The 144,179-nt window shown below is 45.3% G+C and overlaps 2 protein-coding genes and 1 long non-coding RNA gene across 11 annotated transcripts in view; 1 reads left to right on the top strand and 2 right to left on the bottom strand.

Moving 5' to 3' along the window:
- Cep63 (centrosomal protein 63kDa) overlaps positions 1-6,936 on the top strand; it is a 63,710-nt gene extending 56,774 nt beyond the window's left edge. For 5 of the 8 annotated variants that reach the window (XM_005406795.2, XM_013505785.1, XM_013505783.1 and 2 more), the window contains 3 exons: positions 2,953-3,152; positions 3,927-4,206; positions 6,450-6,936. In XM_005406795.2, the coding sequence (XP_005406852.1) occupies positions 2,953-3,152; positions 3,927-4,206; positions 6,450-6,608 (639 nt within the window). In that variant the 3' untranslated portion in view covers positions 6,609-6,936. The remainder of the gene's footprint in view (positions 1-2,952; positions 3,153-3,926; positions 4,207-6,449) is intronic. The other 3 variants (XM_005406798.2, XM_013505787.1, XM_013505786.1) reach the window with 1 other exon arrangement.
- Positions 6,937-34,121: 27,185 nt separating this feature from the next.
- Ky (kyphoscoliosis peptidase) lies at positions 34,122-77,614 on the bottom strand. 2 transcript variants are annotated; one of them, XM_005406786.2, is made up of 11 exons: positions 77,366-77,614; positions 74,393-74,455; positions 70,690-70,752; positions 59,676-59,750; positions 58,200-58,262; positions 55,885-55,967; positions 52,117-52,225; positions 50,939-51,056; positions 42,376-42,564; positions 40,932-41,122; positions 34,122-38,346 (listed from the first exon to the last, which is right to left on the bottom strand). In XM_005406786.2, exons 1-11 carry the CDS (start codon positions 77,499-77,501, stop codon positions 37,451-37,453), a joined length of 1,986 nt encoding a protein of 661 aa, XP_005406843.1. In that variant the 5' UTR covers positions 77,502-77,614; the 3' UTR covers positions 34,122-37,450. The 2 variants fall into 2 exon arrangements, with proteins under 2 accessions (XP_005406843.1, XP_013361263.1); XM_013505809.1 differs by lacking the exon at positions 77,366-77,614 and adding an exon at positions 76,994-77,150.
- Positions 77,615-132,396: 54,782 nt separating this feature from the next.
- On the bottom strand, positions 132,397-134,318 carry LOC102020819. Its single transcript, XR_264252.1, has 2 exons — positions 134,210-134,318; positions 132,397-132,872 (listed from the first exon to the last, which is right to left on the bottom strand). It is a non-coding gene; the product is annotated as an uncharacterized LOC102020819 (long non-coding RNA).
- Positions 134,319-144,179: the final 9,861 nt, after the last annotated feature.

Here is a 144,179-nt window from a genome sequence, read left to right as displayed (position 1 = left end):
TTCCTGTTTACTTCCAGATAGTTCTAATCTCACAGTCATGCAGGCTGAGATAGGAGACAGTGTAAAGGCTAGAAGAATACATTATTTCAACCAGAAAAATGGGGAACTATTTTAATAATCTTTCAGATAGGCAGATTCTCAAAGTACCATGAAGCCATAAGGGATTTTACAACATAAAAATGTAAAACTTCTGGATGGGGAAAGGCCCCATAAAAAAGATCAGTAGACAGGGAGAAAATAATCTGTAAACAGATAAAAGGTTAATATAAAATACCAATATATAGGATTTTCCTACAGAGGTAATAAGAAGTAGGTAATTCAGTAGAAAAAGAGGCAAAATAGATCGTTCATAGAAGTACTATAAATACCAAGTGACCAAGGAAAGCTATTAAACCTTTCTAATAATCAAGGATAAAAAATACTCTTAGGAGTTAGTTTGATGGTGACTTTTAAAAATTATTATATAGCCGCTGTTAGCAAAGATGTAGGGAAACAGGCTCTCTTGTGTCATGTTAATGAGAAAATACATTGATATGGCCCTTCAGGAGGACAATTTAGCAATAGATACCAATCTTCTAAATCTATATAGCCTTTTACCCTGAAAAATATATATATATATACACATAGCCTTTCAACTCCTAGATAGGTACATTTCTGATTTTGAGTCATTGCTGAGTTGTTCATCAGTGTTCCTATCAGTTTGTGTGTCCAAAGAATTTTCCTATAGCAGCTGATATGCAACAAAGGGCATGGAAGTGTGTGTGGCATAGTCAAAGTCTGGAGATACACAGGGTGCTTGTTTAAATGGCTAGTTTGTGGCTGTCTGCACTATGAAGTATTATGCTGTCATTTAGGATAGCAGATGAGAACATTTATCTCGTCTTGCTTCCTCCCCAAGTCCCTGTAATACTTTAATGAAAAGATTGTTTTTAAAAGCACAATCCCACAGAAATGGGAGAAATGAGAGGAAATAATAGCTAAATAGTTTAAGGGGTAAGGTAGATGTGTAAGTGGGCGGATGGACAGATGAAGGGGTAGATGGGTGTGTGAGCAGATGGACAGCAATGACTGTGCCCCTGCTAAAGCCAAATGAAGCATCCAAGAAGCTTTTTGGTTTTCACTCACAGAATACTCAGAGGACTCGGGATTTGGCAATATTTTGTTTTGTTTTGTTTTTTGTCTTTCTGAGATATGGTCTCGCTATGCAGCTCAGGCTGGCGTTGAGCTCACTTTGTAGCCCAGGCTGGTCTTGAACTCGCAAAGATCCTCCTGCATCAGCCTCTCGAGTGCTGGGATTATAGGCATGTGCCACCACGCCTGGCGGGATTTGGCAATATTTGATTAAGAGACTTACTGCATTCAGTGATTACTGTTGATTTTTAAAAGTTCAGACCTCACAGGGGAACTAAGCCAGGTTATGACTAGAGGTGCTGTTTAGCAGATTTCTCTGAAGCACCCCCTGTAATAGAGTTTTTCTTTGAACAGGCCTATTCTTACTGCTCAGTTTTTCTATTATCTCGGATTCACTTCTCTGTAATTATTATTAATAAAGTAATAATTGTAAAATTGTGACAGGTTCCTGGAAAAGACAAATGCTATCCTTTTAAGATAAAGTATTTTTAATGATATCTGACATCAAACTGCTGGTGAAGATCCTGTCAGCAGCTTAAGCTTTCTCTGGTTTCAGAGTAACATGCATTGTGAACATGTTGAACACATCTTTAGAAATAATTATGAGAAAGTGCCCCTTTGCATTTTACCACCTAGGAAGGCAGAATTATTTCTACAAATGAATATTTGGGTTAAAAATATCTATTTTAATTATCTAATTATTTTAATGAAAACAGCAGCTCTAATAAAGTACTTACATTTTAAAAACTGACAGTTGTTTGCAGTTTAGCTGTTATATCCTGCAAATTTTCTTCTGAGATTTTATCTTGCATTGACAACTTTTTGAAAGATTTTATAACTCACTATCACTACCAGAACAGAGACAGTTTAAAGTTTCTATTTCTGTAGTTTTGTTTGTCGGATCACTCTTGACCAGCTTACTTTCAGAACATTTTTTTACAGAAAAGACCAAGCTAAATATCAGACTCTCAAGATCGCCATAAATTTGCTAATTAAAATGCATTTATGAGGGGAAAAGGCCCTGTTTTACCAAGAAGCACCTAGAATTAAAGAAAAATAAAATTAATAATCATAGAACTAAAAGCAGACCAGGATGGTAAATGTCACTATAAACTTGAATCCTGCTTTATCATGTTCAATTTTAGGTACAAGAGCAGATGCCAAAATTATATAAATATGTTTAATTGAGAGAATTTTAAAAGTTGTCCCTGTCAGACAGAATTCTTTTTTAGAACCAGAATTGTTTTGTAGAATTTAGTTTCTTCCCTTTCACTAGGTCCCTTGCTTTTTCCTATAGGTACTCTGGGGCTGTTCAGCCTTTTCCTTGTAGAAGAACCATGGCTGCTGTTTTCTTTCCCTGGCTTCTGCTTCTTGCACATTTCCTCTGTCCTGGTTCTATCCTGCCAGCTATGGGAATATTTCTGGCACACCGGGAGGCCCATTGTACCTCTTACTTTCCACTCCCATTGACTTTCTTTTTAGACAGAGTGTTTCTGCGCAGTTCAGGCTGGACTTGAACTCATTATGTAGCCCAGGATGGCTTCTAACTCACAGCGATCCTCTTGCCTCAGCATCCTGAGTGCTACGATTACAGCCCTGTACCACCACGCCCAACAGTCCCATTTACTCTTAAGAAGCAGAATCCGTTGTCTTTGTTAGTTTTAAGAGGACTAAAGGCAAAAATTTTCACTTTTTCTGATCACAGTAAAGCCATAGATTGATTAGTTGCAACTGAAGCAATGGAATTTTTCGGCCAGAAATATCACAGATCACAAGTATTGTTGTACAAATTAAGTGACTCTAGTATTCTTTCTTTATTAGGCAAAAGAAATTTCACTAGCAGAGCTTCAGGAGAATTATACTAAGAAATTAAATAAATTATTGTCTGAAAATCAGCAACTACAGAAAGATTTAATGGATACCAAATCTCAGCTGGAGATCGCTACACAGACGTACAAAAAAAAAGACAGTGTTAAACCTACACTCAGGAGAACAACTGAGTTCAAGAATACAGAGTTTAAGTAAAGTTTCTTGAAAGTTTCTTTTGAATATGTGTTTTTGCGATATAATTCTCACTTTTTTTAATAATTTAGGACTTAGAAAAATTACACCATCAAAGGGCTCTGTTCAGTTGTGAAGTGTGTTGCATGCAAGTAAAGCTACAGTCCAGTTTAAAAATGGAGAGGAGTTTGTGTGACACGGACAGTAGTGCAGCAGTGGTGTGCGCTCTGCATGCGGGAGCCGGCGACACTTCGCTGCACCGTGCTCCTTCATGCGCGTCCACCTCCGCAACACCTGTCCTTGTCCTGTATTTGACGATACAGTATTTGATTGAAAACTTGGCTTTTATTAAAAAAAGCCTCCATTGTACTTTTGGTTCATTAATTACAGGCTATTAGTGTAGCATCCAGGGAAAGCCACATGGCTTCAGTTCATAGTGTATGGCTTCTGTGTCTTCCTGCCAAAGCCGTGCTGACACCCTCAGCCCACTCCCACCCGCTCACGTGCGTGGCGCTCCCCTGTCCTAGCGCCAGCTGCTCTGGGTTACTCTGGTAGTTTACTTGTCCTCCTTGGTATGGTGTGGGTGAGGACAGGGGCCTGGCAGTGGGGATTGGGTATCGGGGATCCACATAAATAAAGGATCACCTGGTCTGAATGGGGTTTCCATTCTGTAAATTATAGAGCCTTACAGCTTAGCTTCATTGTGTGTGTTTAAGTGACATCCTAGATTTCTGTTGGAAAGAGACAAGTTGCTGCAATTTTTCATTTGTTTTGTTTTCTAACCTGCTATTCAGGCCAACCCATGGCCAGCACAGACATGATGGGATAAAGACTGAGCACTGCACAGCAGTTCTCCACTCTCCGAGAGGACAAGCACCGGATAGCACAGGCCCTGCCTGCAGGGTCTGCAGCCCCCTGAGTCCTCACCTCAGCTCTTGCAGCTCCACCATCTCTTTGCCTTCTCACTTTCTGGGTCAGATTCACTCTTTGCCTTCACTGCTTGACATAAATGATGCCAATTTTTCTGACGCTATGTCTGATGGTATGAGTGACCAAGAAGAGTTTATATCTTTGGTATGGAAACATTCTGATCTTTCTAGCTTATTAGTTTTATTGTTTACTAGTACATGTTTGTGACAGTGAATACAGTCATTGTGGAGACTCAGTGTGTGTACATAACACATCTTACTCCTTTTTACTTCCCTTTTCCCTTTATGCCCTTCTCCCTCCATCCCTAGATCCCCACTCTGTCTTTAAAGTGTCTGTGTACCTGTTTCCTTTAATCTGTCTTTTATTTTACTCTTTAAAATATTTATATGTTGGGGTTCTCTTATAAGAGAAACAATGAGATACTTAACCTTCTGTGTCTGATTTGTTTCATTAGCATGGTTTCAAGGTGCATCTACTTTGTTAAAAGTGACTTAAGTTTATCCTATTCTGTATGAATACATTTTCTTTATCCATGCATCTGTTGATGGGCATATAAATGGCTTACAAACTTTAGTTGTTATGAATTGTGCTGCTACAAACATGAGTATGCACACATTACTGTAATCTGACGTCTTCCCCTTTCAGAAGGATTTAGAAGGGCAATAACTGGGTCAAATGAAATTTCTATTTTTAGTTTTTTGAGGAATTTCCACACTGGTTTCCGTAGGAGTTGTGAAAACTAAGTGTCTGAACAGGAACTTGAACCCTGGACCCACAGATTAAAAGTCTGATGGTCTATTCACTGAGCTCTCTGGGCTTATTTCTTACTTTAAGGATAAAGCAGGTGTTTTTATTTTTCTTTTCTTTTACTTGCTGGTTCTCTATCATAAGTGCCCTTTATTATTCTCATAGTTTTGCTTATAAGGACACATTCAGCCAAGATTATTTTCCAGAATATGTCCTTGTTCCCAAGTATAACATGTTACAGATACTCATTTGTCTTTAATCCTAATTAAAAATAAAAACTCCCTTCCCATCTCTTGCAGAGAGGGCCGGTTCCGCATTAGAGTCAGTGGGACAGGTGGAGTGAGTGGATGTGGAGGAAGCAGTGCATCTGAGGATGTGTGGAGCAGGGCTTGGGTGCCGTGCCATGCTGGCCTTGTCACCAGCTGTGGTCGTGCACTGTCTTTGTGAAAGTTCAGTATTTTTTTGTGAAGTTTGTGAAGTTTGATACTGAAACTTAGAAGTTTGATACTGAAACTTGGTGAAGTTTCAGTATCAACCAGTCCAAGGAAACGTTTTCTTTCAGTTTTAAAGTCCCTATTTAATTTGTATGTAATTCTGAAATCCAGAAAACCCCAAAAACTTTTCCCCCCAAGTTCTCAACAAGAATTTTTTGGAACTAAAGTCTTCCCTGACTTGAACTGATGTGGTTTTCTTTTCCGGATGGGAGTATCCATCCATTTTGCTTCAGAAACACCAGTGTATTTGGTTATGGGATGTAACCTCAGACTCTACCAAGTGAATACAGCAGATTCTCATTATCCAGGGATTGTGTAAGTGCAGATGTGCCCTAAACTTTATCATGGCACTTCCACACCTGTGTGTGGACACACACGGCAGCAAAGAATGGAGTCACCAACTTGTTAGTGGGGGCTTTAAGAGAGCTGTGCAGCACTTTCGAGTCTCATTTCTCTGTTGTAAAATAGAGTATGGAATCTCCCAGGCTGAGTTGTTTCTAAGATCTAGGATTATAGTCTGTGTGAAGCATGTGTGTGTGTATATACGTGTCTGTTGTGTCTGTTTCCTGTGGGGTGATGAGTCTGCTCACTAATTCAGTGTTCAGGGAGACTCTTTAGAGTATAACTACTGCAAATGACAATGGCCTACATATAGCACCTTTCCTAAGTTATCCCTAAAGCGTGAATTCTGAAACCAAGAGTTTCAAATAAAGAACTGTGGACTAGAATTTTAGGGGACTGATTTTAATTGGTGTCAGTTATTGATAAATTTTCCAGTGCTTAAAAGTGAAAGTAACATTCAGATTTTAAAGTAGATTTGAAATAATATGCATTAATTATATTCTCTTCTGTGCAATAGAATGGCATATAAGTATAAATTGAGATCCCTTCAGACCAATAATAGCTAATAATTTATTTATTTCATACGTTATATTGATACAATTTAAGTCAGAAAGAGAAATAGATGTTACTTTTTATAGGATTTATTTACTTTTTTCTTTTATTCTTGTCATTAAGATGAAAACAATTATGTCTTTGGAGGAAATGACCTTTTAATATTACAAGTTAGGACATATCATGAATAGTTTATCCTAGGGATGTAAATGTCTACTTACTTACCCACGGCACAATTTGTCTCTGTCCTAGTACTCTGTGCCCATAGCTCCCCTGGGTTCGATAGCTACCAGATTCCTGGAAGAGGAGGAGCTGAGGTCTCATCATATTCTAGAGCGCCTGGATGCCCACATTGAAGAACTAAAGAGGGAGAGTGAAAAGACAGTGAGACAGTTCACAGCCCTGATGTAGCCGCTTGTGGAGTCACAGCCTGGGAAAGGAGCACTGAAGCGTTACTGCCGTTGGAAGGAGCAGCTCTTTTAAAAAGTGAACATAGAAAATTATAAAGATAATGTTACTAAAACAGTGGTGAAGAAATCTGAAAAACTGATACTTTTCTTAGACATTTTCACTGCACTGTTTGTTTGAAGGACTTCTTCCAGCAATAACTTGTGAGAATAAACCTCTTTCCAGACTTTTTCTTATATGAATATTTATTGTCATAAAGTGGTACTTTCTCTTACTGACATAAATGAACGGCTGTGTACTTATTAAAATAAAGATTGTATGGTTTGTTTGGGTTTTTTTTTGGTTTTTCTCCGGTACCGGGAACTAAGAGTGTATGGTATATTTTGAAAATAAGTAACTGTGGGAATTTCCCTTTGGGGAGGTGTGTAGTAAAGGCGTGGATTCCAGGGTCACACTGATTTGGATCAATACACTGGTTTTGCCATGGATGTATTAAACCTGGTTTGCAAGGATATGAAAGGGACTATGATGACGGCCTCTTGCTCCAGTCTCAAGCAGAAGAGAGGCTGGCGCAGGGGCAGGGACTGGCTTTGGTCTGTGGAGCCCACCGGACACTCAGTGAGAATGCTCAGCATCTGAGGGACACACGGTTCTGGATGTTAAACGCGGGAGGCATTGAAGCCATGGAGTGATAAGAACAGCAGAGAGGTTGTGAAGAGGGCGAAGAGCAGGAGGCTGGGCTTATTCCCTGGAGGGTACCAGGAGTTGAGGCTCATAGGAGCTGTGTCTAGCGCAGCAACTTAGAATGTGTGGTCAGGGGTGAGGAGGCAAACCAGTGTACTTGGCAGCTCAAGGCATAGTTCCGACATTCTCCCCTCTAATGCTCTTTCACATCAACACATAACTATTTCTCCCTCCTTTAACAACAAGCCATAATACTGTGTGCCTTTCTATCTAGTACTCCATGCATTGGCTCCCCAGCATGCATACATTCCTGCAGTGACTGTCTCCACTTCTCCCATTTTCTTCCTAACCTTCTCCAGCTTCTTCCCTCTCACCAGGAAGCTGCTGCCTTGCTCTCATTCATCTGTGACTTAATCAGTCTTGGAGCCTCAGTTCGCACAGGAGCCTCACCTTCATCCTCAGCTGGCTTCTGTGATCTGGTGTTCCTCATTTTCTTCTAGCTTCCTGGCCTCTCCATCTCGCTGCTTCATAGGCTTCCCTCCTCCATCCACCGCAGTGGTATCCTAGGGTTTTCCGAGTCACTACATTCTTTAGAAGTTTCCATTCTGTTACCAAACTCTTACTACTGTCTGCAGACCAGTGACCCCTAAAGCCACAACTCTGGAGAGCTGGTCTCTTACCTACCAAACTTCTTATGGAAGACCTTCACTTGGATGTTCGATAAGCATTGTGTAGTTTAACCTTTTCCAGAGAAAGCATTTGACTCTTAAGATTTTACCTCAGGATATAGTCCTGTTTGCCAGTTCCTAGGAGCTCCCCTTATCATCCCTTCCTTACTCCTATCTCTATATCCAGTCCATTGAGAGGTCCTGTCAATGCTGAGCCAATCATTCCTCTTCTCTACTACCACACCTTTATCTAAACCACTGCAGAGTCTCACCTAGATTCTGGTAGCAGCCTCCTACCTGGTGTTGGTCCAACACCTGACACCAGTACATCAAACCCAGAGCCTCCAGAGCTGGCCTTTAGGAATATCAAACTGTCACTGCTACCTCTCTTGACACCCTTCGGGGCTTCTACTTGCACTCAGAAGAAAATTCAAATTATTTACTATGACCCACTGGCCCTCAATAAGCTGGACCTGCTTCCATCGCTCACCTCACCCTCACCACCATGGCCCTCCTTTCTTCACTGCAGCAAACTTTAGTATGTTCTAGTTTCTCACCCACTTTTTACCTGGTCCTTTCACCACACATGTGGTTGGCATGTTCTTTCTCTCAGGGCTGCAATATGACATACACCCACCTCGAGCAAACCTTTGCTGGCTGCTCCATCCCACACCTAGGAAGCCCATTTCTTTTTGTTTTAAATTTTCTTGGTACATTTTAGATACACATAATGATAACACTCATCATAAGGAATTTGTACCTGTACGTGATATATCTTGCTGTGACTGCTTTTTCCATTCCCTCCCTTCAAACCCTTTTCCCTTCCATATTTACAGAGGTCTTGTTTCCACTTTTTTCTTCTATGCTCTTTTTTTTTGCCCCTTCCTTTTCACCTCCCCTATCCTTGCTCCACTCCCATTTGAACAGTTTCTTCCCATTTTCCAATATCTGTTAAACATTTTGGTCCTTATTTGCACTTTTGCTGTCTCACACCAGAGAAACCATGAGGTATTTAAATATGTCCAATTTATTTCACTTGAGTATGGTCTCAAGGTGCATCCCAGAAGTGTCTGAGATTTGTCCTTTATTGTAGAGTAGTACTGCACTGTATAAAAAAACTACATCTTTATCCATTCATTGATTGATGGGCATTTGGACTGTCCAAGATTTAGCTATTACAAATTGACCTATAAACGTGGATGTGCATATATTGCTGGGGTATGATGCTTTTAATTCTACAAAGGTACCAAGAAGGTGAATGGGTCAAATGGACCTCTAGTTTTAGTTTTTTGGGGGCTTTCCACAGTGGTTGCCCCAGGCTACACTCCCACCAGCCATGGAGAAGTGTTCCTTTTCCCCACAGCCCTTTCAACCTTCGTTATTGGTTGATTTCTTGATGATAGCCGTTCTTTCTGGAGTGAGATGGAATCTCAGTGTTCTTTTAAATTTGCATCTCTTGTGACCAATGATGTTGAACATTTTTCATATATTTATTTGCTCTTTCTACTTTTTCATCTGAGAAGTATCTGTTTGCTTCAGATGCCCATTTTTGGTTTGAGTCTAAATTTGAGGAGTCTGAATTTTGAGTTCCTTATATACTCTAGATAGTAGTCCTTTGAGGAACAGTTGGAAATTTTTTTTCCCACACCATGTATTGTCTCTTCACTCTGTTGGTGGTCTCTTTGCTGTGCAAAAACTTTATAATAAGATGAGATCCCAGCTTTCAATTCTTTGTGACGTATCCTGTGTAATCAGGGTTTTGTTCATAACATCTTTACCTATACCCATGTCTTCAGGAGTTCTGCCTGTTCTATCGTTCAGGAGATTTAGGTTTCTTTTTTAATATTTAATCTTTGTTTCATTTTTATTTTAATTTAGTTCATGGGAAAAGATACAGGTCTAGTTTTTAATCTTCAGTGTATAGAAAGCCAGTGTTTCCAGCACCATTTATTAAATAGGCTATCTTTCTCCCAGTGAACGTGTTTGGCTCCTGTTTGGAGTTGTTTCTGCATCTTCTAATCTGTTCAATTGATCCTCAGGTCTATTTTTTTTTTTCCAGTACTATGCTGTTTTTATCACAGTAGCTTTGTAGTATAATTTCAAATCAGGGATTGTGATGCCCCTTGCCTTGCCAGTCTGTTTCTTGTGATTGTTGAATTGAGATCATTTACATTGATGGTTATAACTGATATGTATTGACTTGTCCTTGTCATGTTATTTTCCTGTTGTTGGTTGCCCCCTTTTTCCTCCTCTGTTTACTTGCCTTGCCTGTGGATTCATTCTGTTAGGGTGCATAGAGTTGGAGTCCTCATTACCTCTTTCTAGAATGTCCTTCAGGACATTTTGGAGTGCTTGTTTGGTTGTCATGTATTTCTTCAGGTATTCTTTGTCATGGAAGTACCTTATTTGTGCATCAGTTTTGAAAGAATGCTTTGCTACATCAATCTGGGCTGGAGGTTGTTTTATTTTAGGGTGTGAAATACCTTACTCCAAGCTCTCCTTGACTTGAGGGTTTGTGTTGAGAAGTCTGCTGTGATTCTAATGGGCTTTCCTGTATGGGTAACTTGTTTCTTTTCTCTAATAGCTTTTAATATTCTGTTCTTGTCTTGAATTTCTGGGATATTGACTATTATTTGCCTTGGTGTAGATTTTTTTGTGATCATGGATAACTTGGGTTCTATGTGCCTTACTTAACTGTATGTCAAATTCTTTTTCCATGCTTGGGAAGTTTTCTGCCATTATTTCTGTGAATAGGTTTTTATTTTTTTATGTCATTTGCACTCTCTCCTGCTTTTTTATTTACTCTGACAAATTTCATATTATTATTTGAATCATCTAGTAGATATTGCATTGATTTTTTCATGGTCCCTTGCTATTTTTAAGAAATTTTTCTTTTCATGATCACAAACTCCAGTTCTACCTTCTATATCTGATATTCTGTCCTCACATTGGTTCATTCTGTTGCATATACTTCCAATGGAATTTTTAATCTCCTGGGTATCTGTTTGAATGAGTTTCATGGATTCAATTTCTTTTCTATATTGAGTGTTCATGGTTTCCATCCTTTTCCTGGGCCTGCCTCTCTCTCTCTCTCTCTCTCTCTCTCTCTCTCTCTCTCTCTCTCTCTCTCTAATCTGTATCTGTTCTGATTAACCATGTCCTTTATTATGTTCATCATCTCTCTAGTTATCTGAGAAATTATTTCTGATTTGATTTTTTTAAGAGCCCCATTCATCTGTTTTGTTACTATTCCTGTACCACTTCAGAGAGTCCAGGTTGGTGGTTTTCAAATTGTTTCACCTCATTGTCCCCTGGGTTTGCCTTTAGCAAGCTGGAAGTCTGGGATTGTGTCTTCTCATTTCCTCTCTTTCTCTCTCTCTCTCTCTCTCTTTCTCTCTCTCTCTCTCTCTCTTTCTCTCTCTCTCTCTCTCTCTCTGTCTGTGCGCATGCGTCAGTTTAATTCCTGTGTTGATGTTTGTAAATTGGCTATGGTGAGTACTTTTATTGCTAGTATTAAGAACCTTTATGAAATAACTACTTCTCAGAGGTGTCTTCCAGAAGTAGCTGGCTTTTGGATTTTGAGTATGTTGTAAGATCCTACCTCTTCAGTTTATTGGGAATAGGAAGTTGCTACCTATTTGGCCTAGCCCCAGGTTCTTTGTCACTGGCCTATAGTATTGTTTATTACCCTGTAGTATCATCTATGACCCTCAGGCAATCTCAGTCTTGAACAACTGATTAGAACAGTTATATCACCTTCATTAAAGTAGTACTGTCAGTAATAACCACAGCATCAAACACAGCCTACAAAATGATAGACTGTGGTAACTATTAATTTGCCACCTTTAACTATATGAACTAGATTTGTGGTTATATAGAAAAATCTATAACAAACCAGAAAACTGTACACAGTAAATATGCCCTCTATATGGTGATTTTACCATCAGAAATAAAACTCCTAGGTAATCTAGGGAAGAGATAACTCACCCAATAAACCATTATCTGCAAACACCAAAAGATGTTACAACTCTTAATTTTTCAACTCATTTGGGTATACTGATTACTGAGATTATAAAATATGTCAGGAAACTAACTCAACACTTGGTTTTGACACATTTTAATATCTAGAAAATCTTTTTTAAAATAAAAAGTTATGAGATAAAATACATTTTGACAAATTTAGATAATCAACTACTCCAGCTTTAAACAGCATTGTATACATTTAAGGAAAGACATAGTGTCTCATGATTCCTTAAGTATTTCCTGTGACTAGAGTCTGTCAGTGTTCCTCTTAATCAAGGCATGGTCTGAAAATTTGAGAAGCAGGTGCTGTAGCCTACAGATTTTAAGCCAAAGCTTGGCATAGTCTAAAAATCAGAAAAAATCCCTCAGACTAGTCCACACAGGTACACACACATATATTTCAGCCCATTAGGTATTAATCCCATTTTACATGTAAGTACAATGAAGCCCAGAATGGTAGTGACTTTTATTCATCCACTGTGTGTTAGGCAGTGTTAGAAAGTGTAGGTGGGACCCGGCTCCTGAGACAAAGGGAGCAGCACCAAGTGGCCAGTACTTTAACACACACACACACACACACACACACACACACCATTGGTATGATAGCAATAAGGAGAAACTCTCCCTGGCTCTCTAGTCAGGAGCTGTGGCAAAGTTTTACCAAGCCTGCAAGGGAACAGAATGATTTAGCAGGGAGAGGTCACGGTGTGGAAGAAGGATCCAGACCAAAAGATCAGAATATATAACAACAAAAGGAAGCAGTATGCGGCTCACCGGAGGAAGGGAATTTATCCATCAGCTTCAGGCACTCCTAAATGCTGGGCTTGTGCTGGGTGCTGAGAACCCTAGGAACCAGTCAGGTAAAGTCCCTGCCATCAAGAAGTTTAATTCAAGTCAGAAAATAATTTCGGATAGTGATGAGTACTGTGGAGGACATAACTCAGGGCAGTGAGTTGGAGAAAATGGGATTCCTGACTTCCAGGAATATGGTGGAGTGGTGAGCAGCAGAGAAACAGCCTCTGTACAATTTGGGGTCCAGATGCTGGAATACTGCAATGTGAGGAAGACAGAAGGAGGGACATAGGACCTAGCAAGGATCCGAAGTGAGAATTGAAGCCCACAGGGTGCTTCAGTTTTCCCATCTATAAAGTGGGAGCAGTAGAAATAGTACCTACCTCATAGAGTTTTCATGAAGACTGACTTTTATGAAGTGCTTAGAATGCTGCTTGGCCTAGCTATCAGTTACTCCAGTGTGAAAGTATTCTGGTGAGTTGAAGAATACTATATATAGCACACTGGTCCTATCTATGACGCTTGCTTATGCTAAAAAAATTCTTCTTCTCAAACTCCTGCCTAACACCTGGCAAGTGATAGAAGACGGTTTTCTGATTGCACTTTCATTTTCTGTACTAAGCTGAGAAAAGTAAGTATAAAACAAGCTTGAAGTATGTTATCGAGGATGTAGCGGAACCAAACAGTGATCACAAACAGTACTGCAGTGCAGAATGACAAAGAAAAGCGGTTTTGTTGGTTTACTCTAAGAAACAGTTTGAAAGAAAATACAAAAATGCATCAAGAAGAAACAAACAGGGCCAAAGATGAAGCTTGCTTGCCTAGCAAGCACAAGGGTCTGGGATCCCCAGCGCTACACAGATAAATAAATAAAATTTTAAAAACACACCGGAAGAAACAAAACAATAGAAGTAAGCAAAGGGAAACAATGACTAAAATCACTAATTCATGAACAAATCAAGTTGTCCAGTCCAGCTGCTAGGGGCAGGCAGCAAAATGACCTCTGAGCTTCTTAGGGACAAAAGCAGAAGCAAAAACACTACTAACTTGTAGAATATGCACAATATTGAAATAAATCATGGGTTCACAAGAAGCACAGCTTTTCCTAGCTGTGGTAAGCACTTGGTTAGCTGTGCCAGCCTCAGGGGAAGCCACGCAACATTTTCATAATTTTTAATTAAACAATCTGTACAGCTTCCTTACAGTGTGCTTCAGTGAGAGCTAAGAGCATAAAGCTGAAGCACAGTTCGGAGGAACCTGTCCTCAGAGGGTCCCCAACACAATGGCATTAAGTTCTCATGGCCTAGGTTGATCAAAGGGAAACTGGAGGAATGACAAGACTGTAGGCCTCTAAAGTGACCCTCTGTAAAATCTATTTCTTGAAATGATGATTCAAATAACATAGTTCCCACCCTATTCTCTGTGGGTATATAGAACTTGGTAATTGTATGTAATCCACTAAAGCCAGGTTTAATGACTTGAGATCCAATCAGAAGCAAGTTTACATTCCTCTTATAAAAGGATCAAGGCTGTGGCTTAGTGATACAGCCTTTGCCTAGCATGTGTTAAGGCCCTGAGTTTGATCTTCACCATCACCACCAGAACAAACAAAACAAATTTTAATTGCTGGAACCCAGCCTGAGAAACAGACTCTGTCTCAAAATTAAAAAGAGCTGGGATATAACTCACTTGTAGAGCACTTGGCTAGTGCGCAGGATGCCCTGGGTTGGATCCCCAGTATTGCAAAGAACAAAATAAGAAAGCACCTCATCAGGGTAATGGTGGAAGGTCCAGAAATTCCCTGATATTAAATGTAAAACAGATAAATGTGCTTGTGTGCATTTTTCTGGGGTGAGAGTTCATAGTTGTCTTTAGATTCTTGAAGGTATCTGTGAGTTAAAAAAGAGATGGAGAACCACAACATTAAGGACTATAATTCTCCCAGAATGCTCTTTTGTTTCTTGGGAGAGACATAAAATTGGAATCAGTGTTTTTCTACTGGGGCTGTGTTTTAAAGTACAGTTGAAGAGTCATTCAATATTCGGGCTTTTTGTTAATAAAAAAAGACAACCCAATTTAAACATGGGCAATGAATCTGAATAGACATTTCCCTGAAGATGTAAATATTAATAAAGCATTTGAAAAAGATGTTAAACATCATAGTCATCAGTAAAATGCAGATTAAAGCCATAGTGAGGAATCACCATAATTGAGATGGGCAACAACACGTGTTGAGAATGATGTGAAGAGATTGGAAGCTCATGTTTTGCTCCTGGGAATACAAAATAATGTAGTCACTTTGGGAAACAGCTTGGCAGTTCCTCAACAATTTAAACACAGAGTTACCATATTACCCAGCAATACCAGTGTTAGGTGAAAAATGTGTCTATGTAAAACATTTTCCACAAATGTTTATAGCAGTGTTAGTCATAACATCTTCACAGTGGAAAAAACAAAATCTCCATACTGATAAGTAGATAAGCGAAGTGGTGAATCCATGTAATGGAATATTGTTTGTGAATAAAAATTGAAGTACTGATGCCAGAGTATGGATGGACTTTGAAAATGTCATGCTAAGTGAAAGCAGGAAGTCACAAGAAACACATATATAGTATGGTCCCATTCAGATGAAATGCCCAGAAAAGCAAATCCATACAGATCTAAAATGAATTGGTAGGTACTAGGGGCTGGAGGTTGGGAGCTGAGAATTAACAGTTTCAGGGTCTATTTTTTTTGTTTGTTTGTTTTGTTTTTCTCCAGTACCGGGAACCGAACTCACGACCTTGCGCTTGCCAGGCAGGCGCTTTTGCCGCTGAGCTAAATCCCCAGCCCCTCAGGGTCTATTTTTGAAGTTATGAAAAATATTCTAAAATTGATTGTGATTGTTGCACAGCTTTAAATAGAATGAAACTAAAAATCATTGAATTGTATACTTTAGATAAATGAATTTTATATGTGAATTCTATCATAATAAATCTGTTACTAAAAACAAAACCCCTGGTGCAGGGATACGCCTAAGAAAAAAATCACATCTATGTTCAGAAAACATGCATGGCACATTAGCACACAGTATGGTAAATCTTCACACTTCATGATTTCTGTTGAGGGACAGCAGAAGTGGCCCTCTGTGGTTGCGGGTGGTGTGGTTGCTTCTGCCCGTGGGGTCTTGGCTCTGGGGCTTTACCTGGCGGTGGCACACTGTGGGGCCAGGGCTCTCCCTGCAGGGTGCAAATGATCGTAGCTCTGCAGCTGCTGGTGTAGTGGTTTCTATGCATAAATAACTGAGGGTGCTGGCCACAAAGTCTGGGATCACAAAGGAAGGCCGTTTCTTGGCTGTAGGAATGTGCAGGAGTGCTTGCCACTAACCTCCGTGGTTTGAGCTTACAGACCACTGATGTGGAATCTGTGCCCTCAGACTGCTTAGCAAGCTTCTCAGTATGTCTCTGAGCATGACTGGGGAAAGTAGAGAAAGAAAAGTCGGGTCTCTTACCCAAGCCAACTTTCACTCTTTGGCTATGGAGAACAGATCTTCTAAGACATCCTTTGACATCAGTCTTCCCAGAGCTTTTCTGGAATGACCACTCCTTTGAGAGGCCACCTGCCTGTCCCTTGGGCTTTCCTAATTCCTGTGGCATTGGCTTTGGGAAACAGTGAGGTCTTTTTGTAGGTCAGCTGTTGGATCTTCCTTGCCCTTGATGTGCAGCAGAAACCAACCTACCTACCAGTCTCTGAATCTCTCTGAAATCCAGGAGATGCATTGAAGATTCTTAGCCTAAGGCTGAAGACAAGACCGGTCCTGTTTCCTACCAGTTAGTTCTTCTGGCCATCATCACTCATACCCTTGCTGTCAGTGGGAGCATGTCCTCCATGCATGCAGGTCCTTCCAGAACCCAGCTGGGCAGCACCTGTGGCAGGAGCCCCATGGCTCCCCCGAGATCCCTTCTCCTGGCTTTCATGCTCAGCCCTCTCCTTCCTGCATGAGCTACAATCTGTAGACTAAGGGATCACCTTATTTGTTCACTTTGCTCCAGAAAAGATTTGACGTGTTCTTTGACACCACCAAGCAATTTCAGTAGCTTTGTAACCTGCCATTCTTCAAATCCACATTTCCCAAACTGTTCTCCAGAAACCTAAAATGTTTAATGTATTAGTAAGTGCTGTGCAAGAATGTGCTGAAGCAGAAGGGGCAATGCGGCACATCATATCCCCCAGGGCCAGACAGCCCATCAATGGAACTGGGAGAGTTCTCTCTCCCTGCCCTGGCTCCCCTACTACTTCCCCAGTGACCCAAGAGCTGGTGGCATTAGGTGCTTAGAGGTGCTTAAATTTCTCTGTGTTGGGGATTCTTCTGACAGGGTGAGGAGCCTCAGAATAATGACTAAGGACACAAAAGAAAATACATAGCATAAAAAGAACAACCAATTATGTTGACATTTAGCTATCAAAACCTAAGAAAAACAAACCTGTGACATAATATTGTGTGTGCCTCTTTATTAACTCATTAAATAATAGCAGAGTGGCAAGTCTATCACTTACCATGCTTTTGAAGCAGTGGTACATGAGAATCATATTTTGGATGCCTGCAACAGTTCTAATGAACTAGGAACATATCTGTGATTTCTACTAGAATAAACTCATGGGTATTGCCAGCACTACTGTGAGTTATGACCTATATTCTTAATGAAGAAAAGCTAAATTTCAGTTACAGGGTAGTGAAAATAAGGATGTTAATTTTTCCTGTCCTCCACAGAGCCCTAAATTAAATTCTTGGATCCTTGGGGTTCCTTCTGTGGACTCCAGGACTCCAAGCCTCCAATTCAGAGGCTTGTTTATTTTACCTCACATCTGGTTACTCTGGTTCCCTGAGAATATTCTCTTGTTTAGAGAGGACAGTACTTGGGCTTATGTTACCTTTAACTCCAAAATGTAGTTTAGGTAATAAATTGACTTATCCATGCAATTGATTTTTTACATCGACAGCTTCTTTGGGCATTTTGGAGGAATACTTTTCTGCACCTGACAGATCAGAGCCTTCTGGGTGCTCAGGTTTGGATATGAAATGTCCCAGTGGCTTATGTGTTGAAGCCTTGGTGCCCAATGCAGCAGTATTCAAAGGTAGGACTTTTGTGAATGATTCAATCATAAAGCTTTGGCCTCGTCAATGGGTGAATCCATTGATAGGTTACTGCTTTCAACCTAAGGATCTCATAACTTGGTGTGTTGTTAGGAGGTGATGGAAACTCAGGAAATGGGGCTTGGATGAGAGGACTGGGTCCTTGGGAGTGTGGTGCTGGGAACTATATCTTATCCCCAGTCCCTCCTCTTCTCCCTCTTTCTTTTTGCTTCCTTACCAAAATGAAGACAGTAGTTTTGTTTCACTACACATTTCCACCATGATGTTCTGCTTCACCACAGGCCCAAAGCAAAGGGGCCAAGAACCCATGAACTAAAGCTTCTGAAACTATGAGGCAAGATAAATCTTTTCCCTTTTAAGCTGATGTTCTCAGGTGTTTTGTCACAATGATGAAAAGCTCTCTAACACACTGAGTTATGGGTGAATGCTGAGACCTTTGAAGTCCTGAGCATTTGGGGAAGCCAGGTTAAGCCCGGGATAGTGACAGCCCCTCTCTTGGGTCTCCTCAGAGGAAGTCAGGTTTGGCAAAGTATCCTACAATCTCCGTAGGTCAGAAACCTAATGAATGACATCTTGGGCTGGCTGCACTGTGACCAAAGAAAAGCTGGACCACTTGGTTATCTCTTTCAATACAGTTATAAAACTGTCCACTGTGAGTCATGCACCTACTGCACTACTGGGGGAGCTGATACCTGGAGGACTTAAGAGAACTGTGCGCAGCCTAAGTGCAGCCCCTGGGGGACTGAGGTAGAGAGACATCAATGAAGGGTCGGTGTATGGAGGCCAGGCAGAGCTTGGATGTGTAACTCTAGATGGGTGTTTCTCAAAAGGCTGATAGGCAAAAGGGGAAGTCTTATAGCCTCTTAAGACTTCAGCTTTATTCCCGGCTCCTGAGGAACTATTAAAAGCAGTCTATACCCCCAGGAAGATAAGTAGGCCTTAGGAAAAGGGGAAATTATAAAGGGGCTTTAGTGGTATTTAGAAAACAAACTGGTCCTTCCTCAAGAGACACAGTATAAGCTATAAAACCCTTCATAATTTTTTCTACATGGGAAGAGGTGCTATGTGGGAAATGGTCACTCAGATTTTCATAGGACTAGGATCAGTGATGACTGCCCAACAGGTCTGCAAAGCCTGCCCACTCCGTGCGTACAATAGCCCTGGCAAGCCCTGAACCACTTCCTTTGTTAGAACCTGTGCAGAGGAGAGGGACTTACCCTGGGGAGGACTGGCAATTAGACTTTACCCACATGCCATCGTGTGGGTTATTTAAATAAATACTGGTTCCCATTGACACATTTACAGGCTGATAGAGGCCTTCCCTACCTATCCACTGAAAGTTATAGAGGTAGTCAAGGTTCTCCTCAGAGAAATCATCTTTTGGTTTGGACTACTCCAGTACCTTTAGAGTGACAATGGGCCTTCTTTTCCCTCTCAGATAACTCAGGGTGGCAAAGCTTCGAGGCAAAAGTATCATCTGCATTCTGCATGGAGACCTCAGTTCTCCAGAAAGGTCAAAAGAGCTGACCAGACCCAAAAGCGAAATCTGGCAAATCTTTGCCAAGAGAATTCTTAGTCTTGACTCTGATTATTGCCAATAGCCCTCATGAGGGTTCAAAACACTCCCAAAACTGGACTAGCTATGAGCTCATTTGAAATGTTGTATGGGATATGGTAGTAGACCCAGGGACCACAAGACTCTTACAATATCTTATTAATCTGGGCCAACTGCAACAGGATATCCAACTGTATGGGACAAAGTCCTGCCAGCTCCTGCCCCAGGGGGATGACCTAGTGTCCATCCTGGAGACTGAGTGCTCATTTAAACTTGGAAAGAAGGGATTCCTGCAGACTAATCCAAAAATGGAAGGGTACTTTTTCATTGATTTTTGCCACCCCCAATGAGGTAAAGGTGGCAGGGACAGAGAGCTGGATTTACCTTTCAAGGATAAAGCCAGCTTCACCTGAACTGATGAAAAAGACCACCCAAAAGAAGAGAGTTACTCCTGTGAACCCCTAGAAGATCTAAGGCTCCTCTTTAAAAAGCAAGACTCATGCTGCTTAGGGTACAGATGAGTAGTTGCTAATGACTAATCCACCACAGTCTGAATGGGAACCTGTATGGGGACTTCTGTCATTAATTAGATCCATAATGTGGATAATCCTGCTAGGGATATGGCGCTTATGCTCTTTGTAGTCTAGTAGCACTCTATGCCATTCTTTCTCCTCCACAGAAAGCGTGGAAATCTCTAGTTGCTAGACCTGTCATAATCTACCTTTTAAGACAGACCAGAAAATATTCTGACCTGCTTCTTTTCATATTTGGGCTCTGTATCAACAACCTAGTAGTAAAGCTGATCTATTTAAGGCTTCAGATGGTGACCCAGACTACAGCCCATGACTCTCCTGACAAATTCGCCAAGCTTTCTCCCGTTAAACAGGCAGCTCCACAGTTCTTCACATCTAGGCACTGACTCCTTTCTCACTGTCTTCTCACAGATGTTTTCAACCCAGCTGATGAGCTACAACATCCCAAGGTAGCTGGAGAGACCATAATCTGCAGTAGGTAGGGCCTACAACCCCTTTCAGTTGGAAATAACTGTATGAAGACAGAAACAGCCACACCCTCAACATCCCATGAAGAATTATGGAGATTTAAGTCTCTTAGGGGAAATGAGGCAGGAGATTAGGACATGATCAGCTGGCTGGACAAGTGGGTGTGATCTGTCAATCACAGAGATCTAAGACACATGCACAGAAAAACAGTTCCCTACAGTTGGGACCAATCAGAAAGTTCTATCTTCAATTTTTCTGGTATGAAGTCAGCCTAAGGAGTGGGGAATACAAAAGGCTCCCAACATTAATCTCATGGCCACTGTGCTCTTTCTTTCCCCAGTGGCCTGCCTTCATTGAGCAGAGTGTACTTCCTAATCTTAATTGGCTCACACTTGCTTTGCAGAGCATACTTCTTTTCCTACCTTTAATACATGTGAAATCTCACTATCTTTTGCATATTTCTTGTCCAGTTCTTTCTGTTCAGGACAACAAGAATATGGAAAGAATCTCTGGAAATAGCCCACAGTACCCCAGGACCTTGGCAATTGTGGCATGGATGACTTTTTCCCCTTAGACTTAACAAATGTTAATGTTTTATCATACATGCTTCAAAACTTACATAGAATAAAAGATTACCAAAAACTTCTTAGAGGACTTTTCTAGTTCCATGGTCTTTCTGCTATTTGCAGAAGCAATTGCTGTCCTACTGCTGGTGCTAATGTTTCACAACCACATTTTTGTATGTGTACACATCAGCACATAACACACCACTTCATCTCACGTCTTGTAAGAGGTACAAATGGCAATGTTACCCTCTTTTGGGTCCCATAGAGATACTTTCCAGGTTCTTGGTGTCCTGAACAAAGAACTGGGCAAGAGATGCAGAAAAGGTAGCAAGGACTTACATTTATTGAGGATGGAAAAGAAATATGCTCTGCAGAGTGACAGCAAGACAGCGAAAAATGTGCACAGCAGACACAAGGATAACGGTGCTGGGCTTTTGTATATCCAGGTCCTAAACTGCTGCTTCTTCATGCAAATAAGGCATCTGGGATGATTGTCCTATCAGAAACTCACTTGGCCTGATGTCAGATGTAAACTTTCCTATCAAATGTCCTTCGGAGCAAGATGTAAATGAAGAATAGAAAATGGCACTTTTCAGATTGGTCCCACTCCAGGGTTTGGGACCTGCATAGTCATCCTGGGTTCTGTACTCTGCATGTGTTCTGGATCTCCATGACTGACAGGTCACATTCACTCACTCAGCCAGCTTTGTTTTGCCGTAATCTTCTACTTCAGCAAATAAAGCCTGCAGTCCCCAAGTAAACTCTCAGTAAGGATATATACAGGTGCTGGGGTGGATTTGGCTCTGACAGATGTTTAACTTTTTAAATTAACAAGCTATTGTGTAACTCCCGCTCCTCCAACCTCTCCTAACCCACCCTGGTACTAAGGTTCAAACCAAGGATCTTTACACTGAGCTACAATCCCCTCCCCGCTTTGAGACAAGATCTTGCTAAATTACTAAATTGCCCAAGCTGGGCTTGAACTTGTGATCCTCTTGCCTCAGTCTTCCAAAGTTCTGGAATATATAGGTATGTATCACCAATTCCTGGCTTGCAAGCAGTTTTCCAAAAGTGGCTAAGCCATTTTATATTCCCACCAGTAACATCTGAAGAGTCTCTTTTAAGCACATCTTCACCAATACTTGATAGGCGTTAATCATCTGGATTATAGCTATTCTAGCTGCTATGTTATAGTAACTCATTGTGATATTCCTTTGTATTTCCCTAATGACTAAAGATGTTGAACACATTTTCATGTGTTTACAAGTTATACTGTATTTTCTTTGGTGAAACATGTATTTAAAACTTCTGTGTAGTTTTTAATTGGTTGTTTTCTTGGTATGAAGGGGGTAAGAATTATGTATTCAACACAGCAGTTCCATTCCTAGGTACTTACACAATAGATATGAAAACATGTATTCATACATGTATGTTGATGTAAAGACCTTATTTGAGAGCCAAATGTGGTGGCACATGCCTGTAATCCCTGCACTTGTGAGACTGAGGCAGGAGATTGCCTGGGCTACATAGTGAGTTCAAGGCTAGCTTGGATTACATGGAAAATCCCTGTCCCAAAAAACATAACAAACCAAAACAAAACACATTATTTGAATGTCCATAGCAGTATTATTCATTATAACCCAAATCTGGAAATAATATAGATGTTCACCAATTGGTAAATGAATAAAATTATGGTACAAAAGGAATAAAATACAGATACATTCTATAGTACATCAAACACATGCTAAGTGAAAGAAACCAAAGGTTACATAATGTATGAATCCATTTACTTAAAATCCAGAAGGACAGAGCTATAAATAAATGGCTGCACATGACTGGGGCAGATATAAAGAAACTTTCTTGGTTAAGTGATACTTTTTTTTTTTTTGGTACTGGGAATCAAACTCAGGACCTCATGCTTGCAAGGCAGGTGCTCTGCTGCTGAGCTGTATCCCAAGCCCCAAGTGATATATTCTAAAACTGGGTTGTAGTGATGGTTGTACAATCCTAAGAATATAGATCAAATTTATGGTCTGTAATTTATATCCCAATGAGACTACTTAAAAACGCACACAAACAAAAAGATAATACCACCATAACTAAATTCTTTCAGAAAATAGAAAAGAATCCTTTTCAGCTTCTATTAGGGTAGCATAACTCTGATACTAAAACAGCAGACAAATATCCCTCAAGAACATAGCTACAGGGGCTGAGGATTTAGCTCAGCGGCATAGCACCTGCCTGGCAAGTGCGAGGTCATGAGTTTGATTCCCGGTACCGGAAAAAAAAAAAAAAAGAACATAGCTACAAAGATCATTAATAAAATACTAGCAAATCAAATCTGTCAATAAAGAACAAAGACACTACACCCTAAGCCTGAGAATTTATCTTGGGTAAATGCCTTGAGAAACAATTGTACTCACCAAATATGGGGGGTACAATAATGGTCTCCCAACCATGTCTGTTCTAATCCCTGGCCTCTGTGATTATTTTACACAGCAAAGGGAAATTAAGACAGCAAAGGGAACTAAGGTTGCTAACCAGCTGACCTTAAAACAGGGGAGATTTTCCTGGACTCTCCGAGTGGGCTCAGTGTTATCACAGGGTTCTTAAATGTGCAAGAGAGAAAAGGGAGCCAGAGGGGTGAGAGGTGCTCAACTCTGCTGCCTCTGGTGGGTCTCAGATGGAAGAATCGTGGCACAGGGACTGTGGAAAGTCTTTCTAGGAGTCAGAAAAGACACAAAAACTGCGGATCCACTCGCGCTTCCAGGAAAGAGCACAGTCCTGCTGAGTTCCAACAAAACTCATTGCGACATTTGAAGTATAGAACCATGGATAATAAACTGTGCTGCTATAAGTTATTAACTTGGGTAGTTCATTACAGTCACAGTGGAAAACCAGCATACCAAAGTAAGAGGATAAATAAGATAATTATGTAGCCATCTTAATAGATGTGCAAAAGCATTTAACAAAAATCCACTCTTTTATGGTAAAAGTATTAAGTTTTAAACTAGGAATCGAAGTATATTTTATGACTAACACAGGAAAGAGTTAATGATGACCCAAGTGTCAATTCACTAGAAGATATAAAATTCTACATTTAAGTGCAACTAATAATGTAGCCTTAGAAAAGTAAAAAATTAGAAGAAATAAGAGGAAAAAGAAATGAATTTACCACAGTACCTATTTCCCACATATTTCTTTCAGTGATATTTACAAACAGTAGGTAAATAATAAATAAGGAAATATAAGATTTAAAAAATTTGAATTAATGGACATATGACGATTCCACATCCAAAATTTCAGATTATGCTTCCCTTTTAAGTCACACAAAGCCATTTGTTGAAAAAGCATCATGCTACTTATTTTCCTGAAGTGTGTATACATTTTTTTTTTTTGGCAGACTCTGTATATTCCCTGATAAGAAAGATGTTCTTTAAAAATGGTTAAACTTTTGTAAGTTAGACAACACATTTGTTTTTCATTCTTTTTTTTTTAAGACAGGGTCTTGCTTTGTAGTTCAGGGTGCCTTCAACTCACTAGGGAGGTCAGCCTGGCCTCAGCTTCTTGAGTGCTGGGATTACAAGTATGTACCACCACACCTGGCTAGCAATACATTTCTAAATACACATATGCAATGTCTATCATACCTCCACTCAAGGGTAAAGGGCAACTGGGATGTGGGAAAAGAGAAGGGAAAGAAGGAGAAATTTTGTATGTATGTATATACAGGATAGTTAACATAGTTGTTCTACTGTCTTCTATTTCTTTGCTGAAAGGAACTGTCAATGACTCCTTGATTGATCAGTATTGCATGTCTCTATCTGTTTTCATGAGAAACCACTTTGAAGATATCAATATGTAATATAACAAGCATTGTTAATTTCCTGCCACCACTTTGTCTGTAATTCTGTATTGTCTGTACTGTTCTTTTGCTATTTTGTAAAAGGTTGTCTGTCTGTTAATGTTTTCCTCCTTTTATTTTTAAAATAAAAAAAATAAATACACACATGCAAAAAAGAAACCACAAATGAAATTAGAGGTTATTTGGAAGGGAATTATAGTGAAAACACCGCACAGGAAAACTTTTGTTGTGTCACTGAAGTGCTTGAAGGGAAATTTGTAGCATTACATGTATAGTTTAGAAAAGAAAAAGACTGAGAAGGTAAATGATCTCCATAACATCTTAAAATTAGGAAAGAGAGAGCAGATTAAATTTTAAACAGTAGAAGAAAGGAGCATATAAAGAGCAGAAATAAATGTACTAGGAGATGAATGTGCAATGGAAAAAACAAGAAAGTAAAAAGTTATTTCTTTGAAAAGTGTAATACAGTTGATTCAACTTTGGTTTAGACAGATCAAGAGGGAAAATACAAAATATACCAATATCAGGAGTAAAAAGAAGACCAATATAGATCCAGTGGACACTAACAAAAGGCATAAACAACTCTTTGCCAATAAATATAAAAATTTAAGCACAATAGATAACTTTCTTTGAAAACACACCATCCCAAAATGGACACAAGAAGAAATAGAAAATCAGAAGAGTCATATATAATTTAAAGAAATTGATCCTTAATTGAATAACTTCCCACGAAGAAAACAAAAGGTTCAAATGGCCGCACCAGAATGCTTTCAAATACTTAAGGAAGAAATAAATCCACACAAACTCTTCCAAAGAGTCACACAAGGCCAAATAATTCTTTCCTCATTTGATAAGGGTTGTATAACTTTGATACCAAACCTGACAAGGACATTTCACAAAAAAGAAGAAGAAAAGAAAAGTATAGGCTAATCTTTCTAATGAACACAGATGTAAAAATCCTAAACAAAATATTAATAAATAAAATTCTGTTATGTACAAAAGTATAATATATTATGACCAAGCTGAGTTTATCCCAATCATGTAGGTACTGGTTAATATCATTCTGTAAGGTGACATATTGATCACTTATGCTGAGATTGGGGATGAGAATAATACACATTATCATCCTTACTTCTACCCAGCACAATTAGACAGGGCAAGAAATAAAAGATCAACCAGAGAGGAGAATATAAAAATGTTATTCAAAGGTAATATGATTCTGTGTATGGAAAACCCAAAAGGATCTCCCTGTAAACAACTGAATTAGTAAGTAAACTTTGTCAGATGACTGTATACAAGATCAATATGCAAGAATAATTGTATTTCTATTCACCAAGAACAATTGGAAAATGAACTTAAAAATTGATACCATTTACCACACCACCAAAAATACATGTGTAAATGTCTAGAAAAGTACCTATTAACAGATTTGAAATGTGGAAGACCACCTAGGTGACTGTCCTTAAAGGAGGAGCAATTGTTTCCATTTTGGCTGAGCCTGGCCCTATTTCCATGTACTGATGTGTATAGAGCTGGCTAGGACTTTTCCTTATCCCTTCAGTTGGCTTTAAGCAATGCATATCGGTCCAGACGAGGTGCTGATGGTAGTCTTTGAAGATGGCAGGTGTGTTTTCCCAGATCCCTGTTGTTCCCACGAGTGAGCCAGGATGAGGTGGGATGTGTGAGCCAGTGCTCCATACTGTCAGCTGGGATTGAGCCTCGGTATAGAGGCTATGATTTTCTGGGGCTTGAAAGATTACACATTAGAGCTAAAGCACTGACCCTAAAATATTAGATACCATCTCAGTTGTGTTATGCAGATTACTCTTTCTGCATATCTGTCTGTCTGCATTTGCAGAGGTGATTTCAGCTCATGGCACTCACCTACTTCCCATGGTTCTTACAGTCACTCATCCTCAAGCCATTCCCTTCTTCATGAATGAATAAAACCTGGGTTTGGCCTTGGGTTGAGGCCTCTGTTCTAGATGTCCATCATCATGGCTGGACTTAGGACCCCTTGGCTCCCCATAACTACAGATGTGCCTTAGTGTCTTTATTCTCGCCATGGGTTGCACTGGATGTGGTAGATTGGAACTGACTCACTAGAATTCCAATAACTGTCCATGGGATTACAAATACAAACTTCCTGGGCTGTGAGGAGGACTGGGAAGGGCTCTCTATACTGAAAGACTCTTAGTAAGCTACTCAGCATTACTAAGAGAAAGCTCCCTCTTGAGTGTACAACTGGAAAGAGAGAATGGGATTGGAATGGCTCTGATATATCTAAACACAGTGTGTAATACATCAATATTTGGCACTTATATTAATATGACCATATAAGTATCAAAAATGAATATATATGATGACATTTAATTTTAAAAAGTTTCCCTGTGGAGTTGGCACTTGCTTAGCTTTTTGCGTAGCTTTCAGGGCTTTAAACTCAGCTGCACTCTGAAGTTCTCTCCCTAACATCCCACTTAGAGTTGTGTAGGGCCTGCTGGGCCTGTACGCCCTGCTCTCTCTGGCCTGTGCTCCTCTGGCTTGCTGCACAGCTGCTCCTCAGTCACCTCCTGACATCCTCCTCCTGAGAATTCCACATCCCTACTGTGTGTGGGAACTTGCTGGTCCCAACCTCTTTTGGTCTGTATCCCTCATAGGGTGGAGCATGATGCCATCAGAGAAATAGCTAATAGCTCATGGGAATCAGATGCTCTTTGAATGTTTAGAAATGTATTTATTCTCCCTAAGCCTTGGTTGAGGTTTTGGCAGAGGCTAGAACTCCAGGTTGGAAATCAGATTCCTGCAATGAATATCCTGAAACATGGCCCCACTGTTTTCTCCTTGCTGGTGCTGCCATGATGTACCAACTATTCTGACCCCTGAGCCTTTGGGCAACATGGTTTATTTCTTCTTTGCAGAACCTATGTGGTGCCAGTGCTCTGAAATTCATAATCCTGAGCCTTTAAGCACATCTGTTTTCATTCATTGCTCTCTGTGTATCACATAATCATGGGAACTTAATTGAATGGTGTTTAATAATTTAACCCTCAGCTCTTCCTGGCACAAACTAGCACCATGATAATGGTGGGCCATCATTCTCTTCCTGGAACTCTTAATAAGCAGGATATTTTCTTCAAGTCTAGGAATCTTCAGAGGTCCTTTCACTTTTAAGAGTAAGATACTGAAATGCTGCATTAGTTATCTACAGCTGTGTAACAAAGTAACCCCAAACTTACCAGCTTCAAATAATGAATTTTGATCACAATTTTTATGAGTCAGGAATTAAAAAATGGGTCAAGTGGGTTCTGGCTCCGGATCTTTCATGAGATTCCAATAAAGAAGTTGGCCGGGGTTTGGGGCTTCACATTTTCCTAAGGAGCCATGTCCAAGATGGCTTGTTCCTGACAGTGTGGATCTCTCCACAGGGCTGTGCTAGAACAGGCAGTGGGATAATAAGAAGGAAGTGGTCACGCCTTTTATATATAATCTTGAGTATCAGTTTTTCTGCCCAGTCTATTTGTTACAAGTCAGTCACTAACTATAGTTCCTTTTAAAATCATGGAAAGTAGGCTGTACTTTTGAAGGCAGGAACCCCCCAAAATGAATGGACATATTTTGAAAAACATCACAAATACCATTTTTGCAATCTCTGAGGTGGGGAGACTCCCCAGAGATGATTGGTTCTATGGTCTCTGAGTCCTTCCACTGGGGTAATGACTATCGATAGAACCTGTGACCATTTTTTTCCTACAGTGGTCAGTTTTCTCAGAGAAAAGTCCTCTAGTTTTTGTGTGGAAAGTATAAGCCACACAGACAACTTTGGGTAGTTAATTGACATCAGGGTTTGGGGTGGTTTCACCTTAGTATAGAGATTGTGTTTAGCCATTCATTCATGTTTTTTAACATTAATTTTCTTTATGGTTTCTAGTTTTGGTTCATAAGCTACCTTGAGTGGGAGAATGCTCTTCTTTCCCTCTGGTCTTTGGATTCCTCTTCCCTGTCTCAGTGTGTTGCAGTGCTTTCATCCAGATCACAGGACCTGTAGTCAAGACCCTGCATTGTCCTATGAGTCAGGGCACTTGTTGTGCGGGACAGGTAAGTTCATGGGTTCAGTTGTCTCAACTGCTGCAATTCAAGGCAGGGATGGCTAGGAAAGGCCTTCAACAGGGGGTCCAGTAATAGAATGGCTGTCTTACAGAGCAATGAGCACCTGGTCCCTAGAAGGATTCTAGGAGAGGAGACTTCTGTATTGAATTAGAGGCTGAAATCATTGCCTGCTATGGTTTTAGGAAAGATGTGAGACCTTGAATTCTTTAGGAAACACAACACATTCGTTCCCTTATTGTACTTCTGGTGAAAACTGTGATGTGGGATTTACTATGTGGCAAGGATGTTTCTGGTCACTGTGTCAGTGTCAACACATTTATTCCTTAGAGAAACATAACGTGGGGAGGTGCAATGATTATTCCCATTTTGGTGACAAGAAAATCAACACAGGAGGGTTGGTCACTTGCCAGAGCCAGGTGGGAGTTGGCAGAGCTGGGGTGAGGATGTGGATGACCCACTTCGAGGTTCAGGCCCTTCCCCTTAGCTCCCCTAGCCAACTGGCAAAGAGTCTGGGTCAGTCCTGCCCTAGTCAGAGCTCTGTGGGGAGGGATCCCGGCCTGCTGAAAGGCTCCCCATGTCAAATCGGTGTTTATAGAGGAAAACATGAGACTTCAGTCATCCATTAATAGCTCTCACCGTGCAAGATGGCTTTCAGTCAAACGGAACCAGCGGGCTAAGAGGCCATTTTTCCAGAAAGAACCCGTTGGCTCCTTTTCAAAATAGACTTTTAACACTTTTGTTGAGCTTTAAAAATGTCAAGTGAGGCTTTTACTGCCAGAGTGAATTCCCTCCCACAACCGGCTAACAGGCTCACTCCAGTTTTGTCCTGGGTGGTGCGGAAGGGAAACAAATACTTTTAAAGGGTACACAGGACCCGTGCTTGCCCTCATCCCGGGCATGGAAGTCTGCACAGTCTACAGCAGTGGTGATGGCCTCTGAGTGCTTCAGGGTCGTGGTGTCACTCCATTTTTTTTTTTTTTACAATGTAATAAAGTAGTTAATATTAACTTTCAGCTCTCCTTGGTATTTGTATACATATAGAAAAGTATTCACCAGGCAATTTGCAATCCTGCAGTCATTTCTCTTTAAATAAATGAGTCCTAATTTCCCCTCCTCACTGTCCTGTGCCCATTGGGAGCTGCTCCCTCTTACTGTCTGCACTTCTGTAATCATGCAGCCCACTTGCTCTCAGCCACTCACAGCGGTGGCTGCTGCCAGGTCTTTATGCCCCAAGCCTCTTCTTGGTTGTCCCTGCTACTTTGGAGGAAACGTCACCACCTTGGTCCCTGCACAGCCGGGGGTGAAATGATGGCTGATTCCTTGTGTCATGGAGGCAGTCAGCCATGCCTGATGGAAACAAAGCACGCCCTGGCCACACTCAGGGTGGGAAGATCTCCTCACCCCAGGAGAGGGACTCTTGTTCTATCTCCTATTGATTGGTTGTTCTACCAGGAGCTCTTCCAGCCAGGTGGCAATTTCTCTTTTCCGGTAAATATACATTCCCCACAGGAGCAAAGAAGCTCATCACTGTGCCTGTGCTTCTTCGGTTGGTTGGTAAAAAGAAAACGACCAGCATGTTGTAACTCAACAGCCATCTTGGTCAATAGACAGGTGAGTAACCCAGTGAGCTCTTATTTTATTTTTGAAATGACACATCAGTACTCACTTCAAATTACTGACCCCTTATTCTGAATGTAAGGCACTGTTTAGTCGTAAAGACAAGGTAGCAAGCTAGTCTGGCTTGGTCTGTCTCTCTGGAGTGCATTCATGTGCTCCAGTTGGGGCTATTGGATGGAATCCTCCTGGAGCCCAGAGGTGTTTGGAGGCCTCAGAGCATCCTGGGACCTGTGGCTTGGCAGTGGACTGGTTGCCAGGCAGTGGGCTAGCTTGCTGGATGCCTGTGTCCCCACTGATCTGGATACAGTTCTTCTATGCAGAGGTAACCCGACCTAGAGTCCCTTCCACAAAACAGCTTGTGGAGCCTCACCAGTGATCCTTGGGCCCCCGAGCTTTGGATAGGCAGCTCGTACATGCACAACCTTCACCCATCTTTCCTGAGTGCTCTACATGATAGCCAAGTGTACTTGTGTGACAGACACAGAGGGTGCTGCCCACACCTCCTTGTCTGAAAGAACTGCGGATTAACTGTAAGTGGCAGAGTTCACCAAGAGCCTCCAGCTGTGAGAGCCTTCCGAGCCATCTTAGCTTTTGAACGCAGGCTCAGCTTTGCCCAGGCAGCTCCAGCCAGGAGCTGGGCATGATGGTTGTCTAGAACCTGGTCATTTTTGCTCAGCACAAGACTCTTACAACAGGTCTTTGCTGTGGAGCTGCCTGTTGGCTGGCTGGAACTCAGTGAGCTTTGCACCCTCTCTGAGGGGCTTTCTGCCTGACCTTACTTCCTTCTCTTTCATCTTTCATTGGTATTAACCTCCCAGCACACTGACTGCATTCCTAACTCTGCCTCCACATTTGCTTCCCAGGGAATCCAGTGGCTTCATCTGAATATATGATCTGTACCGTTCTGGTCCATGGAAACAATAAGGAGATGATCTGAGCCATGGATATGGATAACTGATTTACAAAGGGCAGTTTGTTCAGTGGCTGGTGAGGGTCCCGTACCGGCCCTGTTACCATCTTCCATCAGGTTGTGGTGCAAAGAGCCATCCTATGTCCCGTTACCCAGGAGGACGGACCTCTCCCCTTAGAGAAAGAGGAGATGGGACTTCGGTGGTTCACAATTACAACTAGTTTTGTGTGAAGACCTACCTTTTCCGCCAGTGCCTGACACAGGCTGGCTGAGCTTCGGCTGGAAGGATTTCACCGAAACTGCACCTCGGCCCAGTTGTGCTTGTGCTCATGTGGGAGGTCAGCGTGGATGGGAGTGGGGACAGGTGGGGCTTGTCTCATTCTAGACTGTGACATACAGGACAGCTGTGGAGGCAGGAGAGCAGGTCAGACACGCAATGCCCCAGGATGGATTCGATTTCATCATGGGGTGGAGGTGGGGGAGAGATCACCGCTTACTTCCGTGGATCTGACTCAAGGAGCTGGGGACACATTTACTGAGCTGGGGAGCAAGGGAGAGACGGAGGTAATCTGTGGGAGAGAAATGACTTCAGTTTAGCGTCTTTTCAAAAGGAGATTGTGGTGGATTGACAACTGGTGGTCAATTTATAATCCCCAGCTGAACTGAGTAAGCGTGGTGCTGGGTGTGGCAGGCCCACCTGGAGATTGTTGCCAGCAGCATAAGAGGCAGAACTGGGGAAGAAGTTAGGCTGTTGGGAGCGGAGAAAGGCTGTTGGGAGCTGGTAGAAGCTGTAAGGAGTTGTTGGTTCCTTTGGAGGAGCTTGTCATACTGGCTTTCCTGATGAACTTTCATCCTCCAAGGAACTCGGGACCTTGTTGGTACTTTGTTGAATAGCTTTGATTCACTTTAGGGAAGCTCTGGTCCTCACTTTGAGCATCGCTTCCTCCAGAGGGGAAGATGGAGAAGCTTTCTGTGTTGGCTTTCCTGATGGGAACTCAGCTGTCTTCACCACTGGAGGAGCTCAGGACCTCACTGTTGCTGAGGATGGCTGTGGTACCTTTTGGGGGAGCTCTAGTTCTTACTTTGCGTGTTGCTTCCTGACTCCAGTGCAGCTCTCTCAGCCTGCTAGCACAGATCCTTCATCTCACTGGCACAAACTTTCTAGCTTCTACCACTGACCTTTTGGCCTTCCCAGCGCAGATCCATGAAACGGGCCTGCATGAGATATTGTTATGGGCTCTAGGCCTCCAGTTTGACTTGTGGGAGGCATTGTTATGAGCTCTAGGTCTTCAGCTGGACTCAGGCAGGACATTTCCATGGGATCCAGGCCCTCAGCTAGATTCCTTGCTCTTAGTGTGGACAGATTTCTTGTGCTCTCTTGTATATCATTCTTTGGGTGACTAGTATAAATAATTTTATAATATATGTGTCCTGTATTATATTGTCTCCCTTGCAAAAACAAAACAAAACAAAACAAAACAAAACAAAAAAAAACCAAACCCAACACAAAGGATGCCTGTGCAGCATCCAAAAGAGCCCAGCCCAGGTGTTTTTTAACTTTAGTTCTTGCAAAATCAGAGAGAATCAACATCCTGTCGGGCCTATTGCCTCCCTTTGGTCCCTCTGCTGGGCCCACTCATCCTTGTGCCCTCAGGCAAGGAGGGGCTGGCAGCAGTGTGGGGGAGGGAGCTGGAAGGTCAGCTCTTAACGCAGTGGGACCCCGCAGACATCCAGTGACTGACAACCCTGGACCCCTCACCTGCCAGCTTTGCACAGACATAGCTTCACAAACTCCCTGGACTGGAAGGGATGTTGGAGATCAGATATTCCAGCTTCCGGGTTGCCATTTTCAGACTGCTTCCATGGTTTAGGAGTCTTCCCTTTGATGGTGTGGAAGACCCTGACTTTTCTTCAGGCATTAAAGACACGGTTCACACCTGGGCCTCCTCCCCAAGGAAGCGCACGTTGCATCCTGGTTCTGTGGTTCTAGCAGTGAGGGACGTGATAAGTGCAGATTTGGGAACACAAGTTCTTTTTGTCCTTCACACTACAGCTATGAGAACAGTCTCCATGGTTACAGCAGCTTCTCAGAGGTATCTGTATTTCCATTTTCTATATTCTCCACATGTCTAATTTATGAATAATCTGTTTAGGTAACCTGCTAGAAAGTTTCTGCGTGTATATGAATGCCTATATCATCTATATCTACATTTATGTCTCTATATTCAAAACAAAAAAAATAGCTTGACAAGCATTTTTGATATTTTTTTTCCCTCCCACTCTAAGAAGAAATTTAGGTTGACTTTAAAAATTTCAAGTTAAACAAGATTCAATGAAAAAAAACACTGCCTTCATGCTCTTCAAAGGCACGCCCGCGCATAGAGGGGCTGGAGCTGACCTAATTATGTTTTCTTTAATGTAGAGTAGCTATTAGCCTGACGTCCCATTTGCATCTCGCCATCACGTTCAAACGGCTGGGACATTGATTTTTTTTCCTGGGGCTCCCTTTGAACATGAAAGTGCTTTTCCTTGTTTTCTTTTTTTACCCCACTTCATGAGAACAGTGATAAGAATGGATCAATAATTACATTGTTGGATAAAAATGAATATAAATTTTATTGAAAAACACCAGCAACAATGTGGGAAAGCACACTCGACAACCATCGGCCCACTCGACTCAATACACACATTATGAGAAATAATCACCTCTTCAAGCCCCCGACTACTTATTCCCAATGCAAAGAAATTACAGACCTCAGATAAACTGATGTGACCACCTCTGCTAGTAGCGAGCTGTTAACCCCGTGTTTGCCACAGGCCAACCAGTGTATTTAAAGAATTAATTGGTTTAGAAAGAGCTTAATCTTTCCAGCCAGTGTGCAGCAGCTAAATAAAACTGCAGCCCACTGGGAAAAGGTTTCTCCTTTTCAAGTCCTTTGAGAAGAGAATTTCACAAACTGTCTTGGCAATGTGTCCCCCTCCAGCTCAACGACAGGAAGTAGTTCTTTACGTCTAGCCTAAATCCTTCATGCTTCAGTTCATCTCTTTATTGCTGTTTAATCTCCGCAGGCTGTGAGGAGTCTGTGCAGTGAGACAATGTAACATACGGGGAACTGACAATGATCAAAATTAGACCGAAAATAAGAGTCCAGCTGTGCCGGTGGCGCTCCTGAAACCAGCGGCAAAGAAGTTAATCGCCCCGCCCCTGGCACCCATCCTGGGACTTGTAATGCTCCCCGGTTTGCTCAGTCTTTCCCTGGAGTAGTAATTCGTGTGACCAAAGCTGCTCCAGCCAGTCCTGCATCCAAGGTTTTGCTCCTAGAAGGGATTTCCGGGGGGAAAGGCTCCCAGTTCTTATCACACGCCCTTTCACCACGCCGGCAGCCCTTAGGCTCCCCGCACAGCTGTGCATGGCGGAGTTGCTCCGTGCACGCAGGAGGAAACGCTGAGAAAGCACCCCTCCACCCCGATTTCAATATGAACATCTCAACAGCCTTTTTCAAGTTTTCAGTTAAAAAAAAAAAAAAAAAGGAAGGTCGGGAAACGATAAACGCAGTCTGGAGGTTTGCAGCATCGGCAGCCCCGCACTCCGGTCACCAGGGGGCACCCGTGCCCTTCCATCGGCGACAGGAAAACAAAGCTGGGCATTGCAATAAAAGCCTTCAACGCGCGACCTCGGATTTGCAGCCTGAGCAGCATGCATGTAAAAATTCATGAAGATTGGATTTCCTTTCACGTACTTTTACTTCAGTGGAAAGAAATGCAGGTGATTTTCTGACCGTGCCTGCAGCGGTCTTTACAGAGGGGCTGCCCGATTAAATGAGTGGGCAGGGCCTGCGGCTGCCCTGCAGGCTGGAGAGGCGGGCTTCCCTCCCCAGGACTGCACGAAGCCCCTCTTCGCGGGTGGGGTGCTCTACTCGCTCTGCTCGCCCCAAGATGCACTGATGCGTAACCCCGCTTTAGAAAGGTGTGCGTGGTCTTCCACAGGGCTCTCTGCGGCGGTCGCGGTGGCTCCGGCAAGGGACATGGGCCTTAGAAGGCTTTTGTTTTCACAAAACAGCACGTTTCTTCCAGCCCTCGGCACCACATGTGTGAGACAGGGTTGTTTTCGGGGTGCAAGGCTCCCCCTGTTTCCTTGTGGTGGGGCATAGTGCTTGTGTTTCCTGGGCCTCTGTGTTTTTCAGGCTGAGCGACATGGTGGCAGGTGGCCCCCTCAGAGTGCTGGCCGCGGGGCAGGGAGCTCAGCCCTCCGGGCAGCACCCCACAAGTGAGGTCTGTGCCTGGTGGAAGTTGGGCCCGAGCCTGTGTTGGGCTCTGAGCCAGGTCCCTGTTGGAGGCAGTGGGGACCTACGGAAGAGGGGCCCCAGGGCAGGATGGACTGGACAGTGGGACCTGGAACTTCAGCCTGACCTGGGGCAGGGGAGGCCATGTACCTGGCAAGTCACCTTTTCTAGCTCTGGGCGGCTGTGCCGGGGCCCCCCTGCTTTACCTCTGCAATCCCAGCAGCTAGCACAGCTCCTGGCCCTTACTGAACACACAGACAGAAGGTACCAGGAGAAGGCAGGCCTGGGCAGTCCAGGCTGGCTCTGGCTGCTGCCGAGCCTGGGGCCATGTAGAGCGGCTGTCAGGAGAGGTCTGGGTGTGGCCAGCTTTCAGGGACAGGCGCTCTGAAACAGGCAGGGGTGACGGAACCAAGGACGCTGGGGCTCAGCAGGGACTACCCCAGAGTGTGCCCACATGCTGGGATGCTGGTTCTCTCAGCCCTTCCCTTTCTGCTGCCATGGCTCAGCCCACCTCCCACTGTTGCCATGGCAATGCCAGCTTCAGGTGCTTCCCAGGGCCAGCTGGGCAGCTGGCGCTTCTTGGGACTGGCCTGAGCAAGCCAGGATCCCAACTGTCCCCCAGAAGGTGGTGCCCTGGGTAGGAGGCTGGGGTTTCATTTCTACAAAGGAAAGGAGATGGGATAGGACTTTTTCTCAGCCATAGCACAAAAGCTGCTCCAGAGCAGGCAGAGCCCCAGCCTGGCTTTGTTGGCAGGGGCCCTGGGGCTGGCAGTGGCCCACGTGAGTCTCCTGAGCACTGCTCCAGCCACACTGCCTGCTCACCTCATCTCCTCACCGGGCTGGGGCTCTATGGAGCTTTACGACCAAGCTGCTGACAGGCCTAGCAGCCACTAGAGGCGCCCAGGAAGGCAAGGTCAGGCATGAGGCTTGGGCCCAGGAGGGTCCATCACTGCCCTCTGTGCTCCTGCAGGGGCCTGAGTCAGGGGACTTACGCTGGGCTGCAGGACTGCCAAAGAATCACTCCACCCCCACCCAGATGTCCTTGAGCTGGCCCTGGTTCCTCTGCTTTTGCTGTCACAGTACCGGCTCTGCAGGGCTCAGCTAGCTTCCTCTCACACCTTTTCTCCCCAGGGTTAATGAAGAGCACCAGGGATTTGGAAGACAGTCAGGCCCATCCTTCCCTGGAGTCCAGGAGCTGCGGACAGACACTGTGTGCTACTTGGGAGGGGCTCCGTGAGCAAGGGAGACGCAGCCTTACGTGTCATGCTCCTCCGCGGCATGGAGAATTTGCTAAGCATCACGGGAAAAGCTTTCAGCTTGGACAACATCCCTGCTTTCCCACGCTGACCCTATCTATGGTAACAACATTAGCACGAAAGGGGGCATCTGGGCACGGGGGTACAGTTCACAATACCTTGGATTTACATAGCACCTTTTTCTTCCAAGGGCCTTCGCCTCTGTCCCTTCAGCCATGGCCACACTGAGTGAAGCCTTTAGAACACAAACATCTCAGCACCTGTGACAGAGCAGGGAGACCGAGGTGGAGGCCTAGAAATGGTTTCATGCAGACTCAGTGCACTAAGCCTCTCCTGGTAGGGCTGGCCATGGCCCCCTGGGAGGGTATTCGAGGCAGGCCCCTCTCACTGGGTGTTCACTCTGTACTTCAGGATGTAGGAGTAGAAGTTGTGGTTGGCATTCTCCAGCACCATGACATAGACCTCCTGGCAGCCAGCTGTGCTGCAGCTGCCTTCCCAATAGCCCTCGTGGTTCAGGGTCAGGGGCCATGTGTCCTGCCCCTTCACCAGGGCTTTGGCAACTCCGTGCAGCTTCAGCTTGAATGGGATGTTACGGTTGGCGGGAAGCACACCGGACAGGGGCTCCAGCAGCTCATTGTCCTGTCCCCAGTTGCCAAAGCTCTCAGGAAACATGGGCCAGTTCACCTTGGTGTTGGTGCAGCACAGGAGGTAATTGAAGACAAAGATATAGTTGCCTGCTTCCTGCCTCTTCTTGACAAAGATCTTGAGAGCAAACTTGCCTGCATGGGGCAGCTGGACTTTCAGCTCAGTCCGCTTCTCCCGGTGCAGCTGGAAGATGTAGCGCCGCTGCGTCTCCTCAGTTATGGAGCCATCATCTCCATGCAGGGAAGCCAGGACGCTGATGCCCTCCTCCACGCCGAAGCTGATGGAGCAGCGTCCATCCCTGGTATGGATGACGGGGTCAGGGTGTGAGGGTTTCACGATACCCATCTGCTCCGAGAACCAGCTGGGGCCCACAGGCTGGTGTAGCTCCGCTGGCAGCCGGACCCCCAGGTCTACGAAGTTGCACTGGAGTGTGTACTCCAGCACGGAGCTGTAGATGTCTGAGTTGCCCTTGGCAAAGATCTGCAGCTTGTGGGTGCCCATGGTTGGAGGGAACACTTCCAGCTTCATCCCGTTCTTCTGGAGGCTCAGCAGCCCGTGCTCCTGCCTTCCATTGAGCATGAACATGAACAGTGTTGGGGCACAGCTCTCAATGGTGATGGTAGCCTTCCCGTTCACTGGGGAGAGAGTTGGGTTGGGTGAGATGGCTCCTGTACGTGCTGGTGAGTGTTTAGTAGTTAACTCTCTTGGGTGGTGTGGGAAACTCTGAATTACAGCATTTGCCCATTTCTGTGGTGTAAATCTTTTATCAAGATTGACTAACCAACCAGTGTGATGTCACCAAACATGGTATCAGTCAGCAGTAGCACAACCCTGGAAGGGGTTATCTACCCACTTCAGGGGAGCTGATAGCTGGAGGTGGGGTGAGGTCTAAGGACAGATCTGCCCCCAGATCTGTCTGTGCTCCTCCACCATCTGGTTCATATTGGCTCTGGCTTGCGTGGAGGGTCAAGGGGCAGGAAGGACACCGCCTCCTCAAACTCTCAAATCTTACTTCCCCCTCCCACCAGCATCTGCTCATTACTGTGTCAACAGCCATCCAGTCCACACGTTACCTTAACAAGTTGGAAAGCACCATCCCTAGAGATGGTGCTCTGCTCCCCACTGCCCCACCCCACGCTGTCACAGGGCATCTTCGCTGTGTTTCTGGAATGGTCGTCCTTTGTCCTGGTCATTGTCTTTCTGGGACAGGTGCTCTGTTCCCTGGTTTTTGTAGTCTGTGAGGACTTACCTACTTGGTCCTCCCTGGCTCCCACAAGCACGGGGAAGAGCAGAGGCTTCTCTGAGAGCCTGGCCTCACCTTCTCTCAGACACTGACTGTTTGTCTCCCCTGCCCCCGCCTTGTCCCAGTCTCCTCCATGGGTGGAAGCAGGCAAAGGAAGAGATAGCCCATCTGAGCCATGCTTACTGTGAAGTCCTTTCCTGAACCTGGTCAGGCCTCCCCCTCAGGGTGTCCTGTGAACGAGGCTGTCCCTACCCCTCATGTGAGCTGGGGTTCTCTGGAAGCCTGCTCCTGGCCCTGGCTCTCTTCAGGGAAATTATCATGGTGGTAATTAATTACATGAGCACTTCTGTGCACTGTGTGTCCTGGGTGGGCTGGAGGGTGTTTGGGGAGAGCCTGTCCTACTTCCTGTCACGTAGCAGAGCCTACTTTTGGGGGTGTTCACGGAGGTGTGCTGAACGAAGGAGGACAGGTGACTGTTGGGGCCCTGTGTAGGAGCCATGGTGTCCACTGGCCTTCTCTGCTTCCTCCTTCCCTCTCCCCTCCTTCCCTGTGCTCAGCAGCTTTCCATCTCTCCATCTTGGGGTTCTCTTCCTTCCCTTCCTTTCTGCCCTCCCAGTTTCCTTCTTTTACTTCTTTCCCACCTCTATACTTAACATAAATCTCTACCGTCAATAAAGGCAAGTTTGAGATGACTACAGATTAAGAAAAATGGTGTTTACATTTTTATGCCTCCTGCAAAGGTGCACTCAGCTCAGTGACATGGCGCGCTCTTGTCTGGCCTGGTCGATTGTTCCCTGTGGCTCCCTGGCCCGCTGCAGACCAAGCAGGCCTCCATTTGATGCAAGCGTGGTGAGCAGATTCTCAAAGTGAGCAACCTCACGCTGTTACTTTAACAGCAGGAGCTGCCGGATATTTGTAGCTTTGAAGAATGTGCGGGAGCTCAGCAACTGGTTAAGGAAACCATTGGGTGGGGGAAGAGACCTGCCAGCTGGAGCCAGCTTGGGGGCACCTGTGACCCCCAGCTGCTCCCATCACCCTGCAGTGTGGTGGGGCTGGGGCCACCCCAACATCCTCCCCTCATTCCTGAATGTCTCTCGAGAAAGTCTTTTCCGGCCCATGTCCATGGTTCCGGTTGCCGGGCTCAGCCTCATGCTCTGTAGAGTGTGAAAACACACCTGGCCATCATGGCCGCTCTGCAGAGGGCAGAAGCACTTACCCGCCAGGCCGGCCATGGGAGACAGCTGAGCTCGGTGTTCTGCACTGTCCAGCCCTGGGGAAAAGGCTGGGTCCTGCCTCTAGAAGGGGAGGTCTGAGCAGGCCAGGCTGAGCCTCAAGGACCCCAGCCCTTTCCTTGAGGGTGTCTGAGCATGGAGGTTAGGTGGTTACTGAACACATTCCTCTCCTCCGCTCACACTGCCTACTGTGTGTCCATCCTAACTGCCCCTCGCATCACTGGCTATCTCCCTATGGCAGCTGGCCGCACCCTCCATCCTGGGAAGAATGCCCCCAGCTCTCTGGATGAGCCCTATGGCTCCCCACCCTGCCAGGTAGACCCCTTATGCACAGTTACGGCTCTGAGGGGCCCATATATTCTCCTGGCCAGGAGTGTGGGAGGAGAACCCAACAGGCCAGGTGGCTTCTGTTGGATACCTGAGCTGGGGCTGTCTGGGGGCTGAGCAGTCTGTCCCCTGCCCTGTGAGCTGAGAGAGATGTACCTAGCTCAGGACCCTCCAGCTCTGGCTCCTGTGTGCTAGGAAACCCACAGCCCCTGACATACCCCTTCAGGGCATATGCTAGGGTAAGAGGGCTTCTGTCCCTACCAATGTGACCTATAGCCATGCCCTGCCCTGGTAGCCTGATGGCCTGGGCTGTCTGCCATCCCTGCATACCCACATGACCACATGGGCCCTGATCTCAGCTTCCAGGGCTGCTCTGTCCCTGCTACTGGTGCACAACCTGGCCCCCTGCCCCAGTTACCTGTTCTGATCATAGACACGTCCGGGTGGGCACTCAGCATCCCCTTGTTGTAGAATTCACTCTTGTGGTACATGCTGTTCTCAAACTGCCTCAGAGACTGTGGAGGCTTCAGCAGTTGCCAGTTCTTGTTGTCTGGGAAGTGGTCCTCAATGAACAGTGCAGGGTGGGTGAGGAAGTAGAACTCATTGTAGCTGGGGCAGAGGAAGAGCTGGTTAGGGGCCAAGGCAGGGGAACCTGCCTGGCCACTTTACTCAGTTTAGCATGGGGCTGGACTCTTGGGGGCCTTGGGGGCTTCTCTTGGTTGACACAGTACCGGGAGGAGCCCAGCCAACAACCCAACTGGGAAGTGGTGCTGTCATCAGTCCTAACGCGGGCACTAGAGACTTCTTCATGGCTGCCTCTGGACCCTGGAGCCAAAGCAGGACCCAAGCCACTTTCTGAGTGTCTGGGCAAAAGGCTTCCTGCCTCTTCAACACCAACGAGAAATCTGAAGGGTGCGAAGCTGTAATCCGTGGATGAGTGTGGGCACTGGCATAGCAGGGAGGCTGGGAGGTAGAGTGCCGAAGCATACACCTCGCTCAGCCCGTCTCTCCTCTGCAGGTGTAGTGAGGCCCGCTGTGGCTCCCTGGGCCAGGTAGAGGGCTGGTGCTCCTCTAGAGGGCAGGGATGGGGACTCAGAGAATGGGGTTCTCATCCTGAGATGGACAGGCTTTGCTCCCCCAGAGGAGCCACCTTCAGAGCAGTGGAGGAAAAAGCAGTGTCTGTGAATATGCAAGCCCCACGGCTGAATGTGTGGACACCCAGTCTGTGTTCCTTCCGAGTGTGGTAGTGTCAAGATTTAAGCTGCAAAAGTCACAGTGCACTCTTATTTTGGTGAATAGAATCTGATGGCCGTTGAGGCCCACAAGAATGTCTTGTGTGAATTTAGATTAAGGCCAGGGCCCTGAAGAACTGCACTAGTTCAGTGTAATGGCAGCCACTGTGCTCACTGTGGCCTGTGGTAACTGTACACTTTCCTGTGTAACACGCACACTTTCCCAGAGACCACGGCCCTTCCTCAGCCTGGAGAAGGAGGCTGGTGTCTAAGGAAGTGGTAGGAGACAGGACTGGTGTCCATGCGTGTAATGAGGACAGGGCCTGAGGGGACCCACTGGCAGTTAAAGGGGCACCTTGGCCTGCCTTTCCGCACATGGGGCCTGGGGCCAACGCTGACGCTCATGGGATTTAGGTGAAGAGAGTAATAGGGAGCCAGAGGAGGGATTTAGTTAGTGGAGGGGAGGTTACAAAAAGGTTGGGCCTATAGCTAGCTCCGTCTCAGCCTGAGGGCAGGCAAGCACAGCCAGCAACCCTAAGGCCACCTGCCCTCCTTCCCTTCCTCCAGACTTCTCCAGCTTGTGCCTCCCCCATACCTGAGATCCCCAGCCCAACCTTGACTTGTGCTTACAGGAACGTGAATTTTGAGGTGACCTTGTCCACCAGGCCGCTGCCCCAGGTGCTGTCCAGGAGGTGCCATCTCCCCTCCAGGTACACAGCGTTCCAGGCATGGTCAAACTCTCCAGAGAAGCTCTGTCCTGTCTGGTAGCCGAAGCCCTTGGAGTAGCCAGGCACTGTCATGCACTGCACACCAGCAATCCTGGGGGTGATGCGGGGTATGAGCAGGGTCTCCACTAGGCTGGGCCCCAGACCTGCCTGTCACGCCCGCAGTCCATCAGTCCTTATTGTCTGTCCTTCTTCCTGCCTATCACACGTTCTCACATATGTAGCCTTGCCAGCTTTTGTCCCTGGAGGGCACAGTGCTGGCCGGGGCTGACTGGCTGCAGGCCCTGCCATCTGCCCCTCCCCTGAGGCTGTTCAGATCTCTTCTGCAGTGTCTCCCCGGAGCCCACTTGACATGATCTGGGAGAGAAGTGAGGGCAAGAGTGAGCGTGGCGCTGGAACCAGGGAAAAGGGGATGTCGAGAAGCAAAACCTAAGAATGAGGAGGGGCAGGGCGGCTGGGAGAGCCAGGGCTGCGCAGCAGGTGCTGGTCTGAGTGCAGAGAAAGTTCAGCCCTCCTTCCTTGGCTGTGCCCTTGCAAGCCCAGCTGCATGGGGAATGGCAGACAGACTGGTGTCCCCAGCAGTGACCTAGGGAGGACTGGCCTGCAGGTCTGCCCTCTGCAAAGGTGGTATGGGAACCGCTATAGTGTATTAATGTCACTCACTGCCTGCCTGCTGTGGCCACGATTCTGGTGGCCCCTGTAACTGTCTCGGAAGGAGTGAAAACGCCTGCCAGAGCTTTGGAGTTATTTTGATAGTTCCTCTTCTATGGCTCAAACTAAGCTGGCACAACTTTCTGGGACCCCGGACAGTCAGGGTGGGTGCTGGCCACATCTGGGGTCCACATAAAACCAGCCAGTGAGGGTTTTGGCTGAGAGCACTTCTCTGAGGCCAAAGTGAAATCCCCAAATGTCCTGCCATGGCCAGATGGCCTTTCTCCTCAGCAGCCCTGCCCCCATGTGATGGATGGGGTGGGTAACTCCATGGCCGATCTGATTCAGGGGGCTTGCCATGCTAGCCTTTCTGAGGCCTTTGTGCAAATTTGGAAAGAAACCCCCTCTCCAAACATTTTCCTTGCTCTTGTGGAAAAACCAGTAAAGCCATGAACTCCTGGACATGCAGGGCGCCCTTTGCATGGGGCTCCCTCGGACCCCACTAACCTCCCAGCCTCCCACATGGTGCTGACTCCATGCCCCTCAGATGGGTTGAGTCTGCAGTCCAGGCCCTCTTCCAGTGGACGGTCCTCTGGGGCCAGGTCCTGGCTTGGATCAGGTCTGCAGCCCCAGTAGCTCTAAACATCAGGGCCATGGGGCCTCCCAAGGTAATGGGATGAAATGGTTACACATTTGGTAAAACGGTGGGGGAATTTTCTCTACGAAAATGCATAATTGAAAATCAGTAGAATATTGGATTAAGTTTTACTGATCTATATCTACAGACCATTTGTTGAGAGAGTCATTGAAGCAACACGTAGTGTCCTGAGGGTTTGGGTTCTAGTGCCCTTGCTATCTGTGTTACCTGCGGTGTGTATAACGGTAACCAGTTACCACATGAGCCTTTACCCTGCTGTACCTTGACAGTCCAGCCCTCTCAGGCTGAGGACCTTTGCCAGCCTCTGCCCTTCTCCCCACAGTTTTGGAAAGGAGGTCCAGGCCTCCCTGGCTACCTAGGGCATCTCACGAGGACACACCAGCAGGGATTTCAAAGAACAGGGATACCCCAGGGGCAGACAGCAAGAGCAACTAGACCTTGATGGTGAGATTTTCTATTGCTAGTGGCCAAAAATGACATCCACAGCAGAAGAACTGCCCAGGGACAGGAGGTGCCAGGAGTCCACGGGCCGTGGAACCTCTGGAAGGAGAGGGTGGCACGAAGACACAGAGCACCCTGGGCCTCATCTCTCATGACAGAGAGCGCAGAGAGCGGGGTGCTAGGTCATGCCGGAGGTGATGTGGGGCCGAGGGGGTGCTCCCAGATGGGGCAATGTGAACGGCTCTACAGTCTTAGAGTAGAAAGCCAGCAGAGAAGAGAGGGAGAGGGGAGAGGGTGAGATGGAGGCTTGGGTGGGAGGGAAAGCCTTCAATAGCAGGGAGGGCCACATTCACTCAGACTGGGTAAGGAGAAAAGTGTTGTGAAAAATATTTCTTTAGGGTGGTGATTCATACTTCCAACTCAGTGTTAGAACTGCACAGTCAGTGCAATGTCTGCGCATGCAAATAATGTGTGTACTTGGAAGCAAGAGGGGAAAGAGAGAGACAGACACAGACAGAGACAGACAGAGACGGACAGAGAGAGAACCTCTTTTTCCAGATCTCTTAGGAAGTAATGGGATAAGGGTGATTTTAATTTCCTGCTTTAAATTCCTCTATATTTTTGAGATTTACAAGCAAGATTATGTGTTACTTTTAGAATTGGAAAAAATTGATAAATACTCCTTAAAATTCTATCCTCTGGTGAATCATCTTCCACTGTTGCGCAGGACGTCTGTGCCTATTAATGTCTAGCAGGATGTGGAGGATAAGGGGAGTCCAGGGAGCCCTGGTGTTTAGTGAATGGCTCATTTTGATTGAGGTGGACTCATCAGCGGAGCTGTTGGGCCTCTGGACATACAGCTCACTGGTGCTTGTCCTCTGTTTGCGCCACCTGGGGTCAAGGAGGCAGGAGGCACATGTAGCACTGGTGCGGACTCCAGGTGCTGCGGTAAACCAGGGTGGGCACTGATGTGGGCAGCCTGGAAGTTCTGCTGGGAGAAGCCTGCCCTGAGGAGTATGTGCAGGGTACCCTCCCTGTGAGGGGTGAAGTGGGGAGAAGATCTGGCAAACACAGCGGAAGCTCCCCTAACTCAGGAAAGGGCTGAAGGAGGAAACAGGAGTGGCAGAGATATCCACTGTGGTCCAAGCTGGAGTGGGCTAAGCAGGGAAATCAGGGCTCTCCTCCCAGCTCTAACCCCCAGTGTGGCCCTGCCAGACACATCATGAGCTCCCAGGAAGGTTGGCATTAAGTGATCTCCAGGGGATGAGTCTCCTCTGACAGCCTGAGGAGAATTTGGGAGGGCCTTGGGGAATGCCTGCAGCAGGAAAAAGATGAAAAATGAACTCCGCTGTAAGTTTATGCATTGCTTGACTATGACACGGGATACTTTATTACCTGGCAGCCATGTGCAAGATGAATGGGACAGAGGAAGTCATAATGTAAAGCATTATTGTCAATAATCCATAGTTTTCATGCAAAGTCAGGTAATCCATATGGAAAACAATGACTATAGAACTAGTTGGGGTTTTGTGTCTAGTCAGGATGACACACAACCCTCTCATGTCATCAAAAGACTACTGACTGTCAGGTGCAGAGGCACAGGCCTGTAATTTCAGCTCCTTGGAAGGCTGAGACAGGAGGATCACAAGTTTGAAGCCAGCCTGGACAATTTAGTGAAACTCTGTCTCAAAATAAAAAATAAAAAGGGCTGGGAATGTGGCTCAGTGGTACAGCATCCCTGGGTTCTTATCCCAAGTACTTCAAAAAAAGAAACCCTAAATAACCAACCAAGCAAACAGAAACAAAGACCACCAACTGTATATACTGAACAAAGCACAGGAGCAGGCCACAGGCAGGAAGATATGGCATGACGCGGCACAGTACCATATAGTCAAATGTACTCTTCCCAAAATAAGGCTCAGGGGCTCTAGGCCTGTTCCTGGCTGGAAGGAGGGCAGATCTGTGAAACGTCACTGAAACACAATCTGTAAACAAGTTCCGGGAGAGCTCGATAGAGGGAGTCATTGTGCTGACAGGAGCTGGGAGAATACTGACTGAAGGGCTCACCTGCCAGAGTGCTCGACCAGCCATCCTAGAGCCCAGGATCCCTCAAGGAGATCAACTGAACAACTTCAGTTGAAGAATCTTAGCCTTTCCTTTCAACCGTCTTAACGAGCCTCATGCCAGTTCCACAGTAGAATATAGCTGATGTGTATCCTGGGCCACAAAGGGAATGAGCATGCAGGGAAACTGCAACTGGCCCTGGCAAACTTCCCTGGGACAGCCAGAGGATTGGGAAAAAGCCACTGCTCCATCATAGGAAGTGCCAGGGCTCAAGGACCCAACTTGGGAAGTTCTGAGGGCTTGGGCCCTGAGGCAGCCCACGACCACGTGGCTGCCCAACCTGGCCTGATGGACACAGACTGGAAGAGGTGCAGGCAGGCAGAGGGCAGGGACTCCTGGCTGACCTCAGTGGCCTTGAGGCTACTGCTGCTTCCACTTTAGTGAGGTGTGACCTCAGTATTCACTTTGCAGGTGGTGGGTCAAGACTGACTGTCACTTTATACTGAGATGGTCCAGGCCTTGCCAGTGACACTGTGTGATGCTGCTGTAACCTAGGCACTTCTGGGCCCCAGCAGTGTGGCTAAAAGGCTGGGCAGGTAGGGCCGGCCTGCTCATATCAGCTCTGACTACAGTGGACTCTGCCCTCTGTGATCACCTCCCCCAGCAACTCTTAGGCAAGGGGAAAAGAAAGGAAGGGAGAGAAGAGGGGAGAACAGTAGCTGCAAGAGAAGCAGTGCACATGTTTTTCTTTTAATATCTTGTTGGAAGTGGTGTGATCTCTGTGCTGCAGCAGGATAAACACACAGTGGTGTAGCTTAGGATTTGTGTACTTATTTCTTGCAAACTCGACAGTGTCTCTATGCTCAATTGCTGTGGTGCTCATTTTGCCTTTTTGTACACTATCCTATGGCTAGAATAATGTAATCATAATGCTAATTCTCACCCTGAGGCCCATGTCCTCTCCTCAGTGGTTCAGACAGGCAGGCTGCTTTGCCTGGGGACACAGAGCTAGCTAGGGGCCAAAGCGAGCCTGGAATGCAAGTATCCCAAAGCACCATTCAGGAGCCTTTGCACTGGACCAAGCTTTTGGTAAATCAAGACTTCATTTTAATAAATTTATGAGTGAAGGTAGAGTTTAACTTATAAACAGAGTGCAATTAGAGAATGATTTGCTACAGTGGTACAGTTCATCTTTGTATCATCCTTTATCTACAAGGTTGAGGGGCTTTCAGTTGTCCTTTTCAGAGGTTTTACATGACAAAATCAGATTTGGCAATAATTTGAATCTATCTGTCTTAGAGGGAGTCTGCATCTCCCAGGAAGCTTATGGCTGCTTCCTCTCTTTGGGGGCATTTGGAACCAAGTCATGCTTTAGGATCTTGGGGATATCATGCTGCGCAGAAGCAGCCGTCTGAGTTTGCCTGCCTCTGGCCTTGCTCTCTGTGACAGCTGGAGGATGGATGGAAAACCAGTTGACACCTGATCGGAGACAACTAGCCCACTCAGTGTCAAAGCCTCAGATTGGCAGTAAGCTCCTGGTTATCCAGAATCTCTAGAAATCTGCTAGCTCGTGGTGCTGCAGCCATTGTAGTAGAGGAAGAGAATTTACAGGGGCCAGCTCCGTGGCAGGAGCCTGGGGAATTAACCTTGTTCCCTGCAAGGAAATTAGGCAGAATCAATTAAGGCTGTGAGCAATCAAGGCAAAGGGAAAGACATTAATGCGTGATGATAGAAAGTCAGAAAGAAACTGGACCAACCGTTACTCGAAATTGCACTAACAAAAAGCCTCCACATCAGTAACTTGGGAAAGGCAATGTGGAAATGAATGATGCTATGAAAATATCTGAATTCCCCACCAAATTACTTTATTAAATCAGTCTTTAATGAGGCCATTCCAAGGAGGCAGAATGCACTGACAGGAAGTAATGATGGCCTTGTGGGTACAACTCTTACTAAGAGGTGACCCTGACAACCAAGCAGGGATAAATCAGCAAGTGTGGATTGCATGTCTTTAGTTATTAAGGAATTAGCTAATGAATTGACCAAACTTTTGCAGTTATTTTAGAGGTAAAGTGAATTAAGAAAGTGATGCATGGATAGGTTACTGATCTTTAAAGCAAAAATTAAAGGAATTTGGGGAAGTGTGAGCTACCGTTACATGTCGCAGGCACTGTGATGAAATTTGTGCAGGGTAACCGCCAGCCTGAAACTAACTTTAAGTGGTGCACAGTGTTGGGATGTATTTTAATGATCAGCTGCAGGCCAGAATATGGACATGGTTAAGCATCTGGCCGAGCTGGAAAGGCTGACAGTTTCATTTAAGGCAAGTGTCAATTTTCTGAGTCTATGTGGGCCAGCGCAGTCAGTATGAAAGTTCCACAGAGCAAAAACACCTCAACTGGCAAGCAAGAGAGAAAAGGTTATAAAATAGCAACTCTGAGGTCAGGTGATCAAACCCCAATTGCATGTTCTCACTGAGTCCTGGAGTCCCACCGAGTAGGCTGTAGAGTCCCCAGGCGTGGAGGAGAGAGCGGAGGCTTTGAGAGGTTAAGTGCTTACCACAAGGAACGAAGTGAGTGAGTGCTCGATTAGGGACTGGAGCTCCAGTCTTTCCAGCTTTAAATCTGCCACTCCTGCAGCATGCTAGCAAGCATTTACTAGATAAAGAAGTGTGTATCTTATGGCTTTCAAAAAGCAGGGTGTTTTCAAATTTACAAATTCAGACGAATACAGCCACATTCTGAAAGATGTTAGGGACAAATGCGGCTGAAAACAGACTGAAACGAAACTGTGGTGGTCAGCAGAGCTCTCCCAGGGGTAGTTATTTCATTATTTAAAAGAGAATACACAACTCCATCAGGAATACCCTGTCACGCTAAAAATATCTATTGAGGGCCTACTGTGTATAAGATTCTGATATCAATGTCATGGAGGAGGCAGGAAGAGAGGGGGCTAAAGACACATAAGAGTGTGTAAGACCTATAAGGGGCGTGAGGAAACGAACACAGGTAATGTCTATGTGCATAGGGTGAAGTCTGGAAAGGAATATGACAAAATGCTTACAGTATTTTTTCTACTTATCTCAGAGCCACTTGATTTTCTTCTTTTTGTTTTGCATGCCTTTAAATCAGATACAATGAGCAAGTTTCTGTTCAATTTTAAAAAGTTCTTAAGTGAGAGCACAGGGAAACACACGAGCTGGTACATCCGTATGAGGAGGACGTCATAGGAGGGGAAGGCGTTGGGCCTGGAATTGGGGCTGGAAGGAGCTTTGGGACAGGGGAGCAGTGCACACATGAGAGGGAAGTGTGGGTGGTGTCTGAGGTGGAGGGTAGGGATTTGGCTGAGGTCAGATTTTGGAGGACTTTGTAGGTCAGTGTGAGCTCTGCATCAGATTCAGGAAGTTAGGAGCAGGGAAGCCTGGGCAGAGAGACCAGTGAGAGTCCAGCTACCTGGGAGGCCCAAAGGTAGGCGGAGGTACCTGGGTCTGGGCCTAGGGTGGCGGTGGGAGTGAGAGTGGAGTGGGTATCCTGGAGGCGTGGATGTAGTGGCTAGGATGGTGTTCTCGGTACCCTGACTGCCCTGGGTCCATCTGAGGCTGTGAGCTCAGGATGTGAGTGAGGGGAAGAGGAGGGAGCTGAGCAGGAGGGTTGCAGCACCGTGGGACCAGGTGCATGTTCAGGCTTGGTGGTGGTTCCAGGCTGGGAGGCAGCCCAGCTGTGGCTGCAGGCCAGGAGCAGGATGCGTGTCCCCCAGACCCAGGTTCTCTGCAGCCGCCTGTGCAACACTGACGCATCATGGCTGCATGCTGGGGACCCCTGGTTGCTGCACTTGGCTTGATTTTTTTTTTTTTTTTTTTCGTCATCCGCAGTTCTGGTGGGCTGACATTTGGGTGGCTGAGAAGACCTACTCTCAGAGAGCGGTAGAGATATGGGCAGCTGTCCTCTTACTTCCTGAAAAAGGGACTCTTTGCTGGCCCCAGGTCTCACTGATTGGTTCCTATGGGAACCCAGCAGATCTCAGAAAGGGCTACAGAAAACAATGGGGGTCAACAGGACACAACCAGCCTTAAGCTTTTCTTGAGGCCACAGGAAACCAGCAATGACCGATTCTCTCCGTGGGCCAGGACCCTGGCCACATGCTCATGCCCAGAGCCCTGAAAACTGAGTGCAAAGATGCCTAGAGCAGTAGCTTTCTGGCTATTCAGCTTTCCAGCGGATGGATCTTTTCAGGTAGGGTTTTTGTTTCTCATACAAGAGGCGCCAGCACCAGCCCGAAGGACAGCCTTTCACAGTCCCCTTGGAGGTCGCAGCCACTGTCCTCTGGCTCTCAAGCCTGCCATTCTTTTAACCTTCAGCTGTATGGAGATGGGCGAAGGCGGAAAAGGGGCCTTTTATAACCAAATTATCTCCCTGCATTCATCTGCCATTATGTTAATGCATCACGAAGCTCGGCAGATGGTACAAAGTCAATTATGCTGGTGTTAAAAAGGGAGAAATTGACCTTTTCAGAACTCACTTGGATTCCAGAGCAGAGTTTGCAAACTCGGGCTTCAGGCTGGGCTTGTGGCAAAGACCCACAGTGCTTTAGAGGGAGAGGGAGAGGGCCGGGAGTTCCACCTGGGAACCAGACACTCACTGGCTGCCTGTCATACCTGCACATTCTTTCAAAGAGGCCAGCGTAGCCGTCACAGTTGGTCTTCTGGGTCCGCAGGATGTCAGTGGGCTTGAAGGCCTGGCGGTCCTTCTCCTGGGCAGCCTCGATGTCATACTCTGGAGGGCAGAAGAGGGCACTAAGGAACCAGGGCCCTGATGCAGCTGAGGCTGGGGCAGAGATGAGAAGAGGCCCCACTGTACCAGCACCATCCCAGCCCTAGCTGTCCTGTGGGCATCATCAGGCCAGGGGAGTCACGGTGGGCTGATTGGAACCAGGCACCAGACCCAGCTACATCTGGAAAGATGTCACCTTTTGTACAAGTAACAAGAGAAAGCTCAAGGCACAGGGAGACGGGCTATTTGGCTCTCTGGCCTCTGGGGAGGAGCTATATGTGCATGCACACGGCTGGGAGTGGTGAATAGTTCCACTTGGATGTTCTTTCTGTTCCTGCCCCTTTGAGACCAGGCTTACTGTCAGGGTTGGAGTGACAGGAGGTGGTCCCTTAGGCCCCACGCTCACACCCTCTGCTTATGTCAGCTGCGTTCGTCCTCTAAGCTGCCTCCCAGAGGACAAAGAAAAAGCCTCTGACAGGTTGAGAGAGGCCTGGTGGCTCTTCCTGTCCAAGGACTGTGAGTCTGTGCTGTGGCTTGACACCTCCATCTTCTCACTTGCACTTACAAGATGCAGCAAGGAGTGGCATCCCCTTGGAAGCCCCCTCTGTGGCTTGGCTTATCCCAGTGAGATGCCCAAGGCTGTCCTTTGAGAACCTGGAGCCTGGGCTCAGCCCTGTAGCCAAGGTCACAGTGTAGAAGCAAGCCGCAGGGAGAGCAGAGTCTGTCCTTCCAGCAATGGTACTTTATGGAACCTCCAGTGTTGCAATAACTTTCCAAACGACTGTGACTTCCTCCACCAATGGAAACCCTTTGTGGAGCTGGCCTTTGTCCTAGGCCTCTTTGTCTCTGTGGATCACGCTCTTTAGAAAGCCCAGATGGAGGAGAAGCTCTTGCTGAATGAGGATCTTGGCTCTGGAAGGTCCTTGATGGGTCCTTTCTTACTCACCCCAGCCACTGAGGAGTCATCCCCAACTTTCCAACACACTCTACACTCATTGGTGCAGGGCCTGCGGGCAGTAAGATCAAGGAGTTCTAGAGCCAGCTGCAGTACAGGTGGGCTTACCTATGTGGTGGCAGATCCAGATCCAGATGGCGCGGACCCTTTCCAGATCACTGTGGGCCTCCTGCAGCAGGTCACTCACCAGTTCATCTAGGCCACTCTTGACTGTCACCTGGGGAGCAGGAAAGGCATTCTGCATCAGGGCCTGGGGGAGTTCGGAGCTAGGCCTTGGATGTGAGGAAATAGGGGAGCAGGGAGCCAATGCAGAGCTCACCTGACCTACTAAGTCCTCCAAAATCTGCCCTTAACCACCTCCCCACCCTGTGCCTCAGACACCACCCACTTCCTTCTCATTTACATGCTGCTCCTTCTCCCAGAGCTCCTTCCAGGCCCCAGCCCAGGCTCAGCACCTGACACTTCTGGCCAGCCTTGCCCTTCCTCCGGGCAGGGAAGCTGAGAGAGAGGTACAAAGGGACAAGGCTGACTGAAGATAAATCACACGGAGATGGGGGAGTCAGACAGGGCAGGTGGTACTGACCAGCTGAATCACCAGCCCTAGAAGTACCACAACTTTTCTCTGAAGATCCTGGGGCCAAGTGGGTATCTGGACAGCTGTGGCTGCCTCTAGTTATGTTAATACTTCCAAAAACAATCTATGGATGTAACACAATCTTTATCAAAATCCCAACAGCTCTTGGAATGGAAAAGCCAGTCCTCACATTCATGTGAAATTGCAAGGGGCTCCATATAGACAAAGCAATTTTGAAAAAAGAACAAAGTTGATGGGTCTACCCAATTTGAAAACTTACCATGAAACTAATCAAAGCAGGTTGTACTGGCAGAAGGATTATGTAGAGCAGTGGAATACAATTGAGAGAAATAAGCCCATATATTTATGACCAACTGATTTTTTTTATAAGGGTGCCACATCCATTCAATAGGGGAAAGAACAGTCTCTTTAACAAGTGACACTGCAACAAGAGTTTTTGTTTTCCACACAACAGGCGCAGGCACCAGCCCGAAGGACAGCCTTTCACAGTCCCCTTGGAGCTCCCAGCCACTGTGCTCTGGATTTCCATGTGTAAAAGAAAGAAGTCGGACCTCTACCTCACACCGTATACAAAAATCAACTTGAAATGGATCAAAGACTCATATATAAGTGTTTAAACCATAAAACTCTTAGAAGAAAACACTGGCGTAAGTCATCATGACCTTGGAGTTTGGCAAGGGATTCTTAGATATGACACCAAAGACATGGGTGACAAAAGAGAAAATAGATAAATTAGAGTTCATTAGAATAAAAGATTCTGTACCTTAAAGGTACTATTAACAAAGTGAAAGGGCAAACTTGGGAGCATGGGAGAAGGTATTTTAAATCATATAACTGACAAGGATTTAATATTTAGAATATATAAAGAATTTCTATAACTGAACAAAAAGACAGTCCAACTCAAGAGTGTGTAAAGGACTGGATCAAATGGACGTTTCTCCAAAGAGGGTACACAAATAGTCAATAAACACATGTAAAAAATCCTTAACATCATTTGTCATGAGAAAAATACAAATCAAAGCCACAGTGACATAACGCTTTATACCTACTGGGAGGTCTACCAGCAGGTCTGCATTAGCTGAACGTAAAGTGGTTTAGCTGCTGTGAACAACGCTGCAGTGGTTTTTCAACAAGTTAAGCAGAGAATTACCACATTATCCGGCAATTTCACTCCAAGGTGTATACATACACCCCAAACACTGCGGACAGGGGCTCAGCCAGACACTTGTGCACTAATATTCACTGGCAGCACAATAGCCAAAAGATAGAAACAACTGCCATATCCATCCATAGACGAATGGACATTCACAGTGTGGTACATACATACAATGAAATATTATTTAACCAGAAAAAGAAAGAATGAAGTTTATCACGTCTAACACATGGTGATAAGTGAAACAAGTCAGACACAAAAAGGCAAGTAGTGGATGATTCCACTTAAGTGAAATATCTGAAACAGGCAAATTCATAGGCTGTGAGTAAAGAGCATGGGGGGGATGTGGGAAGGTGGATGGGAAGTCATTCCTTAATGCATACAGATTTTTTGTTGCAGATGATGAAAGGGTTTTCAAATAGATACTGACGCCTGTGCAACATTGTGAGTGAGTGTAATTAATACCAGGGAGTTTTATACTAAAAATGATTAATTCAAATGTCAAGGTTTTTTTTCTTTTTGGTTTTTTGTTTTGTTTTTTGAGATAAGGTTTTCCTATGTAGTTCAGGCTAGCCTTGAATTCACTTTGTAACTGAGGCTGGGCTCAAACCAGCGGCAAGCCTCCTGCCTCGGCCTCCTGAGGGCTAGAGATTATAGGTGTGTGCCATCACACCTGGCTAAAATGGCAAATTTTATGTTACAGATATTTCACCATGGTAACAATGGTAAAAGAACGAATTAGCCTTTCAGCGTCCTCCCAGGGAAAACCGGTTTGGGACTGCTAGAAAGGCAGCCTTGATCCTGGTCAACTTTTGAGAGAAGCCGACGCAACTGGTGCTCACACCTGCAGTGGGTACCTGCATCTCTCCAGCTGCACTTTGAAGGTCTCTCTGACCTTGCTCTCGCTGGGACTCCGAGAGTCACCTCTAGTCACCCCTGCCACACCGGGTGCTTTGATGTCATGGAGACGTGTGGGCCTCTCTTTCTCCCACTCTCCCCTGGTCTTCTGCTTCACTGTCTTCCATGGCTGCCCTAACTCCATGTTTCTTCTTTCCCTGTCCTTCTCTCAGGGCCTAGAACAGTGTCTGACACATCACTCAGTCCTGACTGACCCCAGACTGCCATTCCATGGCCTGGTCCTGTGGCACCCTCTTCCTGGCCTTCCCTGGCCACCCACTGCTCTGTGGCTGTGTCTCTGGCCTCAGCTGGGCTCCTGGCACTGGTCTGGCCAGGAGCCTGTCCCATCCCTTCTGTTACACAGGCCCCAAACCCTCAGACTCTGGACCCACCCTCTCCTTCGGTCTCCAGAGATGGCCAGGCTTTAGCTTCCCATGAGGCCAGGCAGAACTGGCCTCCAACTAAGACCCCGCTTTGCCCTCTGGCTTCAGCTATCTCTATGCTGGCTTTGGCCCAGGCCTCCTGTTCTGCAGAGACTGAGCTTCCTCAGCCAGGGTGTTTCCTGTCCTGCCTGCCCCCACTCCTGGCTGCCCCATGTCCACGTCCTCTTGCTCTCCCATCTTAAAATGCTCCCCCAGGCTCTTCCTCAGTCCTGCACGGCCAGCCTCCCCCTCTCTGCCAGCCTCCTGGGCACCTTTGTCCACCTCCTCTTCCATCCTCCACTCACTGGAGTCAGGCCTAGGCCCCCAGCCCCCTCTGGAGGGTCACTTCTGACTCTCCCACCCACTCAGACACGCTGGGCCCCGAGGCAGGGGATGGTGCAGCTCATGAACGATGAAGTGAATGTGGTCGTGGTCACAGGGGCGTGGGCCATCTGCACTCATGGTCTTTTCCCATCCTCTCCCTCCCTTCCTCTGTGAGTTGCGGCCTGGTACAGCTCAGCAGCAGGGATGCCCAGACAGGCAAGGGCAAGGCAGGGCAGGGCTGGCCAGAGGGGCCTGTCAACAGCGTGGCTCCTGGTGTACAGCCTGGGGCGGAAGCACAGGAGGCTGGGTGGTGCCCGGGAAAGGAATGGCCCTGGGTCCTGGGCAGCAACTGTGCCTATGCCTTCTGTTTCCTATGCACATGCTGTGAAAAGGCACGCCTGGGCCATCCATCCAGTGACTCAGAGTACCTGCAGGAGGGGCCAGGGGAGACTTGGGGGTCTTCGCCAGAGGGCCAGCTTTCCTACCTGTGAGGCGTAGCTGTCCAGTTTTTCAAACTGCTGCAGGTCCAGGGGCATGGACTTTAGGCTGGACCGGTCCCAGGGATAGGCTGGAAACACAGGGAGGTTCTATCAGCAGCCGAGACCTCCAAGGCAGGCTGCTTGGCCTGGGCCTTGCTAGCTCTTTGAAGCTCTGTGATTACTTAACCTCTAACAAATTTCCCAAAGCCTGAAACACTAGTTCCAAGAGCTGTGTCTCCTAGAAGGGGTCCTTGGCCTAATTAGTTTGGGTACTGTGGTACTCCTATAGTCCTTTTGAAGACCCACAGGGAATAGGAACTTATTTTGCAGACCCTGAGAAATCAGCCCTTTTTTTTTTTTTTTTTTGTATTACTTGTTACTGTCTTTGATTGATCAATCTTGCATTCTTACATCTGGTGGACTGAGCAACTTCGTTGAAGATAACAGTATGTAATGCAGCAACCACTGTTAATTCCTATCATGTTGTTTTGAGGTCATGTATCATTTTTTGTGTTGTTTTGTTTTTATCTTCATTGTTGTTGTTTTGTTAGTTTTTTTCTTTTAAAATAAAAAAACAAACAAAGAAAAAGCTCGCTTAACTTCAGTCCCCTGCACTGCTGTTCACAGACATCTGGATGATGGAATTCTCTCTCCTGCCATTTAGTTTTCTGGGGATTCCTGTGGGGTGCACCCAGGCAGTGCTGCTGGCCACTGACAGATTCAAGAGGGTGGGTCTGTGCCATGGACATGCAGTGGCGTGAGGATCATTTGCAACCGGACAAGCTTCTCTTGTTCGTGGCCAGCCGGAGACTAGAGCACTCCAACAAAGCCATCTGTGGAGTATCGCTCTGGTGTTGGAAGTGCTGTGAACACACTGGGGGACAGCCTCACAATCACTCACTCATGTCCCGCCTCTTGGGTGCCTCCTGCTCAGAGAGTGAACCTCAAATCATGTCACTGAGACAGAGATGTGGGGAGGAAGGAAGCCAAGACTGATGCTGACCCAGGGCCTGTAGCCACCTGGATTGACCATGGGACCCAGCAGAGCCACAGTCAGTGTTGGGAAGTGTAGCTGGAACTCGGGGGCCAGCCCTATCTTGGCTCCTGCTCACCTTCTGGTGCTGGAGGTGGGATATTTGCTGGACACCATGATGGAGATCATCATGAACCCCTGCCCTGTGGGGTCCAATAAAGCCACCCTCTAATCAGCCCCTCAGGAGAAGGAACATGCCCCAGACTCCTGCTGAGTGTCCCCAGTTCTCAGGAGCCATCAGGTAACCTAAGTGGCTATAAACTGGACTTCAAATTAACACATCTCCACTCAGTATTGCTCTTCCCTTGCCAGAAGAAGAGCAATGGCATTTCTAAAATGGACTTGGAGACTCTATTTTACTAGTTTTCTCCTTTCTTGGTTCTATTTTATAGTATTTAATATTTCACATTAAATACACTGGTGTTCTAAAAGTACTCTTGTGAAACTATGACCCTTCCATAGTATAGAAAAGAAGACTTTTCAAAAAGATCTATTACCAAAAAAAAAAATAAATAAAAAAATAAAAAAAATAGAATTTTGGCTGGGGATTTAGCTCAGTGGCACAATGCCTGCCTGGCAAGCACAAGGTCATGAGTTCAATTCCCTGTCCTGGAAAAAAAACCCAAAAAAAGGAAAAAAAAAAAAAAGCAAAAAAACAAAAAGATCTATAATGATTTGTGCCTCATGAAAGCTGCCTTCTGAGATGATTATATAAGATTGAAATGTAACTTTGCACAAATATGTGTAAGACACTGGTAAGATTAACTAAATCATTCTAGTATTAAAGTGTAGGAAGAAGTGCAGGGCTGAAGCAGGCCTTAAGTGCGATCTGCCCTCCTGAGGGGGAAACTGAGGCCCAGGGAAAGCAAGTGAGGGAAAAGCTGGATTCCAGCCTAGTCTACCCATCACCCCATCCCCATTCAGTGTCTCTTCTTCTGCGTTAGTCTGCTCATTCACTCACCTCCTACCTTACAGCCAGCTGGCATTCCTTTTTAAATTGATGTAATTCTGAATTCAGATTTTAATGTTTCTTGCATTGGGCAGCTTTGTTATTGGAAGGGGTTAATTTTTGGCTCTGGGATGACCTCTGGGATGAGAGCCCTTCCCTTCTCCACATGTGTCCATAGAAGACCACTCATCACTTGTGACACTCTTCTCTCCAAATTCAGAGGTGGTCCCGGACTCTCAGTGGCTTCCTAAGAAGCCACTGCCAATTGCTCTGAGCTTGGTGCACAAGGCTAACACTATGTTCTTTTGAGAATGGTCTTAGAGAGGAGCTTGAACTCACCAAGGGCATCTTTGTTTCCAGGCTGCCGAGGTCTTGTGTTTCCATTTTTATCACTTTGTAAACCTACAATAGCCCAAAAGCAGAAGTAGCGTCATTTCAGAAGAAAAAGAAATGCAAGTTCTGATGATTCTCTGCAGATCTTGATTCTGAGAGCTTTTCTGAGCTCTCCTTTTCACAGTCCCCATGCTCCTGTCCTACCCTCCACCAAACTGCTGTTGGGACAGCAGGGAGCAGTGGGATGGGGGAAGATTTGGAACCAAGGACTGGACAAAAGGAAAGGGAGCTGCAGTTTGTGAGCAGAGGCAGAAGGTGCTCTGATCTCACTGCTTTGGGTTATGGAGCAGGCCCACCGGGAGCCTGGTGCTTCTGCCTTCCTCAAATTCTCATCATTGAACACCACTGGGCACATTGAGAGGATGAAGGGTTCTCCTCTAGATAACAGAGGATGAGAAAGACCATGGGTAAATGAGAACAGGGGACGGCAATCTGTATGGTGCTTGGGATCCAGAAAGGTCAAATATGGTAGTAATCAAATGACAACTGAATCCTGTGAGTTTGGGACAGTTAAGGCCCAACGGCTGCCAGGAGTTAGGCCCTGTAGGGAAATGCAAAGGAACTTCTGCTGATTTGAAACCAGGTCAAGCAGGTTAGGTCCCTGATGGAAAACAGGCAGAACTGGAGGTAAGGGATATCAAGGCAGGCGCTTTATGTCCTTAAAAGTCACTTTAGGCTATACATATAATAAGATATTGCAAACATACGCAGGCCATTCTGAGAACCAGTGGCATTTTGTTTCTCACAGCAATGTTTTATTACCACCTCCATCCTTTGATGGAATGAAAGAGACTGAAAAGAGCAACTAGCTTTGCTCCCTGGTCTACATTCCTCTAGAGTTTCCTGTTTAGGCATGAGAGGGACAGATGCAGGGAGATGCTCCACAAGGTAGTGCGGGAGATCTGATGGCCGGGACTGTGCTGTGCAGTGAATCAGCCAAGTACTATGGTGAAGACCAGTGGCTTCAGAGTTGGATCTGAGTTCTGATCCACTGCCTAGGTGGGTAACTTGGGCAATTATTTTGTCTTTCTGAACCTTACTTTGCTGATCTAAAAAAGGTGACAATAATACTGTTACCAAGGACAGGAAAGTCACTGAATGGAAATTCCTGTGCTGTGCATTCTCTTCTTACACAGTCAACAAACAGTGTCTAAAAACATCAGCAACACTCTTGTGATAAAGTGCACCTTTAGCCATAGGCCTGTGTCACCCAGGCCTGATTCCAGAGACACAAGAACAGCGCAGGCTGGGTGTGGAGAGTCTCCCAACATGAAGCTGGCACACCTCCGCCTTTTCCAACTTTGTAGGGCCAGCCTAATCTTCCCCTTTCCTCAGAAGATGCCCAGGCTGGGATCAGCCCACCCTCCTTCCCTCAGTTTTCCCTGCCAGCCCTCTGCCCTGAGCAGCCCTATATGTACGTACATTTAGCCAAGGAGAACTTCTTGAGAAACTGGGGCATGGCATCTCGAGGGTGGACCTCCACGGTCAGCTGTGTCCCTGCAGAGGCAGAGAGGGAGGAGGGACTGTCTCAGCCAGGCTGTCAGGAACTCATTCATTTCAGAGCTTTCTTTCGAATATACAAGTATTTCTCTTTTTTTTTTTTTTTAACTGAATCAACAACCAAGACGATGATTTCTAGATCTAGGAGAAGTGAAGTAGTGGGGTTAGTACATGGCACCTGTCTCCCACTGGGTGAAACTATCCACCCTGGGCTGAATGCCTGGGGAGACGATCTGCAGACTGTGGACAGAGACCAGTGTTTAAAGCATTACCAAATTGGCATTTGCTCTCCTTCTCTGCCTTCAGCTAGACTGGACTCACAGGCATCTCCAAACCCAGAAGTACAAAATGGGTGCAAAGGAAAGGCACTCAGAATTCTCCCTTTTGGCTTGAGGAGAAAGGAGAAGATGTTTGAGAGAACAGAGGAAATCCCTAATGTTGTGTTTTCCTCTTTCCTATTGTTTTGTGACTCTGCACCTCTACATTTCAGTTGATAGCAGTGATGTTGGTAGTCAGGCAGGCACCTAAGCTTTCTCTCCTGTCAGAGGAGCTAAGATCCCAAGAGTAAGGAGGCAAATACTCATTGTCTTTTCGCTATTTCCTGTTGATTGGCCACAAATGCAGACACAGATACAGGGAGTACATGGCAGAATGAGGAAACCAAAGCCCCTGCTTTTTGGTTAGAGGACCAGGAAGTGGGCCATGAGGAGGAAGGAATCACAGAGAGCAATTCCTTAAAGTAGTGGGTGAACTCTGCGGTCACCTCTGAGCTTGGCATGCACTGATCTTGTCTTAAACATCCTACCACAGTTTTTCAGAATTAAACTCTGGGCAAGACCAACGTCCCAGTCAGAGTCTGGCTGCTGGTTGATGACCATGCAGGCAGTTTTGTGTAGTGTGGCAAAGGCTACAGTTCCAAAGTACTCAGCAAAACACCCAGGAAGATCTCACTTGGAGAAAGAAAAGGTAAAACATCAGCAGATGCTAATCCTGTGATGGCACAAAGGCAGAAAATGACTTTAAGATCAGCACCATAGCCATGCTCCAAAAAGTGAGGGCAAATAGTTTTGAGGTAAATGTAAAGATACAAAGTATCAGCAAAGAAACTGAATCACTGGGGAGATGCAAATTAAAACAACACTGAGATTCCATCTCACTCCAGAAAGAATGACTATTATCAAGAAATAAACCAATAATAAATGCTGATGAGGCTGTGGAGAAAAAGGAACCCTTCTCCACTGTTGGTGGGAGTGTAGACTGGAGCAACCACTGTGGAAATTCCTCAAAAAACTAAAACTAGAGGTTCCATTTGACCCAACTATTCCCCTTTTTGGGATCTTCCTGAAAGAATTAAAAGCATCATACCACAGCAATATATGTGAACCCATGTTTATAGTGGCACAGTTTGTAATAGCTAAATCTTGGAAACAACCCAAACTCCCATCAACTGATGAATGGATAAAGATTTTTTTTTTAATACAAGGGAGTACTACTTTTCCATAAAGAAGGATAAACTTGAGACATTTCTGGGTAAATGGATGTACCTTGAGACCATACTCTTAAGTGAAATAAATTGGACACACATGTTTAAATACTGCGTGGTTTCTCTGGTGTGAGAAACCAAAAGTGTAAATAAGGATCAAAATGCATAATAGATATTGGGAAATGGGAATATTTAAATGAGAAGGGGAACAAAGGAGGGGGGGGAAAGGAAAGAAGGACAAGAAAGTAAAAGAACAGAAGGAAAAAAGGAAGCAAAGGTAAATCACGAGGGAAAGAAGGATTGACAGGAAGAGAGGGGAATGAGGAAAAAAGAAGCAAGATATATCATGTAGAGGTACAAATTCTCTATGATGAACATAATTGCTATGTATATCTAAAATGTACCAATAAAATAGAGAAACACAGAAAAAAGAACTGAAGGAAGAATGGACAAATCTACAGTCACAGTTGGAGATTTTAGCACATCTCTCTCAAGTACTATAATTGAGAGATTTAGTAGGAGATTAGCAAATATATACAATAAGTGAACAATACCATCAATTAACAGGATTTATTTGCTATTTGTAGAATACCTCATGAAATGACAGCAGAATACAAATTCATCTCAAGTGCCTATAGAATGTTCACCAAGATGGACTGTATCCTATGTCATACAACAACCTTAAACCAGTTTAAAAGAACCAGCATCATCCAAAGCTGTACTCTGACCGTCATACAATTATACCAGAAGTTAAAAACAGACATTGATTGGAAAATCTTCAAACACTTGAAGATTAAGTACATACTTCCAAATAATTCTTCCCAAGAGGAAGTCTTTGGGAGAAATTAGAAAATGTTTTGAACTCAGTAAAAATGAAAATCCAACCTTTCAAAACGTGCACTATGAAGCCAAAGAAATACTTCAAGGGAAATCTGTAGCACTAAATTCTTACATCAGAAAAGAAGAGAGAGCTTAGATTGTTAATCTAAGCTTCCAACTTAATAAAATAAAGAAATAATAGAAAATAAAACCCAGGGCAAGTCATAATAAAGAAATGATATAAATATGAGAATAAATCAGTGACATTAAAAATAAAACAATAAAGAATAAATGAAACCAAAAACTACTTCTTTGAAAGGGTAAGTAAAATTGATAAACCTTCAGCTAGAGTAACCAAGAAAAAAAATTATGATACAAACTAGGAGTTAAGACACTACTATCAGGATGCACTGGGGGACCTTGCCACAGTCCCCTGTGTATTCTAAAGTAATGAAGAAATACTACAAAAAAATGTCATACACATGAATTATACAAATTAGAGGAAATGACCAATTTCTTGAAAGTTGAAAACTGTCATAGAAGACTCATTCAAGAAGTAGATAGCCTGAATACTTGTATATCTATTTTTAAAATTGAAATTATACTTGTTTGAAACCTCTAAAAAATGTCAGGCTCAGATGGTCTCACTGGTAAATTCTAACAGGTATTTAAAAAAAAGTAGCACCAATTCTTCACAAAATCATTCAGAAATGGACAAATGAATAGTTCATAACTCATGTTATGAGACCATTACTAATCTTATGCAAAACTAAAGAAAGCCTAAGAAAATAACACTACAGATCAATATCCCTTACAAACATAAACACAAAAAGTGTCTCCAGCAATATAATAAGAGAATAATATACCACAAATATGTGTGGTTTATTTTTTGAATGTAAAGCAAGTTTAATATCTGAAAATTGGGGCTGGGGATTTAGCTCAGCAGCAAAGCACCTGCCTGGCAAGTGCAAGGTCGTGAGTTCAGTTCCTGGTACCAGAGAAAAACCAAAAAAAAAAAATCTGAAAATTTATAAATGCTATTCACCATATTAACAAGTTAAAGAAAAACTGAGGAAACCTATCAGTCAATTGATAAAGATACATTTGACAAAATTTAACATCCATTCATGAGAGCTCCTTATAGCAAACCTTATAGCAAAATTTAACATCCATTCATGAGAGCTCCTTATAGGATAGAAAAGAATTTTCTTAATTTGAAAAAGGGCATCTACAAAAAGTATATAGTGTACAGCATTTTAAGTGGTGAAAAATAGTATACTTTCTCTCTAATATTGAGAAAAAGTCACAGATGTTCCCCCTCACTGCTCCTAAAAACACTGAACTAGAACTACTTCCCAATGCACTAAGACAAGAAAGGGAAATAAAAGGCATATTGTTGTCCTTATTCATAGGTGACGTATCTGTCCACATAAAAAATGTCAAGTAATCAAATGTCAAGTAATCTACAAGAAAAAGCTGCTCAAACTAGTAAGTGAATTTAGCAAGGTCACAGGATTCAGGGTTAACACACAGAATCAGTTATTCCTAAATTAGCAATAAAATTGGAAAATGAATTAAAATGACCATTTCCCATACCTCAAAAATAGAAATACTTAGGTATAAATATAAAACCCCCCAAACATATGCATTAATTACATGAAGAATATTATATGATTAATGAGTCATACCATGCTTATGATTTGAAAGATTCAGTACTGTCAGGTTGTAAGTTATGTCCAAATTGATCTATAAATTAATGCAATTTAATTCAAACTCTTTAGAGGAATTCTGTAGCTAGAGACAATGTGATTTTAAAGATTTAGATGGTAAGGCACAACAACTAGAATAACAAGCTAAAAATAGAAAGAGTATTGCCACTATCTGGCTTTAAGATGGACTATTAAGACTACAGTGATTACAATCCTGTGATATTGACAAGAGCACAGGTAACAGAGCAGTGCGACCGACCAACATGATTATGGACGATTTTTACAAACATGCAAAGGCAATGATTGGGAAAGGGCAAAGGAGCATACATTTCACTAAAGAAGAGATTCCGGATGGGAAATAAGCCCTTGAAAAGATATTTAGCATCATTAGCCATTAGGAAAAGGCAAACTGAAACCACAATGGGATATTACATTCATTAGAAGAGCAATTAATATAATTGAAAAATAATGATAATATTGTATGCTGACAAAAATATAGAGAAACTGGATCTCATATATTCCTGGCAGGATTAGAAAATGGAACAACTACTCTGGAAAATAGCTGGGCAATTTTTTGCTTCTCCTTTTTTTTGAGATAGGTCTTATTATATTGTCCAGGCTGACTTGGAATTCATGGGTTTAAGTGATCCTCCAGCCTCAGCTTCTTGAGGAGCTGGCAATAGAAGTGCTGGGCTGGCAGTGTCTTACAAGACAAAACATATACTTAGCAAAAAACTCAACAACAATATTCTTAGGCATTTAATCCAGAGAAATGAAAAGTTATGTTCACACAAAAACCTGTACATAAACGTTTATAGCAGCCCCACTTATTTTACCCCTAACTGGAAACAACCTAAATGTCCTCCAGTGAAAGACTGGATAAATAGTGGTACAGTAATAGTAATACTAATACTAGTGGTACAGTAATACTGGTGGTACAGTAATACTAAGAAATCCTTCTAAACAATACAAAGGAACTCTTAAGGACTATGGGCAGATTAGATCTGGGCCAGGGGATTTTGGGGAAGTAGAGCTGTTCATTATCCTGAGTATGGAGATTATTATATAAATCTTTGCATGCATTAAAAGTCAGGAGTACATGACATACCACAAAATTGATTTTTAAGTGTCAATTAAAAATAAAAATACTAACCACATTAAAACAAAAACTCAAGCCGAATTAAAACAAAAACAAAAATTTGTATAGTACAGAAAGACACAAAGGAGGTAAAAATCATTTCAGACTTAATTTCTACATTTAAAAATCCAAAAGCAGGATGACAGTAAATATGCTATTTGTAATCTGCTTTCTTTGTTGACGTCTTCAAGTGTTGGTGAATATAGTTGTATGTCATTATTTTAAATGGATGCATAATATTCTATTTTATGACAGCTTTTATGATTTTATGATTCATTCACCCATTCTCTTTTTGTTAAGTATTTTGTTATTATAAACAATGTGATGAACATTCTGATGCGGGACTCTTTCTTCTTTGCTCTGAATTTTAAAAATTTTATTTTTAAAAATTTAAAATACATTTTAAAAGGTGCCTTAATTTTACACAATAATGGGTTTCAGAGTAGTGTTCGCCTACCTGCATATAACATATTTGGATCATATCCATCCCCTGATTATCCTGCTTTACACTTCCCTCCTCCTCCCTTATTCCCATCCTCGGGTCTGTAACTGTCTCTGATACAGGTATATTTAACACTTTTCAATCCTTTGAGTAAATATATATGTATGAAAGAGCATGAAGACTTTTTTTAGTTTATAAGATTTTGGCAAACTTTTCCTATGAGCCCTTTTATTGGTTTATAGTCCTACCAGCAATGCAACAGAACTCCCATTTTCTTCATTCTTACTCTGGGTGATTGCAAAATTGGCCACAGTATTTTGTCCTTCTGCCCAGTGAAAGGCCTTCTGTTTCACTCCTTGAATTTAGACTGCATTTGTGCCTTACTTTGGCCAATTAGCATGTGGCAGAAGGGCTGTTACATAAGCCCTGAGCCTTGTTGTCAAGAGATGTTGCAGCTCTGGCTCTCATTCTTGGGATCCCCGCCACAACTGCCCTGTGGGTGGGCCGGGTTGTGGATGAGACAATGCATGGAGTGCAGCACAGCCTTTCAGGTGAGGCTCTCCAGGACCAGCTGGTCTCCAGCTAGCTCAGCAGCTGACAGCCAACACATGCACAAGCCCAGCCAAGAGCTGCAACCAGCTGGGTATGGTTCCTTGGAGAACAACGCAGCAACCTGCACACTTGCAAGCTAAGTGAATTCTCATTGTTTTCAGCAGATGAATTTCTGATGGTGCATAATGCAAAAACAGGTTACTGATACTGACATTTGCTTTATCAATTATTTACATTTTATCAATGAATAACAATATCTCTGTTTTTGTGCATTTAGTTTTTAGTGTAATATTGTTTTCCTATATTTATTTGCCATTTAAATTCCTATTTTATAAATTGACAATTTTCCTATTGATTTATTATGTTTTTCTTACAGATTTTGTAAAAGCTCCTTTTATTAACACTTTGTCTGCTAAATGTGTTGCAATTATTTTATTGGAAAAGCAATATTGATATTCTGGTGTAGTTCAGAAACTTGCTCGGCATACCAAAAAGGCCAGTTCCCAAAACAGTTAACAAACATGGGGTACTGCATTGAAGGGGTTAATCTTTTTTATTTGCCGCAAAGAATAAAACCCATTGTCTTTTTGCTGAGCTACATTCTAGCTCTTGTTATTTTTACTTTTTATTTTGAGACAGGGTTTCCCTGTCTCAAATCTGAGTTGCCCAGGCTGGGCTTTAACTTGACATCTTCCTGCCTCAGCCTCCCAGTGCTGGAATTAACACTCATTTTTGAAGTGTAGTTTCTAGTGTATTCACTGTCAGAATTTCAGCCTTGTGATTTCATAATAAAGACACTAATTCAGAGTTCAAACTCCGTTCTGGTCATAGGGTCAGGTGATGCCCCCTGAGCAGCACGTGCCCACTGTGTGTCTTCCCCTGGTGCACGAGGCATGGGCCTGTTCTCTGCTTTTTCACTTTTTCCACCCGAAACACTCTGAGATGTTTTTCAAAGTGAGCACCAAGTGATTCGTGGCTACAAGATGCCTTGTGAAAGGTGAATGGAGAAACATGCTCACTCTCCACTCTTGTGGGTCCCAACTCACAGTGTTCTGAGGAGTTTTGCAGCAAAACTCTGTTTGACCCAATATTACGTTGTCAAACCCAGCTTGGAAAGTGCTGTACTGCATCATTCTCTACAGGTCTCAGGAGCTGTGAAAGTGAACATATCGTGGATGGAGGGTCCAGCAACAAAACTCGCTCCCAACCTTCTCATCACGTCCAGGTACTTCCAGCCACTCCCAGGTCAGCCATGTCTCTCTGCCAAAGAATGATCGAGCCGAAAAACAAAGCACTGGAAATGCCCTCCCAGGGCTGAAATGAGACAGTTTCATACTGGGCGTCCCACTGTTCACTAGCATACTCTCTCCAGGTCTCTGCAGGTTTCAGCCGGGGTTTGTCTAAAGGTCTAATACGCTCAGTCACCACTTCCAGTCTCCCTCTCTTTTTTGTAGTTCTTCCTCTTGGACAGGGACCAGCGTCCAAGTTCTCCAGAGTCTCATGTCCTGGCTCTTCTCCAGAGCTGTGCTGCTGCTCAGCAACACCTCGAGGAGAGGAAGAAAGCCTTGGCCTTCCTGCCCAGTGCGGAGCATAAGTTCTGCTTTCCCTAACAGATGCACCAAGGAACTTCTGGGAGGTTTCTCCAGCTCCAAGAACTGGGTTTGGGGTGGGCATGCTGTCTCAAGCTGAGTAGCTTTCATCAGTAAATCATGCTTCCTACCTGAGCAGAGTGTGCCGACTCTGACATTCTTATAACAAATAAAACTCTTAATTTAAGAAAAATGTTAATTTGACCAACTTCCAATTATAGAAAGTCAGCATTTGGAGCAAAATTCACAGTCATACCTAAACGCCATCTCACTGATCTTGACCATTAACTATCACACCAAGTGTGACGGAGGCACTTCCTGGGACGTCAGGTGGCCAGGCTGCCCTCTCTCGTGTCATCTCTCCCTCGCTTACCAGCTCTCATCCAGATAGCATTTCTGAAACTGCAGCTTTGGCAGTCTTAGTGCAAGCATGTGAAGGATTCTCACTGCCCCATGAAGTGGCTCCCAAATGCTTTTCCTAAATCCTACCTGCTTACCTTCTTTTTTCCCTGCCTTCTCAGAAGCAGAAATGCCCTTGGCAAGCCCAAACACGTTGTTGTGTACTGCCGTGGGCCTGCCTTCACCTTGTGGGAGATTTCTCCCACCTGACATATTCTTTTCAGGTTTCAATCAGGACTTGTGTAAAGGTCTAATTTGCTCAGAATACCTAAGGCAGGGATGGCAAACAGGTTTCCCATTGTTAAGTAACTCCAACTGATTGGAAGTGGCTGCCTGGAGCACTGATCAATTAACAAAGACTGTCAGGCATGTGCATGCGCGTGAGTGTGAGCGTGTGTGAGCACACATGCATGTGTAGGTACATATCCGTGTTCAGGAGCTTTGGAGCTCATGTTAGATACTTGGCATCATTGACTTAGGTGTTCTTTAGCTCTTTTTGTAACACGCTGCCACATTTATAACTGGGACATGAAGAGGAGCCCTTAGACCCTGCAAATCCTGCCCCATGGCCTTTCTGATGACTCATCTTTGTCCCCCACCCTCTGCATATCCCTCCCTCCCCTTCCTGACAGAGTCCCTGCTCCCTGAACATGTCTGATACACTCCACACTCCTGCTTGGGCCTCACACTTCTTGCTGTTTCTGCAGATAGCTCTTCCCAGGTGTTCCATGGTTTCTCCTCCCCTTACCTTCTCCACTGCTCAGATGACACCTCCTCAGTGAGGCTTTTCTTCTCTTCTTTCTCTCAAGCCTAAGATCACACCCAGAGCCTCATGCATGCTAGGCAAGTGCTCAACCACTGAGTTATACTCAGTGGTTACTTGATTTTGCATGGGCCCTCACGGAAGGTTGAATAATGGCTTTTGAGTACACCCATGTCAGAGTTTCTGGAACCTGTGAGAGCTACCACTTTGCAGATATGGCTATGTTAAGGATTTGGAGATGGTGAGATTATTTCGAATTATCTGGTATGGGCCTAAATGCAACCGCCTTAGGAGAGGGAGACAAAGGGAGATTTGACTACTGAAAAGGAGAGAAGGCAATGTGGTCATGGAAGCAGGGGCTGGAATAACAGCCCTAAGGGAAGGGATTCTAGCAGTCAATAGAAGCAGAAAGAGGGGAGGGGTGGATTCTCTGCTGGAGTCTCCAAAAGGAGCCAACCTGGCTTATACTTTGACATTAGCTAGAAGCTTCTGGAAGGTTCTGGAAGTGTAAGAGGGTAAGTCTATATTATTTTAAGCTTTGAGGTTTGTGGAAATTTGCTATAGCAACTGCAGAATTCCAATATATAACTCGGCACACCCCCTCACTCCCTATCCTCATTCCTGCTTTATTATCTCCTTCAGCCTTATCTGACCCATTGTATTTTCCTTGTTGGGATTACTGCCTCTCCTCACTAGGATACCAGGTCCACAAAGGCAGGAGCTTTTGCTTTGTTCACTAAGTGGGATAAGTGGTGGCTCACCCACCCTCTTCTAGCGAGGTATCTCTGAGGTCAGTGGTCTCACCTGTGCAGGAGCTGTATTCCCAGGAACTGTAGCCTCAAGGGACATTGATGCATCCAGACTGTGAGAGCTGGCTCCCTCTTGCTAATGTCCTGGGTTGCTTGGCCTTTTCTCACTACGGGACAATGTCTTGCAGAGATACTGGGTCGCCAACATTTCAGAGAGCAATCCTCTGAGTGGCTGTGAGTCCCCAAAACTTTCTGCTTCTGAAGGAGCCTATTGATTGATCAGATGCCTTCTTGCCCCCTTGATTTGATCAGATGACTGCTTGTGGGTTAGGACATCAGCGCCGAGAGTAATGATGGTAATTCTTAGAGCTGGACCTATCACAGCCCTCAGACACCGGGTTGGAGTTTCTAATACAAAGTAGTTGCATTATGGATACATAATGCAACATGGCAGGCAGGCACTGGAGTCTCTAACCAGGCCTTCCCTGCAGCAGTGTCATGTTCACAGATCAGTCAACTGCAGTCAGCCTGGTGAGGCCCTGGCTGGTCCTCCTCTACCCCTCACAGCTTGTCCTGGGACAGTGAAGATTCCCAAGGAAGGGCCCTAGCACTGCGCCCTGCTGCAGCGGACTCAGCTGTGTGTGGAGCGCCCCAGCAAGGCTCAGTCTCTGGAGGCAAGGCCAAGGACCTGCTGTGACTGGGACAAAAGAGGACTTAGACACCGTGAGCCAGCAGGGGGAGACGGTTTCCAGGGTAGCTGCAGAAACCGAGCCAGGTGGAGATTAAGATCTGAAGCCTTTCTGGGAGAGGGATCAGAGTGCCAGCTGACTCTTGCTGGCCATGTGATCTTGGATACATGACGGCCTTTGCAAGCCTCAGTTTACTTATGTATAAATAATAAGGACAGTGAGAGTATCTATCAAACAGGATTGCTGTGAAGCTTAATGTACACAAGAATAACTGTGTAAATGGCTTGGCAGAACACTTGGCACATAGTTAGCACTCAATAAATATTCAGTATAGTGATGACAACGATGGCGATGATGACGATGCTGGGGCTCCATGGCCCAAGGATTTCATTTCTTGATGCAAGTGAAAGGCAGACTTGGACCACAGAGCCGTTCAATGCTTGCTGTGGCATACAGGGAGAGAAAAAGGATATTCCAACCTCCACAAGGCAGGAGAACCTACCCCTCCCAGCCTGAACTCCACACCCCGGGCCATCTCTGGCTGGGCTGGCAGACCCAGGCACATGGCCACAGGAGAGGTCACAGCTAGCAGAGAATCACTTACCTTGGTTGTCATAGGAAGTGATGACCTGGGGCTGCTGAGGGTGCTGCTTCTCTGCCAGGTTTCCTATTTAAGGAAGACAGGGAGGCCTGCAGTGACCACTGGGACCATGGTGGAATTTTCCCTGAGCAGAAAAGGGAGCTGTGTGCATCTGCAGAAAGGCAGGCTGGCAGGGGCCGAGCACATGCAAAGGCCTGGCCTAAGCACGTGCAGAGCCACGTGCACACCTGTGTGCACATGACCATCATATAATACCCTGTAAACCAGCTCAGTTACACACTTGCATAGGGTGGCCAGTGTCTGTGAGCCCATGTGCACGTACCCCCATACACCTCCCAGCAGCAGCCGGCAAAGGCTGGGCTTCACAGGAGAAGCTGGTGACGCCTCCCAGGGTCTGTGGACCTGAAGTCCTGAGTTTGGCACCCCCAGTTTCCAAAGCGCTCTCCCATGCCTGCGTGCCTCTCTGTCTTCATGCTTTTCCATGGAGGGAACTACCCCAAGTGTCCTAGCTTAGCCTCTGCTTCCCTCTGAGAAGAACAGGGACAGGGTGGTGGGACTTTGCCTCTTACTCTAGTCTTGGGTTTGGGAGGATGTACACTTTGGTTCAGTTTCACAAATATTGTGGGATACCTACCAAGTGCAAATTCTTTCCCCACGTCATGAACATTTCTGTGTTTGGGACAGAGCTGTCCTCCATGCTGAGTGGGTCAGGCTGCTGTAGAGAGAGGCCCAGCTCCTGCCATAGATCACTGAGAGGAAACCTTAGGCTTCCCTTCCCTTCCTTCCTATCCAAAGCATGAGCTTTACTTTATCTGGTCTTTATAGCTGCTGCTGTGGCTGGAACCTGGTTTTATTGAGGCTGCCCTTAAATACCTGTTTCAGAGGGATGGAAGAGTGGCTCAGGAAGGCCCAGATGTGACAGCACCAGGTTCTGCCACCCTGCCACCCTGGCCTGCAGCATCTGCCTCTGGTCTTCAGCTGCCCTGCAGGAGGTCTACCACTGGAAGTGACCACTGAGACCACTGCCTCAGTCTGGGAATCAGCATGCCTTTAGGACAATGGCCCAGATAGGTTCTATTCCGATGAGTCCCTGTGTTCAGCCAATCAATCAGCCACTCAGCGCTTCCTGTGCCTGGGCCCAAGCAGAAGCCAGCCAGGGCGGGTGGTTGAGGGATGGAGCTGGGCTGAACTTGTGATCCATCCAGTGTCTTGTCCTAGAGAAGCCTGCCTGCTCTAACCTCCTAGCAACAGACTCAGGCAGGCCCCTGAGGCCCCTAGTTGGTGAGGCCAGCTCCATTCTGTGTGCCAATGGAGGGTGAGGTGGCATTCTGGGCTGCAGCCCCGGGTCAGACTCAGGCGAGGACAGGAGGCTGCCTCCTGTGGGCACAGCTGGCCGCATCTCCAGGAGGAAACAGGATCCGTAAAGGGAATCCTCAAGGAGGGTGATTGGCTGGCATAGCTTCTGCAGGGTATTTATAGTCAGAGCTGCACAATTGGTTTCCCTCTAGCTCTAGGGCATCAGACCCGGTGCTGCTAGGCAGACTTTGGCCAGGACCAAGGAAAGCAGCCAATCACCACAGGGGAAGCCCGTTGCTGGGTGTGTGTGTGGGGGGGGGGGGACGACACACGACTCAGCCCAAACACCTGCTGCTTCCAAAAGTTTGGAGCATTCCAGTCCCCCTCCCCCACCAACACCCAAGCCCAGGGAGTGTACAGGGCAGCAACAGGGGGAAAATGTGCCCCAGTGGACCAACGCCATATTCAGCCACATTTGCGCACACACTCTACCAGCACATGCCATCAGCTGCTTCCTTCTGAGATGAAAGCAATGCAGTTGCTCAGGCTGGGCAGCCTGCTGGCTAGCTGCCTTCGGTACAAACAAGGCAAGTTTGCAAAAGAATCAGCTTCCATGTCTGTGAACTGAGTTTTAGCATGAGAAAAATTCTAATTTCTGGATGCATGTAAACATTCCATAAAAAAAATAAAATTTTACTTTAAACTACATATATTGGTAGAATAGCAGAATCATCTTATCTGAATTCAAGACCTCTGTAGAGCCTCTCCCTAGTCTTGCATTTACCCAAGTTCTCAGTTTTTCGGGCAGTTTAGCAAGAACTACTTTAATCATTCTCTTTATAGACTGACATATCATACTAAAACACACTTTGTGTCTTTGATGAGAGTCTTGTACTGAACTTGTAATAGTTATTGCATCATGTAGCATTTTTTAAACAATATCATCCCACTAACCTTCCCTCCTCCCCAAATCAGGAACCTGGAAGATGGAAAAAATAGGGCAAATGCAAAATATTTCAATACTTCCCAGAGAGCCCAAACATGAGAGTCAGATGGCTCAGGCAGGGTAGGAGAGAGCTACAATAAACAAGGAGACAGTGCCTCTTGGTGCCCACCCATGGCTTGGTTTGCCCACTCACCTACCCACACACTGGTGTAGCTTGAATGCCATGCATGGCTATTTCTGTGGCTGTCTGGTTTCTGGAAGTCTGATTCTTATTATAATTCTCACTAACCCACATCAGCTATGTTAGCTACAGTGTCTGCCTCAGTCAAGTTAAAACAGGCATGTCTAGCAACTGACAATCCCGGTAACAAGGGCAAGTAAGCCATTGCACCCATGCATACCCAGGACAGAGAGGGGTGGTCTCCTGGTAGGGGACAGGTGACTTGTCTTAAAATTGAGTCTTATTCGTGATCAGGACAGAGTACACAGGAGGGCTCTTCCCTGCCAGGATTTTGAAACTCCACTTAAGGAAATGTTGCTATAATTGCATTCATTTTAATGTGGTGCCAGAACAGGGGTTCTTGACTGTCTTCTTCCCCTTTTCATCTCCCACATTTAAAATGGTGCCTGGTACAAAGAAAGCACTAAAGGTATTTGTTGCAGGAATGAATGGATGAATTTACTTTGGAACTTCCTCCTTCCTTGTATTACTGTTGAAAGGATGGTACAGCATAGATACTTGGTCTTATTCAAGTGTAGTCTCATTTCCCATTCGGTGAGGGTCCTGTAGCATGCACCTTCAGACTGGCATTGACAATCCTGCCATTAGCTTCCAGGGTTACCTGGCTGGAGTCGGTGGGGGATTCTAAATGGGGCTGTGGTTGTGGAGATCTGATTCTTACTGGAGTGCTCACATGTCCGTCATGTGCACTGCTAAAGGAGGCTGGCCTAATTAATCTCTGAAGGGCACAGAGTAAGGCCTGCTATAGTCAGCAACAGCCTCCAGCATAGTAGGGTCCCTGATGCCAGGGAAAATTTCCAGGGTCACAGTAGCCCTGGAAAGGTCTGGGTCACAGTAGCCACCTTTTGCTCAGTGCTTAAATGTCTAAAGGCTAGTCTTTAAATGAATGCAAGCTCTTCTTCTAGTTTTTTCTTTCTTTCTTTCTTTCTTTCTTTCTTTCTTTCTTTCTTTCTTTCTTTCTTTTTCTTTCCTTCTTTCTTTCCTTCTTTCTTTCCTTCTTTCTTTCTTTCTTTCTTTCTTTCTTTCTTTCTTTCTTTCTTTCTTCTCTCTCTCCCTTGCTTTCAAAAAAAGACAGTTTATTTGAGGAGAAAAGATGGAAAAGAAAGAAGATAGACAGCTACCATGAGGTGGCAGGGGGTTTCAGACCTGAAAGCCCACAGTTATTTTTCAATATATTGAATTCCAAAGTTTGAAAAGAAAATAGAAAGAAAAAGAGAATTTACCATGATGGTCAGTTCCTTCTAATTTCTGCCATTTCCGGATCCCGTTTCCGACACCCTGGAGGCCTGTGAGAGACAAGGATGGCTGGTGTGAGGCTTTCTGTGGTGGGAGGCCCAGGGCAAGTGAGTCACGCATCAGCTACAGGCCCATCTGAGTTAAAGCAGGACTGGTGGAACTTGGTTCTCTTGGGATCCAAGGAAAGCTGCCCTTGAATGCGATGGTTTTGGGGACAAAAGCGCAACTCTTAAAATTTAAAACATTTTTTAAAAGTGTTAAAAAGCAGTTTTCACTGGAGGTGAGGTTGATTGTCAGAATTATCCAGGGAGAATTTTTGCAATACATCCCACACCTTCATCGGATAAATATGAAAGTGTTATTTTAGAAGATGTTCCATATCCATTCTCCTGCCTATTTCTAGGTGTGCTGTACCCTCTCCCAACCCCAACCTCTCCTTCCCCCATAGAGTCCTGATGTGAGTGAGAAGGGTGGGTAAAGCCTGCGTATCCTGATGGGAGTGGAAAGTGGCAGTGGCCTGCCCTCCTGGCCTCCCTTGCAGCTAAAGCGTGTACATGTGTGGCCTAGGCATGGCCAAGCAGATGCGCCTGTAGCCAAGTCTGAGGATGACGCAATGGGGAAGGGCAAGGGAGTTCCTTGGCAGCAGCTAGAAGCAGTAACTGCAAGACTGAGTTCCTGAATGAGCTGACCTATGTTCTGGCAGCAGGAGCCACTGCAATAAAAGTGAGTCCCTGGTGTGGGAAGAGTGTCTAGTCCACCGTGGTGGCCTGGAAGGTTGCCTCACCTTTCCACTTGAAACCCTGGCTGATATACTCATGTGGTAGAATGCATGAGTCCCATAAATTTTGGAGATAAAACCTAGAGATTTGGTGCAGGCAGTTCTTGGCTTCCTCCTCTGTTGCTGCAGGAAGATAGGAATTCTCCTCTCTAAAGAACGTTTTTTGAGAAGTGCTGCTCTAAGGAAATAGCTGGGAAAGTGCTAGCACCACAGAGGGAAGGAGAGAGCTTTGCAGCTCAGATCCCTGGCGACCAGCCTGACTGCCCTTTCCTTGCTTTCTAGGCCTCCTGATCCTTCCTGCTCTAACACCACAGTGTCTGCTTTGTGAGGAAAAACTGTTGAACTTCGCTCTTTTCTTTGCAGAGCCATGGAAGAGCTGTTCCCCACTGGGGGACCCAGCACACAGAAAGGATGGCTAGGAACAGGCAGGAATTTGTTTGGATGTTGCACATCCAAGGGAGGCCTTCAAACAAGCTAGCCCAGCTCCGTGTTTTCTCGCCCCAGCTTGTGTCCTGAGGAGTGGGTCTTGAAGCTGGCTTAGCCTGAGGTCTCAGATTATCATGGCCCAGCAGCCGTCAGAGGCCATGACAGAACTGTCTGAGTGTGAATAGGCGACATATCTCTGAGAAACCTCCAGCATGGAAATATTTGTAGGAACAACAGCACCTATCAGGTAGGGGTGGGGGCTTTCTCCGCTGAGTCATGGTGGAGACTGAGGTGCTTTGTTCTGGAGTCACGGAGGTGAGATGTGCCCTCAGGGTGGAACTGGCTGGGTCCTCCTTTGTGTTCTTTGCTCTCTTTGATGTCAGAGTCCTTAGGGCAGGTGTGGTCAGAGGGGATCAGAGGTGGGGACCCTTGGGCTGATCTTGAACTTGGCCTCACCCAGCACACACAGGGGAAGCCTTCTGGATTGGGTGTGGGTAGTAAAAACATTTTCATTTCTATCAAGAAATTAATGACCTCTGCTGTCTTCCTACATCTACTCTGAGAAACTAAACAACCAACTAACCTAAGCAACTCCTGACCCGAGTCCCTCCCAAGACTGGCGCATTTGTCAACATTCTCGGTCCTCCAGGCTATTTCCTTCTTCTGACAGCCTTCCCAGGAGCTGTGGGGCAGCCCCAGCTTGTATGGGAGTTGGGGAGAGCCATCCACAGACCCTTTCTTTGTGGATGTTCCATGTGCACACGGGTCTGGGGACAAAGGAGCCAGGGGCAGAGCAGCAGCAGGAGCTCCAAAGAGCTCTGGCAGAGAGGTGGGGGGCAGAAGTCATTTCCCAGCAGGCACTATCAGGCGTCACTGCTTTTTTTTGTATTGAGAATCGAACTCAGGACCTTGTGCTCGCTAGGCAGGCGCTTGTGCCTCTGAGCTATTTCCCCAGCCCTGCAGCCTCACTGCTGAAGAAGCGGCATACCCTCACATCCGTCCTGGAGAGGGCTTCCTCAGAGATACAGGACCCCCGAGTCCCCAGACTTCTCTACCCTTCATTATTAAGCATTTATTCTCTGTTCACCTTGTGTGTCTGGAGAGCAGAGGCCTGGGTCCCATCTTACACTATCACTCTAGCATCAGTCTCTGTTTTACCAGTTTCACTTCCCAGGACGTCTGCTAGACAAGTAAAATCTACGGATAAGCTCAAGAGTGGAGTACAGATTTCAAACTCTATCCCACCCAAGTCTGTGCTCCTTTCACCCCTTTCATGCCTTCTGACTGCAGCAGGCTGGAGGAGAGCTCAAGAAAAGGGAAACGGAGTATTTTAGTTGTGCACGGCCACCACGGGTGTGGCTGCGCACAGATTCCCCGAGCACACCTGAGTTGAAGGGTGTTGTGGAAAGCAGGCCCCAATACACAGGGGTCGGCCTGGGGCTCTAGACTCTTCCTCCGGGGCGTTTTCCAACCTCGATCTGCACTCTTCAGGGAGAGACTGGAAGAAAACAGTGCACTCGGAGGGACGGGACGGAAGCACCCTCAAGGCCTGCACGAGAGTCAACCTGGGACAATCTCTAAGCGTTGCCGCGAGACGCTGTTGCCAAGCGCTTGGACACAGGCAGCGGTGGGGGAGAAGGCTGGGATCGCTGACCTCGTTCAGGGGGACAGGAGGCGCCCCCCGGCGGGCAGGCCCGCCCTGGGGCGAGGACGGCCGGGTGCGCCGGGGTCCCAGGACCCGGCGGGCGCGAGTTACCTCCTCCGCGTTGCAGGCGCGCGTCGCGCTCCGCCTGGGGGTCCGAGTGCGCGCCCTGCGCGGCGCGCCTCTTCTCCGAGTGCACGATCAGCAGCATGTCGATGGCCACAGAGTTGCTCTCCTTCTTCAGCTCCATGATGCCGCCGCCCTCCCGGCCGGGTCGCCGCGGCTGCTCGCGAGGCTGCCTGCGCTGCAAATGGCCCCGCGCGCGCCGCTGCCCGGCCTGGCGCGGGAGAGGCGAGGGCGCGGAGAGGGCGCTCCCCCGCCTCGAGCCGCTGGGCGCCGCGTTTCGCTGACTCTGCCAAACACGCCATTAAGGCCCGCCCGGGAGGGCGCTATCCTAAGGGAGCGGCTCTAAGTCACCTTTGAAAGGAAATCCCCGGCCCGAGCCCTGCGCGGCGCCGAGGCCGCGGTCTGCAGTCCGCAGAGGCCGGTCCAGCCCTCTCCCTGCGCCCCTGGCCTCGGGCCCCAGGCGCTTGAAGCGCGGGTCCTGGGCTCTACAGCGCTGCTTGCTCAGGCTGGGTGCTGCCTCATCCCCGCAGTGTGGGGTGCGGCGTTCCCGGATCTCCGGAGCAGACCTCCAGGAGAGAAGCCAATGGGCAATATAGAAATTGCACAGCGCCGCCAATATTGGGCAGGGCAGGAAAGACAGCAAGGGGCTCCATGCTGAATCGCAGGTTGTGCAGACACCGCAGTTGCACTCATTCCCTGGGTGGGCTTTGGAGGAGACAGCTGGGTGGTGTATTGGGGTGAGGACCTACCCCCAGTTATGACTGTTCCAGAACTTGGGTTGAGCCCAATGGGTATCAAGCGAACAATTCTCTCGAAATCTGTATTTCTTCTAGAAGCCGGGTTCCTCCCCGGACAGCAAGGGAGGAGGGAGAGAGGAGGGGGAGGCTGGGAGCTGCCTGCTGCCGTCTGGGAGTTGGACCTGAGCGCCCTCTATTTTTAGCAGGGCCAGGTCTACCCAGCCAACAGTAGCAGGGCATTTGGCTGTAGGTCTGAGGCGTGTTTACATGGGCATATGCCCGCTAGCCTTTGGCAGTATGGGTGCACCAGGTGGGTGATTGTCCCTAATTTGGATTTCCACCATTAATAAATGCCACCCACATGGAACCCTGTGCACCCCTCCCCACTTTGGGGTATTGACATCCCTGAGAACTCTCGAACTCTCCTTGGAGCAGCCCATATTGCACAGGCTGTGTTCCAGTAGCAGCCCCATTGTTTGCTGGCCATGTGACCTGCGACCAGCCATTTACACCCCCATTTTCTTACCCATATCTTTGTGGTAATAAAAATTCTCACAGGACTGTTGTGAGAATGACATGCATGTAAAGTGTCTGGCACATGGCAAGTGTTCTCTAAATGTTAACTGACATTATTTCATTTGAAGAGTGAGGAAAGGGGGCCGGGAATATAGCTCAGAGGCACAAGCACCTGCCTGGCAAGCGCAAGGTCCTGAGTTCGATTCCCGGTACCCACCCCCCAAAAAAATTTTAAAAAAGAGTGAGGAAAGGAACAGGTGGGGAGATAAGTCAGAGACAGTCGGAGACAAGTCAGAGCCGGGAGCAGGACACACAGCTGCACCTCAGGTTCTGAAGGTCTTACCCCGATGCCTGCGGTTCAGTTTGGTCTGCGTAAAGGCTGCTGGTCACTGTATCACCACTGCCTTCTATCTCCTGGGCATCTGTCATTGGCTTCCGACAATGTGGCCCTGGAGTCGCTAAGGAGCTGAGCCCACGGATAGACAGGTGGACATGGGTGATTTCTGAGGCAGGTTTTCTCCTGTTAAGTGAGTCCTGTTTACATATGTGTGGGTGCACACACAGTCTCACACACACTCACACTCACACACACACACGTACATAACTCACATTCACACACACTCACACACTCACATTCACACACTCACACTAACATACACATGGCTGGAAACAGAGGGAAGTAAGAACTATGGATTGTGCAAACCTCTTGGGGCCTTTGATTACTGAGGTAAGATCCTAGGGTTCTCCCCACTCACTTGGGACCCCAGGGTCACCTGACTCCTTCAGGGGACAGGTGGTTGAGGTGCAGAAACTACCGGCAGCTCTCGCTTGTGCCCTTGTCGCTGGATGGGGCTAAGTGGGGAGAGTGTGGGACTGAAGTCCTCTCGCCTTACGGGTAACTTTCCTGCCTCTCATCCTCGCCCCCATGCTGGGAGGTGCTGCTCATAGGAACTCCCTGTGATGCCCCTCCTGGAGCTGTCTCTGGAGAGGATGCTGACCCGGGGAGTGCTGGCCAGAGGTCCAGGAAGGCAGTGTGAGGGCTCCTGCTTCCCTGCTCTGTCTGAAACCTAAGCCTTTGCACAGGGCTTACCTCTCATCCTCAGCACCGCCGGCATGCTGGGGCAGATAATTCCTTGTAGGAGGCTGTGCTGTGCCTTGTAGGCTATTTAGCGGCTTGCCCAGGATCTATTTACTGCATGCCAGTGCTGCTTACTCCCTAATCATGACAACCTCAAGCACTGACATACCCTGACAAATGTCTCTAAAATCACACTGAGTACACTGCTTTGCCAGGGCCTGGGGGGAAATTCTGAAACGGGGGTCAACTTGAGTGCTCTGGGAGATGCTACTGCTGGTAGATCCAGATCTTTCAGTGCCCCTGGACTCTCTTCCCAGGTGCTTCATCTTATGATTGTTGGTGCAATAGTCCAGCTCCCAGGTCCTGCAGAGCAGAAATATGAGCTGCTCACCTTATTTCTCACTCTATCCCCATCCCTGGCCTCAGTTGACCCAGCTGCCTCCCATTCTTGGATGCAGAGGGAGATATGGGGAATGGGGAAGGTGAGGTAGTTGAGGGCATTTGGATGTATCAGGAAAGGAGAACAGGAGAGAAGATTGATGCTCCTGAGACAGCTTTAGACAGAGGTTCTGTCCCATCTGCCCAAATCCTGCCTCCAGCTGCTCCCCCAGGACAAAGAACAGACCCCCACACTGCAGTCTATACTCTGCCCCCTCCCACATAGACCCATCTCTTCCTCTTTTCTTGTGATTCCTGAATACAGTGCTGCCAAAGCTGTCTCTTCTCCCATATCCCACACACCTGGACTTTCTGCTTCTAGGTTTTTCTCAACATATTAGCTTCTCCATCTTGCCCCAGTTGAGAAACAGGGGCTTCAAGGACCTCTGCATTCTGGACTAATTAATCTTCAATTTTGTATTAGAATCTGACAAACCAGGGGCTACCTCTACGCTTAGGCAAAGATTTTAGTTATTTAATCACCGTGAGTTGGGCTGGTAATAGAGGCACATGCATATAATTCTAGCACTCTGGGAGGCTGAGGAAAAAGGATCAACAGTTTGAACCCAGCCAGGGCAATTTAGTGATTTAGTGAGACCATATCTCAAAATAAAAACTAGAAAAGGGCTGGGCATGTAGCTCACCTCAAAGGGTCTGGGTTCAATCTTCAGTACTACCACCACCACCGCCAAAAAAAAGTTTGAAACTTCAGGACATCAAAAGACAAAGAGTAAGAAACCGAAAGAGTAAATAATATCCAAAAGATATAATAGATAATGTGAAAGGGAAAGAAACTGTCCAAAAGGAAGGAACAACTGGAATGGGGGAAAGGAGAAAAAAAGGAAGAAGGAAGGGAAAAATATATGCACAAGATAGCTAAGATAATTGTACCACTAACATCTACTGGTTTATTGAAAGGAACCAATTCATTTTTTGATCAGTTTTGCATGACTATTTCAGGTAATCTGAGCAACCACTTTGAAAATAATAATATGCAATATAACAACCATTGTTGATTTCCTATCATCTAGTTTTGAAATCCTCTATCGTTTTTAATGTTTTTAAAACTTTTTATTCTCTTTAAATTAAAAAAATACAAAAAGCCAAAGAGTAGCAAAAATATTAAAATATAGTATATCCTGTGTAGCAACATTTTGGTCAGTGGTGGAACGAGTATACAAAGGCAGTCCAATGAGATTATAACAGAGCTGGGAAGTTCCTGTCACCTAGTGCTATCACACCTGAGGCAATGTGGTGGCATGACACATCACTCCTGTGTGTGCCATGATGCTGGTGTTAACAAGCAGAGTATATGTAATCAGTACAGCAGATAATACTCTATAACGTTAATAAAGGATGGCATTACCGATTTCCATATTTACTACTTTTATCATTATTTTAGTCTGTACTCCTGCTATTTATAAAAGACTACTGTAAAACAGTCTGTGTGATGCCCACAACAGACTCACGTATCTCTGGTTTACTGAGTAGTGTGTGTGTGTGCGTGCATGCATGCGCACGTGTGCACATCATGTAGCCCTGGCACATGGGAGACTACACCATTTAGGTTTGTGTAAGTACATTTGTTTGCACAGTGATGAAGTCACTTAAGGATACATTTCTCAGAATACATCCCCCCGTTAGGCGACATGTGACTATTGCTGTATTGTCACCTTTATCTTCTCAATTTAGCACTTAGACATGTCCAGCTGTCACTCTCACTGCTTCCACTCCTCTACTTAGAGGTAGGGTTTGCCATCTCTCCGTGATTCTGGGTTCGAAGAGGGCTTTGCTGTCTCGGGGATGTGGAATGGTCCTCGGAGGGGAGGGCTCACTCATAGCAGGGGAGACCTTCACCTGAAAGTGGTGTGTCCTGACTTCCATTGTGTTTTTCCTCAGAGGTAGTTTTTCAGGAGCCACCAGCTGTCATAACTCTTTTTACCTCTGCTGAGTTCCCCAGAGGGACACACCTCTGTTACTTGCAGAGACAGTCCTATATATCCTCTACGTAAGGATTTGCAGACACACAGCCTTTTCTCTGGCGATGCAGTGGGGAAGGGGCTACAGGGAATGGGGTAAAATGGTGAAAGCAACAGACCATTGCCAGGAGCAGAGGCACATGCCTATCATCCCAGCACTCTTAGAGGCTGAGGCAAGATTGACAGCAAGTTTGGGCCCACCTTGGGAAACTTAGCAAGACCTTGTCTCAAAATAAAATAATAAAATAAAATGAGGCTGGGGGATGTAGCTCAGTGCAAAGATTCTGGGTTCAAATCTCAGTACAGGAGAAAAAAAGAGCAACAGATCAACCCCCCATGTCCTGACTCTCAGCTCCCACTGAGGTAGGTGGCTTATTGCACAGGGCACCAGCCACCTTCCCTGGGCACCTTTTCCACAGCCATGGGCTTCCCATGGTCCCTTGACCAATTCAACTTTGCTTCTTCTACTTTTGAGTCTTTGTTTTTGCTGTTACTTCTTCCTAGGAAACCTCTTCAGATCTCCCTGGACAGTAGTCTAGCCATCCCTCAAGGCCTGACAGCAGCCGTCACTTGTATCTTGCAGCCTTCCTGGTACCCCAGCCTGTGGAGCTCCTGGCAGCGCTAAGTCTTGCTGGTGCCTCTCTCTTTTACCGTCCAGTATTTATCCAACTTGGAAAGCACACCAACTCTCTCTCAAGCAGTTCAGCCGGGCAAAAATGTATCTCCAGCACCATGACATTGAACAGCGTGGTCACTTTCACTGAGCTTCGATTTTCCTCATCTGTCACTGACAGTCTTGCTGGGATTGCACAAGATGAAGTACGTAGCTGGAGTTTAGTTATAGCCATGGCACCAGCCTGTGTTCCAACTAACCCTAGCTGCTTCATGTTCTGGGAAGGCTCTTACAGATGTGGTCCCACAGCTGGGGCTGGGAAGATACAAGAAACTGGGGTGCTCCTGATCCCCCAGGGAAGCAGGAATTTACCCCCAGGGAAGCCCCATCATGGTTCTTCACATTCACATTCACATTTGAAAAAAATTTTAAGCTCAAGCCCATGAGCGAGGCCTTTGGAGACAGATTTCCAAGGCGCTGTGGCATCAGTTGTGGGCAGCTGCTGGCAGCGGCAATAGTCACAGGTGATGGAATGTTCAACAGTCTTCAGGAGCAGTGAGGTGGGCTGCCAGGAAGCCAGAGGGAGGCAGAGGTTTGGCATCTTCACAGACGTTACAAGGGGCTTTAGTAAGCTCCCTGCTATCCCGATGTGAGGATGGACACACCATCAAGACAGCGTCCTGCTTCTGCTGGCTTTGCTATGAAGATGTTGCCCAGCACAGGCAAGCTTGTGCATCAGTCCCTGCTATGTGTGATGCCACATGATGAAATGAAGGAGAAAGCACAGCGGGGATGCTCTGTCTGACTAGAGAGCAGGGCCCGAGAAGGCCATGGGTAGAGGTGACATCCGAACAGTGTCCTTAGGCATGAATGAGTAGGAGTGGGCTGCAGAAGAAGGGCAAGGGCCATCCAGGCATAGAAGGAGACTGGGCAAAAGGCCACGGCTGGGCAGGGTGCCTGAGGGAAAAATGTGGTGTGTTTTGGTGAAACATCAAAGCAGAACAACCTTTTGGAAGAAAGGGTCGGAAAGGGAAGCTGGAGAGCAGTCAGGGCTGGTCTGCCATGGGCGGTGGCTCTGCTGTCCACAGGAGTAGCTACTTTGGTCATTGTTAGCAGTGACGACAGCAGGGAATATTCACAGCGTGAGGGTAAATGTCTGACATACTATAGACATGGTGGTACCAAAGCCACTGTTCCCCAAGCTTGGGCTCCTGGAGGAGAGGGGAGGCAAGCGCGGGGGTGGTGCGAAAAGACAGCCAAGCACCAAATACATGGGCTATGTCAGAAAAAGAAGCCCTGGGAGTAGAGGGTGGCAGGCCCAGGTGAAGTGGGGAGCTGGGATCCAGTGGAGAGGACAGGCAGGGGCTGGCCCTGGTCAGCACAGGCAGGAGACCGGGATCTGTACTCCTCCTGAAGGAGCAGGCGCCAGCTCAGTGCTCACCCTGGGTGACCGTCTGGGGGCGCTACGCCACCGAGCCCTATCAGGCAGAGACGGGACAAGCTGTTCTGCCAAACCCGCACTCAGCCCTGAAAATTCAGAGAATGAGTAACTACAGACAAGAACATACAGCCACCCAATCCCATCGCCTCATCTTCTAGAGGTAAGCATTCCATCACTTAGTATTTCCTTCCATCACTTCTGGGATACATACAGTAAGTGAATAGATAGCTTTAAAAATAAAATTAAAATCGTCTCATTCAGTTTGGTATCATGACTTTTCCCCCACTCAACAGTTCGGTTCACTAAAAATGCTTTGAAACCCAATTTCAAAGGCAGTCTAATCATCAGTTAGAATGAGGCACCACAATACATTTTTCTTTTCTGTTGTTGGAATTTTTGTTTGTTTCACAACGTCCAATTTAGTAAATGATGCGATAAAAAATACCTGTGTGCTTATACCTTTGACCACATATCTGATGATTTCCTTAGAATAGATTCCTGGAAGTGGAATTACCGAGTCAAAGGTTATGACTATTTTAAGGCTAGGGATACATACAACATCAAAGTACTTTCCAGAAAGATTATGTCTATTTACGATCTCACTAGCTGTGTATATCAAATCCCCCTTCCACCACTGTAAGCATCAGATATTATCATTAGATAAACCTTTGTCGTTCTGGTAGTTGGTACACGGTGCAACTTTCTAATTTCTATTTGTTTTACCTCTTGAGCTATTTTAAGTAAATCTACTTGTGTCTGTGTATGTGTGTGCATGGGGATGTGTGTCCATGACTTTTTGGGTTCATATCATTAGTTCCTTTTTTTCTTCTGTAATGGCACAAACATTTAAGTGTTAGTTGGAAAAGCGACTCTTCAGTCTACTTTAGGTCCTTTGTGTTCCTTAGCAAAGTCTCTAGTGAAGTCATTGTCTTATCTCTGACACCTTTAGACTGTTGGAGGACCAGCTTGTGGCCTCCCTCACTTCAGAACCCCCATTCCTTCCAGGTACTGTGCCTGTGTGTGCTGCATACAGGAGATACCCAGTAAGGGCTTGAGTCAAATTGGACAGAATTAGTCCCAGTGAGCCATAATGGAAATTTCTGGAAATTTTTAGCAGTTGCGCTTGTGGGTCTTTTTCACAGACCCTCAGGGAATGGAAGAGAAGTGGGTTAAATGGGGACAAGTGGCCCTAAAGGCACCTTCCTGTGCTGTTGGCAGGAACCACTGGAACATGCATTGGGAAGAGGCTGGTTCTAAGACAGAGCTGCTCAGTTCTCTGCAGCCACTGTCCCTGCTCCCATACCAGTCAGAAGCCAAGCCGTGACTCATTCTGTTAGAAGCAATTTCCATTCTCAACTTCCCTGGAATATCTCTCCCTGATCCGCCTGTCAGTCATTCCTTGTTTCAGTATTTCTGTTTATAACACCTTAATTGACTTTCCATATTTTCCTGTCATAGCTCATTTAAATCCCATATCTTGCATATAACCATGTGCAAATGTCGGAAACACTCCATTCCAAATTTAAAGTACTTTGAAGTTTGGAGTCTTTATGCTAGATTCCATTCTTGGCCTTTTCCTGGGGGTGAAGATGAGGAAAATCAATTTGTCTCTCACCACCTTTTCCAAAATATCTTGGGCAATGCCAATAGAATTATTCAGTGGCATACAAAAGCCCGTGGAGAGACCGCCTCTCTAGCCTTGCCAAGCAGTTAGTGAGCAATCGACATGCCCCTTATGTGTTCCTCAATCCTCCTCCCCCAGGTAGACAAGGAGTCCTCACTGGACTGATGTGTGCCCATTTTTTGATAGAAAAACAAAGGCTCAAGAGATTGGTTCACACAGTTCTTCCAGTGGCTTCTGGACAGATCCTGTTCTTCCACTAAGCAGGCGCGTTTGTTTCAGCATGCTTTAGTGAAAAAGGACACAGGTGTCTTTTCCAGGGGCAGGCTGAGATTTGGGCTGGACACTTGCAGAAACCAAGGCAGTGCTCTGCATGGTGAGAGCACCCTAAGAAAGAAACTTGGCCCAGGCAGATGAGGTTGCAATGGGGCAGTGAGGAGGGGCACAGAACAGGCTTTGGACAGTATGAGTGAAGCCACAGATAAACAAGAGCAGCCTTTTGATCACTGCTGCACACCGGAGGGGCTACCCAAAAGATATGGGTGCCCCCTGGCCGCAAGTGGAACAGGCCCAGTGCCCTGGATTCCAGGAGGATGTGGACGCAAGGCTGCAGCACTGAAGCAGACTCCAGCTTTCCCTGTCTCTGGGCAGGGCCTCTACCAGGAGCTGGTGGTATTTTTAGTCTCACATGAGCAGGCACAAGATGAGGTGAGCTGGACAGGAACAGCTAACAAGCTCAGGTCCTTATTAAGTTGGGAAGGATGAAATGAGGGAAGGACAGGAAGCCTGTGGAACTTCTCACAGGCCTCGTTTTCAGAGAACTCTCTTTCTGTAATGCACAGAGAAAGATTGAGGTCAGGGTGATTATACACCGCTCCAATTGCGGAAGTCTGAAAGTGGGGCATGTTCATCTGCTGTGCCCCCTCCCCACAGGTCCTGCTCTGCCCTGGTCAGGGAGGAGGTCAGGCAGGAGTGATGCGCAACTTTTGGGTTTGGCTATAGGGGGCTCTGGGATCACAGTAGGGTCCTCCAAAGGACCACACTGGGAATTCCCCTCATGATCCTCACAGCCTTGCGAGAAACTTGAATGGTGTCAACTATTGTACTGAGTTGATGGACAAGGTGATGGAAAATCAGAGAGGCAAAGGGGCTTCATAAGGTCAAGTAGTTGAGAGGTGGCAGGGCTGGGAACCAAACGCAGGGTCCTAGACCAAGGCCACCATTTCTTTCTCTCATGCACAGTCAGTCATGTCTAAGACGCTTTATCTATTTCATTTACCCCACAAACACTCATTTTTTCTATACCAATTCTATGTCAGGAAGTCAAGCCCTGGGATGGGCAGTGTGGACAATACCATTCTTGACAAGGTGGCAGTTTAGTGAAGGACACACAGAGGGGATGAGGTGATGCCCCGCTGGACTTCAGTGTGGCCGGAATGTAGGCTTGCCCTCTAAGAAGCACACTTGGCTGGGTCCCTGCCTGTCATGTTGTGGGAGCAGACATGTGAGCTCTGTGAGGAGACTGGGCAGGTGGCTGACAGGGGTGAGTGTGCCCTCTGCCCACTCCTGTGCCCTTTGGGGCGTGTGGAGCCTGCAGCAGGACTCACCAAACGAGGTGAGTCCTGAAACAGTGGTTGCATCAAGAGCCCTGCTGTTGCAGGTGGTTCGCCTCCTCCCTAGCCCCATCTTTATGGCTTGGGAAACCTTGGAGACAGGATGAGAACACTGACTTGGGGGAAAGTATTAAAGGAATAACGTGTAGTCTTACCACCTTGGCCCAAGCCAACAATGCAAGAGCCAGTGGCCATCTGTTTACCCACCCACCAACCCGCCCCCTCGCATGCATGCACACCACGCCTTCACACCCACCCTCTCACTTGGCCGTCTATTTGCCCACCCCTCCCTCTTCACCTAGACATCACTCTTCAGCCCACTGGTTGGCCAGGCACATCCCGCTGTCCTTCCATCCACGGTGTGCCATCCATCCACCCACTCATTCATCCATTTGCCCTTTATCCCCTTCCGACTGGGACTCCTTCGCTCCATCCAAACCAGTCACTATGTTCTAGGACTTTGTTTGGTGTTGGGAAACCCCGAGATGAACAAATCTCTCTTGTAGCCAAATGAGAAAACAGTGCACAGATCCAGTTATGAAGGAGACAACAGTAAAGAGGCTTCCTAGGGGAACCTCTCAGGCCCATAAAGAGTCTGGCTGGAGGAAAAGAGAGGAAGCTGAGCGAGAATTAGGCTGCTTGAGACACTCCTTTCTTGGAAGACTGAGAGGAGAGGAATGAAGGAAAAAAGGGAGTGAGGGGAGAAAGGAAGGAATAGGGAAGGAGGATATAAGCTGTGGTCTGCATGTTTGTGTCGCCCTACTCCCAAAGTCACATATTGAAACCCCAGGTGGTTCTTGCACTGTGGAGCCTGAGGCAGGAGGACTGCAGGTTCGAGCCCAGGCCAAGAAAATTAGTGACTTAATGAGACCCTTTTTCAAAAGAAAAACATGGGGGATGTGGTTCAACACAAAAGCCCAGGGTTGGATCTCTAGTACCACAAAAACAAAATCAAAAATGAAACCCAAGCAAGCAAGCCTAGTTCTAAATATGATGGTATTAGGTGGTGGGCCCTTAAAAGGTTATTAGGTCATGAAGGCAGGGCCTTTATAGATAGAATTAGCATTTTTATGAAACCAGCACAAATACCCCCCATTGCCCCTCTACCATGTGAGGACACAGCAAGAAGTGCCATCTATGAACAAGGAAGTCAGTGCGTCCTTCCAGACCCTGAATCTGCTGGAACCTTGATCTTGAACTTCTCAACCTCCAGAACTGTGAGAAAAATTCTACTGTTTATATGCTACCCAGTAGGTTGTTCTAGTCGTCCGAACAGAATATGACAGAGGGAAAGTGGAAGGGAGGAAATACGTATTGGGCACTCACTCTGGGCCCCATGCTGGTAGCTCTTATTATTCCTAATCTTCCTGACACAATTTTGATGTAGCTACTTGTATTTTAGAGTTGGGGACCCGGGGCTTGAGAGGGCACCTGCTGAGCGGGCATGAAGCAAGAAGAGGGGCTCGAGGCTGAGCATGTAGCACGGAGGCTTGGAATGAAGGGTTGAGTCACCAACTGACCAACAAGCCGCGTGATGGTGCTTCTGGATCACGCTGCCCGCAGGTGCATGTGCACAGGAACTGCAAAGTCCTCTGGCTCACACAGCAGGAGGGAAGAAGGCGGTGGGGACACACAGCCGTGGGAGTCCAGTGCCAGGTGGTACCTGTTTGATACAGAGCTGGCATGTGCCTTGGTGGCTGCCCCAGATCCAGGGTCCAGCTGGAAGATTCATGGCCCTGAGCTCTCTGCTCAGGATTTGTGAAGTCATTGTAGGCAGATCTATGGACATTCCCTCACCTGTGCAATGTCCGGCTTTGCTGTGCAGGATCAGGATCTTCTCCTGGGGGAGGGGTGGAGATTAGAGGCAGAGCCCCAGGGAGGAGGATCGGCTTCACCTCCCTTCTGGTAAGCCTTCATCCAGGGCTCCACAAGCCCCGCACTTGGGCCCTCTAGCCCTCAGGGTGTGCTCAGTTTTGTGCTGACACACCATTCCAGGCACTTTCTGGATCCACATCCAGTTTTCATCGCTGGATATCACCCAACTGTCCCTGCCATTATAATAAGTCTCTGAGGACCTTTGATTGACAGCCTTTATCCCAAGCCTGAAGTGTCTCCAGGTGGCTAGGTAGGTGGCCCAAGCACCACGACATCTCAGGGTGAAGGTCTTGGTGGGGCTGAGGCAGACCTGCAGCCTATGGAACAGATGCCTCCCCGTGGCTTGCTCATGGGGAATGTGGCGGAGGCTGAGTGAGATGGACCGGTGCTAACTAGATTCTAGAATTACCAGGCTCACTCCCTTGAGCCATCGACTGCCTCATAAACTTGTGCGCCTTCAGTTCTCGGAAGTCAGTCTGTTTATCTGTCTGTTGAGGACTCTATCTGCCCCCTCCCCAGGGAGTAGAGTCCTGGGTACAGAAAGTGCAGGTTCCCATGTACTGGGTCTAGGTCTGCTGGGTTCACCATCGGTGTGCAGGCTCCGGGTGGCTAGGAGGGGCAACGTGGCTGCTCTGGGCCTGAGTTACCTCAGCCGTCCTTCCTCCCCAGCTTTACCCTCACCAGCACTGGCCACCCACCTGCCAGCTCAGCTGTCCTTGCTCACCATGTAATCCCTGCCAGGAAGAGAGGAGGGAAACATGAACCGAGCCTGCTCCCACTGCATCCTGCCATCCTGCCCTCCCTTTAGCCAGGGCAGGGCAGGGCTGGGGAGAGCTCCTGGGCCCTGCTGCCTCTGGGCTGCTGCAGTAGCAGGCTGCCTGTGGGGTGCAGGGAAACCTCAGGACTCAGGCCTCCCCTCTGGAGTCTGCTCCCAGGCTGCTGTGCCTCCTTTGGCATCTGGATACCTGCTAATCTGGTCCAGCCCAGCAGTTCTCCAGCCTTCCTGGGAGGATTGCCTTCCCTTGGTGCCTCTGCGTCTGGGAGGGCCCCTGATGGGCATTTTTATTTTTATCCTAAAAGGATCGAGGAACTAGGGAGTTGAAGTTCCAGCATTCCCAGGCAGGTTAGCACCTCAGCATTTTCAATGACCCAGCAGCAGTCACTCCCACTACCCAGAGTAGGGCAGATGAGATAATGGACGGTGTGCCCTCCGCAAAGCCCAGGCATGTGGAGATGACTAGCTCAGGACATGACCGCAAGTGTGTAACTACAGCTGCCTGCCCCATTCCCAGCGCACTGTAGCAGAAGGAACAGCAGCAGCCCTGGACACTGCACCTCACTCTGGGACCCCAGTGTAACAGGTGGGGGCCAGGTATTTGTGTGCTGAGCTCTCTGGGGCAGGGCTTGTGACCTTCATTTATGTTTTTCTGGAACAACCCACTGCCCAGCACGTGATAGGTGCGTGCTTTAAAGAAATTCTGCTTGTGTGTGTGCACATGTGCACAGGCATGGGCATGCATGCATGTGTGTATACCCACACATATGTTACTGGGCCATATGAACTTCAAGTTCCCCACTGATGCCGTGGGGTGTTGGCCGTTCTCTCATCTCTCTGGACTCTGGGTCCCTGTCTGATGCACCTGCTGGGAATTCAGCACCCGGCCCATTGCACGGCACACAGCAGGTGAAGGGCACTTCAAAATCAGTTCCCTCCTCCACTCTGCACATAGATTCCCTCAGACTGTCTTGGGGTCTGATAGAGAGGAGAGAGATGAATGGGAGGCACAGAATGGGCAACAGGGACAGGTGAAGCCGGCTTCTCACAGGTCACCCATTTGTTTTGCTAGGCTGCCCCTTGAGTCAGCTGTACAAGGCCACTCTGGTCCCACCTTGCAAGTCTAGGTGAAATCAGGCAGGAGCCTTAGGCTGTCATTTTGGCCTCATCACCTGCTGATATGGGGGCTTCTGGATAAGGGTCACAAGCCCAGGCCACTTCACCTGCCCTGGCTCTGTCTCTCAGTGAGAGAGCTGGGGCTGGCCGGGGGTCCACAGACGACCCTGCTCCTGGTGCTGCCCCAGGACCTGACAAAGCCTACTGGATGCAAGCCTGTCCTCCCCCCTCCTGCTCCCTGAGGCCTGGCTTCTGGCCCCTGGAGCAGCTATTGCGCAAACAAGCCGGAGAGCTGGCCTGACTCAGGGTTAACCAAGGCAGGCTGGGCCCTGGCTGGGCCAGGCCCTGAATCACAGTGGTGACAGTGACCTGTTTGTGGCACCGTTTGCACTCCCCAGGTGGTCGCTTAAAAGCTGCCATCAAGGGAGGAGCCTCTGTGATGACATGGGCCTCTGGCCAATGTCTAGCAGCCATCTGTTCCTGGTTGTGAACCAGAGGCCTACAGCGAGGGAGGAGACCCAAGAGGGACACAGAGAGAAACAGGGCAGGGGAGGACTGAGACAGCGAGAAGCAGAGAGACATGGGACAGTCAGAGACACCCAGAGACAGAGAGATAAAAGGGAGAGACAAGCAGGAAAAATGAGAGATAGAGACAGAGAGAGACGGGGAGAGATAAGGGTATGAGAAACAGACAGGAGTAGGGCGATACAGAGGCAGTGAGGGAGGCAGAGGCAGAGAAATTCCTCACACTACCTTTCTAACATGCTCCTGAGAGATTCTGCTGTAAGGCTTGCACCAATGTTAGCCCAAAACCCTGAGCCACGGTAAGCCGGGAATCAGTACCTCTTCCCTCCTGCCTCCTCCTCCACGCTGTGGGACCCCTGGATGGGCAGGGGCCATGTAGGAGCCAGGGCAAGGAGGGCTCTGAAGGTACTTTCTCCGCAGACATTGGGACTTCCTATGTGGACATTTGCCCACTCCCGGAAAGGCAGATTTGGAGGCACTTAGAGATCTGGACGCAGCCCAGCAGTTGAGGGGTTTCAGTGGCTGGACCTGGCCCACAAAAGCAGCTGCCAAACTCACTCACCAAGCTCCTGGTATGTGCCCGGCCCTGCTGAGTATAACTTCACCTCACCCTCTTAGAAAGATCAGGGGTCATCTGTGCCCCCCACCTTTGAGGTGAAGAAATGAACCCCAGAGAAGGCAAGCAATAATTTCAAGGTCACACAGCAAGTAAATAGCAGAGCCTGGACCAGAATCCTGGGCTGCCTTACACCCTGATCTGTGTTCATGCCCACTTCTCCCTTGCGTCTGTTAATGGTTCTCCTGACTCTCAGGGTAAGAGTGCAAGTCCAGCTCTTCCACACCCTTGGGTTGTCGCTGGGCCAGCTCCACAGTACTTTTCTCATTCCTCACCATCCTTTCCCATTGTAACACCTCTCCCCGAATCCATGCTTCATGCCTCTTACCCAAGTAGGTGGTACTCTTCCAGCTCATGTGCCCCCTGAAGTTGTTACATCCACCACTGGAAGTGAGATGATTTTAGGTAGCTGTCTGTCCAGGCACTCTAGAAATGAGAGCCGGAGGCAAATTCCCAGAGGAAGAGGGGGGCAATCTAGTGACAGTGAGAGTGAGGGGCCATGACCGTGAGGCCATGGAAAGGCAGATTCCGAGTGGCAGAGTGCTGAGCACATCACAGTTTCAAACAGCAAAGCTCATTTCTTCAGACACAGGAGTTGCTTCCAGAGAAGAATTCACTCATTGTCTTCCCTTGAAATAGTACATGTGTGTAACTGAAAGGGCAAGAAATGTATTGACTCTTGCTGGTCTCTTACCCTTTACTGGGGAATTTTATCCTGTGAGGCATTAATGTCTCTGTCCTTCCAGGCTGTTTTGCAGCCCCTCCCAGGCAGCTGGGACACACTGACTAGGGCTTGGGGCTGATGCAACCCTACCATGGCAGGCATGTTAAAGGTGGTGCCAAGCCCAGCCCTCACCCCCAGGAAGGCGGCAGTGATTAGCAGCACTGGGAGGTGGGGTGAGCAGCCAGCGACTGGACTGTCCTCTGAGCAAGCCACCGAGGTCCAGAAGGCAGGGAGTGCCCAGCAGCTCTGCTGAGGCTCGTAAACTGGGTCTGGTACAGGAGGACATTTTTTATTGGTAAGATGATACAGAGCAAATTAGGCAATGAAATATAAATGATCAAGTTCAAATTGTATTTAGAAATATGCAGACTTGACAATGTGAGAACAATGGGGTCAGTGGGACACTCACAGCTCTGCCTCCAGGCTCATCTGCCTTGGAGACACATTCTAGGAGGAGACCCCTAGGTTCCAAGCATGGTGGACAGCATGCTTCAGGACCTTGCCAGCATCTGGACATGCACCCCACATCAGACTGCAGCCCTCTACCCTGCTTTTACAATGATAATGTCTAACACTGGAGGTGTGGGCTACTGTGGACCTGGGGGTGTTCTGCGAGGCTGCCTGGACAGAGGACTTGCAGGCCTATAAAATGTACAATTCCAAGTCTTGAGCTTGAGCTCTCTGCAGGGTGCTCTGACCTTCTCCTTCTCTGGAAACCCTGGCTGGGATAGGGGAGGAAGGCCATGGAGCCCATGGCCATGGACACTCCCTGTCTGCCAACCTGTCTGCTTCCACCTAAGGAGGAAGCTGAGGGTTCAGAAAGGTGATCTAGATGTGAGCTGGCCAGAAGGGAAGCTGGAGGTAACGTTACCTGGGAGGAAACGTTATGAGTTCATTGTCTCCTTGGTTATCAGGACAAGCCAAGAGCATACCATGGAGCTGCTTTTGGCAAACTAGACTTCTGACATCTTCTAAATTGCTTTCTGTGTCCAATTCAGTTTCATGATAAAACCATACCTGCTTAACTAAACTTAATGGCTCTTTAGGTAGATTGCCACTCACACCTTTTAGATTTCCATGAAGTTAAGGCATTCTCCACTACTCCTTCAGATTGGTTTTGTCCTCATAAAGCACATCTTGCTGCATTTCTATCAGGAAGCTACCACCACTACCTCAGCACCCCCTCCCTCCCACTTATATCACCTCTCCTTCCCCTGCCTCTACAACCTCCACCTCTACTTCCATCACCTCCGTCTCCTATGGCACCACTGCCACCACCTCTACCACCTCCACTACCATCTCTACCTGTCTCACTTCCATCTCCATCATCTCTGCTTCCACCTCTCAAATCCCCACCACGAAAATAATTTTTCCCACATCTCTGACACCCTCAGCTTTCAAGGAGGCAAGTAATAAAAAGGAAGCAGAATGATACAGTCGAAGGAACACTGGTCATGGATTTAGTGCAGCACCTGTCTCTCCTTCTTCTGAGCATGTTTTTGGGGCTCTGGTCAGACACGGTACTGGGGTGAGGTCCTGGCTTCACACTCTACACATTCCTCCAGCCCTGACACTTGTGACCCACATGATCCAGGGTGCTCTTGTGCCCCACTAGGTCTTTAGCTGGGCTGTTGGGTCTGGTTGCTCTGACCATTGATACATGGGGTCAGTTCTGGTCTATCAGCTCCTGTGAGATGTGGATTGTTATGTGTGCCGCATGACACTGATGCTCCCCCAGGCTAACTGTGACTCCGCTCATGCTGTTTATTGATGAGGCTGATGGTGACTTCAGTAAGGATAGAGCTCTTCACTCATTGTGCCATGGTTTCCAGAGTACAATACTAAACTGCCTGGAGAGCTGGGTCAAAAATCTGAAGTAAAAATGGAGCCAGTGAATGAATGTTAGAAGATAGGATTTGAGGTTTGGCAAAAATTTTCTGAGCACCAGAAGAGAGTTTCAATCATCATCAACTAGACTAGACCACTTATGCTACCTCAAAATTCAAATGTTAAAATCCTAATAGAAGAGATGAGAATCATAGCAAGGGGTAGGCATTGGGAGGCATTAAATCATGAATGGGACTATTGCTTCTATGAAAGAGACCCTAGAGGGCTTGCCCCCTTCTCTTGCTATGTGAGGACATAACACGACGTCGGCAGTCTACAGTCTGGAAGAAGGCCTTCATCAGAACCTGACCATGTGGGCATTCTGCCCTGGAACTTCCAGCCCCCAGAACTGGGAGAAACAAATTTCTGTTGTTTATAAATTACCCAGTCTATGACAATTTGCTAGAGCTGCCCAAATGAAGACAAACTCCCAGCCAAATTTACTTTTGAGGCTCTCTGAGCTATTTTCACAGATAGTATTGCAAGCTATTTGCCTCCAATATAAAGACCCCGGCCAAAAGCACACAGACACCTCTGCATATAAATATCTATCTATCTATCTATCTATCTATCTATCTATCTATCCATCTATTTATGTAAAATTTAAAATTTGATAAGAATATCAATTTACCAACTATGGGGCATTTGGTTTGAAACTTGAGATAATGCTCTGGGGCCAGAAATGGAGTCTATGGTGTGAAGAGAGCAGAGTGAGGATCAATGGAGAAAATGGTGTCACCACTGTGAGGAAATTCCTGACAGATGCCCACGGAGCAAGAGATGGGACTCGTGAGAACAGTGGTGAATTCATGCCCAGCAGAGAAGCAGGAGAGTGAAATCTGACTACACCATGTCTTCCTGTCGGTGGAAGGACTTCCTGTCGGTGGAAGGACTGTGAGTTGTGGGATTTTGCAACACTCAGTAAAGTTAAAATATTCATATCCCACGAACAATTCAGATTCTGTATGAGACTGCTTATTACAACAGTGTGTTTTTAGAGTTAAAAACTGATAAATGTCCATGGTGGGAGTTGCTTATATAAATCACAGTATCTTTTCCTACTGGAATCTTGTATAGCAGTCATTGTAAATGAACCATTCCTACAAAGAATCATCTGCATAAACATCTACAACCCAAAGTTGAATAAACAACTGAGGGTGAGAAGGATGCCCCAGTATAACATCATTTACATGTAGTATCAAAACAAGCAAAACAATATTGCCTATTGTCTATAGATACATACATGTATGGCGAAAGTTTAAAGATACAAATAGAAATGTCATTATTTCAGAATAGTGATTGCTCTGGGAAGAGAGGGAGGAGAGGGAGTTGGAGAGGGATTCATAGAGATCATCAATGCATCTGTAGTATTTTACTTTGTTTTTAAAAAAGATCTGAAGTAAACATTAGGAAAAAATATCAACCTTTTTCACTCCCAGTGGTGGGCATGTGGGCATTTGTTATATTATCAACTGTACTTTTTCGTGTGCATGAAATATTTCATCATGAAAACGGTAAATGCGCAAGGGAAAAGGGAACTCAGAGTCTGGCCTCCTTGGAAATGTTTAAACAAAAGCTGTGCAAGTGTCATCTGGAGCAAACGCTTCTTGCACAAGGCTGGAAATTAGGCAAAAGTGTTTGAGCCTTGCCTTGGCTTCCACAGCTTGTGGGATGCCTCCATCCCTCTGGACTGTTGTTTCCCGTTTGTGAATATTTCCCATCCTCTGCACTGAGGAAGGCTTTGTGAACCTGGTGCAGGGAGCATGGTGTCACACGTGGATAGGAAGATGACCTGACATCCCCTGAGAACTTGGATGACAGACAGGTTGTCAAGTGGGTGATAAATATGAGTACAGGGTTGGGTGTGGAAACCATTTTTGAAAAAGCACCTTCTTACTTCTTCAAGGACCCAAAGCCCTGTGAATACAAAGGGTACATAGATTTTCTCACTGGGCAGTACAGTCCAACCAATCCATCCTATAATCCAGGTGCTGTCACTGACTCCCTGTGTTACCCTAGACTTTTCTTGCTTATAAAGATGAGTGGTAATATGCTCACATGCCTTGTTGGGTTATCCTGAACAATAATTGAGATTTTATCTATAAAATGCTTAGCATAAACCCTGGCACAGAGCAAGCAGCCAGCACCCATTAACTGACTGTGACCCCTGTTACTTTGAGGTTCAAATCTTTGCTGCTTAGATTTACTGATAGTGGTAATGATATGCACAGATGTGCACACATGCACACACACATAACTTGAAAATATGACTAAGGAGATTGTGGTTTCTAAATTCCAACTATGATTGTAGCTGATTTTCTTCCTGATTAGATATGTAGTAGCTTTCTTAAGTATGCCTTTGAAGGAGGGAGGAAGGCAGAGCCTCAGGAATCTGGCAAAATGTGGCCGCTTGTGTTTATGGACCCCTCTTTTTTGAAGCGCTCTCATTTCGGGGCTCTGGTCACTAAACTCTCTTGCCCCACCCTCCTCTTGCCTTCTCTATGAACTGGCTCTGTCTTCCTTTTGTTTTGTCCTTTTCTGTCCTGGCTCTCTACCTGTTCATTCTGCCCGGTTCATTCTGCTCCGGTTCTGTGCTGGACACTTGACCTTTGCCCTGTTCAAGCCTCCACTGATGATGGCCTGTATCGGAGCAGCTCCCCTACCCCATTTATTCTCCAAGGCACAGACAGTGAATTGTATAGCAGGGCAGCTCAAATCACACCATGTCCTGGTTTCCATAGTCTGTCTTTACTGTTAGGAAGAAACTTTAATCCTCAGTATGACCTACAAGGCTCTGACAAGTGGCCTCCGCATCAAGCCTCAACTATCACCCATCCTTTGTGGTCTTCCAGCCCTACTTTCAACCCCTCCCTGCCCTAGGATTGAAGATCACTCAGAGAGGCCAATCACATCCCCCGTTAGTGTTCACTTTTACAGGAGTAAAGCCACTGCCTTTGTTCATACTAGAAGACTATAATAACCTGGAGATGCCACCACCTGCTAGCCCTGGCCCCTGTTAAATTTAGTGGTTTCCACTCATCCACTTCTAGAATTGCCTCCCCTCTGAGATTTCCAACACAACCCATGCTGCCCTTCCAGTTGTCTCATGACCCATACAGATGCTCTTGAACTTCCCTGAGACTTCCACTCTCAAAGACTTTGGCCTCGTTTGGCCTCTCTTTCTTCCTGGCTTTGAGTGGTGCCATCAGTGGCATATATGAGTGGCTATCTCATTAGCCCCCAAGATTCCCTCCTGTCCCTCGTTATGCCATTACACTTGTCAAAAACCAAACCTAGGCTTGGTATAGCAGCCAGCTTGGAAGAGGGTACAAGATACAACCTTGAGAACCAGGGGGCCTGGAGGCCTCAAGACACCTTCATTTTCTGTGTACCCTTGATCGCTTCCACTCCCACCTTTCCCTGGGACACCTTGAATCTTCATCTCTTTCTTTCCTCCAGCAGGTGGTCTCATCTCCCACCCCTGCCTACCACCTGCTGACTTCTGCACAGGCACACCCCTCTCTCCCTCCTCTAGGGCAGCTCTTCCACTGAATTGATTCCAGTCATTATCCTGGCAAATCAGAGCTCCATAGCTTTCTAGAGATCCACCATCTGTCACTGATCCAGTTTTTACCAGGACCAAGCCTACCTGCTGACCCAGATCTCAACCAATCAGCAATCTGATCTCATCAACTACACTGGTAGGGCTGGTGACCCACTTTAGATCAATGAGAGAAAGTTCTGACATTAGTTATATTGTAGGGTGAGATATTCTCTCTTTCTCATTGGGGAAAAACATCCAACTGCAGACAGCCATCTTGTGCTGTCAAGAGATGAGTCCGTTCTCAAATATACATGCTCAAAGCAAATCTAGCAATATAGAGAAGGGATTGAATGCAACAACCAAGTTGGATTTATTCTAGGAAAGCAAGGGTGGCTAAACATAAGTAAAGTAAACCAATGTAGTACACTGTATTAATAGAAGAAAGGACGTGATTATCTCAATAGATACAGAAAGAAAAAAAACTACACAAAATCCAATGCATTTTCATGTTAAAAATACTTGATAAATTAGAAATATAAAAGAATGTTTTTAGCCTAATTAAGGACGTCTATGAAAACTCCACAGTTAACATGAACGTGATGATAAAAGACTAAATATTTCCCCTGAGAGTGAAGCAACAAGGCAAACATCTACTTTCATCACTTCTCCTTAACACTGTAGTGCTGTTTCACTCTAGGGAAGCTGGGCAGGAAAAAGGAATGACAAGCAAACAAACTACAAATCAGGTAGAATTATTTGAAGATGACACGATCTTATGGAAAATCCTAAGGAAACCATGAAAAAACTATGAAATATAGTAAATGAATTTGGTAAGGTAGCAGGATACAAGATCAGTATATAGATATGAATCATTTTTTATGCCTTAGCAGTGAATTTGCCAAGAGCAAAGTCAAGAAAACAGTTCCATTTGCCATAACATTACAATAAATGAAATACTTAATACATTTGCCAAAAAAATCTCCTCAAGACTTGACACTGAAAGCCACAAAAATCATGAGAAGAAATTTAAAAAGGCCTTAAAAATTGAAAGACATCCTGTAATGATGGGTTAGAAGATTTATTATTAAGATCCCCAAATTGACCAACACAATCCAAATCAAAATTTCTGTTTTATTGAAGAAATTGATAAACTAAAGCTAATGTTCATATGGAGATACAAAACAGCCAGATATCCAAAGGAATATTGAAAATTAACAAAGTTGGAGGAAAATTAACAAAGTTGGAGAAAACTTACACTTTCCAATCTCAGAACTGATGACACTGCTGCAGTTATCAATTCTGTGTGATCTATAATAAGAATAGATATAGATGCAACTCGAGACCATGCTCCTAAGTGAAATAAATCAGGCATGTATGTGTAAACATTGTGTTGTCTCCCTAGTGTAAGAAACTGAAAGAATAAAGAAGATCCAAAAGGTACAATAACTATAGTGAAAGAGAAAGAAATTGTTCAAAAGGAAAGAACAACTGGGATGAGGGAAAGGAGAAAAGAAGGTAGGAATATGTAAGATAGCTAAGATAATTGTGCTATTATTTTCTATTAGTTCATTGAAATAAACTGTTTATATCGTTTGATCAATTTTTCATGCCTATATCTGGTAATCTGAGCAACTACTTTGAAGATGACAACATGCAATATAACAACTATCAATTTCCTATCATCTTGTTTTGAAATTCTGTATTTTAAAAAAAATTCTCTTTAAAATTAAAAAAAGAACAGATGTATAGAGCAATGGAACCGAACTGAGAGTTCAGAAATAAACTCATGCATCTTCAGTTGACTGACTTTTTGTGTGTCAAGACAGTTAATCTGGGAAAGAACAATCCTTTCAACAACTGATGGTGGGATAACTGGACATCACATGAAAAGAATGAACTTGGACTTGCCTCACACACCAAACAATGAACACAAAATGAATAATAAACTTAGTTATAAGAAATAAAACTATAAAACTCTTAGAAGAAAATATAGGTGTAAAACTGCATGACCTTGGATCAAGCAATCATTTCTTAGATAGGATAAAAAATACAGACAATCAAAGGAAAAAATAGAAAATTAGACTTCCTAAAAATGAAAAGGTTTGTGTGATCAAAGACATCATAAGAAATAGAAAAGACTATTCATTGACTAGAGAAAATATTTGCAAATCATGTATCTCATGAGGGACTTTTATTTAGAATATATAAAGAACTCATACAACTCAATAGCAAAAGGACACCCCACTTAAATAACAGGCTAATGGGATTGTAATGTACACCTCTTCAAAAAAGATATATCATGACTGTGAAGCACATGAAAAGATGTTGAATATTATTAATCACTAGGGAAATGCAAATCAAAACCAGAATGACTGGCTATAATGAAAAAGACAGACAATAAGTTATGTCAAGGATGTGGAGAAATTGTACTTCTTATACACTGTTGATAGGAATGTAAAATAGGACAGCCACTTTGGAAAAAAAATTTGAAATTCTTTAAAAAGTTAGATAGACTTACCATATGACCCAGCAATTTACATAAATTTGAGAACATATGTCCCATGAAAACTTATATATGAATAGTAGCAGTACTCATAACAGATCAAAAGCATGAACTACTCAAAATGCCCACTGACAAATGAGTGGATAAACAAAATACAATATAGATATCTGTACAATGGAATATTATTTGGATATAAAAATGCAGTATGATATATACTACAAGGATGAACTTAAAAATATGCTGATGAAAAAATCCAGAAGACTACATACTGCATGATCCTACTTGTGTAAAAAATGTCCAAAATTAGACAGAAAGCAGTGTAGTGGTTGAGGCTGGAGATAGGGAGAAATGAGGGAATGATTTCTAACATCTATACATTTTTGGAGAGATAATGAAAATGTTCTGGATTTAGTAGTTATATTTGTATAGGCTCATAAATATAGTAAAATAAAATCACATTGTAAAAGAGTTACCCTTTAAACGGATGAATTTTATGGCATGTGAATTATATCTCAATTTAAAAAAAGATAATAAAAGAGGTGAGTGTATCTAAGAATAAGGCAACAGGGAGGATATCTGGGTGTGCCAGTCATCAGACTACCTAGATTTTTTCAACTGTGTGAGCAGCTGATTCAAAAAGAAAGCCTGTCTTTTAGGTCACGGTGGATCAGGTTTTCCATCACTTACCTCCAAAGGATCCCAGTCTGGCATGCAGACCTCTTGCCCTGGGGCACTACTCTTTCCTCTTTCACTTCCACCTCTATCTATTGGCTCCTTCTTTATAATTCTTCCACTTAAAATATGATTCTTCTCTTCCTCATTTCACTCAGTTTCCCAAAATTGGGCTCACACTTGCTATTTCTCTCCAGCCTTTTACCTCTTATTTTATTTTTATTATGTTTTATTAGTGGGTGTTAATATTGCATAATGGTGGGGTTTGTTTTGGGAAGCTGGTATATGCATTTAACACTTCCTAATCAATTTCAGTCTCACTAGCCTCCTTCTGCCTTTCCTTACCCTTCCCTTTGATCCCCTTCCCCATCTCCAGAAGTCCACCTCCTGGTTTCCAGTTTTGTTTTATGAAACCTTCTTGTTTTATTTTATGTATGTATGTATGAATTTTTTTTTTTAGGTTTCTCATATAAGAGAAAATGTCATATTTAACTTTGAGTCTGAGTAATTTCACTTAACATGATAGTTCTGGTTCTGTTCATTTTCATGAAAATGACATGCTTTCATTCTATGTGGTTGAGTAATATTCCCACATTTCCTTTAGCCATTCATCTGTTGGTGGACTTTAAGTGTGTTTCCATAGCTTAGCTATTGTGAATCATGCTCCCATAAATATGAGTATACATATATCACAATAGTGTGTTCTCTTTAATTATTCCAGGAATATGCCCAGGAATAATATAGCTGAGTCAAATGGTATTTATATGTTTAATTTTTTGGGGGGTATACATACTGATTTCCATAGTGATTCAACTAGTTTACATTCCCACCAAAAATGTAGGAAGGTTCCTTTTAAACCTGCATCCTCATCAACATTCATTGTTTGGTGAATTCTTTTTTTTTGTTTGTTTTTTTTTGTTTTTTTTGTTTTTCTCCGATACCGGGAACCAAGCTCACGACCTTGCGCTTGCCAGGCAGGCACTTTTGCCGCTGAGCTAAATCCCCAGCCCCTGTTTGGTGAATTCTTGATGATAAAAAACCAAAAACAATTGAACAAGACTTTTAGAACTGATAAACAAATTCAGCAAGTAAAAATATAAAACCAATGCATAAAAATAGATAGCGTTCTTTCAAACTGATGATGAACCCACTGAGAAAGTAATCTGGAAATCAATTTCATTCACAATAGCTTCCAAAAATTTAAATACTTAAAGATCAACCTAAACAAGAATGTGAAAGACTTTCACGATGAGAATTAGAGATTTTAGAAGACATTAAAAAATAGAAAAATATCCTTTTGTCACAGATTGAAAGAACTAATACTGTGGAAATCACTATATTGCCAAAAGCAAATTATGTACTCAATGAAATCTCTATTAAAATATCAACAACATTCTTCACAGAACCATAAAAAACAAGACCAGATAACATAAAAAATCCAGAATAGCCAAAGAAAACTTGACCAAAAACAGCAATGATGGAGGCATCACTATACTGAATTTCAAGCTACCCTATAAAGCCATAGTAACAAAAACAACATTGTACTGGCACAAAGACAAAAATGTAGACCAACTGAATAAGATTAAAGACACAGAAACAAACCCATGCATCTACAGTTATCTGATTTTTTGTAAAGGAACCAAAACTACAGGCTGGAGAAAAGATAATCTCTATAACAAGCGGTGCTGGGAAAACTGGATGTTTACGTGTAAGAGATTGAAATTAGATTCCTATCTCTCATACTGCACTAAAGTCAAATCAAAATGGATTAAAGACCTAGGTTTTCTATGTAAAGTGTCATGTTACCTGAAAATAGGGATAATTTGACTTCTTCCTTTCCTATACCTTTTTATTACTTTCCCCTGCCTGATTGCTTTGGCTCAAATGTCAAGTGCTATATTAGACAAAAGTGGTGAGAATAGACACCAGAAATAGTGAGAATGATACATTATGTCATTCCTGACTTAGAAGGATTTCTTTCAGTTTTATCCCATTCAGTATTCAAATGTTGGTTATGGGTTTGTCATTTGTGGTGTTTATCATTTTAAAGTTAGGTTCTCATATACCTGTTTTCATCAAGTGTTTTTTACCATGAAGGAATGAATTTTGTCAAAGGTTTTTTCAGCATCTATTCAGGTGATCATGTAATTTTTATTTTTGATCCTATTCAGGTAGTATATTACACTTATGGGTTTACATTTCTTGAACTTTCTTTGCATTCCTGAGATAAAACCACCTTGATCATGTTAAATGATCTCTTTAATATTTTGTGAGGATCTTACTGAGATGAGAATTTTTGCATCTACATTCTTCAAAGATATTGGTATGCAGTTTTCCTTTTCTGTTAAGACGTTCTCTGTTTTCAGTATTACATAATGTTGGCTTTATAGTATAAATTTGGGAAGATACCTTCCTTTTTGTAATGGTCAAAACTTTGTGTCAACTTGAGAAGTTTAGAAACTTAACTGAATGACTCAGCAGTTCTACATCCTAGGGTGTAGAAGACATGCCCTAGGGTGGCTGTTTAAGCTCTAGGATGTTGTAATGATTGATTCCTTGTGTCAACTTGAGAATTTTAGAAGCTTAACTAAGCAACTCAGCAGGGGGTCAGGGTCCTCACTTTGTAAACATCCTTAGACTGTGCAAGAGGAGGGCATGGAGATGGTGTGAGTGATATACCCACCCTAGGGTGGGTAGCCTGTTACAGTATAAGGGAGGAAAAGAGGCCTGTTCCCCCTGTTTGCTCTTGTTGCTTTTACTGTCTTCTGCCACCATGAATGGTTACCCTCTGCCACACCACCCTGCTTTGGAGCCAGCTGACTATGGACTGAAATCTCTACAAACTGAGCTAAATAAACCTTTCCTTCCTTAATTTTAGGCATCAGGTATTTTGTCTCAGCAATGAGAGAAAAGTAGCTAAGACATTTTCTATTACATGAACAAGTTGGAGGAACATTGGTGTTGGTTCTCATCTAAAGGCCTGATAGAATTCAGCAGTAAATTCATCTGGTCCTCAGCCTTTTCTAGGTGGTGCAGTTTTAATTACTTCAATATAATTACATTTTATAGATCTGGTTAGATTTGTATATCTTCTTGATTCAATTTAGGTTGGTCAAATCTATTTAGGAATTTATTCACTTGTAGATTCTCTAATTTGTTGGAACATAAATTTTGAAAATCATTTCTGATGATCCTCTGGATTTCTAGGGCATCTATTTTAATTTTGTCTTTTTATCCCCAATTTCGTTACTTTGGCCCTTTCTCATTTTCTTTTGGTAAGTTTAGCTAAATGTTTATCAATCTTGTCTATCTTTTCAAAGAACCAAGTCTTCAGCTCACTGATTCTCTGTATTTTTTCTCTTAGTTTTAATTTCACTGATTTAGATTCTGATCTTTTCATTTTTTTCCTTCTAGTAGCTTTAGTTTGGGTTTGCTCTTGGTTTTTTTCTTCTGACCTTGGGACATATCATTAGATTATTTATTTGGCGTCTGTTATGGTTTCTATCTAAAATGTCTCCTAACAATCTCATGTATTTAGAAATGAGGCAGTTGGAAAGTGGTTAGGTCGTGGAGGTGCTATACTCATCAGTAAAGTAAACCATTGATGGGTTGATGGCTGAACATTCTGTTAGGAGGTGGGACCTGATTTGAGGTGGTCATTGGACATAATCTGCAACAGTGTATTCTTGTACTGTCTGCTTCCTTTTTTCTCTGCTTCTTGGCTGCCATTAGGTAAGCAGTTGTTCTCCATCAGGCCCTTCCACCCTGCTGTTTGCACTGGAACTGGCCAACTTTGTACTGAAAGCACTGGAAACTGTGAGTCAAATTACTCACAGGAAACTCTCATCATTTAACTTGTCACTGTCAAGTATTTTGTTCTATTGAGGGGAAACTGAGTACTATAAGCCCACTCTGTTTTTCTAGTGGCTTTCATATTTTGATATTTAGTGTTTTCATTATCATTTGATTATAGAATTTTAAAAATTCTCCTGATTTCTTCAGTGATGCATCAATTAACCAAGAGTGTGTTATTCAACCTCCATGTGTTTGTGTTATTTCTGTGATTTCTCTTGTTGATTTGTGGTTTCATTCTCTTGTTTTTGACAGGACACATGAGATTATTTAAATTAAAAAGTTTTTATTGAGACTTGCTTTTTGGCTTAAAATATAATCTATTTTGGAGAAAGTTCCATGGAGTGCTAAGGGAGAAAGTATACCTTGTGGATGTTGGATGAAATACTTTGTAAATATCATGTAAGTCCATTTGATCCATTATATTTCAATTATGATGTTTCTTTGTTATGTTTTGATCTAGCTGATCTATTTGTATAATTAGGTATCAAAATCCCTCAATATAATTATATTGGGGCCCATATGTCCTAACATGTCAAGTAGCATTTGTTTTATGAAATTGTGTGTGCCAGTGTTCAGTGTATGTACATTTATTATTGTTATCTCTTCTTGGTGAACAGTTCCCTTTATGAATATATAATGGCCTGTTTTTCTCTTCTGAGCAGTTTTGGCTTGAAGTGTACTTGTTAGATGTAAATTTTACTACTTCTGCTTGAGTTTGGGCTCCAGATGCTTGGAGTTTTATTTTCCAGCCTTTCACTTTCAGTCTACGTATGACTTCAGAGAGGAGTAGTACTTCTTGCTGACAATATAGAGGCAGTTCTTTTTGATCCAGTCTGCTAATCTGTGTCTTTTAATTGGAGAATTAAAACCATTTATATTGTGTTATTATTAAAAGGTGTTTAGTAATTTCTGTCATTTTGTTGTTTTTCTGGTGTTTGATTCATTTTTGTTGTTCATTTTAAAAAAAATGATGCTTTTGTCTAACAACTTTTAATACTGTTTCTTTGCTATGAATTTCTGCCATTTTGACTATGATGTGTTGTGGGAAGATTTTCTTCTAGTTGTGTCTATTTGGGGTTCTAAATGCCTCCTTTACCAGACTAATCACTTCATTTCCCACATTTGAAAAATTTTCTGCTTTAATTTCAGTGAATAGATTAAAAGAGAAAACCATTAGCCTGTATTTCAATACTTTCCTCTAGGCCAATGAACCTTAAGCTATTTCTTTTAGATTTATACAGCAATTTGTGCATAGTCTTTCCAGTGCTACATATTCATTTTTCTTTAGTTCTCCTGAGTGCTCTATCTCTTCCAACCTCTCATTAACTTCTGGTAGTCTTTTTTCCTGATTTTTTTTGTATACTGTCTAGACTTTCAGTGTAGGTTTTTGATTGAATTATCAACGTTTCATTTTTAGAGTTTCTGTTTATTTTTCCCCAGAACTTCTTTTTCTCCTTCTCCTTCTCTTCCTCCTCCTCCCCTTCCCTTCTCCTCCTCCTTCTTCTTCTCCTTCTTCTCCTTCTCCTTCTCCTTCTTCTTTTGTCATTCTGAGACAGGGTCTCACTATGCAGTTCAGGCTGATCTTGAGCTCACTTTATAGCCCAAGCTGGTCTCGAACTCACAATGATCCTTCTGCTTCAGCCTCCTGAGTGCTGGGATTATAGGCATGCACCACCACACCTGGCTTGTTCCCCAGAACTTCTATCTCTTTACTGAAGTGATCTTTCACATCCTGCATTGTCTTCCATAATTCAGATAGCTGCTTGTGTTGTACTTAAGCTCATTTGTTATAGAGAGTCCTACCTGAACCTCATCATTTGTAACCCCATAGAATAGTTATCAGAATTCTAGCAAGTTAATTCCGATCTACCAATTCCAGTGCAACCCATGGCAAGAATAAAGGCAGCAAGGCATATTTGTAGTTGTGGAGAGCCAAAGGGTCCTAAGTCCAGCTAAGATAATGACTAGCTGGAACAAAGGCCTCTACCCAGGGCTAAACCCAGGTTTTATTAACTGATGAAAAGGGGAGTGGCTCAGAGATGAGTGACTGTGAGAATGGCAGGAAGTATGTGAATGCTGTCAGCTGGGGTTAGGTAGAAGACCTAAAATCACCTCTGCAATACGCAGAGAGAAGGATATGCAGAAAGGGTAACCCGCACAACACAATTGAGGTAGTATCTGATGTTTTGGGGTCAGTGCTTCAGCTCTGATGTGTAATCTGGGTCATAGATCCCAGCCAACATTGTGGAGCACATCTCTGCATCCTGCCCCAGCTCATACATGTTTTTTGGAAGCTACAGGGGCAGTGTTTCCCTGTTGCCTCACTTCAGAGACTACACATGAGCACCTCAGCTGGACCAATTTGCCTTGCTTAAAGCCAGTTGAAGGAATAAGGAAAAGTCCTAGCCAGCTCTGTACATATCAGTATGTGGAAATAGGGCCAGATTTAGCCAAAATGGAGAGAACTACTCTTCTTTCAAGAAGAGTCATCCAGAGGGTGTTCCACAATTAGTTATTCTAGTAACTGATTCATTCAGATGCTTATTCATTCTTCTTTGATCTCACTGATTAACTACCAGTTTTATACATTCTCTGTCTGGAATTTCATCCAAATCAGTATCTGTGAATATCTTTTTTCCTCATTTTAAATGTATTTCTATGTTGAAGTTTGTAGAATAGTTGAGTGCAGCTCTTGAAACTCTGGAGGGAGGACTATGGAGGATGAGGACAAGAGGATAAGAGTCAAGACACAGAAAACTGAGGTCAGGTGTAGCCCCTCTCCTGATGGGAGAAAGGACCACCCAACAACTGCAGTGCATTTATTTATACAATCAGCATAGGAGGATGTTTATGGAAAATTTAAGTGGAGGGTAAGACCCAGAACAGGAAGAACATTTAATCTTCTGAAAAACATCATGCTTTGGTGGTTACACAAGGAGTAAGAGGGAAAGTGTCTATATTATCTCAGGGGAAAGCCAAGTCACTTTGTGCATCAGCTCCCTTAGCTGCGTACACTTCTCATGGGGCCCTGCCAAACTCATGAGAAGCAGTGACCTTGTGCTGGATACCTGAGGTACAGACAGCTTTGGCCCTAACAGTTGTGCAAAATGTCTTTTATACTGTTGTACAGGATTCTTTTGCATCTGGCCTTCTCTTTGCATCATGCCCTGGGTTTGCTGGTATGTCCCTCTGTGACTTTTTGCTCAGTCTGCTCTGGGTGCTAGGTTTAGCCCTCCTACTGCTTTGAGAGGAGAAAGTAACTACCAGTAACACTAACATTTGAGAAGCTAAGCATAGATTATTTGGTACTTAAGAACTTAATGGAAACTGTTCCCACTATTTCACTAACCCAGGAAAAGACACAGAATAATATAGTATAGTAATATAGTAGGCTAGGAAAAATTGAAAATTAATGATATTCAGAACATTTAAAATAGTATATATAAAGAGGAAGAGATAGAAAGAATATAGAAAAAAGGGAATACTAAGAATAATATTTTTTTAAAAAAAAGGAAAAAAGAAAGGATGAGGGAGAGTAGAGAGACAGAACCAGGTGTGTGGAAGGAAGGAGAGAGAGCAGAAAAGGGAAGGAATTTGAGTAGGAGGTGAGAGATTAGAAAAGAACACTATGTCCAGTTTGTTCAAACAGTCAAACAGTGTAGGAATTCCTGAGCGTAGCTGTGTGTGTGGGAATATGACAAACCAAGGTAGGTAGCTGCAGAAAACTGATACTCACAGATATAATCACATATGTAAAAAGACTCGCCCTTACCATAAGAAGCAAATTATGTGTAACAGGGCAAAAGGCAAACAGTGAGAGAAGAAAGAGAAAGAGAGAACAGAAAGACCTTTGTCCTGCTATGCTAATTGCAATAAATATTCCAGTGCAGCCTTTTCCTGCTGCTGTCCTTAGACCACTGTGTTCAGAAGCCCGGTTCCCAGCCATGACCTTGCAGGAAGTTTTACCCCGTCCTTCTTCTCTGTCTCTGGAACTCCTGGCTCTGGGTCTAGGAATACCTACTGCCAGATTTCAGTGGTGTCTGGGGTAAGGACGGAAGTTGTTTCAGCTACCACAGACTACCTTTCTCTATTCCTAGTGTCCACAGGTCTCTGACTCCTCAGACCTCTGTGTTTTGCTCTGCCTCTTGTTTCCCACTATGCCTGGTGCTAGGGAGGTGAAGCCTAAGCTAAGTTTGTCTGGCCTGTCTCTCACTGCTCCCATCACTTGATTTGTCCAGCCTAGATTCAGTCCTTTGAGACTTTTTCTGTCCTGTGGTTCCAGGGTAGCCCAACTGTAGACCATCCATCCATTTCATCTCACTCTGCTCCCAACAGAATGGTTTGATCTGCAGACCTGTTTCAGGAATAAAGCCCTGAACAGGGAGGTCCTTTCCTATTATCACCTGAGACTCCAGGCTATGTCCCTGGCAATGAACCACCGGGATCGCCTGGCACCAGAGGCAGTGGTGGTTAGCATGAGCACCTGGCTTCTTCCCCTAAAGGGATTGGGCATTTTACAGAAGGATGGCTTCCAGACCCACACTGGGAGGACTGGGGTGAGGGTCAGCTTTGCTTCTTATTCTAACTTTCCCTTTTTCTATATTTTGCTCTAGCTATCTCATTTAAACTGTAATTGATTGGTGTCTCTATCACCTCACATAGCAGTATGCTGACTACTTGTGGTGTACACCTTGAAGCAATCGGGAAGTACTGCTTGCTCTCCATCCATGCCACCACAATGCACCGTTTTACTTACCTCTCCACCCTCCACTTCTGTGTCCCAGTCCCACACTCCCCAGGGAACTCTACTGCCCTCCTGTGGCTAAATATAATGAGTTAGGCTTGACCCTCATCTTCCTGGTCCTCCTGATTATTTTGGACAGAGTTGATCCCCACTAGTATCTGGGAGGGCCCTAAGCTCTTTGGGTGTCCATTTGAACTATCCCCTTTGGTTTCCTCAGTGGTTTGTGCTTTCTCTGGTCACCCTGGACATTTGTCCTCCCCTACATCTGGGCTAGGTACCGGCTCTGATATCCTACTTCCCTCCCTGGCTCCTTCCCTTCCTTTAAGGTTGGACTAGGCAACGTCTTCCTGGGGATGCTTTTTTGGATACTCAACACAATGTCCATCCTCTCCTCACTATCATCCAGGCCAGGTTATGTATTTTTCATCCAGTTTCGACGCTTTGTGGGCTTTTCTTTGTGAGACACTGTTTAGGCAGATGGGCTTTGTATCTATACTGTGTGTTTCTGGAGAGCAAGAGTGTATGTTCCCAGCGCCCAGCACAAAGCCAGCACATCCCAGCTGTTCAGTTCACGTGTAGTAAGTGAACGGGTTGAGCCCTGATGGTAACATCTGCTGATCACTCATTATGATCTGGGCATGGTTCAAAGACCGCTTCTTATATTAGCCATTTGAACACTGCAGTAAAACTTACGAGGTGGGTGCCATAATTGTCTCCATTTACAGATGAGGATACTGAGGCTCAGAGGCTGAGTAACTTGTCCAAAAGCGAGCAGCTAGCTTCAAGCCCAGCTCCGGGGTCCTGCTCCACGCTGCTTGGCTTCTACACCTCTGCCCCCCCAGGCCAACTCCCTCTCATGCCTCCCCTCTGCCGGAATGCTGCTGCCCAATCACCCCTGCCACCTTGTTTGGGACACAGCCCAGGCCCTACCACTGCACAAGCCATGCAGAGCTCCCCAGTGCAGGAGTAAACCTAGGTAAGAGTATCATCCCCAGAGCTCGTTCAGTCCCAGCACAAATTTTCGAAATGCTGTCTGTGTGTATGTGTGTGTGTGGGGGGGTATGGTAGTCTACTCAGAAGGAAAAAGAAACATACATTTTATTATCTCATTTATTGAGTATAATTATAGCTCAAGCTCACATAATGCTGTTACTTGCTTTCTCTTTTAGGGATTGATCCTAGGGCCACTGCACTGAGCTGCACCTCCAAAGCTTTTAATTAATTAATTAAATTATTAAATAAATAAATAATTTTGAGATGGGGACCTTCTAAGTTACACAGACTGGGCTTAAATTTGCAACCTTCTTGCCTCAGCCTCCTAGAGTGCTGGGCTTGCAAGTGTGTGCCACCATGTGTGGCTTACTTGCTTTATCTTATTTGAACTTCTCTATCTTCCTGAGAAGCATTTAAGACAGACAGATCAGTTCCATTTTATTGATGAGAACACTAAATATCAACAACAGTAAGTAACTTGCCCAAGGCTCCACAGTGGATTAGGACCCAGGCTAGCCTAATGCTGGAATGAATACCTTGTTTGCTGTAAGCCTCCAAACACTGTTTGGCTACAGGACAGATGGGGAGAAGAACATCATTTAACTGTGGTGGCAGAAGCAGTCCTGCCCTGGGGAGCCTCACAGCAGGCCAGGGCTGCGCCTGTGCGGTGCTGTAGAATAGCACTGGCCTGTCACGAATGCTTCCCCCATGCTCTTAGTTTACCTTGTTAGCTCTGATCTTCTTTTACGAACATACATAGTGTTATGTACTAGACTGAATCCCCTCAAAATCATATACTGAAATCCTAACCCCTCGACCTCAGAATGAGACTATCTGTGAAGACACTTGTTAGAGGGGGGAATTAAGCTAAAATGAAATCACTGGGGTGAATTCCCAACCAGGGGACAGGTGTTCTCCTAGGAAGAGGAGGTCAGGACACAGCTCTTTGTCAAGAGCTATCGTGTCAAAGTACCACAGCCAGGGAAGACCTTGTGAAAAGGAAAAGACATCCACCTGCCAGCCGGGGAGAGAGACCCCAGGAAAAAGCAACACGCTAGCACCTTGACCTCGGCCTTCCAGTCTTAGAATTGTGAGGAAATAAATTTTGGATGTTGAAGTCACCCAGTCTGTAGTATCTTGTCTTGAAAGCTTTTGCAAATTCATATCCACATTTATTTTAACTCTCTGCTGAATTCTGGGACCATTCATGTATGTTTCTCTTTTCAATAGTCTTAGATTTAGCGACACCGCCGAGCTCACTGAAATGGTAGCCGTTGAGGACAGGGTGTGGGGTGAGCTTTTCCTCTGAGGTTGCTGTGTACTCTCAGGCATGCTGAGGAGGCAATAATTCTGGATGACCACGTGCTGTCCAGCTTGCATGTCCACTAATTCCCAGGGGTGTCTGGGGAAACAAGTGAACTTCCCTGAGTCTCAGTTTCCTCCACTTCTGGGAAACCTTGTTGAGACATAAAAGTTTAAGGTCTCTTCCAACTCAAAAATGCCATCATTCCCTGATGAGAGAGGTGTGGAGCTTGTGGCTTAGTCATGCTATAGGAGACACACATGTGTCAGATTGGGAGGCTCCAAAGCCCCCACTAGCCTCTCTCCATTGAAAGGCTGAAATACAAAGGCGTTTTGGTTCCTTTGTAGGACTCAGAGCTAGAGGCAGGATGAAGAGGGAGCTCAAAAGGATCCAAAAGAGCTGGGGACTGCCAGCTGATGGAGGAGGTGGCAGAGTTTTTTAAGGACTTCAACGAGTGCCTTTGAAACTTTCTGCTATTCAAGTCTGTTTAGAGCTCACTTCTGAAGCCTGATATCTTTCAACTCTGGTGTCTTAATTCTTCTCTCCTTCCCTGGCAGCTGAGCTTGGAGGAGCTTTACAGGACAGTGGCACTTACTAGTGAAGCCACAAGACAGGTGGCCCTTGGGACAGGAGCCTAGGAACACTCAGTGGCAGGCCTTGGAGCAGGACAGGACCCAAGGGCTGGGGAGAGCCAGCGAGGGGGAAACGTAACGAGATGGCCCCTTGCAGGGCTGTCTTCTCATCAGGGGCCCTGTGGTTTGAAGAGAGAGCCAGGAAGCATGGCTTTTGAGGCAATCATTGTGAAGAGGGAGCCAAGGAGGGTGAAAGCTGCCTCTTGCAGCTGTTCAAGGGAAAACGTGTCACTGCTCTGCGGCACTCTGTAAACTGTGAAGTGAGGGACGGTTATTCTTCACCCTCGGAGCGGATCCACGAGCATGTGCCTCACAGGGGCATTGGCCGGCCCGAGCACGGAGAGTAAGGACAGGGGCTGCTGAAGGTCAGCCAAACAAGGATCTGAACTTGGGGCACCATGGCCCCAGGAAGCACACAGAGAGGCATCATGGAGTCTGTGTGCTCCTGAAAAATCACATGCAGGCACTCAGGTTACTGGCAAATTCATACTAACAATGGTGTTCAAAAGATAGCGGCATCTTTTCAGAAGGGAGAAATCCCCTGCCCCCTTTGCTGCATTCCTGCCTACCCGCTAGACCTCAACATACCCCTTTTGTGGGGGAGCTTTTGCTATTGGCTTCCAGGGCGAGGATGCACGGTCACTTTGACAAGGGTAAGTGTTCATTATATTCTTAGTAGATCTGACCCCAAGAATGTGGGGAAGCTCAAATTGGGCGTAAAATATTAAACTGGAGCCTGTTCATGTCTGTGGGAGGCATGGCTGTGACGCAGCTACGGCAGGCACAGTACAGGCCGGGAAAAGGGGTTTTAGCACGAAAATTCTGCAGTTCATCACCGCTGTGGGTGGTGGGGAAGCAGAGGGACCAGCCCTGGTGCTGGTTCCTGGCACAGCAACACTGCATGAGGTGAGAAAGGGAGCTCAAGCCAGCGCCTCTCCTATAATTTGTTGAAGAGAAAAGGTGGTGCTATTAATAGATACAAGATGGGTGGACGGGTGGTAGGCAAAGCAGCTGGTGTGGGCTGGAAAAGTTCATGAGAGCAAATGATTTGACATTTTCCCTTCTCAATGGGCTTTTACCCAAATGGGGTGGGGGTCTTGACTGAGGGCATAAAGAAGGGGAAGAACATCAGGTTGGTTTGAGAGGGAAGTAGTAAGATCTTTCCTGTGTGTGTCCAGAGCTAGAAGGCCCCTGGCAGGTGATACGAGCTGCTGACTGGGGCTTTAAGTTCAACGTTGTTTGGAGGCCCTAGAAGCTGGCTGGGACCATGGGCAGCTTATTGGAGGCCCCTTCAGTTCCTGTCCTGTGTGGGCTTCTCTCTTGTCCCTGCCCTCATTCTCCCTTTTCCCTGTAGAATACAGGTCCAAGCCACTCTGGGCTGAGCATAGAGAGCTCTGCTTCAACCTTCCTCCTTTCCCTGGGGGAACAGGGCCAAAATCAAGTCAGCACTTTCCATGCATCTCTGGGAAACAGTACCATGGGGGGAAATAGCACTGTTGCTTAAGCCCAGCTCCTTCCCTCATCCCATGCCTCCTTCCACTCTCCACTTCAACTTTTGCCCAGTTGTCTCAAGAAAGTTCTCTCTTTTACATTCATCTCTAGACAGACCTCCTGCCAGCAAAATGCTTTCTGGATGACAGTAGTAGGAAACTCCCTGGAATTCAGCAAAATAATTTGCCATCCTGCGGAGCGTGAGGTCCAAGGGTGGCCAGGACACAGCACCATGAAGCCAGCTTTGGCTTCCCCGTGGTCTTCCTGGCTCTGTGCTCATCTTTCTTACCTTGGTCCTCAGGAAGACCTCAGCTCTGAGTCCAAGATGGCCTCCAGCAGCCACAGGGACAAGAAGCCTTCATGTTCATATTTAGCAAGAGAGCAAGGAGCCTTCTTCCACACACAGGATAAAAGAACATTCTTTCAGCTCAGCTGGGCCAGTGTAGGTCTCATACCTCTCCCTGGACCCTGACAGTTGGCGGAGGGATGCCAGGTGCCATGGAAAGCCTGAGTCCAACATTGGCAGGAATGCGTGTGCTATGGCAGCTGCACGAATCAGGACCTTCCCTGGGGAGGGGGGTGCTGGTCCTCAGGGTCACATGGCCAGAGAGAAGGAGGGAGGGAAGCTTGGATACCAGTAGACTGTGTTGTGTTTAATGGGGCCCTATGTGTTTCATGTGTTCTAACATGTTTTTCATTAAAAGACAACATTGCTGACACTTTATGACTTAAAGAGACCTTTATGAACTAAATTTATAATCTATTATTCAATTGTTTGGAGAGAATGCATACAGCCAAACAGCTTATTTATGAGTGCATTTGTACTAACCTAACCTGCTTTAAGATGAAGCAATGATCAAAACAATTAACGGTTTGTTTGGTGAACTGGTCACTTGGGACCTGCACAGAGCTTTGGCAGCACCCTGTCTGTCCACAACATCTGTGTAAGCAGGTGCACACACACAGACGGGCGGGGGTCTCTCTGGATGCTTGTCACATGCCTTGTTTGAGGGCTGTCACCTACTTGTACCCTTTGCCCTTTGTCCGGAGTCTGGGCACGGACGTGGTCAATGGTTCTGTGTGCATCAATTATAGTGTGTGTTTAGAAAAAGATAACTTGGGGTTTCATCTCCAGGTGCTCACCTTTGTCTCTTTCTGAAGACTGTGCTGATTTGGGGATAGAGAAGAGCTTGAGCAATAGTTGACTGATGCCTCTTGGGGCTCTGTACCGCTGAGTTACATCTTCGGTGCCTTTTTACTTGTTATTTTCCGACAGGTTCTCACAAAATTGTCCAGGTAGGGTTTAAACTGACCATCTTCCTGGGTCAGCCTTCTTCAGTGCTAGGATTATAGGCCTTCAGCACTGTGCCTGGCTTAGGCAGGAGTTTTGGAGCCAGAGGATTGCCCCCTGTCCAGTCTCCCCAGCAGCAGAGTTCTCAGGGCTGGGAACTCCCCGTATGAGATGAGCGTGTGTACACAGTGGATGAGAGCATGAGCTCGTCAGACTCTTCAGGTTCTGGCCAAATGAGCATTAGTGTCCTCATGGGGAAAGTAGGCACGCTTCCCTGATAACCTTGCTGTCATGTATCGAAGGTTTATTCTGTGTCAAGTTCTGAACACCATTGTTACCTACATTTCCTTGTATATTTCTTGCAAACTATAGTGAAACTGATGTTCAGAAGATCAAACAACCAGCCTAAGGCCTGTCCTTCCCAATGTCTGTGCTCTTAGCAAGAACCCTGCTGGGCTAGGGATATATCTCAGGGGAACAAGCATGTGCCTTGCAGGCGCGAGGTCCCAAGTTCAATTCCCAGTACCAAAACAAAAAGACAAAACAAAACAAAAAAACCCAAAAAAACCCTGCTCACAGGGCTATGCAGAGGAAGAGAATGGCAAGGGCATGAAAGGAAGCTGGCTCAATGCCCAGCATCAACTGAGTTTTCAACAAGTGGTGGTACTGCCACTGTTGCTACAGAAAGCAAAAGTCCTCGACTGCCCCAAAGGGACAGCTGGCCCCATGCAGCCTGGAGCTGGCCGTGGTCTCCCTGAAAACTTGTTTATTGGCCCTGTGGTTGTCCGAAGAAAGAGTTGTCTGTCCTCTCCCAGTTTCTCAGGACTTTAGAAGGTAGGCTCGAGTTACTAAGCACACACACACACACCTGTTGTCCCGGACTGGGAGGGCTGGGGGTGCAGGAGGGCGAGCACACTCTGACCTGGGTTTGGGTCAGCAGTGTCCTTGGCAGGCTGAGGTGCAGGGTGGCCAGGAGCCTCTGACTAGGGGTGGGGGCTGGGAGTCTGCAGCTAGAGGCCTGGCAGGGGCATTGGGGGTTGCTCTGTGCCTTCCCACTTCCCTTGTTTATCCCGCCCTTCCACAGTCCATACCAGACATAAGCATGGCTCTTTGCAAGCCCACTCCACATCGACAGCATCAACGAGGCCAGAAAAATGCAAATAGCAGCATCTGTGAAAACAGCAAATGCTGTGAGGGTTTCTCAGGGACCAGGAAGGTGCTCAGGGTCTCTGTGTCACTGTCTCTGGTGAGCCTCCTGACACTGCTGTGGGTGAAGCAGTATCACAAGTACCATTTCAGGGATGGAGGAATTGGGGATAAAGGAGAAAGGACAATTTGCCTGGCTGCACAACCACAGTGTAACTTGCACTAAACACATCTTGCATGGAAGTTCATCCGTTTAACTCTGACGCTGAAGTTCTTCCCCTCCAGCAAAAGACTGGGGGAGGGGCATTTTATCTCACTTCTGTTCTGGGAGCTTCAGTGCAGCGCCAGTGCTGGGGAAAGCGTCAGCCGTACTGTTTATCTCTTTGCCTTTGAGCTTCACAGGAGCCCTTCAAGCTCAACGAGGTTAACTGACTCACTCCGGGTTGTACAGCTCCATGTACCAAAGCAGCCAAAATACCACGGAGAAGCTCCCAGAATGTATCAGGCCGCATATTTTCTCGTACTGAGGAAGGTTGCGTGCATTGCTGTCAAAGGCTCTTTCTCAAAGGCTGTGACTTCTCTCACCACGTCATGTGTTCTCTAGTGTTTCAGCCACTGCCTGGCCCCTGGGACATGATGTCTGACACCCGTAACTTTAAGGAGGAGGAGAGGTTTATTTTGGTTCCTGGTGTTTAGAAGACTCAGTCTATAATGCGCTGGCTCTAAGGCAGAAAAGGTGTGGTGGGAAGGGCTGGAGGAGGACAGCTGCTTAGGACCTGGCAACTGGAGAGCAGAGAGCAAACCCCAGGGACCTGCCTGCTAATAGCCCGTCAGCTACAGCGTCTCCAGGATGCACTTGCCTTCCAAAGCCCCACTTTAAGCACATGAGCTTTTTGGGGGATGTTCTAGATCTGAACCACACGTTGTATCTAGCTCTAACTTGATTCAGGCTGCAGCAGACCCAGAGAAGTGTGCATTTGCTGGATGCCTCAGTGCATGGGTGCATTTGCTGCTTGTCACTCCCAGGGCCTGGAGGTGCGTGAAGATCTGGGAGATAGCACTGTCCTCCTTATTGCTGGGAGGTTCCCCTAGCATTTCTCTTTGTGAAGAGAAAATCATGATGCCCAAGATGCCTTCCAGGTTCACCTCCAGCAGACAACGCTCAGGCCGGGCATGCGCAGGGTGTGCTCCCTGTAGGCTTAGCAGTGGAGGGCTGTGAGACCTGTGCATGCAAATGGTGTTGTTGCAAGGGATGGAGCACTGTTCTGCCTACCTTAAGTGTTTAAAGGAATATTTTACCAGAACAATATAGGGGTATTGTACAGACCCTAACAAGAATAGTATGATCAATCCTCAAAAAAAGATGAAGGCAAGCAGCCTATGACCTGCAGGAGGATGGGGGCAGCTTCTTAGATATGTTGCTCTTAGGATGGGTCCTCTTCAGCTGTGACCTGCTCTTGGTGTAGTTGGCTCAGAATTCAAATTCCCAGCATACAAATGTCTAATTTAAAATGCAGACACTAACAAATGTTCCACGTAGAGCAACTAGAATCCTCACATTGCTAGAGGAAATGTAAAATGACAACAATTTTGTAGTTTCTCAGTTAAACATAAATTTAGCATATCATCCCTAAATCCTATCCCTATGTATCTGTTCAAGAGAAATGAGAAGTGAAGTTCACATAAAAACTTGCAGGAGAATGCCCACAGCAGAACTAGCTGTGAGAGCTACAAGGTAGAAGCAATCCAATACCCATCAATGGTGAATGTACACACCAAATGGGGTATGTCTGCATAGTGGAATGCTGCCTTCAAACGAAAGGAACGAAGAGTACATGTTATAACACAGGTGAAACTAACTCAAATGCATATTTCATGAGTCCCTTTGTATGAAATGCCCAGAAAGGCAAATCCACAGAGACAGAATGTGGATTAATGATTGCCCCGAGCATAGACAGTGCTTTCCATTGGATGCAAGTTTACTTTTCGGAGTGATTAAAATGTTCTACAATTAGATTGTGATGATGGTTGTGCAACTCCCTAAATATACTAAAAACCATTTGAATTGTTTATTTAAAACAAATGAATTTTATAGTTTATAAACCATAGTTCAATAAAATTGTTAAAAAATAAAATAAAATTTCCAGCAGAGTCACAGTAGATTCCTGTGCTGGGTCCTGGAGTGGGAGTTTACTTGACAGATGCCCCAAGATGATAACAAGGGACCAGAGGCAATCAGGTGCTTCTTTATCAGCAGCAAAAGTAGGAGGAAGGGTTGCTGGGTGGACAGAAACTTCGGGATCCCCATCACTTCACCCCCAGGGCAGCGGGTGGCTGGGACTATCATTTTGGCTTCCTCCAGTGCACCACACGTGTGAGGCCCAGGTCCTCTAATAAAGATCTAGAAACTTCCTCAGTGGCTCAGCTCCTAGGTGTGGGACTGGTTTCTGGCATGGAGACTTTGGGGATTGCTTTCAAGGACAAACATTGACCCATTGAGCCCAAAGAGGTATAGCTTTGCTCACAAAAACAGAAAAAGTACCTAATGATGGTTGGACAAAATACAGTTGTCTACAGAAGGACGATCTCCCTGCAGAAGGAACGGTTATCCATACAGAAGGAACACATGGACTGGCCACTTTGACCCATTGATTGAATCCCCTATGGGTCTCTCTCTTCTCCCTGCCCCTCTTTTTCTCTTATAAAGCATCTAACATGGTGCTTGCTATGACTTGCTGTGCCCTCTTTCTCACCCCATAACCAAGATAATGAGGAAGACAAACTAGGAAGAAAGCAAATCTATGAGATAGAAAAAATAAATCCAGTGAAAAGGATACAGACGCCAGCACTAGGACAATAAGACTTTCAGAAGGCAGTTGAGCCACATCAATGTTGGGGCCAAAAACAGAGCTTCACACACTTTATTAATAATTTGGAGGCCTATACTATTTTTAATGACTGTATTAATTATTTTATTTAACCCATTAGTAGAAAAATCAGTAAGGTGTTACTAGGGTGAAAGGAGAATCTAAAATTAGACACACTGTAATTAGAAATCAAGAAGCCAGTGAACAAATGGAGGCAAAACTAGCCTCTTCCTATGTGGAAGAGACATCAGTTTCCTGACAGAGTTTTTACATGGCCATATGCAGAAATTATTTTACAATGCAGAAAATTGTGAAATATCTCACTAAAGGGCTAGGAGCAGGAAGGATGCGTAATGAACTCAGTTTCCCCCTAAACACAAAGTCGTCTATGTAATAGAATGCTTTGTCTCTTCCTTTGCTTGACTAATTAGTATTTATCCTTTATGACTCCTCTCAGGCATGGAATGATTATATTTCCTAAAATTTCCAGTGCATTGTGGAATACTTTTATAAAACACAGTAAAAATAAGTTGCTAAAAAATGAAAGAAGACATGCAAATACAGGTCCAAGTTTTCTTATTATGTGTCTCAACAGACACAAGGTTATCCTGTCAAGTTGCTGTGAAAGGTTCTACAAGCTTCTTGTGATGGTTGTACTTCATGGTTAACTGGTGACCAACAGTTTACAGTCTGGCCCTGATCCATGGGCCACATTCTGAGCTGTGCTGCAATACAGCATTTGTTTGCATCACTGCTGCAGAGGTCGTGGAGCTGCTGCCTTCTGATTCCAGTCTGCATGCGAATAGCCTCTCTCCTTTTCTTGTGTGCTCATTTCCAAGGGATTCTACACTCTATCTCCCCAACCTCACACTTTCATTAGTCTTGGGCAGCAGATCTCAAACTTTTTGGTCTCAGGATTTTTTAAACTCTTAAAGATCACTGAGGAGGTCAAAAAGTTTTTTAAAAATGTAGGCTATAGCTATCAATATTTATAACCTTAGAAATTAAGACCAGGCTATTTTAAAAGGTTTATCAATCCATTTAAAAATAATGAATCATAAATCATATATGAATAATTAATCATAATAAATCACCATATGTTAGCATAATATATTTTGATGAAAAATAGCTCCTTTTTTCCAAACCAAAAGTAAATAATGTGAATGTTGTTCTTTCACATTATTGAATATTTCTTTGGTGTTTGGTGCCTTTATTTCCTTTTTCGAAAAGAATTGAAAGCTCCTGCATTCTTACATCTGCTTTTGAATCTAATCTGTTGCAATATCGTGTCATATAACCTCTGGTGAACTAAGTCTTTTGTATACTAATGAGAAAAAAAAAAGAGTAAAATGGGCAAATAACTTAGTTTATTAGGAAAACAAATCCCCTGAAAGGGCCTTGGGGACCTTCCGGGGTTCCTGGACCACATCTTGAAAGCGACTGGCAAAGGACATCTAGTCCAATGACACCACGTTTACAACCACATATGCACATTTAGGACACTGAGCTGTCCCTGTTTGCCTGGAACTGTCAGAGTTTTATCACTAAAGTCCTATGTCCCAGGAAAACTATGACTGTTGGTCACCATAATGTGTATGTGTGTACATACATTCACTGGAGCTATTCCAGTGTTAATCTCTCCTTCTCTTCCTCTTTCCTCTGTTTCCCAGACCATTCAATTTACCGATTGAGACAAGAGCTGTGACACAGGTGCCAGCCACTGACTCCATATACTTACTCCTCCTTTCTCTACTAACAGAAACCCATTTTGCTGGCACAGCAATACATCCAGGAAAAAAATGTTTCTGAGCATCCCTTGCAAATGAGATGGTCATGTGGCCCAGTGTTAGAAAACATGTTCAAGAAAATTGTTGGGGTGGGATTCTGGGAAAGCTTGTTTAAAACAGTGGATTCACAGGACGTGCACACGTTACCCTTGCTCCTCTTCCTGTTTCCTTCCTGAAGCTGCTTGGGATGGCTGGAGGTCCAGAGTCATCTTGTAGACCTGCTGACTAGGGTCCTATCTGGATGGAGGTCAGCAAGGCTGAGAGCCAGAAGGAGACTAGGTCCCTAATGGCCTTGTGGAGATGCCCAAAAAGCCTTGAGTGAATTATCTCCAGATTTCTTCTGTAATTAAAACAATGAAAATAAAAATTTAAAAGGTCACTGTCTTTAAGCCATTTACTTTTCAGATTCTGTTGCTGAATATAATTCTTAATGTAAAAAACATTTTCCGTTATTCCATAGACAGATTCTTTGCATAAAATAGTAGAGAGTAGATGAACAGGGACTCCATCACTCCAGCTAGGACAAGGGATAGAATTGCAAACAAGCTCTGACTGCCTGGTGCTTCTACAGCACTTTTTTTCCATGGAAACTTCTTCTGGACTTGTTGAGTGTGGTCATACTTTACTCTCCTTTTGAGAATTCAGTCCAGTTTTTCACTGTGACTCCACTGGTTCTGGCACCCTGCAGCCTAGACAGTAAACAATTTTTTCTTTTTCCTAATATACAACAAATTGGTGCTTCCCAAGTTTCATCATAGACAGAACAAAGTATTTGCTGTGTGGGTGTGTGCGCATGTGTGTGAGCACTTGAGTGTGCATGTGCACATAAGGGGTTTCACCCCACTGAGGAGAAGAAGGCCGGATAGAGTAGTGGTGTGCAGGACAATGTGTGAAGAGGGCATGGGCCACAGGCTCTTGTGAACACGGGCACCCAAGCTCCTGACCAGATAGCACAGGCTCTCATAGACCAAAGAGCTCCAGGTCAGCCTGCCAGGACCTGCCTGAGCTGTGGGGGTGGTGAGAGGTGGGGAACACTGGGCACTGTGTGCACCAGGTGTCCCTGCAAAGTCAAAAGCCACTAATGGAAAAAACCACCGGGGCATGATTTTTCATGCCCTGATTCCAATCACAGACCTGTCAACCACGAAGAATGTTGAAGGAGAAATCCCATTTCCTTTAAAACCCCATGTTCCTCACAGAAGCGAAAGCTTACGGACAGAGCCCTACCCAGGAAGAATGCAGCTTACTTTGTTCTGCCTCCTCCAGAGGTGGCAACACTCATCATTACTAAGAGATGAGTTTGCAGAGAGGAGGGGCTGCTGCACACAGTAGAGACCTTTCTTGCTTCCAAGGAGCAGACACTCAGCTCCTAGGCGAGCATGTGGTCCATCTGATTTTTATGAACAGACAGGCATGGATACTGGCAGGCGCGGTTACGCCACATGTGCTGGCTGCGATGGGCAGAGGCAGCGCACAGCAGAGACATGCAGTGAAGTCCTGGGGAGTCCTAGAGGGAAAGAGAGAGTTCTGGACCACTCCCAGGGAAAAGCACAAAGGTCAATTCGTGCTCCCATCTACTTTTGCAGCTCATCTACACATGGGAAATTGATTAGAAGAAAGAGAAACAAGGATGGTGACAGACTTGATGGCCTGAGCACTCCAGGCAGAGGCAGGCAGCTGTCTCCTGCCTGGTCTGCTACAAGTACCTGTGGTCACTGATGGTTGGGAGTCACACATAAGTTCTGCAGACTTATGTGTCTTAACTTAGTGACTCCTCACAGCAACTAGGGAAGTCATTCTACTCATGTTTCCACCTCACCCTGGCAGAAACTGAGGCTCTGAGAGGTTAACTCATAGCTTGTAAGTGCTTCTCATTACTTCACTGTGTCCTGTCCTTGCCATCCACACACTGATTTCCACCCCTAGTAAGGCAATCACCTGGATGCACTCTTACAGACTCAGGAGATCCCATGTATAGCTGGAGTTCGTCCACCTTACCACCCTTCATATACAAAACTGGCCAGGGAAAATCTGGTTCCAAGGGGAATATTTGGAATGCACCTTTTGCTATGGGCATGGATTTGTTCACTCTCCAGGCATAACTTATCCTTGAATTACCGCCTTCACCCTCCAGCGTTGGTGCATTCCCATCTGGGACAAGCCTCACATTTTTGTAAAAAATCTTTATCCACATGGTATCACCAGCAGGGAGGGCTGGGTTAAGGGAGGATCCTGCACACACCCCAGAGCTATTGTAGGAGAGAGAAGCAATAGGACTCTGCAGTGCCTGTCAGAGTTCGGGACACGGCCAACACCCTGTGCTAACCAGACTGCACGAGGCGCCCGGCGTCCAGTTCCAGGCACCATATTTTTAAACAATTATTTTTCTTTTTGTGAATTAGAAGTAATACATGACCATTGTAGGATAGTTGAGAAATGCTGACAAAATACAAAAGAGTTATTATTCATAATAGCACTTCTGTATATCACATATTATCACTAGTAATGTATAAGGGTGTTTCTTTCCTGTTTGGTATGTGTGTGTCTGTGTACACATTGGGCACAGATGCATGTGTGCACACATGAGGGCATATATGTCTCTAATACTGAGTATCAACTATGTTTTTTTACTCCTCAAAAATAATATTTTTATAGTTGAATAATTTTCTATGATTCTTGGGAAGTGACTTACTTTATTCTCCCACTTTCCTATTAGGGCATATTCTTCTACCATGATGGCTAATAATTCAGAGGAGAGTTGTAAGGGTGAAACTCAGGTACATGTGTGATTATTTTCTTAGGTTGGATTTCTGGAAGTCAGATTATGGAAATAAAAGCTAGTAATATTGTTATTTTCCTCAATACACATTGCTGAAACACAAGTCCAGCTTCAAGAGGCTTTGATATTAAATACAACCTCTCCAGGGATGAGGGGCAGGCCAGTCTGCATAGCATCTTCCCTGAGGAATTGAAGAGTGTCTTAGTTACTTTTCTCATTGCTGAGACAAAATGCCTGATGCCCAAATTTAATGGAGGAAAGGTTTATTTGGTTTACAGTTTGTAGAGGTTTCAGTCCATAGTCAGCTGGCTCCAAGGCAGGGTGGGATGGCAGATGGTATTGTAGAGGAGAAACAGTTTATCAGAGGCAGAAGGTCGCAAAGCAAGGAAAAGACAACTCCAGCCCTTTCTATCCCTTATATCTTATCCAGGCTACTTAGGGCAGGTAGCACTCACACCCTTAATCCTAGTGCCCTTGATCCTAGCACTGAACTATGAATCAAGTCCAGCATCTCATACTTTAGATTCAGCCATCTCTGAAGCTAGCCCCACCTATGCCTGCACGAGGTTTGGGGGGGACCTTTAGACACAAGCCATAGTGGAGAGAGAGTGGAAATTCTTTCACTTTGAAAGGGGAGGTGGTACAGATAATGCTTCTTGAAAGCTTCAGGGTCTCCACTGTAAGAAAGGGGGATTTCTACAGATGCCTCCAGTTGTGAAGTGAGTATGCTGGAGGTATGTACAGAGGAAAGAGGACCCAGGATTGACATTAGAAGAACTTTATTTTAAAAGAAAATTTAGGTGATAAAAGTTTTGTCTTAATACTGCAGGCTGAAACTTGCAGAGGTGTTTCAGAGGGCAAGACATACATTACCCTCCAAAGTATATGGTTTTGGACATGTACCTTTCTGAAAATATACAAGTGTGTGGGTATACAGGCCCAAGCATAGATTCTCATATTGAAGAAGAGGACCAAGAGAGGAGTGTTTGAGGGGGCTAAACATAACATGACATTCTTGTTAGGCATGGTCTTTGAAAACACATTTGTTGCCATTGTGTTCTTTACTATGTTATTTTACACACACACACACACACACACACACACACACACACACACACACACTGTTAATGAGGCTTAACCTGAGGTTCCTGATTTGCTGTAATACCTATAGAACCTGTAGAGTCCTACTTTCATGTCTTCTGTGTTGAGCTGTTGAGACACAGTCTTATTTTCTCTATTGTCACTTGGATTTTCTTTTCATTTCCTAGTCACCTCTAAAAATGACTTAAGAGCTACGCACAATAAACTATTAAACGATTTGGGAAAATCAACAGGGATGAAGCTGATGGGCTGGGAGAGCTCCAGCGGGCTGGCGGGCCGCACAGAGGAGCAGATGTGGGCTGTTCCTGGGTGCACACACGTCCCCACAGTCAGGCAGTGTGTCAGTGTGTCAGTGTGTGCAGTGTGAGTGTGCAGGGCACCCAGACAGAAGACACCACCAGCACAGGCTTGCGGTCCTACACACACCGTGCCGGAATGGTGGCACCCATGGTGCAGCACGGATGGTCCATCTTTCAGCCGCCTTTGCTCGGCAGCTCTGAGCAGGAGTGATCTTAAAACAAGCAATCTGTGTGATATCTGTGGCCATGCCCAGAAATACCCAAAGCAGCTCTGGCTGTGGTGGAAAACTGCTCTGGGCCTTCGGGGGATAACAAATGTAAGAGTCTGCACAGGACTGGCAGAGGTAAGCACCAAGCAGGCGTCTGCTGAGCTAGAGAACTGCAAGTGGGTACCTTTCATCTGCTAGTTTCTCTGGCTTCCAAGTGAAGGGGTTGGGATTTGAGAAAAAGCCATGGCTGCTGCGGAGTGCACGGGGGAGCTGCCCTCCCCATCCTCACTGCAGGGCCAAGTTCCATAGAGACAGGGCCAGAAGGCCAGGAATGATCCACCAAGAGTTTAGACTCTTGCAAGTTTGCAGCTGCTGTCCATCAGGCTGAGGTTGTTGAGAGGTAGCTGCAAACTGCTGTGGTGAAAGGAGTCCTGGGCTAGTTCCAGGGTGGAGCCTGGGCAGGGTCAGCGTGCAGCTGGAGGGGACAGCAGGTGCACAGCCTCCACCTGGGCAGAGCGAGTCTAAGGGGGAACAGCTCTGTACGCTGCCCTGAGCCACCTTGTCTCTGGGTAGGCTGACAGGCTCACCCCTCTCTCAGGCCAGCTCCATGTGTCTCCCACGAGCACACACATTATGTCTGTTTCTGCTGCTGCCAAAGATCACCTGTGTTTTAACATCAGAAGAGTTATTCCTTCCTGTGTCCATCATTTTAGGCACCACTGGGCATCAGGCACTGCACTGAGTTCAGGACTGGGTGAGCACATCGTTGATTTCTCTTCTTTGAGCATCTAGGGCATGCCTTTCATCTAAGTGGATGGTTCTCTGGGCCAAGAGGGCTGCACCTTGAGGGAGAGCAAATGTTAGGGCTCTCATTTCTCTCTGCTTCCAGGTTGTGTGGGCTTGCCTGGGACCCTTGCCACGGGTGGGGGCTGGAAACCAGACTTGGGTAGGTGGCACATCTATCTGAATGAGCTTGGAGTGTCCCAAGGGAATGTAGGCCCCTCTAGAAAACCACATCTGTCTTAAGCCCCTCTGTTTCCACTGTGCCTAGCACCACTCTGCACATTAGATGCTTAAGAGAAAGTCGTTGAATGGAAGACTAAAGCCCAACCTATAAGAAGCAGCAGGGTGAAAGTGGGAGTTGCTGGGCTGGACTGAGAAGTCCTGGGGGAGGGGAGACCTGTGTACTCCTGAGGCAGAAGGTATCCCAGGAGCTGGGGGCAGGATTGGCAGGGAGACACTGCTGTAAGTGGAGAAGTGGGTAGGTTATCCAAGTTCCAGGTGGACACAAGGGCGAGGCTTGGGCAGGACAGAGCCCCAGATCATTCGGCTGCTCCTCATGAGTACTTTAATAAGCAGAGAAGATGAAGGGCTCAGGATAGTGTCCCCAAATCATTGTATTTATTTATTTATTTATTGGTACTGGGAACCGAACTCTGGACCTTGTGCTTGCTAGGCAGGTGCTTGTGCTGCTGAGTTATCCCCAGCCCGGTGTCCCCAAATCAAAAGTTTTTGTCTTGGCTTCTGGATGAGCAGTCTTTTCTGGTTTCTTCTTTATTTTGCTGGGTTTTCCTCCTTATCTTCTTTGTTGGATGCTGGAATGCCTCTGAGTTGGCCGCTCCTGTATCTTCCTAATTATTCTCTCCATGTTATCCAATCTTACCCAATACTGTAAGTGTCATCTCTATGCTTGAGGGATCCGAATGTCTATCTCTAGCCTTGACCCTCTCCCAAACTGGTGGTCTCTAATGCTGATGACTTCATGTGGATCACTAATAAATGACTTGGTCATAAGCTGTCAATCCCCTCTGTGACCCTTGTGCTTTTGTCATTAATTTTTGCCATCTCAACAAATGGTACTGGAAACCACAAAGTCAAGGATGGATAGAAGCCCCCACCTTCAGTGCTCACCCTACCCCGGCAGGATGCCAAAAGCAACAGCAGCTATCTATCTATCTATCTATCTATCTATCTATTACCTATCTTTCTATCTATCATCTATCTATCTATCTATCTATCTATCTATCTATCAATCAATCATCTATCTACCTATCTATCATCTGTCTATCATCTATCTATCTATCTACCTACCTATCATCTATCTATCTATCTATCTATCTATCTATCTATCTATCTATCATCTATCTATTTTTGGGGAGGAACCAGGAATCAAACTCAGGACGTCACGCTTGCCAGACAACTGCCATGCCACTGAGCTATATCCTTGGCCCAGCATCCTTATGTTTCACACCCCTGGTAGCTTGCTTGCCTTATCCTACCTTCCTGCCTATACCAAATTGTTTCAGCCAAATGCCTAGAAATTATATTTGATTCTTTTCCTTGTTTCACTGCCTATATTCAGTCTTTGAAGAAGTCATGTTGACTCTGTCCTCCAAACTGGAAATGCATCCACTTCTCACCACTACCATTCCTACCTCCGTCTCTTCCTGAGACCACTTAATGGGTTTTCCTGGCACCATTCTTTCCCTCCCCCAACCAATTCTCCACACAGCAGCCAGAAATTCAATTTTTACTTCTGTAAAAGTAATACATAGGCATAGTTTAACAAGACAAATAATCCCAAAAGGCTTATCAGGAAAAACAGTAGGCTTCCTTCCCATCTCTCTTCAGCTGCAATTCACACATCCAGAGGGTAACGTGTTCAGCAGTCCTGGCAGTTTCCACCATTTGTATACTGCTAATATTTCAATCTTAGGTCTTTAGTCACTGTCTATTGGATTCCAGCTGCCACTATTGAGATCCAGAATGTCCCCCTAAAATCTCATGTGTTCAGAGGTAGGACTGTTAGAAGGTGGCTGGACCAAGAGGGGATTAATCCCCTCAGGAGTTCAGAGTTGATTGTGCTGTTAGGGGGTGAGGTCTGGCTCCACATGGTCACGGGAGCTGTGACCTGGGAGAGAATGTCTCCCTCACTGGCTCCTCTCTTCTCTCTCCGGTTACCATGGTATGAGAAGCTTTGCCCTACCCAGGACCTTCTGTCATGCTCTTCCTACTTTGGAACCAGCAGACTGGACTAAAAACCATGACAAAATAAACCCCTCCTCCTTTAAGTTTTGGTAGTTAGGTATGTGTCTCAGCAATGGGAAAGTAAGACACCACCCATGAGATCAGATCTATTTTGCAATCATCTCTCTATCACACAGGCAGCGCCCATGAACAGCTTTCCAACACAGTGATACCACCCGGCAGAGCAAACCATTACCCCATGTGCCGTTACTGGCATTGTGGATGAGAGGGGCACGGGAGTTTCCCTGTCTCTATGGTGATCTTCAACCTCTCTCCTGCTTCAGCCTCCCCGTACCCCCAGCCTTCAGAGACTCCCATCCTCATGGGCCAGGTTTCACAGCAGAAGTCAGCTTCCTTCCTGGCCTCCCTCCACTCAGAGGAGCAGTGTCTGTTTTGGAAGTTTTGCCAACGTGCCTGTCCCTTGTCCATTTGCTTTCTAGGTTGCATTTTGCTCTATCTTCTGCTGTCTCTATTGGGTAATTATTTTTGTCTCTATAGGGTAATTCTGCTTCTCTCTTTCTTTGGCATTTTATTCGGGTTTGGAGAAATATGTGTGTTCAACTGCCTGTGTCCAGGTGGAAGTCAAAGCAGCATGCATTGCATGTCATAGACGAGACCTTCAACAGGTGGAGCTGGAACCTGGAGTCTCTCCCTCCCTGCCCAAAGAAGAGCCAGTTTGGGGAATCTTAGTATTTCTTCCTCCTCTTTTCCTTCAAGCTAGAAACACTGATGTTGGAGGGAAATGAAGAGCCCTTGTGTGAGTCTATGATGGGGATGGTTTTCCCAGTGACTTCTGACTTCATGTACTTTCAGTTGAGTAAATCTGTGAGGGGAAAAGAAAGTGCAGTACGGTCCTTTCCTTAGCTAGAAGGAGAATATGCTTTGGGTGCTGTTTGTGCCTCTCCTAACTGCTCTTAGATGGCTTGAAGAAGTCATCCTTCCAATATGTCAAGAGATTCTGACTTTAGCTTTCATCTCCTGCAATCCATTTTGTACTCTGCAGTCAGAATGATCTTTCTGGTAAATTCCTGTATGCTTTCTTTTGGATACTTTCTATGGATTTTCTAGTCCTCTCTTCAGCTGTGTCCTCTTTCTTTACTATTTTGACCATAGCTGTTTTGAATTCTTCCAAATTATTTCTATTTCTTTATTGTCACTCACAATTTCCTGATTCTGCATATTCAGTAATTTTTAAATTACATATTGGTCATTGTGAATAAACAGAAATATAGGGCTTCAGGAAATATCTTCCATCAGCAAGAATTCCTTCTTTTGTTCAGTAGATAGGATAAAAAGACTATTAGCTCAATCCAACCAGAGAGTGGTCTGGGAGGGGGATGGGTGGCAGTTTGGTAAGACTCGACTGTCTTTAGTTTGTTCTTTCACCTTGGGCAAAATCTTCCTAGGGTTTTGACTAAGAGCCTGATGGCTCTTTATGTCCTCAGGCCTGACAGTTCTCCCACTTTTTTAGAGGGTATATCATGTGAGCCGCAGACTCCTGTGAGTATTATGGGTCCACTGACCATTTTTGTAAGACTCACAACTAAGAATGCTTCTTTTCTTTCTTTCTTTCTTTCTTTCTTTCTTTCTTTCTTTCTTTCTTTCTTTCTGATGAATGTTTATTATCTATTTGATAGCAGGAAATAAAAACCTTGAATTTCTATTAAACAAAATGTTATCCTGGCCTCTCAATTCTGTTTTTCTCATAAGTAGATCTGTATTATCAAAAAATTGTATTCTATTTTAATTATATTTTGAATTTAGTAAAAGCATTTGTGGAAATTTGTTTACTTTTTTTGTTATTTAAATACCTATGTAATAGTCTTAGTTTTGCCTCTTGGCAAAATATTTACATAAAAAGCTTGCTGACATCTGGTGTATCAGCTAGGATCTGATCAGAGAAGCAGAACCACTAAGAATTATCTGGAATAAAGAATTCATTATAGGGATTAGGTCTAATGAAGTTGAAGGAGCTGGAGTGGAAATCTACAAAAGGCTACTTCACTAGTGTCTGGTGGAAGGCCCGAAGTTACTATAGATCCACTTTCTAAATTGCATTTGAATTTATCTTGCGATCTTCCTAATAGGGTGGTACTAAATAGGGAAGAGGATTCTGGGAAAGACACTTTTTAGTTATCCAAGTTAATCCGGTTATTACTACCACTGATATTTTAGATCTTTATCCTCTTCCTGGGCGTGGTTCAGAGTCTAACAAGTAGCCTAAGACCTGCTGGTGTACGTATGCCATAGGTCTCTTCCCTGTGATGGAGATTTCATTTGTTCTGTCCTGGTGCTCAGCCTCCCAGACAACCCCAGGGAAAGGCCAGATTTCTCTTCAGTGCTCCCCTAGTTTCTAATCTGTGGAGACAGTAACCACCAGCCTGAGTCCTGACATGGCAAATTCCCAAGGGAGAAAAGAGCCAAACTTCATTGACTAACTTAGGTAATGTCCTTCCTTCTCTGGAATTTTTGTAAATGTAGATATTACTCCTTCCACAGCTCTATCTTTTAAAAATGTAATTTACTCCCAAGGTAGCCTTTTATTTTTAGCTTTTGCAACAGGACCACTAGCCTGCCACAACCTTCTTGGATATATACATCTCTCTTGGGTAAATTCAGCTAGGCTGTTCAACTCAAACTGCACTTTTGCAGTGTCTTCTGGATCAAGCCTATTTTAGCACACGTTTTTCTTCATGAACTTTACTTACCTATCAGCTTCATCACTTTTATGTACCCTATAAGGGCCTCGGAACAACCCACTTCCCAAATCTCCCCAGACACAGCATATTCTTTCAGGCTTGGGTGATTTGCCTCCTAGAGTATTTAGTCTGAAATATCCTTCCCTGATTTCCACCTAACCAACATCTATTTATCCTTCAAATTTCAGCTCACATGACATGTTCTGTGTGGCAGGCTTGGTGTCCCATCTCCTGAGCTTTCCTACTGCCTTGTACTTTTGTGTATGCAAGTTTATGAGACTGATTTCCTGCCTGTGTGTGGGGGGGAGTTTCTCATTCATGTCTTTGCTCCTAGCACCCAGTGCTACACCTTGACACCCAGGTGACATATACATTTGTAGAGAGAGAATGAAAGTAGAAAGAGAGACAGAAGCAAAAATGGGAAACAGAAACAGTTACATAAAGAAGGAAAAAGAGAGGGGATGATATAAAGCCAACTTAAAAGTACAACTTCTGGGAATACAGAAGTAATTGGGATTAGGAATGGTTCCAACTCCAGCTCTATTATAGGGCAATGTTACTAGCAGTCTTTCTTTCAGAGCCAGGGCCAGACCATGCCTATTTACAGAGAGAGTTTTCTTCCAGATTCTGGGAAGTGCCCCTCTTCTGTAAGCCACCCTGACTTCCTGGCCCCCAAGTGCTTTATTTGGACTAACTGGGCAAGTTGGGACTTGTTGAAGGGCCAGAAGCATCTGCAAATAGCGTGTGGATCCCAGAATGGAAGGGCCATGGCCTGCTGGAGAGGTAGGGCCTGGCGGGGGTTTCTGAGCAATTTTTGGAGGGAGAGAGCTCAGAGTCTGCCAACACTACAGGAGCAGAGCAGAATCAGTTATTTCTCCTCTAACATCCTAGGTCTTGTACCCAGTTTCCAAAAATCATAGCTCCATACAGCATCACTAAGATTTGTCTTCCTTTTCAGAGTGTCTTAGATGGAATGCTTCAGGAAGCCAACCTGCAGCCCTGAAAAAGCACACACACAAACAAGCAAACAAGCAAATGATAACTTGCAAGAGGTTGTGTTGTAGTTACGGTTTGTGGGGGGACAATACAGGACACATGATTTAAAAAATTATTTTATAATGGGTACCCAAAGAGTCATATACAAAAAGAGTGCAGGAAATCTGTCCATACACTAAAGACCAAAAGAATCCAACTGAGGGCCTGGATGCCATGGCAATGTCTTGCACAAATTCAGCTAAAGACTTGGAGTCCATCACAATACCCACCCCCCAACAATTCCAACTGGAGGCCAAAGGCCCACAGCAATGCCCCATGCAATTCTGTCTCACAGCTCTGTACTGGGAAGGCCCAAAATGTCAGTGGTGGAAGCTAGAAAGTCTGTGCCAGCAGGATGAAGGATCTGTGCCCACAGGCTGAGGGATCTTCACTGGAGGCAGAAAGCTACTTCAAAGTAAGAACCAGAGCTCCCCTGAAAAGTACCACGGCCACCTTCAGCAACAGTGAGGTCCCAAGCTTCTCTGACAATGAGAACAACCGAGTTTGTATCAGGAAAGCCAGTGCGACAAGCTTTGCTAGGCATTGCACAGTGCAATATCTTACCCTCTGGAGCCAGGAAGCATTGCTCAAAGTAAGGACCAGAGCTCCCCCAAAGTGAACTGCAGCCATTCTCAGTGACAAAAAGGACCCGAGCTCTTTTGATGATGAGAACAGCCAAGTTCTTATCGGGAAAGCCAGAGTGACAAGGTCCTCCAAGAGAACCAACTGCTTTCTAACAATATTATTTTCTCCCTCTCCAGTTCTCATTTTTATGATGCTGGCAACAATCCTCAGGTGGATCTCCCCCACCCAGCACCACCCTTATTAAGTTCAGCTGGGTGTTACAAGTTGACCACCAGTTGTCAATATACCACAGGTTGAGCTTCCTCTAACACTCTGGATCAACTCTTACTCTAACTAGCAGGGCCTCAGTATAGCCTGGGCTATGTTCCAAGTTGATCTTCTCTCTTTACTTTATGAGTATCCACAGAACTCTGATCTTTATTCCAGGAATCCAAAGTGTCTCACTTATACCTTGGCCTGAATGCAATGGTAGCTCATGCTACACACACTTGGGTGACTGTCGCTGCCCTGGAGGGTTTTGGTGGGACATGCTCAGGATCCAAGTGGGGAGAAGTATGAATTTCTTTGGTTCTTTGATTATAATTTTGACTGAGATGAAGTCTTCTGATTCGGGTCTTTATGTAATTTACTGTGTACTAAGTAACTTCTTTCGTTAAAAATCCAAATAATTGGTTACAAACTAAGAATATTTTAAACCAGAAGGCATCAGCACTTACCCCTGTATTTCACAGATGGGAATCTTGGACTTCAGGGTATAGTGGTGCAGGGAAGAGGGTAGGGGGTAAGGGTAGAAAGAAGAGAACTAAGGGTGGAAATTTTAGCGCCTTGACTGGAATCTCTCTAACTTTTCCAATCCATCTCCTTTTGTCACATCATAGAAGCTTGATGATGTAGAGAGAGGCCCTAAGCAAGTTGACTAGCTTTGCAGGGGGGATATATAGTCCTATTTGATATCTAAGGTTCTTTGTAGATCTATAGGCCTGAAATCAAACTATCATCTCAGATCTTCAGTGAAATTGTTTTATTACTTAGGGAAAGCCATTTGACCTACATAGCTTCCCCTTCTACAGAGCACCAAGTTTGTGCCTGGAGGCCCTCCAGCTGTGAAAGTCTAAGAGGGGAAAGGGAGTGTTGGCAGTGGACTATTAGTTCCAGGGCTGGGACAGGGTGAAGAGGCAACTGTGGGACTCTGAGAATGACTTCTTTTGAGGGCTGGCCCTAGCCTATTCTGCCTCACCCTCATCCTAGCCTGCTTAATTCTCCCCTTGGCGTCTCCCTTTGGTTGGTAACATTCTAAACATTCACTTCTACATCTGTATATTAGTTTCCAGGCATCAAGGGGACTGTTAGGTCCACCTGCTTTACATGTATCCTCAAGGGGTCAAGGTCCTTTGCTGACCGGAATAAGACTTCCTTCCCCTCAAGGGCCATGTCAAACACAAATTGGTACCTAGGGCAGGGGAGAGGTTATCCCAGGGCAGCTACTTATCCTAAAATGGCCCCAAAGCAGCACCCACAATGCCATTGTCCCTGGAGGGCTCAGGGCTCAGACACTGCAAATCAATCCTAGCACTCTTGCTTGCTGAGCTAAGCTCTGGCCACAGTCCTTCTCAAATGAGCACTGTAGGTAGCCCCCACAAATCAATCACAGCTGGCAGCAGAAATGAAATCCATTTGCTATCCTTGCATTAATCTTTTATCAGAGATTAATTTGTCAGATTAGTCAGGGATTTCCAACAACAATAAAGCTTTGCTTGGCAGAGATCAGAGTCCCAAGGGAATGGGCCACAGAAGTGGGGAGTTTTATTACCTGGATAGGTCATCTAGGGAATGAGCAAGAAGGCTTGAGATTTGTGGGCTCAGTGTGGTAGAACTGGTCATAGAGGGCACTGTCAGTGTGGTCCCTCCAGGCTGTGACTGATCCTTACACTTTCCCTGGTTTGCAGTGTCTACTTTGTGGAGAAAATAGATACCTTTTAGTCCATTACAGCACAGAGCTCTGGCACATGCATCCCATATTGTTCTTAGGTTGCCAGGTTTTTATGTCCTATTACATAGTTGTCAATTAATTATTTTTATCCTTTGACATTTCAAGGCACCTCCTGAGATGGGACAAGAGAAGGTACAGGGGAGGCACATTCCTTTCTATCACCTTCTTGTGCAAATGATGTTTTTTTTTTTTTTTTTTTGGTTTTTCTCCAGTACCGGGAACCGAACTCACGACCTTGCGCTTGCCAGGCAGGCGCTTTTGCCGCTGAGCTAAATCCCCAGCCCCAGCAAATGATGTTTTAAAACTTCTAGACCTTGGCCATGGAGGGTTGGCCAGGCAGGATGATTTAGGATGGGGTGGGGGCAGCCCTCGAGTGTGAATGGGTCTGTATGTGTTGGGAGTTGGCTTACCATGGCCACTTAGCTGTGTCAATGTGCGTCTGGAGAATAGCGGGGTTGGGGAGATTATTTCTTGAGGGATTGAAGAGCTTTCTGGGAAGAGGGAATCAGGTGGGAGTCTCAGAAAGAAAACCTCTGTCTTCATGCTGTTGTCACTCAGATATGCCCTCAGCTTGGTGCTCTGTGGACACATATATGACCCAAGAGATTTTTCAAAGAAGGCCTTGTTCACTTTAGATGCAAGAACAACCTTGCTTTGGCACCAGGTGACAGAGCTGCCCGCAGAAGGAGAGGGAAGGACAGAGGAACTTTCTTTACCCACTGACTACATGCAACTCCATTTCCTGGATGCCAGAAGCTATAGCTGGTGACTTCAGGACTCTAGAGCACTGGTCATTGCTGAGGTGCTAGAGGTGACATATGGCAAGGGTGGCTGTACCTGGATTTGAGGGTGCCTGGAAATAGTGAAACATGCAAATAAAGGATGGAAGAGGAGGCAAATGATAACTCTATATGATCAGTCATGGGACATGTGACATGACAGACTTCTGAGGATCCTCAGAAATAACCAAGAGAGTGTGGAGGGTCAGAGCTACTTAGCGGAGAATGGGGATAATTTGTTCCAGTGTCTTACTCCACACTGGATTTGCCACCTTCGAGGGCAGGAAATGTACCTCTCATAGGTTTTGCATAAATACTTATTGAGTTGACAAATAAACATTTGTGTAGTGGAGTACTTGGTCGTAAATATCTTCCCATGTAACTCTGAATCTCCCTGGGAATAAGATGTCTCTCTATATTTATAGAGATGGTCCAGAATAATGGGAAGAATCCAGACTTTGGGGCCAACAAAGCTGCATTAGCAGTTATGATGTGTGTTGTCAAGGTGAAGCCGCTTAACATCTTGATTAAGAAAAGCAAGATATTCAGAATGCACCTGGAATTACTGGAATACGGTAGTGATCAGTTGATGGCAGAGGATAATGAATAATGTGTGGTTGTACACCTTAGTAGGCTTGGGCATGGATTTGAACACAAGGTCTTCTCCACTTGAATTCAGTTCTACTCCTGTCCACTGTCCTGGCTTCTCTGTGATTCTGAGTGCTGGGGGGGTTGGCAAGGAGCAGGGACAATGCCAGCAAGATTACCCAAGTGTGTGTGATAGGGTTTGGGGCTGCACAGGAAGGTGGGAACCCATGCTTCAGTCCCCACCTGGCCTCACATCTTGTTGGGGCAGACATTCTGTAGTCCAAGGCCTTCTCAGGCTGTTACAAGGCCCAGAACTGTTTCCAGGTCCTAGGATTGCCCTCATGACCTCTCAGACTCCGAGCAAGGGTCGCTGGTGTTGTTTCAGGGACACAGGAGGTCAAGCTCCAGATTGGAGGCCAACCAGAAAAATGGCTGCCTGGTCTCCCCCTGGGAGTTTAAAAGCTTCATTTGTTCAAAGTGAAGATTTCTGCCTCACCTGGGGTGAGACCATGTGCTATTCCCAACGAAAACACGTCCACTCTTGCCCCAGGTCCATAGGCTCACTGTGAGAAGCACAGACTTTGGCAGAATCCCTTGGAACAAGTGGCGATCATTTCTGTCTTCAAACAATATTTTTACAGAAAGAACATGAGCATCGTTTAATAATTCAGAGGGCACCATTTGGCCTTGGCTTATAATGAACAAGAATCATTCCCTGTTTCACTGCCTCCTGTCCAAGGAGGAGAGTCACATCGCTGGCTTCTTCTGTTTACCCCTGTATTTCTCAATTACACAGCTATACTCCTGTTTCTTACTTTTCCAGTTTTAGATAGTATCCACTGGTATTTTATTTCAAGATTAGGATTTAGCCCTTTTATACAAACATACACATACACAAACACACAGAGATACACCTATTCTTCCATTTCCTCAGTTTATTTATCTTACAAGATTTGATTAAATATATATTCCATGCTTACAATGGTAAGACTGCAAATATAATTGACAACTAAGTCACCTATTTTCTATGATTGTATTTCCTTCTTTAACAACTTCTTGTTCATTATTTTCTCAAAGGGTTGGGAGGTGGGACTGATTGCCTCATTTTTCCTTTGCTTTAACTTTATGTCTCTATCGCTTCATTTCCCAACTTTTCTTCCCAGACACGGCAGGTAATCTATCAGTTCCATGTTTTACTAGGGCATCCACCCTGGATTCTTCCACCCTTCCTGGTTTCTCTCCAGACTTCTGAGTATCTGTGACTGTCATCCTATCACCTCACTTCATTATCTGCTCAGAACTCACCTGTGTCCTAGATCTCATCTCTTCCCCTTTCTTAGGTCATTTCCTTGTTTGGTGACATGACTTCTTCAGGCTTCCCAAGAAAGGGTATATAATTTGAGACCTTTATCATTTGAGAATGTCTTCATTAACACTTGACTAATAAAGTGACTATGGATTCCCATTAAAACACCATTTTTTCTTGTCATTTTGAAGGCATGGGACCATTGTCTTCTGTTACAAGTTTCTGTTTAGGAAGATCTGATACCATTCCCATTTCTGATGATTTACTTGTGACTTGTGTTTGTTTTTCTCTGGAAACTTTTGACACATGTTTTAAAATTTCATAATCATGTGCTTTCTTGAGGATAGGCTTTTTCCCACACATTCATTGTGCTGGGCCCTAGATGAGCTTTTTTTTCATCTGGAGAATTTCACCCTCACTCCTAGGAAATGTCTTTGTACTCTTTCTTTGTAATCATCCCTATGATTCCTCTGTTTGCTCTGGATCTTCTGATGTTGAATTCTAGAACTGATACAATTATCTTATTGTTTAGTTTTTACCTGTTATTTTGAATTTTTGTCTTTTGAAACTATTCTAGCTTTTTGGCAATTAACTTTATCTTCTTTTTTATTGACTTCTAAAAATTTAATTACCTTTATAAATTTTATAAAACTAATATCCTCTTCTCTTTCCCAAAATAACATATGTTTTTGTATGTGGAATACTTTCTCTTTTCTAAATATTTATTTTAAAAAATTTCTTCCTCCTGGGTTCTCTGATTCCTCCAAGTTCTTTTCCCCTTCAGTCTGCTTATGGTTATTTGATTTGACCTCAGCTTTGACTCTTCCGACAATCTGTGGGTAGTGGGTCACATTTAACAGCACATGTGGTTGATGCCTATTATTTGATGACTAGGGTCTTTGCCAGAGGAACTTCTGGGAGGAACCTGATGTTTGCTGGAGGAAATTCAAATTATAGAATTTTGTTCTGTAGTTTTTCCAGATGCTACTTTTCCAGTTTCCTGGCTGGATATAAACCTGGCTTCCTGGAACCCAGCTGGGATCATGAGAGAGCTGGGACATTCAGAGCAATGCACACCTGACTCATTGTCATCCCTGGTCTTTTCTAGTCCAGAGCATGTCTGATTCCATTTCTGTGCGGTAAAATCCTCCAGTTCTCTGTCTGTGCAACAGGGGAGCACAGATTCTAGACCTGTATCAGTCAAGACTGACTTCAGTAACAAGTGCTACAGAAATCTTAGTTATTAACAGAAACTTTTCCCTCTTGGAGCTGCACAGTAGGATAACGTCCCCTCTACAGAAGGTCCTGACATGAGCTCCAGAGCAGGACTTGGAGCAGCAGTCATTCTTTCCTTTGCCTTGTTGGCTGAGACTTAACAGTTTTGGATCATCCACATCCCACGATTCAACATCGTGATCAGGCTAAGCTGATCAAGTCAGTGTGGTTTCCTGTTACCAGCAATTGATTTAGGGTGGGCCGGTCACCTGTTTCCAGCCAGTGAGTCATGGAGGAGGTCTGCTGGGAAATAACAATCCCCTCTTCTTTCTATGTGGATATCATACCACAAACTTTGGCTATCATCCTGTGACCACAGGGAAGCTGATCTCGAAGGAGAAACTACATGCTGAGATTAGCAGTAGGAAAGAGGAAAGGAAGCTCATCCCTGATGGCATGGAACCTTTGCACTATCCCATCGCATAGCTACCCCACCCAGAAGTTCACTGGGTGAAGTGATAGATTTTCTTTGTTGTCCAGACCCATCCATTTGCTGCTTCCCCCTGAAAGCTTCCTAAATGATCAGGTGATGTGTCCTTGGAGAAAAGGAATAAGACATAGCAGCGACTCCAAAGCCTGGATATCTTATCAAATCAAAAAGTCGGGAACAGGGGTCTATGCCAGATGCCGGCTTGGTCTTGGATGTAAAATCTGTCCTGGGTCACACTATCAGAGCTAGACAAAGGATAGGATGCTAAGGACTGGACTGTAAGGACAAGACTGGAATGTCTAGTACTTAGAGCTTATAGTCCAGAATCCCAGCTTTACCGTTTCCTCCCTAGGTGAAGAAGCCTGGTCCTTTCTGCTTCCTCTCTTTTGTTTCCTGTCTATGGTAAGTTACTTTAGGTAAATCAACTTTACTTATAACAGTGTCCTCATTTGTAAAATGAGAGTGTTCTTGGTAACTTTCTTCTAGGTTGTTGGGATTATCAATGAGGTAATGCCTATTAGGAGCTTTGACTTGTGCCTGGCATATAACATGTTCTCATGACTGTCAAAGACTCGATCCTCCAAGTACTACACACAGCTACCACTGGTTGTCTGGGAAGGATTTTGTGTCCTAGAGCCAGGCTAGGACCAAGTTGGTGCCAGATGAGAAGAGAACACATTCTCCCAAGGACAGTGGAGAGAGGGCTTTCAATAATTGGAAAATTTCCAATCTGTGGAAGTCTTAACACAGATTATAAAGAAAATACATTAAACCACTAGTTTTCTAACTTGTACATGTATCACCATCACCTAGAGGGCCCATTGTGTAGTTACTGGGTCTCACCCCAGTTTCTGACTTACTGGTCAGGATAGCTTGAGAAGTTGTAACTTGAACATGTTCCCAGGTGATCCTCATGTTGTTGGCTTGGTGCTATAATTTGGAAGTGGAATGTCCCACAGAGATCCATGTATTGAAGGATTGGTCCATGTAGTCCCGGATGGGATGGTTTGAAGATAGTGGAATCTCTAAGAGGTGGGACATGGTTGGAAGTTCTCAGTCCATTGGGAGCTTGGAGATAGTTGGACCCTGGCCCCTTCTTCTTTCTCTCTTTTTTTTCCTGTCCATGAATTGAACAGTTTTGTTCTGCCACATTCTCCCACCATAACCTACTATCATACCATAGTCCCAAAGCAACAGGGTCACTCAGTCTTGGACTGAATATTCCAAACCTGTGAGCTAAAATAAACCTTTTCTCTTTATAAGTTACTTATTTCAGGTATTTTGTTATAGCAATGGGAAGCTGGCTAAATATACCTGAGGAACTCAGTTTGTAACTACTGTGTTAGAGAAAGTGAGAGAAAACAAGACCAGGAGAGAAGATAATTTAGAATTTATGTATTTTTTAAGTACAAAAATTTATTTTATTAAAAAATTTATGATAGAAAATGCAAACATACATAAAATTAGAAAGAAGTGTGAAGAGCCATCACATACCTGTCATTCAGATTCAACATACACTAACTCATCTACTTGTGTCAGCTGATGCCTTTCGAATGTAGACCCTTTCTCTCTATAACCAGCAGCACAGGCCCTGGACACCCCTCAAACTTTGTCTCTTGGCTCATAAAGGGCACATCTTTGAAGTTCAGCTGCATGGAGAGATGACCAAGCAGGTTGATTCTGAAGGCAACCCAAGGTGGGCATTTCTTGATATCATCCCCAAACATTACCTACATCCCACCATGTGCGGGTGATATTGGGCCATACTTGGCCGGCTTCTTAGACTACCTCTCCTCCAAAGAAGCCAGTCTCCTGGCTGGTCATTCATTCAATCAAGTACATTGTGCCAGGTTCAGTTTTGGGAAGTAGGAAGGCTGCAATGAATAGGGTTCACTCCAGTGAGAGAGACAGTCTAGTAACCTGGGGACCATAAGGCAACGGGTTAAGCACTTAGGGAAGGCATATGCATTGGGTGTTATGGGAGCTCAGAACAAGCTGCCCTGAACTGATCGGGGAGGCAAAACACCAAGCAAGTCTTCCTGACTTCTCCAGTATTGAGGAAAAGATCTCATCCTCCTTGCTGAGGAGTTTTGGTCTCTGGCTATTGGAGCCCCCTGACATTTTCTGCTAGTGGTTCCTTCCTAACATCTGCATGTGTGCTCCTCATCCAACTGTTAGGATACCACTCTCCATCTCCTTTTCATCCCTGCTCTCTCTTGGATGAGGAAATATGGAGGAGAGATGCTTGGATAGCATTGTTTGGAGCTAGCCAGGGGCTGGATATGAGTTGCTCCAGGACTGAGCAACATTATAACTCTCTATCCTGAATTTCCTTATGCATTACTGAGTCACTTGGTGATGGATTGCACACTGTCTCTGGGTTTATGTATAGAATCCGGAGGATTCTAGGATAGCCATCTTTGTGTGCTGTAGACAAGGAGTTTCCTGTACAGTTGCACATACAGGGATGGGGTTGATACCAGGACAGATGTGTGGGCAGAGAAAGGGCTTTCTCTCTCTGGAGTAGGGTGAGAGGCAGACAGATCTGCAGTCCTCCGAAGCACTGCATGTTGCAACATCAATGCGATCTCCTGAGGTTCTAGGAGAAATACTGGGCTGGGTCTTCTTTTAAAGGAGACCTTGGTCCCTTAAGTTTGCCCTGGTACTGGTACCAGACAGTGAGGCTTCCCAAGCGAAGGGGTATAATCAAGCTCTCAGCTGATATTCTTCTACTTTACAAAAATGTCTATATCTTCAAGGCTTCTGATCACACTAGAACACTTTGTTTAAGATCTCACTTCACATGACTGGTTACCACTTACCAATTTATCATCATCTTTATGTTTCATTAAATTGCTGCCTTCTGTTTAATATTTTCAATTAAGTTTCTTCAACAAGATCTTTCTTAGAGATCTAAGTTTTACATTGTAGTTTCTTTCAAAGGCTTTGTCATGGAAGCTATATATATTTTTTACTACTATTAATCCCTTATAATAAATAACACAAACTCCAATAATGCTATAGCAGATATTTCCCCTGACTCCTGTCTCCTTCCACATTTATTATTGACTCAATTTATGTTCCTTTAAATCGGTTTTAGTCAGGGTGGCAATCCTTTAATTTACTGACTGATCAATTTGAATTTGTTTTATAAGATTCCATTAATTACTATGTCCAATTCTGTTGCAGTGCCTGGAAACAGGACATTCCCTAGCATTTCCCTCAGCCCCTCTCACTGTATATTTTCATGGAAAAGATGACTGTAGGTTAAGGCAGGAGAACCTTCAGATGCTCAGACTGTCAAATGTTTTTAGTCTAATTCTCAGCAAGGAGAAGGGAACTGGTCTGCTCTGCAGTCTGGCTTTTCCTGATACCTAAATACTCTACCTATGGTCCCTTCTCACTGAGTCCTGTAAAAGTCCTACAGGAAAGAGGATGTAACATTTGAGGAGGAGGGTGTCACTTTCTGAGCAGGGAAATATGGGCACTCATATGTCCTTCTGTCATGCATATCTTGTCACACACCAGCTTCTCACTGGGAAGAGTGTGGACACACAGACATGAACCTCCTCCCATGGGCCACCAATGCAGAAGACATCGGTGCTTTGATGAATTTGTTCCTTCTTAATAGTAACCTGTCTCCTAGCACTATCTTCAGACTTATGCACAACAGCACCTCACCCCAGTCTCCTCTGCCTCAAACAATAATTCCATGCTGCTTTGATGCTGGCCTGATCACTGTACATCCTTCCAGTTGGGTGATTACTGTGACGGTGTGAGGTAGGCCGTGTGGATCTTCTCAGCAGCACACAAGCACAAAGGTTGAGATGCACCTGTCTAACCCAGGGTGCTGGCTGTATGAGCACTATGTTCCAAAGGTGCTTGATACAAAGGTAAAGCAGCTCTCGGCTGCCAAATCTGTGCCCGGCATCACCCTCCTCTTCTGGGCGTGGATGTTTGGAAATGAGATAGAGATTTACGCAGTGGCTATCTATTGTCTACAGCAAAACAGGAGCAGTTTTAATGAGATTCCTCTTCCAAAAAGGCAGGTGGTTGGTAGTCAGTGTGAAAAGTCAAATGTATGGCCAATGGTGAGCCTAGTGAATAATAGCAGAGTGTGGGAGAGATGCTATGAACTCCAACAGTGATGTCCCAGGGCCATCTTGACTTGTAGAAGCTCGAGTGGTTTCCAGGATCCAGGAAGGATTCCTATTCCAACTCCCAAGCAATGCAACACCCTTTCAGTGTCACCTTGACCCTTCTCTCCACACATATGCACCTGTACACACACAGGTGCATGCATATATGTGTATACATG

This window comes from Chinchilla lanigera, unplaced genomic scaffold, assembly GCF_000276665.1.
Source record: "Chinchilla lanigera isolate Chin_1 unplaced genomic scaffold, ChiLan1.0 scaffold00100, whole genome shotgun sequence".
NCBI classification, from domain to species: Eukaryota; Metazoa; Chordata; class Mammalia; order Rodentia; family Chinchillidae; genus Chinchilla; species Chinchilla lanigera.
Note: the sequence above shows the minus strand (reverse complement) of the source record. Positions and strands in the feature narration are given on the sequence as shown.

Excerpts from the sequence above, each read along its gene's own strand:
- Ky (XM_005406786.2), bottom strand. The coding sequence starts at position 77,501 with ATGGAGCTGAAGAAGGAGAGCAACTCTGTGGCCATCGACATGCTGCTG. Across the intron at positions 59,751-70,689 it reads CACTTCCTATGACAACCAAG|GGACACAGCTGACCGTGGAG; the intron begins GTAAGTGATTCT and ends CTGCCTCTGCAG. Across the intron at positions 58,263-59,675 it reads GAAGTTCTCCTTGGCTAAAT|GTTTACAAAGTGATAAAAAT; the intron begins GTACGTACATAT and ends GGGCTATTGTAG.